At 38.1% G+C, this 114,141-nt stretch overlaps 12 protein-coding genes and 6 long non-coding RNA genes across 32 annotated transcripts; 12 read left to right on the top strand and 6 right to left on the bottom strand.

Annotated features, from left to right (window-relative positions):
- Positions 1–1,625: 1,625 nt before the first annotated feature.
- On the bottom strand, positions 1,626–2,074 carry LOC143182806 (uncharacterized). Its single transcript, XR_013002520.1, has 2 exons — positions 1,830–2,074; positions 1,626–1,743 (listed from the first exon to the last, which is right to left on the bottom strand). It is a non-coding gene; the product is annotated as an uncharacterized LOC143182806 (long non-coding RNA).
- A 10,612-nt stretch (positions 2,075–12,686) lies between these two features.
- Positions 12,687–18,031, bottom strand: LOC143182804 (uncharacterized). 2 transcript variants are annotated; one of them, XR_013002519.1, is made up of 3 exons: positions 17,757–18,031; positions 17,305–17,411; positions 12,687–12,759 (listed from the first exon to the last, which is right to left on the bottom strand). It is a non-coding gene; the product is annotated as an uncharacterized LOC143182804 (long non-coding RNA). The 2 variants fall into 2 exon arrangements; XR_013002518.1 differs by having other exon boundaries at positions 17,305–18,031.
- On the top strand, positions 17,032–21,995 carry Ninab (neither inactivation nor afterpotential B). Its single transcript, XM_076384036.1, has 10 exons — positions 17,032–17,278; positions 18,993–19,249; positions 19,318–19,464; positions 19,535–19,676; positions 19,822–19,972; positions 20,093–20,322; positions 20,384–20,566; positions 20,639–21,070; positions 21,151–21,249; positions 21,397–21,995. Exons 1-10 carry the CDS (start codon positions 17,198–17,200, stop codon positions 21,565–21,567), a joined length of 1,893 nt encoding a protein of 630 aa, XP_076240151.1. The 5' UTR covers positions 17,032–17,197; the 3' UTR covers positions 21,568–21,995.
- A 1,662-nt stretch (positions 21,996–23,657) lies between these two features.
- Positions 23,658–61,102, bottom strand: Clc-a (chloride channel protein 2). Of its 6 annotated transcripts, XM_076384026.1 has the most exons (14): positions 38,743–39,038; positions 37,933–38,020; positions 28,662–28,947; positions 28,100–28,311; positions 27,118–27,638; positions 26,387–26,621; positions 26,125–26,287; positions 25,838–26,068; positions 25,454–25,677; positions 25,000–25,191; positions 24,725–24,867; positions 24,316–24,493; positions 23,914–24,141; positions 23,658–23,840 (listed from the first exon to the last, which is right to left on the bottom strand). In XM_076384026.1, the coding sequence occupies exons 1-14, from the start codon at positions 38,892–38,894 to the stop codon at positions 23,667–23,669; spliced, it is 3,027 nt and encodes a 1,008-aa protein (XP_076240141.1). In that variant the 5' UTR covers positions 38,895–39,038; the 3' UTR covers positions 23,658–23,666. The 6 variants fall into 6 exon arrangements, with proteins under 6 accessions (XP_076240141.1, XP_076240144.1, XP_076240143.1 ...); XM_076384029.1 differs by lacking the exons at positions 37,933–38,020; positions 38,743–39,038 and adding an exon at positions 60,465–61,102; XM_076384028.1 differs by lacking the exon at positions 37,933–38,020 and having other exon boundaries at positions 38,743–38,932.
- On the top strand, positions 32,505–33,374 carry LOC143183976 (uncharacterized). Its single transcript, XR_013002698.1, has 2 exons — positions 32,505–32,670; positions 33,064–33,374. It is a non-coding gene; the product is annotated as an uncharacterized LOC143183976 (long non-coding RNA).
- LOC143184144 (uncharacterized) lies at positions 35,478–36,778 on the top strand. The gene is made up of 4 exons (XM_076386178.1): positions 35,478–35,586; positions 36,250–36,294; positions 36,371–36,648; positions 36,733–36,778. The coding sequence occupies exons 2-4, from the start codon at positions 36,289–36,291 to the stop codon at positions 36,776–36,778; spliced, it is 330 nt and encodes a 109-aa protein (XP_076242293.1). The 5' UTR covers positions 35,478–35,586; positions 36,250–36,288.
- LOC143183841 (uncharacterized) lies at positions 36,676–37,773 on the top strand. The gene is made up of 3 exons (XR_013002669.1): positions 36,676–37,080; positions 37,169–37,437; positions 37,604–37,773. It is a non-coding gene; the product is annotated as an uncharacterized LOC143183841 (long non-coding RNA).
- On the top strand, positions 40,064–41,375 carry LOC143183545 (uncharacterized). Of its 2 annotated transcripts, none has more exons than XR_013002611.1 (3): positions 40,064–40,245; positions 40,587–40,726; positions 40,996–41,375. It is a non-coding gene; the product is annotated as an uncharacterized LOC143183545 (long non-coding RNA). The 2 variants fall into 2 exon arrangements; XR_013002610.1 differs by having other exon boundaries at positions 40,064–40,504.
- On the bottom strand, positions 46,772–50,762 carry LOC143183750 (putative oxidoreductase YjmC). Its single transcript, XM_076385444.1, has 2 exons — positions 49,715–50,762; positions 46,772–48,411 (listed from the first exon to the last, which is right to left on the bottom strand). The coding sequence occupies exons 1-2, from the start codon at positions 50,060–50,062 to the stop codon at positions 47,539–47,541; spliced, it is 1,221 nt and encodes a 406-aa protein (XP_076241559.1). The 5' UTR covers positions 50,063–50,762; the 3' UTR covers positions 46,772–47,538.
- Positions 61,103–63,445: 2,343 nt separating the features above from the next.
- Syb (Vesicle-associated membrane protein synaptobrevin) lies at positions 63,446–65,608 on the bottom strand. 2 transcript variants are annotated; one of them, XM_076384275.1, is made up of 3 exons: positions 65,453–65,608; positions 63,927–64,249; positions 63,446–63,838 (listed from the first exon to the last, which is right to left on the bottom strand). In XM_076384275.1, the coding sequence occupies exons 2-3, from the start codon at positions 64,243–64,245 to the stop codon at positions 63,804–63,806; spliced, it is 354 nt and encodes a 117-aa protein (XP_076240390.1). In that variant the 5' UTR covers positions 64,246–64,249; positions 65,453–65,608; the 3' UTR covers positions 63,446–63,803. The 2 variants fall into 2 exon arrangements, with proteins under 2 accessions (XP_076240390.1, XP_076240389.1); XM_076384274.1 differs by lacking the exon at positions 65,453–65,608 and adding an exon at positions 64,637–64,764.
- A 586-nt stretch (positions 65,609–66,194) lies between these two features.
- Positions 66,195–86,254, top strand: Nsyb (neuronal Synaptobrevin). Its single transcript, XM_076385962.1, has 5 exons — positions 66,195–66,358; positions 72,244–72,461; positions 74,239–74,318; positions 74,401–74,452; positions 83,853–86,254. Coding segments are annotated over exons 1-5 (549 nt in total). The 5' UTR covers positions 66,195–66,356; the 3' UTR covers positions 84,050–86,254.
- A 201-nt stretch (positions 86,255–86,455) lies between these two features.
- Positions 86,456–87,597, top strand: LOC143182965 (large ribosomal subunit protein eL22). The gene is made up of 4 exons (XM_076384307.1): positions 86,456–86,517; positions 86,783–86,923; positions 87,093–87,214; positions 87,360–87,597. Exons 1-4 carry the CDS (start codon positions 86,509–86,511, stop codon positions 87,505–87,507), a joined length of 420 nt encoding a protein of 139 aa, XP_076240422.1. The 5' UTR covers positions 86,456–86,508; the 3' UTR covers positions 87,508–87,597.
- A 730-nt stretch (positions 87,598–88,327) lies between these two features.
- On the top strand, positions 88,328–90,442 carry Atg8a (GABA type A receptor-associated protein autophagy-related 8a). Its single transcript, XM_076385853.1, has 3 exons — positions 88,328–88,642; positions 89,422–89,619; positions 89,688–90,442. The coding sequence occupies exons 1-3, from the start codon at positions 88,553–88,555 to the stop codon at positions 89,751–89,753; spliced, it is 354 nt and encodes a 117-aa protein (XP_076241968.1). The 5' UTR covers positions 88,328–88,552; the 3' UTR covers positions 89,754–90,442.
- Positions 90,443–90,559: 117 nt separating this feature from the next.
- Positions 90,560–93,175, top strand: Amt (Ammonium transporter). Of its 2 annotated transcripts, none has more exons than XM_076385851.1 (10): positions 90,560–90,807; positions 90,871–91,156; positions 91,213–91,370; positions 91,443–91,554; positions 91,632–91,837; positions 91,918–92,049; positions 92,127–92,219; positions 92,284–92,462; positions 92,531–92,618; positions 92,681–93,175. In XM_076385851.1, exons 1-10 carry the CDS (start codon positions 90,669–90,671, stop codon positions 92,839–92,841), a joined length of 1,554 nt encoding a protein of 517 aa, XP_076241966.1. In that variant the 5' UTR covers positions 90,560–90,668; the 3' UTR covers positions 92,842–93,175. The 2 variants fall into 2 exon arrangements, with proteins under 2 accessions (XP_076241966.1, XP_076241965.1); XM_076385850.1 differs by having other exon boundaries at positions 92,124–92,219.
- A 124-nt stretch (positions 93,176–93,299) lies between these two features.
- On the bottom strand, positions 93,300–97,864 carry Orc4 (origin recognition complex subunit 4). Its single transcript, XM_076385852.1, has 7 exons — positions 97,737–97,864; positions 95,631–95,688; positions 95,142–95,370; positions 94,723–95,049; positions 94,155–94,652; positions 93,939–94,091; positions 93,300–93,868 (listed from the first exon to the last, which is right to left on the bottom strand). Exons 3-7 carry the CDS (start codon positions 95,355–95,357, stop codon positions 93,707–93,709), a joined length of 1,356 nt encoding a protein of 451 aa, XP_076241967.1. The 5' UTR covers positions 95,358–95,370; positions 95,631–95,688; positions 97,737–97,864; the 3' UTR covers positions 93,300–93,706.
- On the top strand, positions 95,577–97,472 carry Mdlc (RING finger protein mdlc). Its single transcript, XM_076385854.1, has 6 exons — positions 95,577–95,905; positions 96,049–96,122; positions 96,233–96,439; positions 96,511–96,731; positions 96,809–96,997; positions 97,078–97,472. The coding sequence occupies exons 1-6, from the start codon at positions 95,794–95,796 to the stop codon at positions 97,259–97,261; spliced, it is 987 nt and encodes a 328-aa protein (XP_076241969.1). The 5' UTR covers positions 95,577–95,793; the 3' UTR covers positions 97,262–97,472.
- Positions 97,746–109,011, top strand: LOC143183970 (synaptic vesicle glycoprotein 2B). Of its 6 annotated transcripts, none has more exons than XM_076385843.1 (12): positions 98,907–99,671; positions 100,110–100,419; positions 101,459–101,741; positions 102,779–102,926; positions 103,001–103,181; positions 103,271–103,592; positions 103,924–104,082; positions 104,147–104,235; positions 104,304–104,468; positions 104,539–104,658; positions 104,735–105,118; positions 105,187–109,011. In XM_076385843.1, the coding sequence occupies exons 2-12, from the start codon at positions 100,412–100,414 to the stop codon at positions 105,365–105,367; spliced, it is 2,040 nt and encodes a 679-aa protein (XP_076241958.1). In that variant the 5' UTR covers positions 98,907–99,671; positions 100,110–100,411; the 3' UTR covers positions 105,368–109,011. The 6 variants fall into 6 exon arrangements, with proteins under 6 accessions (XP_076241960.1, XP_076241958.1, XP_076241961.1 ...); XM_076385847.1 differs by lacking the exon at positions 100,110–100,419 and adding an exon at positions 101,297–101,369 and having other exon boundaries at positions 99,634–99,671; XM_076385845.1 differs by lacking the exons at positions 98,907–99,671; positions 100,110–100,419 and adding an exon at positions 97,746–98,631.
- A 2,095-nt stretch (positions 109,012–111,106) lies between these two features.
- On the top strand, positions 111,107–112,635 carry LOC143183711 (uncharacterized). Its single transcript, XR_013002644.1, has 3 exons — positions 111,107–111,196; positions 111,313–111,558; positions 112,350–112,635. It is a non-coding gene; the product is annotated as an uncharacterized LOC143183711 (long non-coding RNA).
- The last annotated feature ends 1,506 nt before the right edge of the window (positions 112,636–114,141 follow it).

The raw sequence follows: 114,141 nt of genomic DNA, 5'->3' as shown, positions 1-114,141 counted from the left end.
AATATTCCTTTCGACAATAGTACACTGATTTTTAATCAATATTAAAATACAAAAACTAACCAAAAACGTAAATGAATATCATTTCCTTGGATTAGATATCATCTCAATAACCTGTCGGCTTTATAAAAATAGGTGTACATTAACCCCGATAGTTCCAACATTAATGAGCAACGTTAGATCAGGTTTCGCTGTAACCGCACTTTCATTTCAAAGCGTTAATTAATCATCAGCCGTATTGGAGTACGAAGATCAATACGCTATCGCCAAAGGAATCGATTAAAAGAACACAGTAGAAACTGAAAGGTAAGCAATCATGCACGAAAACAGAATATTTGCTGTTAACTGAATTCGAGTTCAAATGTAAAAGATACTTCGATGGCGTAAAGTTATCAAGGAAGGAAACGTAGGTCTTCCTGGGTGTCAGTCGAGTAACAGTTTATCGTTCAGCGGTTCGGCTGCTGGTTTGTGTACGATGACGAATCGACCATGCAATGGAACAGTAAAATCTGACCAGGCGAAGACAGATAATCTCGCGAATACACAGTTTGTTTAGCTGGAATTATGCAAACAGCTTAATCACTGCTGAGTGACGTTTTTACAGAACAAAATGAACAGTCACAGTTTTGGCGTTGCTGTATTCCTTTCATGTAGATAACAATGTCAGTAGTATTGTATTTTAAACAATTCTTGGAAACGTACGCTTAATTTTCACAGGGTATCTATTCAAAACCAGAGCGTCAACTTTCGTGACTAATTACTGTTGATAAGAATGTACTCGTCTAGCTATATGCTTATACGAAAAAAGCACCGATAGGCATACGAATTCAGAATGATCTAGAATGCCTGCTTGACGCGACTTATGGTGCAATAAAAATGATTGTCGCTAGAACGCGAGTCTACGAGGACACAGACGTTTATCGACAGTCATTAACGGATTACAATAAGCTCGATTAACTTTTTCACGAGGTGAACGCAATCAAAACACATAAAACGTACACTGATGCTATCACCTGGAAAACTACTCTGCTAGGTTAAATGCCTTTGTGAAATTCCTTGAGTGATGCTACGCATATAATCGCTGCTATAAAGGAATTGTGGCAAAAAGATCCTTGACCATCGTCGTTTGTTATCGACTTGTTTACTTGGCAAGAAGATAACAAATGGGACAACTGAATCCTTTGAGCAACATTCTAAATTTCGTGCAACACTTGCATTATAATATCATTTAAAAGTAGTCTTATTAATTACTTAAAATTATTCGTCCCTATTTTTATGCGCTTGGATTAGAATCATTTATAAAAAAAGAATTTTTATTAAAAAAATAAATAAGAAATCCTGTATCAAATGGAATTAGATTCTCCATAAGTAATGCTGTTTCCCATTTTACATTTTTAACAATCCTTCGAGGAAGAGCCTCAAAGATTATTCGATGAATAGTAAGCGATGGTAGAGTATAATATTTGATAGAGCTGTAACTGAAAGTAACAACACTAATTACTTACGTGGAGAAGAAGAACAGAAAAAGAACACCTGGGAACAGCCTATTCAATTTATTTAATATCACTGGCACAAATTTGTATATTTAATTTTTCTTTTGGCTCACATATCGATATACACATTATCTACAAAAGTATACCAAACATTGTAACAAATGAACAGTCGCCCCAAAATCAGAATAAACTCCTTTCTCGCGAGATGAAATCCCACGAAATGGCTACTGTACTCCACTGTCTATGAATAGATCTGACGACGTCAAGGGGATAAATAATGAACAATATCACCCCGATCAACGAAGGAAACCCATATTTTTGACAGTAACTCGTACTCACTCGTCAGAAGAGGTGCACGCCTCGGAGAACGTTTCGTAATTCCGGTTCCTGGGCATGTCTGGCGATGGACTGAACACGTTCGCGGCTTCTTGTGGGCGATTAAATTATTCTGTGGTGGTTTATCGAGGCCTGGTGTCACGAGTCTGTCCGTATCAAGTCCCGCAGTCATGTGCTTCTTACGCTTTGTGCGTCTTGTTTTATTTAATTTCGCTGATTTTCACGCTCTTCCTCGAACACGTTGCGCGATCTATGCGGACCAGAGTGGAAAAAATCGCTCGATCCGGTTTTCTAACCTTCCTCGAAGTCTATCGAGCCGAGACGGTATCGTTGGTGATTCAGGTTGCAGCAGGGCTTCTTGGGTGACGAAAAGCACAAAAAAAACTGAAAATTCGCAACCACTGTCTAAATCTATTCGGTAACAGAGCTACTGATAATTATGATGGTGACGCTCGGAGTTATCGGCACATTGCACTTGAATCGATGATAAAGCGATAAGTGGCGTGTGTGATTGTCACAGCGCTGATTACACAAAACGAAAATTCGCGATTGAGATTTGTGGCATGATACCTGGGGCATCTTTCTGTTCTCCATTTCTCACACTTCGATGGCCACATATGTAGATAATTAAGAGTAACATTAACTTACGTAACTGTGAATCAAATTAACGACTGCTAATGACGTCTAGTAGAATAAAGGAGTAGTTGATCGGAAATAGTGTCGCTTAAAATTAGAAGCAGTGCATAAAGTCTAATAGAAAATTCCAGCGAACGTAGCATGGCAGTCGATACACTAAAGAACATCCTTCCTTCGTTTGTACTGATTACAGCCATTAGTCTATGTTATTTCGCGACTCGTTACTAATAAAACATTTACAGAGAGTAAGAAATACGTTCTTAACCGTGGATTTGAGAGCAAGTAGCTTTGATTAACTACGTTTGCCCTGATGTAAGTACTGACTTAGACTGATCGTGAGTATGTATAGTTTCCTCCGTTCGGGTATAAACCTGATAACAAGAGCTCACGCAATGGAATGTGAAAACGGCAGGGATTATCGACTGCGAATTTCTTTATCTCTGGTTTCTTCTCGTTCCCCAATTGCAACACTTCTGGGTGCGTGAAAAAATATAAGATCACGATGATTTAATATGCAGACACTGGATGTTGCACAATGTTTTGCATTCTGCAGCGATCCATGACGCCCTCGTCAGTCTTGGTTACCTGCATCGTGGTGGGCGAAGCGAATAATCGAGGTGAATAGGTTGCTGAATGCTACGAAACGATTATTATAATTATTATAAATGGAATTTAAAATAGTTCAAATAGCTGTGACAAGTTTGGTTTAATTTTTAGAAGAACAGTATGGCAAGTATATTAGAACGTTTTGTTTGAAAATGAATCATAAGATGTAAAATTAACTCTTTATCAGCAGATAATGTATTTGACTGAGTGCTTTGAATATTCCAAATGCTAGAAGGTGGTTTTAGAGAGCTGTTTGCTTTTAATTGCAAGCAGTTCCGGAAATGACGAAGATAGCGAAGTACATAGGTACTGTATCTTTGGCTTAACAGATTAGAGTCGCACAAATGCAGCGTTAATTTAATCTACTACGCATAGGAAGAAGTGCTGTACATGTGGCATTAAATATGATGTGCTATATACGTGTATTTTTTTACTATGCATTTAGTAGCTGCTCGTTTTTGCAGTGTTAAATGAGTGGAACCCATAAAATAGGAGTAGCTGCGAGCTTACATCAAGAAAATACGTATCATACTGTACAATAACAAAATCTGGAAATATGCAAATGGTTAAGTTGATAATGCATTCAGACAGCAAGATATTTTTTGATCGTCTGTACGTTCATCCTAATTTCTCAATAATTAAACAAAATTTGATGACTTCACGATAATCTTGACCTGATCGTTGCGGTTGAAAGATACGAATTTGTAAACGAGCGGTTGAGAAAGAGAACGTCTGGTACGACCACCAGTGGATCGACGATAATTAATCAATTAAGTGACTCGTTAGTGTTACGGCTGTCGCGTGCTGTGATGAATTAACTTAACTATCTGCTGGAACTTAACGCAAGCCCGCGGAAGCTTTTGACCTCTCCGCGGACCTAGATTCTTATTTTTCTCTGAAGCTTATTTTCCTTTCCTTTTTTGGAGTTTAATCTATTGAATTTCCGAATTAATTTTCTGCGTACATGTCTTTTAGGATGATGATAGCTTAAACTTTATGGTTGTGGCTTTTGACCTCTTAATACTGGGGTTTTGAAGACATTTAATTATTCTATCCTATTTAGTAGTTAATCAACAGTCTACTGTTTAAAAAACACACGTTCTTAGATTCACTAGAACACGCTTTCTTCACTTTCTGACAAGATAATCGCCTCAGTCTTTTTATAATCACTGTTCTATGTTCCTGATCTCGAACGCAGTCACTGAACTTGTCTGAAATGCCCTCATTCTTATACGGAGTAAGAATATGACGCTATAATTTAACACTTTTCTATGCTATACTCACTAGAAATTTTTTAAGACTTATCTAATGTTTTGAATTCTCAATACTTGAATTCTTAATATCACTCATACTACTCATAAATGTGTAAATTACAAATTAATTTCCATTTTTGATCATTTCTTTAAAAAGGTGACAAGTTAATGTAGTAGAGAGAAATTGACAAGAAGAAAAGTTTGACAACCAATGACTGCTGATAAATAATTGCTATCACTGAACTCATGACTGTACTGGAACTTGGAGTCGGATCCATTCTCGAGCACACGTGGACTTTGTATCACTGGTAACCTGTGCTTGGAAGGCACGACTGAGAATTTATTATTAACTTGTTTTCATTGCAGTTATGTAGTAGTCGTTTGGTTATTCTTGACCGATGCAACAATGATAGTTCCACGTATTAGAAGCATTCGAAAATTTTGCTTCGCTGTCTATCTACTCGACAGCAAAAGGCGCCATGAAAATGAAACGATCGTCGCCTGTAATGTAAGCCAAGCGTTGCGCAATTTCGAAAACTTTGTTTGCTCATGTGAATTTCGTTCCGAGATACTGTCTAGTGGACATTATTTCGAAATGTAGCGAGCCTAGATCAGCGGATTCGGTGTGGGTCGTTCAGTATCTCTTATTCAAGAAAGTAGGAAATCATTTTCTTGTTTCATTTACTTTGTGGAGGTTCTGGGAACAAGAATAATTAACAATCTTTGGACTAATTTAGCTTTGATCTAACAAAAATCTACCTCTACAAAATAATAAGGAATCACTAGAATAAAAGAAATCAATCGACAGGAATAATTTTGCACTTATTATTCGGAGTATAAACGTATCAATTAAGTAAGGTTTACTCTATTTTGTCTCGAACCGTAGAAAAAAATAATATCTACAATCTCCACTGTGTTCATCTGGTGCTAGGGTTAAGTAGCATGAGACACGTTGACTGGCAAGTCAATCACTGAAACGAATTGATCGTGATGTAATAATCGAATAAAGAGAATAATAGTTAAACACATCAGCGAGCTGGATCGCGTGCTATTCAATGATTTACAATTTACAAGAAATCAATGAGTCGTGTAACTCGAATCACGCGAATATTTCGAAATCTGAATTACACGTATCAGTAATTATGGAAAAGTACGAGACACCTATTACTGCAGCTATTAAGGTGCATCAAGATCTTCTAGTAGATCGAGTCCTGGCCAAACACGTGACATGTATCTATGCAAGACGATACACAGTCGATAGCAGAAAAAGTTGGAAACCATAGAAATGTTAATGGACTTAGCTTAATGAATTCCTTAATGTATTCACTAATGTAAATTCAATGAAAATGAAACTATTAGTAAATTAAAGAAACATAGCCATAAAATATTATTTAAGGCTAAAAAGTTTCAAACTTTCCACTCTAATATAAAAATCCAATATTAACATATTACAGTCATATTGTGTATTAATGTAGCCTAAGTCCACATATGTTGAATATCATTACATTCTTTGTAAAATAGCATTTGAGAATCATATGTTAGATTATGTAAATGATACCTATAATTGAAGATAAAGTACAACTTTATCTTCAAAAGAAGGTCTAATTTTTAAAAAGACATAGGGCTATATTTGAAGAATTCACAGTGTCTAATTTTTCTTAGCACCAACTAAACTCGCTACTGCAATAAATGTATCTCTTCACAGACAATTGACTAACTCAATATTGAACTTTTTATAAGAGTTCTGTTATCAGTTACCACATTGATATTTCAAGACACTCGAATTAATCTTCACGAAAGCGGACATTGATGGTACCCAAAGATTGCTGCCACTTTCGTCGGTTCTTGAGCTACTAGAACTTTTAGTGATAATAGTATGACGTGTACAGGTCACGTTACATTCCACTATGGACAACGCCTCTGTGGGTGATAATCAGCGGGAACCGCTTTACATTCTGGACAGTGTCGTCCAAGTCACGAGATTCGATTAGATTAAACAAGATCCTCTCGTGACGTGAGTCACGTGCTTTGTGATCACAGTGACCGTTGCTTCCGAAACCCTCGAAGAGGATCAGATCCAGCAAATCTTGTTTGCTTCGACTACGTGACGCGTGGCTAGTTAGACTCGTTGACAAATATCGGCACGATAAATTCACGACAGCTCGAGAATCAGCTGAGAATAGAAGATGGCTTAAAAATATAATCCAAGAATTGACGAGAAATCCTGTTCGGCAGGGGGCTCAAATTGACCTGTTTTCTTCGCGCCACGAAGAATGTAAACGAAAAGACTTTGTGTTTCCTTCCAATTAGATATTGGCACAAAATCTTTACAGAGACTGGACCATCTAGCCAACAATATTATTTTTGTAATTCTATGCTATTAACTGATACTATATTGACGAAAAGTTCAATCTGTTGTTATCAATCTTCAGGTATCAATACGTATCAATTTTAGTCCATTTATATTGTTACTGTCACAATATCGATTGCGTGACTTTCTCTTGTGTCTACATTTACTGCGGTTAATTATACCTTGAATACATATATTGGTAGCAACAATCTTTAATTTTATTCTTCTCTTAACGTTTGCGATAAAAGAAAAAATATTGATATTCAATGCATTTAAATGTGAGAACGAATAATAAAATATAACTGATAAGATTTGACAACGAAACTGTCTTAAATACTGAGTTCGAGAAATCAAAATTTAAGAAACTGATGAAAGTACATAAAAAGACGTTGAAAATATTTGAAAATTTGAAGGGTTTAAAAATTTTTTAATTTTTAAATTTAAAAATTTGTAACAGGAAGAAGAGTTTAAAGATTAAAAAATTTTTAACAAAAAGAAGAGTTTAAATATTCTGAGTGACCCTCCTTGGTATGCTAAGGGTCAAAGAATAAAACAATTTGGATTCGATGTCTATAAAATAAGCTCTATAGAAAAATCACAAGCTTATAGCGAGTATCTACTATATTCCTACTATCCATACAGAAACGAAGATCGTGGAAAAGTCAACAGCTCGTACCCAATAAAACAGAATTAAAACACCCATAAAGGAGTATTAAATTAATTACTCCTGGTCCTAGATGGGGCATGAACTCTGATCCCAATTAGAACTGATCTATACCAGCAACACTGCTGTCCGAAGGACAGTTTTTTACGTGTTTTGTTCAGTGACATTCTAATTATCATCCTTGACGTGCCCTCTCAATTCCTAAATACATATACATACTATATTAATCAAGCATTTTTTAGACGTGATCTCGGCAATGGAAACAATGGCAGAGACAATAGGAAAGTTCGATTTCCAGCGACTTTCGCGGCGGACAGTCGTGTTTTCGATAAGCCTTTAGAGAAGAGGTCCAATACAAAGTATGTTTATCAGCTGCTACAAAAGATATCGATATCTCTGGCAGACGATATCAGAGCACGGGATGTATCGTTGCTTTCTTCGACGTTCCCGGATCTTTATTAAGTTAGCAATTAGCAGCACGTGGTCGATAATGCTGGGAAATTAACGATTCTTCGTGATCTGACAGGTCGTGACGCAGGAGAAGCAAATAGAGTAATTGGACGAACTGGACTGCCTGAGGACTTGGTAAACGGGAAACAATATTGTCTTGGTAAACAGAATGGAAGAGAGAGTGACGAGAATGTAGATGTAGAGATGTACTGGCAAATATCGGCCTCTGATAAAAGAAAGTCTGCAACAACACGCGATAAACGCATTATTGGAATACCTTTAGTGTAGTTGTAGACAAACTAACAGAATGCAGGAGTTTTGTGACGAAGAATAATGAGATACCACCGAGAGGACTTTTCTTCTGGTTGCAATATAAGTAATACGTATCCAATCGTGTAGAGATATTAAATTTCTGTAGAATTATTCAAAAATATGAAGATATAGTGAGAATTATCAAACCAATATTTAACTAGTTTTCATGCATCGAGAAAAAATTTTGTTTCCTGATTTGGGCACTGTACGTGATATTAATTATTGTACAATACGATTTTTAGAAAAAAGAATAATCCTCTTAGAATTGATCCTTGAAATGAAAATGTTTCTTCGAGTGTTACCGCATTGAGTGGGCTGTTAATTGTAAATGAGTCAGAAATGTGATAATATAATCGGTGGAAGCTTGAGCTTCGGCAACAGGTGTGCCACTATTGCATCAATGTTACACGTGATTATCATGTTGTCTCATTAATATGATCAAAGAAGGAGTCGATTGAGTTCCACCTGTTGCCGCCTGTTCTTGTGAGAACAGAGCCTTGAAGCACGTTGACGATTATCAGTATTGATAAATCGTCTTTTTGGAATGATTTAAGTCTTCGAATCTAGGATTAATTTCCCCTTGACTACGAGAAGTGGAAGATCGACTAAGATGGGCCTCCACGATTATTGTATCCTCAAATTGATGCTTTTAATCCTTAATTTTCCTTTAATGCGATAAAATCATTAAGAGCCCACTCATTTAATTGCAGATTTGTTATCGAACTTGCAGAGATATAAAGAACAATGTACAAAGAAATCTTAAACACTGTACAGTTTCTTTGCATTAAATTATCTTTTATAATAGGATGTTACATTATTATTATCACCTTATTTTTGTTAGGGTATCAATACCATATCAATCGAGGGGTTGAAAAAAACATGACTACTTTCTCGTGATCATTTACGTAACACTGCTCGTAACGAAACGCATGATCTTTTAATTCTTTTTTTTTCGACAAGCAATTGTCTGGTGAATCATGCAGAAAAGTCTCATCACATGATTTGCTTTGACGTAGAGCACGCGCTCGTGGAAATAGATTAGGATGTCGCATGACGCAGAGGATTCCACATTGCATCTATGGAGAACAATGCGTAAAAATTGATACTTCTTTCTGAGAATAAATAACGCGCGTGAAATGCACGTGTGTTTAGTGAGAAAAACTGTAGGACATCTCTTTGTAATATAATCGAGTATCGAAATATCCGAGCAAAGACTAAAATAGGTACTTGATTCCACCAGAGATTAAATTAGGAGATATTTTTCTTCCAAACATCTGTTCGTTCGACAGTTGATTAAGACCTAAAAATAGGATTGCCATTGGAACTCGAACGTCATCAAATTAGTTTGGTAAGCAATCAGGAACCCCTCTGGCTTGTTCTCACCAGAAAACCGCTTTAGGATTAGGAATAGTGTCAACTATCGAGTCATCATTTTCGATGGCATGACAGGTGGCGAGCGGTTCTTGTTTTTCACGGAAATATAAACACTTTGCTTAACACTAGAACTACTAACGATTAATGTATACCTATTTTTATTTTTATATTCCATTATTGAAGAGAAAGAGGAATCTTGAAAGTAAAGAAAGAAGGAGAAAAATTAATACAGTTAATCAATTAGCTTGATACATATGAAAGCACAGTTCTGGGTAGGGAAATGTAAGTTTTTCTCTTTGATTGAAGGAATTATCACGGGTTTGTGCAGATCCCAATACACAGTAGTTAGTGACGATGTGTCATTGGTATTGATACAGCATTACCATATCACTCACATATGATCTATAGTCCTCTATTGAAACATACTGTGTCACTCACATACAAGTATCTTCGCTTCTAAGGCAAAATGACATTAATAATGTATTTTGCACTCCATCTATTGGTATTTAAAATTTTGATAAAAATCTAGGTTGAGTTATTTAAAAATTTTTCACGAATAATTCAAATGGAAAGTTATACGTACATTACAGAAAAGAGTAATACTTATAAAACCTACAACCAATCATGTTGTAATTCTGATTTCATAATTATAACGTTATAACAAACCACCTACTCGTGGAGTTTTATCATTCAGCATACTATCTAGGACTTTGAAAGACTCGATACTTCGTATAAATTAGATATTGAATCACCACCCACGGAAGTCACTGATTCCAAATAATTTTATAGGTCAGCGAAGTGTCAGGTGTCTTAAAATAGTCTAGATACTCAGTGGCAATGGTCTGCACGCGTTTCCTAATTTCCCTAGAATACGACCTTTCAATTCCTAAAAACACAACCATAGAATATGTAGGTATATTTGAACCGCTCATTTGTCAACTTAATTTACATAAGAAGTTAAGCATTAGTTAAGTGTTTTTTCTGTAAAAATTTTAAAAATTCAAAAAGTGGAGTTAACCACTTTGAGAACGATTCATTTGTACCCACATGAACTTTATCTTTCTTTTCATTGACCATTGTCTATTTACAGCAATAGCGAAAAGTGAATAATTTGCAATTACAAACGAGCAAATTACTGGCAAAGAAGACAGTTAGGGGCCGATAGAACCAAGCGACACTGAGAGGTACGACTAGTTACGCAATCATATAAATATGTCATCGTGCTTCTAAATAGGAAAATGTGTTTGGAATGTGTTTAAGGAATTATTATGGCGTACTGTTGCAGTCTAACGACATTACGTAAATCAATGATCGTCGTATAAAGGCGACTATAAATGTAGCGATTTTCAACTAAATTCGCCAGAAAATGGCGTAAATAATTAAACAGTCGAGTAAGAGTCTCGTTTGTAGAATGTTTTCTCAAACCACTGGAAAAATCCATCGACCTCAATTTCCACGGATTGTCCAACAAACGCGTAAATCTTAATTAACCGGTACGTTAACTTTAACTGCTCTGACTCATAGACTCTAATCTCCTTAGACCTATCAATTAGTCGAAATGTCGCGTCGTTTGTCATGAACGTCTATATTTACAATTGACCATACGATATCCCGCGGTGTTGCCTCAATTTCGATCGTTATCTGAGTGTAAATTCAAGATGACAATATCCTTGTGCTGATTACCGAAGAGACCAACAAACGAAAACATTCCAGAAGCAACAGGCAGCTGTTTTCCAAATGATTTGATTGATGGCAAAGACTCAGATAAAATACTCAAAAGACTTTTTCGTTTGCTTTAGTTATGTCACGCTTGTTTGGTTTTCAGGCGTGTACTTCTGTAGGATGGTCTGTAGACTTCTATTTTTTTTGTGGAATACTAAACGAAGGTACTCAATAATTATAGTCAATATAGACTATAAGTGTCTAATTAAATCTTCATGCTGAGGTATAAATTATCAGCACTATTATATTTTTTTGTCTAAGTATTTAAGTAGATAAGTTAAAATTGTACTGTTAAGTCTAGTTTTGACATACGATATCGAAAAATCCAATTTTTTATCTTTCTTCCAGTCTTCCATTTTAATACCCTCAATTCAAAAGTCTATGCTTTATTTATGACTCCATTAATTTTTCTGCTTTTATGAAAAAACCTATAAAATAGGAAATTATCTATACCGATAAAAAAAAACGGCATAAAAACATAACAAATGTGCTTGCGGTTACAATTGCTAGAGGCAATAGCAATTGTGTCAAGAAACGTTTGTATTTATATCTATGAAATTATTGAATATAGGAAATTAAAATTATCCTTTGGAAAAAAGCAGCACTAGCGTATAATGAAACATGTGATGCAACATGTGATGTAATACGGCTCGCAAGTATAAAATATATGTATATATGCAATATTTTTGCATATGCACATTGTGGTCTATTCTAAGTGGCATTGGATTAGCGAGATGTGAATTCATTTTTCAAAGATCGATCATTAATTGGTTGCAACGATTTCTGTCGCAGCGAAAGAACCTGTAAAGTCGAGTTACATAAAAGGACAGCGAATAATTACTGAATACCACCGTGCACACTTGCTGGGCGTGTAATTTGATCACCAATTACTGTTACCATCTAATAGAAAATTACATTCCTGATGGAAGTTTGCAAATTGCTTCAGATATTTCTAGGTAAGTATTTAACGCATTAACTGCCATGTCATCCAGATGACAACTCAACATACAGAACTATACCCAGAATTAATTTAAACAATTATGCACAGAATTATCAGGAATCCCTGACAGAACCTGGTAAAATAAAGAAAGCATTGTGAACTCAATGATATAATTGATTAAATGCGGCTTTGTTTAAAATTACGATTACTGAGAAGTGCTCTTTTATGCTCTCGCGCCCACACTAACCTTTCTTTCTTTATCTTAATTAATGTGCAGACTTAGGAATTACAAGAACAGTTACACTAAGCCTTGTTCATTTACTATCACATCGATGCAAAGTGATTACTAATTAGGTACTACTATACTATTATTATCTATGTCTGACATAACACCTAGCGAATGTGGCGTGACAGTAATCGCGTTAAAGAAAACTCTGATCATTAGAAGGCCAAATCCTCGACTCCTGACCCGGTTAATTATAATTAAGTCAACTCAGCTACGAATTTTATCGCCTAGACCTTAAGCAGACAGTGATTGAGATTGGTCAGTTACCTTTAATTATAAGCTGGCAAGTGCGCGATGCTGTCAGGGTAGTGGAAGCGGTCGAGGTCCCGAGACTCGTCGCCTGAAACACGAAGGTCGATTATACATTAGCATAAAGATAAGTATAACTTCTGTAATGTCACGTATAATTCAACGAGCTATACGAAGCTGGGTCCAGATCTAATGAACGTGGTTCGTGGATAAAATTTGCTTATTCAACCTAACCAGTGTATGGTTATTTCAAAATAATCAGCTTTCAGACATTTCATCTAAATAATACCCAAGTCTGATGTAAATTCAGTTTCACGTTGCATTACACAAGCGTGTGCACCCCTAACATATCAGCGCGTTTAGTGGGCTTCTGGACTTGTCAGCATGAATATGAATGGAACGACCATGGGGATCCCATTGAATACCAATCGTTTCAATCTACCAAATTGACGTACATTGCTTCTCCTTGTTCCTAAAAGTAAGGTAGGTAAGTGGTTAAACGAATCGAAACGTATAATCCACACGCTGGGCGTCGATATTACCACTATCTCAACCTTGACCTACACTCATAGCCCGTTGAAAATACATATGTCGGAAGCATGAGTCTCGACGCGTGTCTCAGTACGAGTGTTTTCAATTGTGAGGAAGGAGAATGAATTCACTCGCTGGCAAACCGCAACACATTCAAAGAATATTAAGTATCTATTGTGGTATTCGCTAAACTATGCTATTCAACTTGTTCAATCGTTCCACCTTTTCTGTCTTTGTTCTTTTTTTTCATATTTTCGAACAGCCAATCTCATCTACTGATATGCCACTACAAATATCATAGAAGAAAACGTATAAAAAATTAAATATTTAAAATTCAATTCAAAATTCAATTCAAAATTTAAAAATTATAAAAATACACGTTATAATAAAACTGTTACAAATTACCTAAATTTTCTACACATTTTTTTCTATGGTATTTGCAACACGCTCTATACTTTTGTACGAAGTAATTTTGATGCATAATTAGACAATGAAATCGTCAGCAAATGATGAGGAAAGGTGCTAGGTTCCCAACCCAACTGGTTGTGGTTGCTCGTTGGTGAAATTAGTATCTCTGTTGGTTACATTGAGCGAGTTATTTTGCCAGCAAGCAGCGAATAAAGAAGCTCCGTGTAATCGTCGTTGTTCATAGCGACTTATATTTGTGCAGAAAAATAAAGATTGGCAGCCGAGCCACGTGACAGTCGAATCCTACATCTGACATTACAGTCTGCGATTCTTTTAGAGCTTGTGGCGTTTGTTAAGAGTACAGAGAATATGCAACTTGTGCAAAATTTTAGTAAAATACTCCGACTGATTTGCAACATGTTAAATGGTACATTCTTGAAAAGTTGAGTACAGTGAACCGAGACAGCATCTGTTAGAAGTCTGTATTTATGTTCTACTTTGAGACATTTGGTGTTTGCAGTTGCTTTAAATCATGTGGAATGCGCTGCATTTGTGGCACTACAAACAACACGTTATCTGTCAAGTCGGATAAGTATGCGCTTTTTCTTTTCTGTGAGTATTTAGCTACTTCTAAAGCAAAATTTCTGTAAGATTTCCTATAAATAGCTAGTGAAGGTCTGAAAATTTCTCACTTAATAATTTAGAAACTTCAAAATTTTTAAATTATTAGGTAAATATTAGAATACTGAGGCTTTCAAACATATACCTTACATCTTTATGACTCTCAAATGCTACTATTAAAAGTCATTGAATTTTACGTAAATTAAACGCTGGTTAAAAAGGCATTGAATATCAAATTAAGCTTCGTGCCAAAATCCCCCCAACAATGCTCAAAGGTTAAGAGAATTCTCCAATCAGTTCGTCTCGTTCTAAAAATTATCGAATTCATTAAAAAATGCTCGTCTCGTTCCACAAGCTCTCGTAAACAACAGCTAAAAATTCCACAGTAATCGCAGCTACTTTCATACATTTATACTCTAACTTTAATCGTTATTCTTATCAGCCCATTTTTCATCACGTATCCTCGTGGCACGCATCAGCAAAAGTTCATGTTTATTCCGTTTTAAAATGAACATTTCCTTCGACTCTCCATGATTACGCACGTTGCATATATGCGCCATGCAAAAACTGCACGCATATATAAACCTTTGTTTATACATAATCGTTAAACCGTTTTCTGAAAATCATTGAACGTTTCAACTTATCTAGCCTCCTCTTTAGTCTTTGATCTATCAGCAGCGTGAAACCTATCGTCAAGGAAACCCACTCGCTGAGACGTGGTATTTACATAATTGCATTCGCGGCCGAAGGAAAACAAGCTGGCTTCCAAAAGTTAGGGCGACTCTGGAGGATTCGAGAAACGTGCGCTGGGCTCGCTTTCTACGCGAGATTGGTCTCGGTGGCGGCGCGCTGACTCGATGACTCGATTTTCCTGACTCGGTGCTCCGTTGTGAGAGAGGGCCGCTCACGTGACCCACCTCTCACCTCGACGGAGCACGTGACTGGCACGTGGTGCAGGCATGTGTGCACAGTGCACGCCGACCACCGTTCCGCATAAAACTGCACGCACCGTCAGCTGGACGCGACTTATGCAGCGCGATGGGCGATGCGTCACGCGGAACGCTCGGCCCGCTAGTGCCGTGCACGCGGGCACGTACGAGACACGCGTGACGCAGGATTTTCAGCTAATTCTCACACGCGTTATCTCTTTCGTTTTTTGCCCAACCATTAACCCAAGGCAACCCAACGAACTTCGTAACTGAATAGCACGGTGCATGCTGCGTTTTAGGGCCCTGTTTTTCGTGATATTTGAGAGGCTGCTATGGGCTCGAGTTGGGGACTCCAAGTGTTTATGGCTCTTTTTTAAAGAGCTCCAACTGAACTACATTTTCGATAGATTTATTGTGGTTTAGGAATTTACGGTATTTTTAGGGTAAATGAGTTGTATGTGGTGTTATGTAGCTTTTTATGTATTGAGAGATCGAAATAAGTGGATTCGCTTTTGTACCATTTTCTAATCTTCCTGAGGATGGAAGAAGATTCTTTTCTGAGATCTAAACACATTTGGTTTACGATGGAGAAGTCTAGGAATGATTGAAATTGCTGGAAATTATTTCTTTCTGTGGCAATATACGTATTATGAATTTTGTTACATGCCATAATTATTCGAGGTTTGAATGGCCTTCGCATACAAACAAAATATTTAAATACAACAAAAAAATATGAGAGTTTAAATTCATGTATCTTAAATAACAAAAAAAAACGCTGTAAAAGGTCATATTTTCCGCAAACATAGTTTAACTGCAACAAAAACACCGGAATAATTTTAGGCCTTCAACCGAATGCAGGCTCTTAAAAAAATGTATGCCGCCTCTTACTTCGCTCGCCTAGTTTGCGCGCATTGGATATCTAATCAACATGCACTTAAATCGAACATCGGTTGAGCGCTGAATAATCGAGTAATCAAGGCTGTCTTTTTCTTATCTACTTAATCGTAAATTCTGCACGCAAAGTGTAACGACGAATGAACTATGAATAGTAAACTAAACTAGTTTGTTGATAGGTCCCCCTCGGCTACTGAATGATAAGTGTGATTCATAGTTGATTAAATTTATCCTTCACATTTATCGAGTTTGATGCGAGAATTTTCAATCCAAGAAAGTTTCTTAACCTGGCTTTAAGTTACAGCTGTTTACCACGTTAACACGTGAGAAACGTGTAACAGTAATCCATATGACGTATTCATCAACGTCGAATGCAAATTTCTTAAAGAAATGACAGGTGTTATTGAAAAGCTGTCCGCGGAATAAATTAATGCTAAGGACATAGTTTCTACAGATGTTTTTCACAAATGGTCACGGACAGTTAAGTTGCGAGGAACGTAAGATATGAAATGTCATGCCTATTTTTGTTCACCGAGCATTTAGTAATTAAATCGGCGAGTTGAAGAATAATACAAGTTTAAAAACCACATTTCGAGGTACTTGATCCAAATGTGTAGTTCTATGAATGCCAGAGTGTATTAAGTCCACTTTCTTTTCCAAGTGATTTAATACACTTTAGCTCCGTATTTATTTACAATCAACAAGTTCGATAACTTATATCTCTGCCCTTCAGAACGAAAATTAATTCAAAACACTTCCAATCGATAAAAAGGAGAAGCAATAAGAAAGTATCAATCGGTAAAAGGGGAATCTGATTCGCAATTATCCTTTGCAAAAAACTGCAACTATTCTTTGCAAAAAATTATCAGTTCTAATAAATAAATGCATCCAAATGGAACATATTTAAATAAAAATCTTGTGTCATGAAACTTAATGGGTGTACATTTCCCAAGGGAAAATCTATCTTTCGATTACTACCGCAAGCTAGGTATCGAAATTTTAATGGCAGTGCTGCACGTCACATTTGGCGTTCCGCGAATAATTTTGGCTGTCAGCCAAGCAACTGAACCATTGTATATTTGAACGATTGAACGAGTTTTTCGCGAGGTTAACTACACGAACGAATGCAAGTGTTCTCAAGGCGAGATGTCGGAATTTGAGAATTCGAAAAATCTAGGCGAGACGGTTTCGACTCTTGTGGACCACAGCATCGCCAGCTTGTTTCCGGTAAAATAGAAATATGTTGTGTTTACCCGTCCAAACAGCTGGTTGCACCACTGACTGCATCTGCTTCCATCATCGTGGTAGACTAATTCTCGTCTTATCACTGAACCGCTTGAGTTGCACTATCATGCGATGTCTGTCATTAAAACGATAATAAACTTACTACAGAACCAAAATCATTGACATTTTGGCAATTTATGGTCACAACACAATATCATAAGCTATTCCAAACTGCGTACTATGAGATAAGATCATACGAATATGAAATTTCTTTTGCATAAACGATGCAAAAGAATGCAATGTATTTATATAAGTCTGTCCTCGAGAAAATTCATTTTAGAATAACTTATACATCGTAAAGAATACGCATCTTTGTGTGGAATTTTTCCTCATAGAAAAAAAACACTTTTCACATAAAGGAATGTGTGTCCAATGTACCAAGATGCTGGAACTATTATATTCAAGTTACAAGAATAGCTACCTATAAGAAAATCCTAGGAAAAGAGTTCCAGCTCATTCGTTCAGTTCCTGGTTCATAAATATTTACTACATTTCGAAGTTTCCTGGTGCACGTTGCCAACCCCATCCACGTTTATGGAATACTGATTCGAGAAAACAATGGACAACCCCTAACACAGCTTTCACTCCCCTCTCGCGGGAAATCATGAAACTAATTCCATTCATGAGAAGTCGATAATGCAGATACCAACATTGCTGCGATGGTAAACGATTCGCAGCTCGTCGAAGCAAATACATATAAATAAAAATGAAAAAAGCTACTTCGACGTTTTGTCTCTCAAATTTTATTAAATTTAAATACGAGCGTTACGTGAATGCTGAATGAGATTTAGAAACGTTAACACGTGAGATCCAGCTCATTCAACCACGTGCCAAGGGGATGCAAAGTTCGAGAAAGGGTTGAAGCACACGTGATTCCGAGCGGGGCTTCGAGCAACCGGTATCGTTAATTGGATCACGGCTGGAACTTCATTTTAAGGTCAGCAGATTACTAGAACAATGTCATTCGTCCGTCGAAGCCCCGAAGCTAACGATGGACTTCACCCACAAGCGAGTATATTACATTTTGTCGTCGATTCTGGATCCATTGGTTACGGAACCGACTGACGAAAATGTCGAGGAGGAAACGTAACGTCGAAGGACTCGCGTGCGATTATTAGTCGACGAACCGCGAACAGTAAAACGGTGAACAGTTCATTGTTGGTTCTCCATGTTCCATCGAGTTCTCCCGACGCGGGTCACCATGAAATCAACCAAGCGCAGTAGATCGAAATCGGTGAATGAGATCTCCTTGTTGGATAGTCTTGACGGTCTGTTGCATAGGAAGCGGCTGAAACTATCGACGACCTCGTATTGTGTAAGTTCACAGTTCGGGTGGTTGGCAATAGCTAAAAAGTGTCTATTGCCTCTATGGTGTTATCTGTTTTATGAGGTGCTACTGACTCTATGTGCTGGCCACTAGTGGATGCAATAAAGTTCTACTCATCGTTACTCATCATTAATTAAAATTCATGCTAAAAATCTTCCAGTGATATTCAACATTTTTATGGCTTTAGGCTGAATTATACTTCATTTTATTTTAACATGGAAAGTCACCTATTAAACCTTCTGACACCTGTAGTCGAACACCTTATATATCATTCTTATCATTTTAAGCGTGCAAGCTTCTAATATTTCATTAAGTGATTCTTATTGATAGCTGACAGATAGTGAAGACTGTTTTAAATCCACCGAGAGTGGGGCCAAGGGGGAGAAAGATAATTACTACCCCAACTGTGATTCTTCCGTATGGATAAGGTCCTGCGAGAAGGAAGTGCCAGAACCGCTGCCTGGCAAGCTGATCGGGAAGATACCCCCTTGGTTAAAAGGTACTTTGCTGAGGAATGGACCAGGAAGCTTGAAAGTAGGGGAATACACCTTTAACCACCTGTTCGATAGCTCCGCCTTGTTGCATCGGTACGTCTGCCACGCCGATGTGTCTTGCATTGCTTCAGACATTAAATATCTAAATAACTTTCGCGTAGATTCGCGATCGCCAATGGAGAGGTCACTTATCAATGCAAATTCGTGCAGACGGATGTCTATAAGAAGAACACCGCTGCTCAGAGAATAGTGGTCACTGAATTCGGTACTAAAGCTGTTCCAGACCCATGCAAGAGTATTTTCCAAAGGTAGTTGCTGGTTCAAAAAACGTAGGGAGCAGAATTTCCAGAAAATGTGGGATCAATAAATTTTCTCCAGGGTTGCAGCAGTGTTCAACACGAGTGACGACTCCGATAACTCGATGATCTCTGTCTACCCATTTGGCGACGAGTACTACACGTTCTCAGAAGCGGGAATAATTCATCGTATCGATCCAGAAACTTTGGATACTAAAGCCAGGGTGCGTGATCTTTATTATTTATGTCACTTCGTTATTAACTGGACCAGATCTTCCACGAACTCATTTTACTTTGGTTTCACTTGGTTGATTTAAAAGCATTTGCATGTAATAAAAAAATATAAATCATGTTTCTCCTTTTCTGTAGGTCAAAGTGTCTGATTATGTGGGAATTGTGAATCACACGTCCCACCCTCACATAATGAATGATGGCACAGTTTACAACACGGGGTTGAGCGTGACGCCACGTGGACCAATGTATAATGTCGTGTGTTTCTCGCCCAGTCGCATCACTATTGGTTAACAATCTGTTTATAATTCTAATTCTCCAATTTAACCCTTAAGGGTTGATACTTCACTAGATATTTCACAGGTATTCTACTTGTATTTTTTATCTATTCCTCGATCACCTGTTTTAGACGATTTTGGGGAAGAGAAGAAGCTATCCATGTTCGACCAGGCTACCATAGTCGCTAGCATTCCATCTAGATGGCTGTTAAATCCTGCATACATGCACACTTTTGGTATCACTGAGAACTACTTCATAATTATCGAACAACCTTTAGCAGTCTCCTTGCCTACTTTACTATCCTGTAAAGTGAAGCAGGAACCAATGTGTGCTATTTTGAAGTGGCATGAGAACGAGAACGTAAGTTGTACCATCGTGGTATCAGAAGAGTGTATCCACATCATTTTTATATTTATTGCAGACTCTTATCCACGTGGTTTCAAGGGATACAGGATTGCTGGAGGGGACCTTCGTTGCTGAACCATTCTTCTACCTCCATATTATTAATCAATTTGAAACACGTAATCGTGATTACATAGTGCTGGATATTTGCTGTTATCGTGATGCAAAAATGTTGAACTGCCTCTTTGTGGATGCAATGAAGGTAATATTTCAACATGATTATTTAAAATTAAGAAACTGCAGGCAGAAAGTATAGGTTTCTTCATTTCTGTAGGACATGCATAAGAATCCTGATTATGCAAAAATGTTTCGGGGCAGACCTTTACGGTTCGTGATGCCCATGAAACGTCCAGAATCGAACGTACCCCTAGATCAGAATCTAGTCACTGTAAAGACTGTGAATCAGGCTTTAGAAGCGTTCGAGGATGTGTCTGATTCTTCTGAGGATGAGGATGTAAAAGAAAATCCTTCAGTAAACAAGAACTCTGGGAATACCAACAAGACTAGCAAGAATGATCACAGAAATATTCTTCAGCGACGAGCAACTGCTCACAGACTCCCTAATGGTAATATTTTCGTAAAACCAGAGCTTCTTTGCGACTTGGGCTGTGAAACTCCACGACTTAATTATGATTCCTATCTTGGAAGAGAGTATCGCTATTTTTACGCAATTTCTAGTGACGTGGACTTGGAAAATCCTGGAACAGTAATTACGCTTTTATTGTCTTTTGTCTATCGTAAAAACTTGAATTTTGTTATCAGTAAGACATAAAACTCACTCTACAGATTATCAAAGTGGATATCTTGAAGAAGACTAAAAAGACTTGGTGTGAGAAGAACGTATATCCTAGTGAGCCCATTTTTGTACCAAATCCAAATGGCAAGGTAAGCAATCATTCTTCACTTATTGATGTTATCGCTGCTGTTTGCTATAACACTGTAGGTCTCTCAGATCTAGTCTCGTGGATATAAGTAAGCGTCTTATCCAAGTACAATGTTGACTCTTCTTTTCACATATCTCCACCATTTAAGACTGAAGACGACGGTGTGGTGTTAAGCGCAATCGTGTGGTCAGACAAGGAAACACAGGTGGGACTGCTGGTTCTGGACAGCGTGACATTCAAAGAAATCGCCAGAGTTACCTTCGACACTCCTGGTCCGGTGCCAAAGTGTTTACACGGCTGGTTTACCTTGGACAAATAGAGTAAACCGAGGCTGCAAGGCAACGTGCCACCTAATCTTTAGGCTTCTGTTGAAAATATGACCCAGGCTGTGGGTCCGTGCGATATGCGCCATATATTACACTAATTAATATTGTAATGTTACATGTTAATGACACATACTATTTTTTTAATATTAAAGCGTCAGCTTGACTTGATTGACTGTTTCGTTGATAGCTTTAGTGTTTTAACGACTAATTGCGCTGCAGAATTGCAGCCTGATAGATCTAGGGGAGGAACAAGTACCTATCTGACAGCACAACGTGTAAATAACATAATAAATTATTTAATGTCTTCTCCCGATTGTACAGTGTACTCGTGTTTGACGATTACTGTCACATAAAGCTTCAACGAGATACGTCTATGACGCGCATAAATTTACAATAAAATGGGATGCATCCATGAACAGTATTCGATGGAATGTAAAATGCTCTACGAAAGTTTGTCCTAAATTAATTAACGGCAGACAGTCGGTCCATTATCGATCAGAACCTGGTCCTCCGCCCCTGGTCCTAGATAAACGTTCGTTAATGATCAATTAAGGTATCGTTTAAATTATGCTACGATGATATCAGAATATCTTCTACTAGAACACGATATTCCTCCGTCGAACAGCTAAATTAGCTAAAACAGATATTTCGCAGTTTAGCAAAATATCTTCACTGAAACCTTGCCAGCGCATTTTACACACTCGAGGCGATTCTTTTTCTTTATTTACTCACTCTTTCACAGTTCGGCTAAACTTCACGAAGATATCAATAAGAGTGTGACAGACCTACAATGACTTGATGATTTTCGCGCGCTTAGAGATTACGACTAAGAATTAGAATAAATAGGTTGGCACAACCATGGTCAGATAATTACATACTATAGGAGCATTCGACAGCGTATACTCTTTGACTAACTTGCGTTTATTCTAGAACGCGAAAACGTTATCGATCAGCTTCGCGATCCTCGTTGCTATTTACCACCACGATAGACACATTGCGTTTCAGATTCATTCTCGAAACGCAAAGCCACTCGTCAGGAATCACTGCAGCACCAGCGATCTGTCTAATAATACCTAAGGTTCGAGGAGTTTCGGCATTTTGGCATCGACGAGGACCCTTTGAGCACTGATATACATCACGAATGGGAATCATCGACATATCACGACATTCGTTCACATACGCACGTCTTGACTCTCCCTCTCTCTCGCTCTCTATACAATTATATTATGCTATATTACAAGACTGCCGCGACTCCGCCTCTAAAAAAGGAAAGGAAGGATGTACACCCTGAAATAATCTTCGGTAACAGAGGAGCTTCTCTCTACACGAACACCACTAGCAACATGCCAAAGATCATTTAAGGCTAAGCTATAGAACAAGGTTTCTCAACGAGATCCATGTAGTCTCCTAAGAGTCCCGACAGCAAATTATCGGGACCGCGAGAAGAAAAGGAAAACGGGGTCAAATGAAAGGTAATAGGAAGAAAAGAGTGGAAAGGAGTCCACAGAGATGGCCTGTTGTCGGAGAGCCACAGGGCTGAGAAAAGGTTGAGAAACCCTGCTATAGAACTCGATGCTCTTCGAAGCATTTTCCGACGAGTGAGAGCAGAGAACGTCGAAGAGCTAGCCACACCTTCAAGGGTCATAGTCCTTCGATAGGGACATTCTTCAAAGGCAAAAGCTTAAATTTTCTACTTTCTAGATCAACGACGTCACTTGCTCTCGACTCTGCTCACGATCAAGCAAAGACCTTCTTACTCATGGTAGCCCAGTAACCCAGACCTGGTTTCGAAGCTTCCAATGGAGCATCACGTTTCGTGGAACGTGGATCCGTGATTCTGGAAGCCTTTTGAAGGGAGAATACGATTCTTGTCGTTAAGTACGAGAGGAGCGTTAGAAACTGGCTACCAGTGGGCTCGTTGCTCGAGGTCTCCGCGAGCGTCGACGATCGCGGAAGGAAGGGGGTAGTTTATTGAAAAGACACGACCCTCGCCATCGTTCAGGCCGCGGCGGGTTTCTCCGCAGCGCGGCTATCACATATTTGCTTCTACTTATCTCCCTGCTTCGTCTCCCACTCTTCCTCCTCCTAGCCCTCAGACTTTTTCCACTTTCTCGCAATCAACGGAAGTAATCGAGTTCATCGTGCTGGCGTTCTTGCTCTCCGTGTCTGTTTCGCTCTTCGCGATACTGGAGCTCGACACGCCGATGTGGGAGTCCGCGTGCATGGGCAGGATGCCGGCATTTGCATCCTCTATCGCCTTCCTCAGCTGCGAATGGACAAAAGAGATAATTCACGGGACGAATAGGGCAGGATGAGTCGTGCTCGAAGGTTAAACGAACCTCTTTCAACGCGACGACACCGACCAGCCTTCCGATAGCTGTCACGTAGGCGTGGTTTACGCCTACCATGCTGAACAGACTGTGTACCTTCAGCAAGGATGTCCTTTCTACCAGCTGGAAGGGCGCTGGGTCGATATGGCACCTGGAGAAGTCGACTTCTAGTGCCATTTCGCTCTCCTCCCATCGCTTTTGATCCTCTGCTGACATGTCTATTACCCTTTCGCGAGGCTGGACATATTTTAATAAGTTGGTTATGATTATTAGGAGTTTACTTTGACGAAGGAATGTTTTAGACAAGTTACTTTGTGATTGGCGACTGGTTTTTAGATTGAGGATACCAGATTTGCATCACGGAAGTATCTTGTCTAAAAAGATGCTAAGAATTGAAGTGTATTGGTTTACCAGTTGTACTTTCTTCGATGTAGCTGGACTAGGTGCTAGCATGGGCGTATGGGATGTCACGTTTATGCAATCCTGGCTGTCCCGCCTTACACCGGGTCCAGATCCCATTTCTGGATCCGGGTCTACGTCTTGGAGAGTTGCGGATTTGCGAAAAATCGCCTCGAAAGCCAGGCGTATTCTAAAATAAGAAAGAGGCTTTGAAAATGAAGAAGAACTTCTTTTCCATATGTGAATTATTAAAATTTGTTGTTTACTGCTACTACTGCTTATCATTTGCATTTCTACAATTATTACCTTTCTTCCTTGAAACCTATTTTTCTAACTAATTATACTGATAAATTAAAAAAATTAATTTTCTCACTACATATTTTATTTCCACATCCACTTCCTCCAAGTCAATATCATTTACCTGCTCTCTGCTCCAGTGACAGTCGTGTATGGGGTAACAGCTGGGCTGACTAGCGGACTGAACCCCTTCAGAGTGAAGGAGTTGGTCTTCTTTAAGATCGACTTTTTCGGCTGTGATCCGAACACAGGCGAGTGATAGGTATGCTGGAGGACAATGAATCAACGTGTAAATCGTGGAAAGAGGAGCCGACAAGCGCGATGACGTAGGTACACGTCTAGTTAATCGAGCAAATGTACACAATTTGTGCTAACTGACGTCAAAAGGGTGTGACTCACGTGATCGGGACCAGTGCCGTTGTTTGGCGACATCGTTAGATCGTTAACGCTTTGCCTTTGCATCTTTAAAATATCTGGCGCTGGGATCACTTCGAACCTCGAGGGTCTCCTGGTCCTCTCTTGGTCCCTCAACTGTCGTTCCATTTCTTCGCGGGCTCTCTCTTCAGCTTCCTTGTGCCACTTTTGCGCCACCTGAAGCGAACAGAAGAGATCTAGCTTCTAGAAATCTCGATTTTTGTTATAAATTAATATTCTTAGTGCCACATCTTCTAAGACTAAAAAATCTTTATATATATTAGTAGCTACTAGGAGGACAGCATTAATAAATGAACATAAAAATCAGTTAAAAAGGATTTTCTTTAATATAGAACCACAGTACATATAATAGAATTTTTAACAAATAGACATTTAGAGTGACACTTAGAATATAGAAAACTGATACAGTAATAATCACCTGTAATCTCCTTTCACGTCCTATATGCTTCTCAATCAGCTTGATCAGCTCCAGCCTCTGTATGGACCCAAGCAGAATCATCGAATCTGGATTGTCAACCAGCGGGAAGCCGCGAAGTTTGCGATTCTCCTTCAAGATCTCCTTCAACTTCTGATACGTAATGCCATGCCAAATGTACCTAACATCGCGAACCATGAAGTCCTCGACATAGACGTTGTACATTCCTGCAAAAATTTTCATCCATCGTAACCATTATAAAGAAAAAATCAAATATCTATATAGCTTCGTTACCTCATTAAGAAAGTCCCTTCAAGAAGCTTGTTAAAGATAACAGGAAACTTTCAGTAATATTCAAAATAAAATCACTAAGAGTACATGACCTACCTGAGCTAGACGGTAGCAGGTCTGGCAAGTATGGCAGCTTCTTGATAAGAATGATACTGTCGTATATACTGGGCTGCAGAAGAGCGGCGATGGCGTTGCTGATCAGCACAGCTATCATAATGGGAACTATGTGGGTGATTTGTCCGGTCATCTCGAACACGATGACGCTCACCGAAATGGTATGAGTTACTGCGCCTGAGAACGCAGCTGCTCCAACAGTAGCGTAACCCCCTGAAGAAAAATTCTCTTTAGAAAAATGGAGTGAATTTGATGAACTTCGTCATTACCTGGTATGATAGGTGTTATTATTCCACCATAACGAACACCATTAGGAAACCATAGGGCCATAGCTTCACCCACAGCTCTTCCCAGCGCTGCACCGATTTTGAACACAGGGATGAAAATTCCCGATGGCACAGGAACCGTCGAGCTTATAATAGAAAAGATGAACTGAAATCAAAGTCCTTTGCTCGACTGAGGATTCCCTAGCTTATCAAGGATGGTTGCACACGCAGAGGGCTCTTTACCGACGAGAGCAGCGAATCTTACCGTAAACGCAACGAAACCGAGGAGTCCAGTGAAGACATCGGTGTAAGGCGATGACCAGTGCTTGACTATGTTCATCTCCTCGACTCCTAGCTCATCCTTGGTCCAAGTGAAGTTGGTGAACAGACCGTGAACTTGGTCGTGGGTGTTCAAGTCGCCTGCCATGAACTGACCCAGACCCAGAGGGAAGGATACGGAGGATACCAGGAGAGAGACAATACCGGGGTACAAGAAACGACTGAAATGGATCGATAGAATCATGAAGAATACCTATCTGAAGTGCATCAGTTGTTCATGGGAAGGTCAGTGATAATATGTTGCATTTCTCGTATCCAATGAGGACAGGTCCCTTACAGTGGTACATTCTTCTTAGTCAATTTTTAGAATTTTTTAAGGATTTAAAAATTTGAAAGTTTCAGAATCCTAAAGTTCGAAAGTTTGAAAATTTGAAAATTTGAATATTTGAATATTTGAAAATTTGAATATTTGAATATTTGAAAATTTAAAATTTTGAAAATTTGAAAGCTTTTGAAGATGAAAAATTTTAAACTGCTGAATTAAAAAATTAATAAATTTAAAGTTTGAAAATTTCTACATATGAACATTTTTAAATTTCAAAATATTCTCTTCAAAGAAGATAAATTAAAATGTGACCGTTACTCCTGAGCATCTCCCTCATAAGACTTCCAACTGCATCACATTAACACTGAACCCCACAGCAGCAGATCACTCACTTCTTCTGCAGGAAGCTGTTCATGCTCTTATTCTTCCTCATAAAAATGACGTACTGCCTATGCAGCCAGACATAGAAAGCACCGCCTAGACCGCTGCCAACGCCGATCAAAGCGAACACGAACAACTCTTGGGGATCGAAGGGGAAGTCCATGGTGAAGTTTGTCACGAACATCGCGGTGATCGTCTCTTCCCGCTGAAACCAGATCGCGAGCAGCCGGAACATCGTGGCGCCGCAGACGGCCGCGAAGAAGCCACGCCAGTAATTACGAACGGCGAAGTACACCGTGGTGACCTCGATGCTGAAGAGAACCCCACCGATAGGGGCGGCGAAGCAAGCGGCAACACCAACCGCGCAAGCTGCTGCGAGCATCTCACAGTTTCGGCTCTCGTTTTCGTAGATGCCTTGGAAGCTGGTGATTAACTTAGAGAGGAGGGTGGCCACGATACTGGCGATGTGGACGAAGGGACCTTCTTTGCCCAAGGGCAAGCCAGAGCCCAGTGTCGCGGTCAAACCTATCACCTGTTAGACATTAGAGGACATCTAGAAGCTGTAAGCGCGACGACTCGAGCAATGGCGTTGGTTTCGATAGTAATACGTAGAAAAGGACTATGACAGGAATTTGATTGAAGATAAAGGAGAGTGTTTTAACACGATCGCTATTAAGTTGAGATTTTCAGGTATGAGAATTTCATAATGGAGAAGTGATTCTTTTTTTACGACGTTGTAGGAGATGGTCTACACGTTCCAACTTATTTCAGTTTTTATCTAGTATTTTTGAAGACTACTTTGTGTTGGGAAATTACTTTGCAATGAAGTAAAACCATTCAATAACACGTTAATCAGTTCGATATTCTGTGAAAGCAATCGTGTTGAATCACCATAAGCTAGGAAAACGATGATTAGGAGGTCAAGGTGTTTGCAACCGCAACAACCACAGCTCACTGAAGCAACGTACACGAAATCAGGATGTAATATCTAACCTTGGCGACTAGAGTACGGAAGGTCAGATACTCCTTCAGAGCCACCCCTCGCAGGATGGTCTTCATCTCTGGGATACCAGACCCTATGCTCTGGGGTGCAACAATGTGCACGAAACCGGCGCTGAAGAGGATCAGGCAAACTGGCAGAGACACCCAGGCGAGGTACTGAAGCGCTGGATGATGCGTGAGGTCCTGATAAAGCCATATCCTGGCTGGTGGAACAAGGACACGGTTAACCAAAGGTTCAATCGATCGTTCGTTCTAATCGTCATATCGTCAGGCACAAATTAATGACGAGGAAAATTGAGAAAGACTCTAATTCTGAGAATAATTGAGACCTTGGAAGTAATTGAATTTTATGAAAAAATATTACGACAAGTATCTTTATCGAAAACATTTAACTCTAGTTCACTGTCAGATCTTTCTTCAGCTGATAGTATTTTTATGCCTTCTGTATGCAATCCTCAAGAAATCTATAGTACAATTACAACACGTGCTCCATTCTGAAACTCCATATTTTCTGTATAATCTTTATAAAAATAATCAGAAAAATCAGACTGACCGTTGTTGCACATCGAAATGCCTCGGTCCATGGCGTAGCTGATAAGCGCCATGATAACGCCCAGCAGGGCCAGGAAGACCCAATCCTCGCCCAGCCTAGCCCCAGTGTGTTTCCAGGCGAACGCCAGCAAGGCGAGTAGCTTCCTGCAGAGGGGCCCTCTCCTCGACTTTCTGAGGTCCTCGGCTCTGTTCTTGTCATACTTCCGTCGCGTTTTATCGTGATACTTGAGTTTCCGTGCCTCTTCCTTCGCGTATTCACCCAGGTCCTTCGTGTAGCGACCATACATCTGGATACATCACGGTCTCTCAACGATTCTGTACCCTTTGTGTTATGCGCAACAGTGTTTTATGCTTTTATCGAGAGGACACGATGCAAAGCTGTTTTTGCGTTGTTTAAATAAAATTTGTCGCAAGGATAGCTACATACCAAGTACCAATGATCCACCATTTCCCTGCACGTAAACCGAACCGATTGCTCGCGAGGTACCGATTTATTCCTCGTTTTCGTTGAGACAAGGAGATACTGAGGTCTCATTGACTTCGAATTGGTTACTACATCTTATCGCGATATCTCGAACGAAAATTAACTCGCTCATGGAATAATGAACGAATTATCTAATCCGTCAAATCGATTGCCTCCGAAGTACTGTCGAGTCTATCCGATTTCTGTATTTTATTCGTCTCTGTATAACTATTTTTATGCTTGCAGACTACAGTTGCTTGGTCTCCTAAATAATATCCACGCTTCTGTTTACAAATTTTTTGAATGAAAAGTATCATGCACGAGCTCGCTAGCTGAGTAATAAAATCGTGAGAGAAATCAGAACACTTAAGCTGTGGGTTAAGCGATTTTAAGTGTTAATCTGCGTGCTATTCTACCGAGAAACGATGTTAACAATCGGTGATAGTAATCGTACACACGCAATGATAAATATCGCTATCGATCATCGTTATGTATCTAGTTAAGATAACATATTGTCACGTGAATTCACGTGGTAAAAATAAGCGTTGTGGAAGGTTGCAGTTCGATGAATATGAGATTGATATTTGTGTGAATACTGTATTTCGTTTGAAATATAATAAATATAGGGTGTCCTGATATTCATTCATTTTCACAGGGAAGATAATTCGCAAGATAAAATGAAGAAAAGAGTTTCTTAAATATAGTGTGAGAAAAGAATATAAAAAACAAACGTCATTAAATATTTACTCTATTTATATAACGAAGTTATAGATAACAGATAAGTAAAACGATCACGATTTTCTTATTTGCAAAGATCAACTCGGTGCTATAGTAATTGACGTACGATATATTTGAACACTGAGTTCTATTTACGTCTTCGATGGATCATCTGTTGAGATCGCACTACGTATTCGCATCTGTAGTTACAATCTTTGTGTCTATGTCATTCAAGAATTCGTTTTTGACATTATATCTACTGCCTTATGTCTCGAAAAATTATGATTTCTGAGTTGTGCCATTGTTGCAGGGAATGAGCGATACATGTTTGTAACTCTTTTTCGTCTTATTTTTCTAATAATAATGATTAAGGCTGTCACTTGTTCACTACTATGTATAATTGTCTACTATCGTCAGCTACTGTTACTACTACTACTACTATTGTTAATATTACTACTACTTACTACTTGACAAACAGATAAGAATTTAGAATATCCCAGAGTACAAAAGTCACACTACTAACGAAGCACAAATCTTAATACAAAATCGGAGGGTACGTAAGGAATCATCGCGTCTTGATGCACGGAATGATAGCTTTCAACTGAACAATACGTTTCCAGTCTAGGTCTCCTTTAAGCAGTAAGTGACTAAAGTAAACAGTTCCAGATGGAATGCGGGGAAAATAAGATACTGTTCAAGTTCGATGGTTCTGATTAGTGATCGTATCGCCATTTGAAGATGAAATAAAAGGCTCGAGGAATAAGTGAATCAAAATTTAACTAATCCCTGAACTACTGAAGTGCTAAGTGACAAAATAATCCAAGAGAGTAGCCTAATTACTTCAATAGAAATCTAAAAAGACATGAAATTTTTTTGGAAATATTAAGTGGACTTATTTCAAGTCAGATAAGATTACATTATGTAAGAAAGAATTGCGAGAGCAAACGCTAGAAAAAGGAAGAACTTTTATACACACCTATTGTAGTACAATAATTCTTTTTTGAACTTCGAAATATTAGAAACATGTTTCTGAATTGTTCACAAATTCTAAACTTTAATGAAGATACGATGAAATTATTAGTAATCTCAAGAAAATAAGTCGAGTAGTTTATCGCGTCGACTTATTTTCATTTCTGTCTCTCCAAGTAACCAAAATAATTACCACAATGTTCCCTTATTATTCCAGCCATATTACATTATGCTGGAAAACGAAAACGTTAGTCTCCCAAAACAAACAGCTAACTAGAAGGATCTTCTAGAGTCTCCCTCTTGAAGTCAGCAAACATCAGAGAACAAGTGGCTGTTAGCTCCCCTGGAGCAGTTAGTGGGATCTGCCACGACAAGCAGCGGAAAGCCTCCCCAATAGCCGACTTACGAGATACTCATCGTTACAGACAAAGTAAGCTCTGTTCAGAACGAAAGCCGGCATGAAAGCTGGATCGAAGATCCTCCGAAAACTTCTGTTGACCACCCCGAGCCGTGGGTCGCGGCTAATTCTTCGATCGGTCGAGCGATCAGGTCACGGACCAAGCATTCTTGGCGTATAGGAAAGCTTCACGGGTCACCGACAATCGACAGCGCATTTTTTCCGCTCGTCAACTCGACCAGACCAACTGTTCGATCGGTCCAGCGAATTTCCACGAAGGCTAGATTCTCCAACAGTCGAGGAATTTACTTCTCGATGCACATCCACGTTCCTCCTTGCACTTGATTGTTTGGCAACCAACGAAATCCGATATTTTTAGCGGCGACTTACTGCGAATCAAATATTTCTATTGTTTCATCTCCTTCTTGGCGACCGTCAGTCCACTTGTCGTTTGTTACAAGTTACAAGTCGACTGTACTACGTCCAACACAATCTGCGTTCGATTTTACAGTTTCGTTACAGAATCTATTATTAATGACGACCTGACGTTCTCTGTTCTTCAGTATGTTCAACGATGTTTGCTTCCTCCTTCGGCAGCAACTTTCCTGTTTCTGATGCTCGAAGCTCCCAGAATAATTATAGAGGTTGTATGTTTTATCATCGTCGGCTCTCGAAGTAGTTTGCAGCGAAGAACCATTTCCAAGGAAGCAGGGATCGATCTTCAAAGGGGTTTCGAGAAGTTTCAATTACGAGATTTCGCGGACTCCCACGAACGACAACGTTGCACGCGAATTTGCGGACGAACGACAACTGAACGACGCCGTTTAGCCAGCCTTCCGAATCGAACTTGAGCAGCGATATTTGTTGAAATTTGGCAACAGTCAAAATCTGTATTTTTAGCGGTGCCTACTGCCGGTCAACGACGGTGCACTCTATTGTTTATCGCCTATTAAATGGCTTTAAATCCTCGTGTGATTTGGCTAACCGTACGTTCAGTCTAAACAGTGGATCTAATTGTCCTGGACTACTCGGGTTTTACACGATCGACTGGAAACTCGACTCGAGCGTTTATCGAGCGCTCGAAAAGCTCTTGGACCGCGAAAACGGGCCGGGAATAACCGTGGCAAATTGCTCTTCGTATTACTATGAATTCTACGCTCGATTACGTGGTTGTTACCGTTTTGACTTGTTGTTGTACGTGTTGTTTCCAAATCACGTGTTTTCGCCGGGAATACGAAACTCAGGATTGTTTGATTAATACACAGAGAGAGGATAGTAGAGAGATTATAGGGTAAATATTGCAATTACTACCTCTTCCCTCTCCAAATATAGCAAAATGTAGCTGTACTAAATTCAAAATATTTGTTTTTTTAATAAAGTGATATTGTCATATGTACAAATATTGTACTTATCCTATCAGGGAAACTGAAGCAGATCGAAGTGACGGAAGGAGAATGGGAAGCTGTAAGACCTATGCAGTGACCTATACTACTTAAAATTGGAACTTGAAAAAGACTCTGAAAGGGACATTAAAATGAGAAGAATGATGCAGCTGTTTAACTTCCTTTTCCTGTATACTCTTCTCAATTTTTAATTCTTTTTTTTGCATTTGAATAATACCATTCATTCGTTGCAAGAATAAGAATAAAATAATATTATCCTTTAGTGTAAGAGTTGTATTTCCGTACTAGTGTCTCGAAAACAGCAAATTTTTTAATTCTCATTTCTGTAATAAATATGCAACATACTTGTTGCATACATTTTTTCTATGGTTTCTCTAAGGAAAAAATTATATGTATATTATAAGAAGAAAAATGATATCTATGAAGATTATAAATTACTGTTTCTATTTCATAGCACGTTGCGAATCCTCAAACGCATTACTGCGGACGACACTGTGGCAAAGTGTATTATGTAGAGGAGAGGCCATGAAATGGAAGCGTAACGAGTCTACGGCCGAGGATTGAAATATAGACGACACCTGAGCGAACCTGTGTGTATGGATTTGACGTCAGTAACGGCCACGTTCCACTGGGCAATCAGCCTCTAACCCAATTTTAGTAATTGGGCGGGACCAATTTGCGATACAATTAATAGACCCGTTCCGGTGCGAACATGAAATAGATAGAAATTGCATCTAATTTTTTATCAAGTTCAACTCCATTTTTTACGCGAAGCTTGAAAAGTAATCTGTTCTTCGTTAAGAATTCGCTAACTTCTAGTACCTAAATAACAGAAATTTTCAAGGTGTTAATTTATTTTCTTCTATGTTCTTAATTTATTTCTCGCACATCAATTATTCTAAAAGTATCTCGCTAAAGTATTTTAATATTCTACAGATATATTTTGCTTGTAAAGAAATTAATTCTATATCGTGTAAGGTCTGTGTTTTCGTGACTTCTTTATCTGTATGGCTATAATGTTTGAAGTTAAATGTTTGAGAACTTCCTTTATAGTCGTGCTTTAATTTTAAGTAACTTCAACATTTTGTAGTTAACGAGAGTCATTCTTCTTCCTTCTATATTCTTACAACAGAATCTACATCTCCTTTAACACCTTTAGTGTCCAATAAATCATATATGACGCCCGGTTCTTCCTGCAACGTTAATGCATCACACGTGATGCATAAGTACACTTAATATTAAACGAGTTTTATTAAGATAAACGCGACACTGGCGTTTATTTTTTATGTAGACGTGGAAGACATAAATCAGCCATTAAAATATGTAAATGCAACCGTGTAGAAAATATTACAGCTACAGTTTTGACTCTTTCACTGATATATGAAAGCTATCACTGACAGCATCAGAAACCAATTATCTTTTATACTAATCGTTTTAAAAGTATTACGTATACACTAAACTAATACAAAAAAGTAGTAAAAGTATGCAAAAGAGGATCATTGGAGGGTCTAGACTCGATCATTTATTCAACAGAGTGTACACGTGAACTTGGTGCAGCAACTGCCTGAGAAAATCGCGGCAAACCAATGCAGAGGTGTGGTGCATACGGTGCACCCAGAAGCAGTGCATCTGCATACCAAAGAAAAGGGATACGCGTGTGTTCACGTGTGCAGGTTGAAACACACGGCGAGTGTATGCATGTGGAGCCGAACCTGCGCGTCACGTGAGTGAATCTGCATGCTGGTCACGCGTGTCGGATAAACGTAACGAGTCCTTAAGCGCTCATTCATGCAGATGAAGGCGCTGCTTAGAAAGCCGTCGCTGCAACAGTCGGCGTGCACTTTTTCGTTCGGAGGATATCGTGTCGGAGAATCGCGACGCGTTCACGCGGATCCATCAGGATCGCGCGGGAGTTGAGCGATCAGCGTCAAACTTGAATGACGATGGGATGAGCAGACTCGTGCAAAAGTCGATTAATAGATGATACGTGGGAGGATGTTAATCTGCTAACTGGAAAAGACGAGTTAACTCCATATGTGAATATTTCTTTGTACGAAACGTCACGTTTTGAGGTGACGACCTACAAAATAAATCACGTACTCCAAAATTCACCATTATCTATTCAACATCGATACCATCGAGTCAGCTAAACCATTCAACCATACTCAACTACCCTTGAAAATTGCAGCTTGCAATATTCCAGCAGTTCGTTCTGGCATTCTACTTTTTCCTCTCGCAATCATCGATTCGTCACGGTACATCGAAACGCAAATTGGTAACCAACGAACATAATGTGATGGAAAAAATAACGAGTCCCAGGAATGCATAAAATCTCAGGACTTATGCAACGTGGCTCGATGCATCTTACGCTGGCGACCTCAGCCCAGAGGGAAATAAAAAACGTCTTTACAGTTCTATTATCGTCCAATCGACCACTTAATAAAACCTCTCTAAAGTTAAAAGAAGCGATTCCGAGTCAAGGCGTTTTTCGTCTCTCCTTGCGAACTTCTAATTTCGTGGAAGCGCATTCGTAGGACTGCAGATGGTCGCCGCGATCCCGTGACGTGCATTTCATGTCAAGGTCGGCTCGCATGCACACGCGACTGTCAACGAGCCCCGCGAAACCGACATCTTTTATTGACACTCGTGAAACTCGTCCCAGGTTTGCCTGGGAATTTGTCAGAGATTTGACTCATGGGAGATGAGGTACATCTGTTATCTCTGCGAGGAACACTTTGGGGCGAGGAACATCGACAGGGAACGTCACGACAGAGAAAAGAGCCGCGGCTCGTTTAATGTCATTAAGTATTATACGACAGAACTGACAGGGATCCCGACCCGTTATTGCAGTTTGCTCTCTCGCGGTACGTTTATTTAAAATGTGGTCTCTGTCGCCCACTTGGCAACCGTTCAAAGGTCGTGCTGCTACTATGCACGCTGTGCTCTAAGAACCGCGAAAAATCCTGGTTGGACCAAGGTACGACATGGTTCTAACTAAGGAAAGTAGAAATCGAAGTGCCTTACACAGAGGCGTTCCTTCACTTAAGTTAATACTGAGTTAATGTGTTAATTATGAGTTTAAGTGTAATGATTCGTCAGGAATTTCTTTCTGTAAATTACGTTCTTTCACAAGGGAAATTTGATATTGCAATTTTGTACAAAAGACGTGTCTACAGTGATGGGTCATGTGTAACATTTATTTCCGTACGAAATTAGGTGATTCGCCAATAGTCGTTGTAAATATGCTATTATAAATGCACCGCAGTGGTTTCTGTTTCGGAAATGACCTAGTTAAAAGGTTAAGAGATGCATTTACAGTAAATCACTGAATTATATGTACAACATTATTTACTTACACTACTGGCAAAAATGTTCTAACCACTTGCCAATTTTCATTAGAATTATATTGTACGACAAAGTTTCTCTTAATTTCAAGAAAATACTTACTAAAAATAGAACAGTATATTTTGCAAATAAATCGTATCATTAATTTGGAAACTATTGTAATTCTAGTATTAATTCACTGAATAATTTCAAGATTTTAGCCTGAACTATGCAGTTCTAATAGGAAAAGATATTTGACCTGTCTAAAATAAAAGCTTGTCATATTATTACTAATTTATACACAACCATCTTGTAGAAAATTCACCAAAGTCGGAAGGAGAAAAATTGAAGTACTATGCTTGTAAGTGCTCCAGTGTTTTATCGACAAAATTAATGTCTATCCTTTGACAGACGTTTACAGCTTTTATCGTCGACAGGAGAGAAAAATAAGAGGATACAGGCGAACAAGTGCCAGAATTTTACACAGATCCAGAAATTTTATGGTCAGTTCCATCACGGAGAAGAAATATCGAACATATTCCGAGAACAATACGACACAAACAGGGGAACAAAAAGCGTGTGCCGCTATTGGCAGCCGAGCGACGATATTGGCAGACAGCTACGTCGTCTGGGATTCGTCTACCCTCAAACAAGACGAGTTTAATTTTACATCTGTCGTTCGACGGTGGTTCAACGGCATAGTACTTGAATTCTAGTGAGTTTCACTTGTTCTTTGTGAAAAAGCAATTCGATTTCTTCTTATCTTTAATAAATTTGTCGTTCGAATGCTGGCACGAAGTGTGAGATTATGCAGAGTGTTCGACAACAAGTGTCAGAAATTTTAAGGAGTGATTTTGCGTGCCAAAATGAGACGAAAATGAAGAATGATGAAATTGGGTTTGAGCCTTTGTTTCCGAGTTATTACTTGTGAAAAATACACCTAAAATGCGCGAGAAGTGTATCTGATTAGGGTTGGGACTTATTCTATTGCTGCGTGCATTAGTCAGTCAGACGCAACGATGCCAGTAGAATGGGTTCGCCAGTCTGACCACCGAATTAGGTCTACATGCAGAAACTTTACTGTCCTATCTACAATACTGTATCGTGAATGGCAAATTAACAACAATTCCCTGTTTTGCCTACATATGTAAGTGATGATGTATACATAATAATTATATACGTATGTATATGTATTTAAGCTTCTATTATGAAATATTTAATTAACCAAAATTTAGTATACTGAAACAACAGAACACGCCACATGTGAAAAAGATTTATATTACTAGTCTCGTTAAAGGTAGTAACCTATCTTAATATTAAATCATGAAAAATTAATCACGAGAACCGTCAATTATATGAAGAAGACTATTTCACTAACTCACAAATTTTGAGTGGTCCTACTTTGATGTCTGGGGACTACGAATAGAAGACCTCTCTAAGACCTAATAGAAGACTTGACACCAAATCTATCTAAGAGTTTCCTACACTCTATAAGAAGAAAAAGGTAGGTACTGTGTCATCAACTAGTCATAAACTTACAACTCGTTACGAGCAACATACTCATGTAATAACATATGAGAAGCACGTTTCTAAATGTAATCCATATCGCCAGTATCTTACGTTTGCCTTGTTAAAAGTGATAATACTAGAGACTAAGAGAATAATTCCAGGAAATACTGATTGGATGGGAAAATACTGTACTACCTGCAAAGATACATAATAAGAACTGAAAAAGGGAAATGGCAGATGATAAAATGAATAAGAAGAATGTATTACAATACTGTCTAATTTCTATACGAAGATAAATTTCGATTTGAAACTAAAACTGTGGCTGCTGCTAGCTGGCAGAAATGTAGCAATACGTGATTGGCAATCGGGCGAACTTGATTCACGAGGGGGAAGAGAAGGATGCAGTGCGCAACGGAAGATATAGTAGATTCAGTTTCATGCGCGCGAGACGCCACGATGCAAACGATGCATTCAAGTGGAAATCGCTTACAATCGTGTTAATGTAATCGAAGGGATCGAAATCTTGCTGCTCCTCGTCCGCGTTGGGCGGAGGACACGGATAGAACGCTTGCGAGGGTCTGACAGAAACACAAAATATTGAAAATTAGAGGAACCACAAGCACATGGTGAATGTGTTCCTTACGAGGTCTGGCACAAAAAATCATACTATGGTTACAACCATTTTCACATACGAGATTAATCTAATTGATTTACATTACCTCCAAATCTAGCTCCCTCTGATTGTTTTCCTAAAGATCAAGTATCTGCTCATTTTGATCAGTAAAGCTAGCAACGATAATGAACCCCGATAGGCATACAGAAAATGATCTGCATAATTGTTTGAAACAGTAGCAGTATCATAGCAGTACGTCAAATTAAAAGGGGAGTCCAGCGTTTCCTCGCTATAAACTCACGGTTCTCTGACGATAATTTTGCAGCGATGAACTTTTTGGCATTAATTTACGAACTACTAACTTGTAACTTCTTTTAATATAAAAGGCAATGCATAACAGGCAAGCTCATTTGCCTCACAAAATTTGAAGTTACTTATTAAGTATCGTTTAACCTAACAATTAGGATACTACGTTTCAAAAGCATACTCTACTTATCATAATTACCACAGCTAACAATAAGTAGATTAACTTAATAATCGAAAAGAACTTTACAACCACAGTCTCGTATTTTTGTGTCAGGCCTCCTATACACGTTTTCCTCAGCTTCTCCCGAAGCAGTCGCGCGTTCATCGAATCGGTATTCCGTGGCAAAGCTCGGAAGAGGAAATGAAGAAACACGCGGGTACCTGTGCGGTCTGTTCCGCCGCTTTTCCCTCAATTTCGCCATCAGCCGGGTGAATTCCTCCCATTCTCGATCCACTTCCTCCTCGCTACCCTCTGGATGATGGTAATGAAGAGTCTCCTCGAGGAGCTCCTTCTTGGTCGTTTGACTCGCCATGTCGCTTCTCCCTCGAAACTCCGCGACTATCTGCGAGCAAAGAGAGTCTCGCACCCGCCTCCACCAGGGCACACGATAACAGTATCGGTGCAATAAATTCTTCTCGCTCAAAGTGCGACACGGGACACGGGATTCCGCGACGTCCAGGGATTACGTAACCGTGCTGGAGCCGAGGAAACCATCCTCCATGCGAGTCGACCTTAAAGCTCTTCCACTGCAGCGTGAACGTCGACGACGTCCAGGGAACGAGGCCTTTAGGAGGACTCTGCAGCCAAGGGGCCAGCAGGTTCGCGCCAAGGAGCCGTCTCGTCGTCGAGGATGATCGAAATTACGACGCAGAGGAAGCATTCGCTCTCTGCGCCCGATCTCATCTCTCTCGTCAAGGTGTCCCCTATTCTCGACGGGAGTCGGAGAGGAGCGAACCGCTGCGAGGGCACAGTCCCCGAGGGACTCTCTCGCCTCGACCAGTCCGTGTGACACTGACACTGACACTCCGCGGGCGGAAGCAAAAATTGGCAAAAAGAAGCCGTTTAAGGCAATTGAATCGTAGGCTGGACCGTCGCACACCAAGCCAATGAGTCACACTGACAATGAGAAGAGAGAAGCACCGCGCGGACCTCAGATGGGAGGGCCCGGCTGGCTGGTCCAATTTACGGACTCATTAGCCTCGCTCCGACTGTTGTCGACGTCGTCGCGCGAGCGTGGAGCGCGCGCGATTCTCCCCCGCGATAACCGCGCGCTCCATTGCCGCGGACACCTCTGCGGTGTCGCCGCGAGGACACTCGCGAATTACTGGCTGTTCCTAGATCGAATTTAGGGACAGGATCGATGAGCCCTCTTGGGGACTGTTTTTGCTTGGGTGGTGGCCGATGGTTCTTGCGTGGGAGTGATCCTCGTGATTTGATTTCCTGGAAGCTGGGCAGTAGATTAAGTAAATATTGGTACTCTTGAGAGATTTAGTTGATGACCAAATTACACGTGTAGTGTGAGAGATGGTAATCGACTGCAGAAGACGAAACGTTGAGACAGGGGAATTGCATGGTACTTCTTCAGTTGTTATGGAAGATTACTGTTAGTATTATAATACTACCTATTCTTTTTATAATTGTAATATTAATATCCAATTAATATATCTCATTAAGCTAGTACTTTCTTCTTCATAGATCTTTGATAATCTTCTCTCTTATGCAGAAGTGGAGATGAATATTCAAGTAGAGGATTTGGAAAATTCTTATTTTTAGACACAGTGGATATTCTGTCTAAAATAGAGATTAATATTCCATCTTTATTCTAAATTATAAGCTCCAGACAGAATAACCAGATAGTTACTAAAATGTGCGAATCATGCAAAGTACGTACACATTTTTTTCATCGATTTTATCTCGAGGAATGAGAAAGTTTCAAAGAAATCTTAGCGTAGAGGTTTCTAGTAGTGACTGTACTGTACCGTACACGGCAATTGGCCACTTCCCTCAACGAGGGCTCGTAGGAAGCTGCCTTCAAAGTCACCAGTTATCATTGATCAAAATTACCGCGTAATTTGATGAATGGTTGTCTTACCCGATGCCGGTACCGAGGCCCGATCGATGACTCTTTGCCTAGGATACTTTGTACGAGAGAATTTCCGCTTCTGATGTTCGCACTTTGAGAGGAACTCATTTATTTTTTATTTTATTCGAATTTTTCTTACAGATACAACTTTAAAAGACTTCGAATGAAAATACTTAATCACGATTAAGTAACGTGAACCTATTCATCAGAAAAATTTAATGCTAATATTAGTCTAATATAAGGAAACACAATATTCGAATACGTGTGGTGCTTAATGTGGGGTAAGTGATTCAATTAGTCCTTAAACTTAAATACACCTGGACCTGATTAACAAGTTGAGCTTAATATTCCCTTAAGTTATTTTATTTTCTTTTTTTTTCTGTAAATCGAACTTCTTAGCATATCCAACTACTAAATGTAATTTTACTACCGACATATAGGATGAATGTACATATTCATATGCCTGATGCACAAATCCTAATTTCTATTTTATTCATTATTCATTTACTATATACACAACAGTAACAAATTCTTTTTTTTTAAATTTCAGTCACAGAAATGAATGAAATCTACTCCTAACTGTACCTATAATTATATGTTAAAACTACTTCAAATACGAAGAAATAAATTCTCGAAACTGAAAAGATACACTTAAAAAACACCTAACCCACTTATCACCTCACAACGCGTTTACAAATTTTCGTTTTCCTTCCATATGAATCCAGACTAAAGTCGATCAATCAGAATCGAACACCCTGCTCACTCAGTTGTTCCATCACGCCGACTGAATCGGAAACGCGGTTCACGCGAATCGGTACGTACCTTCACACGCGAAAATAGCGCTTTTCCCTGTTGGGGGTTTTCTCACGGCTACAGACGAACAATTGAAGAAGCTCCATAGCAAAGTGTTCAGTATTTATCATGGCAAGCAGCCCGGTTAATTATGAACACGACAAGCTGTAAATTCACGTGTTTATCCCGGGGAGATAGTCTGATAATGCATTGGAAAGGGTTCCGACTCAGTAAATTTGCCTACGCGAAATTGTGCGTCACATGATCCGAGCAATTGTTAGATTCCGCGGGGAATAAGAGCCTGCGAGGCACTCGTTAAGATTCAAGGATGTTAGTGAAACGATGGGGAGAGCTTCTCAGGATCTTTTGCGTCGGCGTCGTGATCCTCGCGGCGAAAATCTTGAAATCGTGATTCAATGTAACAAGAAGCAGTCGATTAGATGAAATAGATTTCCCACAGATTTCTGATGCTACTCGACGAATTGTAGAAATTTATACAACGCCTTTGCGACAGCCTGTAGCGCCTTTCACCCAACGCGTCATGTGAGTACAATTTTTTTCATTATGCCGCTTATCATGGCCTATATTCAATATGTAAACCTCGTGACTACTAATGACATGTATCATGTGATTACTACTGTAGAATCGTTCAAAATATTGCGATTAATCTCCCTCGATAATAGGTGAGGCTATTAGCTATACATGACGACCCATTTATCTTTGGTTTATTAGATTCATTTATATGAATTTGTTGTTTTGAACGACTCACTGCATTACCCTGTGACATTGCAGTGAAAGCTAGCGTTATTTGATGAAACTAAGAAAGTAATGTACCTACTATTTGCAATTGGCATTTTCACGTGCATCAAATATATTTTCTTTATATATTTCACTTCTACTAGTCAAATAAGAGAAAACTGAGTTTCATCTAAAAATCTACTCTGTGTCTATAAGAAATTAAAAAATAAATCAAATTTAATAATTACAAATTGATGTTACGTACGACATTTCATGATCTAAATATTTCATAATATGTGTGAATTTAAACAGCTTAATGAATTCTTGAGAATGTCTCTTAGATACTATGATATACATATATATTAGGTCACAACTCACGCCCATTTCATTAACAACTTCAATATTTCTAACGCGAAGTTCTTATATAATCTCTGTTCCATCCATCCGTCGACGTATCATTACGTTTCTCCATAAAAGGAGAATTGAAATCGCGGAAAATTCGACGAAACTGCTGCCGTATTTTCTACAGTTTCTAAAAATAAAACAGCAGATCGTACACTTGCTCGTTTCCTTCCTTCGAAAATTCTTAAAACACGTATAACTCGCTCGTAAAACGAAATGAGAACGAGCTGTTGGACCTTACACATCGAAACGTATTTTCCCCTAACATTTTATGCATTTCTCGTGTATCGAGGTACTTTGTTAGCATTCCCATTTTTTAAAAACACAATTACAGTATACTGGTGCACATGAATATGCAAAACGTTTACGCATGATTGTAAAGTAATTAGGTCAGTATAAACAGTTAAATTAATATTCTATGATTTCTTAATGGTATTCGTATGAGAAACCAGAAAAGAAGAAAAGAAAATATCTGTGGTTGTAAGGCAAAATGACGTAATCGTAAGTCACATGTTTTTGTATTTAAGATATTGGCGTTCAAAGCTTCTGACTTCAATACTGTCTTATGAACCAACAAAAGAAAAATCAGTTCCACGACGCGTGCCACCCGCAATTAAGAGCAACGCGTAATTTAAGTGTAATTAGGAGCGATGAATATTGAACGATGGCGTCAATTTACGCCAGTGGTAGAGGAAGGAAGCTCATTTCAACTGGTGTAAAGTCGTTTCAGGAACAGGTCTAGCTTTTAATTATCCAAATGCTTTTAAAAGAACCATTCCCATTTGCGTAAAAAACCGTAGCATCTTATTTCCGTCGCGCGTTGCGTCTGAAGACCCTTTTATGTCTCGCCTCTGAAATTATTCTTCTTACTTTGCATAACTCCCTGTCGGCTTTGTTTCTTGCATGGATCACTGGCTCGGGCGTTGTCTTGCTTTTCGCGGCACTGAAAAGGAGGCTTCGTTGCTAGACCAACTCCTGGTGAGTCTTTCAGAAGAAATCCTATTGCGTCTCACACGGAGACAATACGCTTTGCCTAAGTATATCCAGTCAGTGGAGAATGGAAATTGCATTGAAGTGCGTAAATAGTTTCTTTTGGTTTAGACGAAACACATATTTCAACCTGAATATTCTATGTTAATAAATTATGTTGTTTGAAGACTATGCAGTGTGAACAAAGTATTGGACAAAAGAAATTTGAGAACTCATTCTATACGTTTCGAGCAAAGTTTCACTGAGGAAACATTATTTCTATATTTAAGTAAAATTGATGATCTATTAGAATATTTTTTAAAAATTTATTTCTTATAAATTATTAGGTTATCATCTGAAATTGAAAAATAATCCTAACTTAATTCTACCAGGGTAAAGAATGATTTGGTTGATCTTCTCAAGTGTATCTAGAGAAATACATAAGATTAGTAGTTGATCCATCACGCTGGAAGATCGCTCGACGACTATCGCCGCGGATGTCCCATGGGTTCACGACCCCATGCCGGTATATTAGAGCAGTGAATTAGTTAATGCCAGTCACATGGCTGGGCAACGACGAATTACCATCCTCGTGGCGCGGCAACAGTGCATGCGATTGCATTTTGGACAAGATCGTTTTGTCTCAATCATTGACCCTTCCTTCCTGTTTAGCTCTCTCCCTTGTTCTTCGAATCATGCTTGTTTACCGCCTCTGAGTCTTTCTCGACCACTCGGATTGTCTCTGCCTTCTTATTCAAGGTTGCTCAGTTCGTTCTAATGAATCTAACTCGAAGAGTGGCTCCAAATTCCTCGAATACAGGAGTGTCAGAAGATTTTTGAGAAAAAGAAGTTAGACTCTAAATATAATTTATTTATACAGCAATTTCTTTTAGTAAATTTCTTATAAAAACAAAAAGCAATGTACCTAGTCTTCATAAAAAAATATTGCGAGATAAAAATGGCTTCGTTACTAAATATAGAGGGCCGATTGCAATAGTGATTCCATTGTACATAGTGCTAATTAGGTACCTGAACTACCTTTCCGAAAATTTTAGACTGAAATACGGAAGCAGTACAGAAACTTCGCGATCAAGTATTTGGAAGCTCGAGTATTTTTTGAAAGATTTTGTTCAATTAAACTAGGGACCAAATTCGACTGCAAGATGTATCAAGCTTCACTGTTTGCTTAACCACGAGTTCTCTGTACCCTCAAGCGTAACAAAAGGAAGATTCAATTTGCCTTTCCAAAGTTCTCTCAAGTTTCCTTCAAAGTTCAAGAAATACTTAGTTAAGGATAAGATAAGAGCCTTCAATTTTCTGTCTTATGGAGCGGGTTTAGTACACGCATAAACGAGCAATAATTCTTTAGCAATAGGGTCTAGGACAAGTCTTTGCGGCAACCACAAGTATAAGCCCAGTACCGCCGCCGAGATCGAGTTAATGAGATAAATCTAATTAACGATTCCTGGGACGATTAGAAAGATTGATCAACATGTCGACAGAGTATCCATGTTTCTCACTGAAAAAATACTATTACTACTTATCGTGACTCAAGAATGATTCGATTTACGATCTATTAAGCTCCTTCTTGTCTTGATTAATCGTTTTCTCGTGTACCAGCGTATTTTTTTCGCACGTATGACTATCCATACGACGAGAGGAACCCTTCGTGCATTCGCATCCATGTTATCGTCGAAGAAAAAAATAAGATAGCCCGAGCACGCCTTCGTGGCCTTTTCGATAATAAGGCAACAAACAAAGCGTATCGATAACTTTTGAACCCCCTATACGTTCTTGTGACGTCCACCGCGTGGAAAACACGATTCGTCTGGTAGCTTTATTGTTTCCTTATGGCTTGAAAAATACGTGGACATTCAACTCTTGCCAAATCAAAGTAAGTCAAGTTTCTGGAAATCGTCACATAATGCACTGACTGATTAGAATGCTTGGGAGAATGACTTTATTATATTGCTTTCAGTGGGAAAATCCCTATGAAAAGCAAATTAAATCATTTTTGCTGGAGGGGTGCAACTAGAAATTTGACAATTTTGAATCTGGAACACGTGGTTGCAATTAGGATGCAAAATTCTGTCCAGCATTCCTACTCACAAAAATCGATTATTGGTCTTTCTGTGGTATCACCTGCATCGACAACAAAGCACATAGAAAGTGCAACTTACAGACACGTAGACGGTGGATAACGAAATTCCTATCGACGATGCTCGAACGAGACACGCATAAATGACTCGATAGGTGGACAGGAATACAAATCTCTCATAGGAAGTTCCAAGAAAATTTATTCTAATCGAAATTCCACGATACAAGTGGAACATACTTTTCGCTGGTAAATTGCTCAACAGATCCTGACGTAACGCGAATGGACGACATGCTTTCTGCGCGTGATAACAGCGGACCACCAAGGACTTTGTCAAAATTATCGCTGGCAAATCAATTACGCAGAGATCCACACTTTTTTATTTTCTTTTTTTTTTATTATTAAAACGTAGCGATAAAAGAGAGACACAGAGTCTGCGAGTCTCCTCGATAACCCTGTTTACTTCGTCTGGACGGCACGAGGTATAAGCAGGAGGAATCGCTGCTAGACCACCCCCGATACGAAGGTACCTCGTGCTCATGAAAGTACATATTGCGTTGAAATATTTTTTAGAACGCATTATAGTTCAATAAAGAAATGTTAAGAACTTTTGAAAAATGCTCAATATTACGTAACACCTTTAGTTGCAGTATAAATTATGTAAAAATGTTTTGGTGTAGAGATAAGAAATATACATAGATATGCTGTTAAGTTTCGAAAATATTCTGAAACTGTAAAAATGCATAATACATAACAACTCCAAATTAATTAATTTTCGTTTTCTGTCAAAGGCTCAATATTTTGTTAAACCATTTGTCATAAATCATAATTACTTTCCATGTTATTTATATTAATAACCAACTTAATCATAGATAAACTAATAAAATAAACTACCCAGATCCACATTAAGTAAAAATATTCCTTCGACTTCTACCTGTAAAATACATCTACAAATTTCCTGTCAATCCCCTTAACTAATTTCTCACAAGACAGTGCATCAGCGGAAACGATCATGCAAAAACTCCTAAATTACTTCCAATTAAAAATAACAATCCTAATCTTCGCGCGCAAATAATTACACGAGCAGGTGGCACAGCTCGCGCCATAACGAGGAGTCGCAAAAACTAGGAGAAACAAGGAGTCGAATTCCGCTGATTGTTTGTTATGCGACACAGATAACGTTCCGTCGCGCATTTATCGTGCCGCGATAAAATCGCCAGGTCGAGTTCATCCATTGATTCATCGGCCCGCCTTTTTCTCTAGCTGATTATGCAAATTTCTCGTTTGTTGTTTCGCTGTCGATAATCGTGGCCGCCGATCAGTAATGAGTGCAATCCAGATCCCGCGAGCAAGTCCAAGGTCGTCGTCGTCATCGTCATGATCGCGATGATCGAGCAACGATCAGACCGCAACGCTGTTATGTCATCGCGGGCATCGTTTCCATTAAATCGACGAAACGGACACGCGAGAGCTCCTCTCTATCGCGTAAACATCGCTCGAGTTGTAAACGTACAATTAAGTCGACGATCCGATTCGAAGAGGCAAGGTTCCATTAAAGCTGAACGCAGTGCGTAACGAAAAGATTGCATATATTTAGACAATAAGATTTACCCTGGATACATGGTAACAAGCTGGTGGAACACATTCGCGGTGATCGCAGTGAGTCTGTAACCTGGTTAAAACTTAGATCCTATGTATTATGTAGAACTGAGGAAGCCTCGTGTAAAACATTTGGATGCATAATATCGAAAGTATATTTCACCTATATGCTTCTATTTACATAGGTCGTTCCGTAACAAGCGTCTCTAGTCTCTAGTTTGTTCAATCGTGAACGTCTCTACTCTATAAGCTGATTTAGAGAGATTATCCGTGTAGAGTATTATTACATAAACAAGGCGATTCTGAAATGCCATTATGCATTCGTCTTTTTAGTTCTCCTCTTGGATCGACCAATTGTGTACCTATTAGACGTCTGGAGTATAATAAATCAATGATATGTAAAATAAAACTGTGTTAAATGAATGTTACAAGGTTAAAGTTAATGAACACAAGTGTAAAACAATGTCGAGCTTCCGATTCTGTCTTAGAACGAATAGTCTAATTAGTAGCCACCATCGTGTTACCCCCTTTTTTGGGACAGAGTTTCATAGGCTCTACGCCCAGCTCTTTAGCAAGCTCCTCGCAAGCTTTAATTTGATTAGGATGGTAAATAATCCCTCCCTGAGTATCCACACGTTCCTTGGCCATCATTTCTGGGTCCCCAGGCACCAGAACAGGCTTGTCTCCAGCTTTAGGCAGGCATCTCAGCTGCTTCAGCAAGTGAGACAGTCTTTCCTTAGACCCAGGACCGAAAGCTTCCGGATTGATTGCCATGAAACACTGTCCCAGGTTCGCAATTCTCGACTTGTCTTTCCATTTCCTAATACTGGGTCCAAACTCGCTACCAGACAGTATACCACACAGTACTTCAACCATCAAGCCTAAACCGTAACCTTTGTAGCCTGAAGTGTGTTCCTCTCCGCCTAGAGGCATCAGAAGCGAGTCCTTGTATGCATCCTCGGCATCTGTGGTCACCTTTCCATCGCTGCCAAGTGCCCAGCCAGCTGGAATGGGCTCGTTCTTTCTGATAGCCAACTCGATCTTCCCCACAGCCACAGCGGTCGTGGCCATGTCCAGGAGGAAATGGTCACCGTCACAAGCGCTCATTCCTAGGGACAAAGGGTTGGTGCCCAACGCTGGGGCCTTGCTACGCGTGGGGACCATCATGGGACTGGTGTTTGTGCATGAGAAGCCTATTAAGCCTTGGTCCATTGCCATTGAGGTGTAGTAACCGCAGATGCCGTAATGAGTCGAATCACGGGCAGCTACCATACCGATACCAAACTTCTTGGCCTTCTCTATGGCCAGCTCCATGCAAAATTTCCCGATCACGTGACCCATAGCGTTGCATCCGCTGACTAGCGCTATCGCCTGGAAAAATGTCCATTGGGCTTCACGGTGAAGGTTTGAAGGTAGACACAATTTGGGAAGAATTGATGGAAATGAAGGTGATTCTTTGACTTAAACTGGCTTCCAGCGATGTGACCAATGTTGGCATTTACTTCTTTGGAGTATGTTGAGATATGGAAGATATCTTGTTGGCATGTTGTATATTTGATACGAGAATTTAATGGTAATTATCATGTATATTGTAACTGACATCAAAATCAGCATTGAACATTAGGATTAATCTCCTTTAATGTATGTTCGCTCACAGAGCAAATGTTGGCCAATGTTAGCTTCCAAAGTTGGCTTCGATTCAGCATGTGACATTCGTACACAGAACATGATCAAGTAGATCCATTTGCCAACGCTTGCTGACATTGGTCACGTCGCCTGGAGTCGACTCTACTCGATGTCATTCAGAGCCCACAAAGAACTCAAATTCTGGGGGAATGTTTTCCTTTCTGGTATCTATTGAGAGGAAGTTAAGTAACCACTGATAAGCTGTTGATCCATTTCGAAATGGGCCAATTATCTCTTCTGTTTTTCAACGAGGTCACCGCCAACTTTGGGCCCTATGTCGCGAACACCACGAAGCAGGCAAACCTCGTGAAGAATAATTGGAACGACAACGCGGAAAGAAAAATTAAACGGACAGTAACGCGTCCATGCCTGAATCAGTGTGAAGTAACAGGCATCGTCATGAACGTTCTTCATCGCATATTTTATCACGGAAAATACAAAGTCCCCAGGCTCGATAACAAACGAGTAAACCGGTGGAAGCTAGTTTTTGAGGCACGTGACTTCAATGTGGTGGTAGAGGCATAATACGTATGTGTGCTTTGCGTGCTATGTATGCTTTGACACTTTTAAGAGAAAATAAGCATACTATTTTCTATTATAATTAAATATTATACCATATATTAAGTAGTATTAAGTAATTTTCTTTCAAATTCCACTTATAATCCCACCTATAAAAGAAACACACCCTCACATAGCCGCAACCTTACAATCCTCACCACCCAACTCCTCGACATTAGAAACTAGCTTACACCGTGGTCGACTAATTAGCGCTCGCTTGGACTCTGCTAGTCCAGCTAAAAGATACTTGAACACACCACCTTCATTTACATCAACATCATTATCTCCCAGGGAAAAGTTGGACGGTCGAGAGTCGCGTGATTTCGAAGAAGATATCTGATGCATTTGAAGAGGAGTCATTTAAGGTGCAGCCAAGAGCTGGAGAGTCGAAATGTCGCGACACAGTCTCGTCGCCTCTCTCTGACCGTACCTGAAAATCGGTGAGGACCTTCGGCGCGGCCGCAGGATCGGTGACCTTGGACTGAATATCCTTAACGTACATCTGCAGCCTGTTCATCCCGTGGCTAAAGTGCCCGCAGTAATCGGCGGTCATCAGGTGATGGCCGACGACCTTGCCGTCTTCGGCCGAGGCCCCAACCTTGCACAAGCACTCGCCGACGAACCTGACCACCTCATCCTTCGGCACCACCGTCTCCTCCTTGCTCATCTGACAGGCCGCCATGCTTCGAACAGCGACGAGGTTCAATTTTGCCGGTTCCAGCAGCAATTTCGACGCGGCCTGCGTCGCAGTGAGAATACTTCTGCGCAATTTCGACATTGCTGTCCCTCAAATACTGTCTACTGGCGATTCTGATGGACCAATGATCCTAGACTCCCTTATCGCGACGACTTTATCGAGTACCAAACGAGGATCCACGAGTTACAGATGCATTTGGATTTGTGTCTATCGCAACAATGTCGAATAGACGCACGTCGTTATATTTCGGGCCAGGTTATCGGTACTTTTATCACGCCTGGCTTAACACTAGCTCATTATCGCGATGACTTACGGGTTTACTCAGTCGTGTCTCGATTTTTTTCAGCTGGTTCTACGTTGTTAATGCAGAGATCTTCGATGGTGAATGGTGTTCCGTGAGATTACTTGATCGATTGTGCATTTGAATTTGCCGCTTCGTGAAATTTATATCGCGATTGATTCGATGGCACTTGTTGCGTAATCGGTAGCAATGCTGTTACAACAGGCTTGGGAAGAGTCGATCCAAGCGGATTTGTGTAGAGATCGTTGACCTGGGTCTTGCGCGTGCGTTCGAAGTCTTCGCTACTTGGTTGCGTCCATATGCGCTCTCAGGTAATCTATGGATCACGAGACACGATCCATAAACCGACGGAACATGCACCAGCTGCGCAACGACTACTCACGACGCCTCCCGACACCTATGGGTTGGCAGTATTGGCTGGACTGGCTAACGTTGAACGGCGGGAAATTTAAACATTGAGATCGTCGATTTCATTCTCTTTAAGATTATGTAGAATTAATATATCCTTTGAAAATATTTTCAGTTCGTAAAAGCTTCCTTATTTTTCACTGGCTCTAGTAGATGTTGGTTAAGGTAGTATTGAGCTCAGGATAGTCGATTTGTCGTAAAATGTTATGGACAAATTATAAGTTTTCAACTGGAGAGTGTTTAGAATAGAAGAAAAGACGTGTTTTTATAATATCATAAGAGTGTGTAAATTTATTTTGCAACTCTTTCTAGGTTATAGGAAGAGGTGACGTATCTCTATTTTTGTGCTGATAAAACCAGCAGTGGCCGACCCGTAATCGACTCCTACTCTCTATCTCTTGATAGTTTCTTCACAAGTGAACATTTCTCGAAACACTTAATTCCGTCATTCAATTCTTTATTGTATTCTTGAACTAAGATGTAACTCTTCGAGATTCCATAAATATTTACAGTTCAACAATTGAATCTGTCTGCTTGTCCTCTTTCGTAAACCAACTTGCTTCCTTGGTTACGATATAACATTCGATCTTGTACGTTGGTCAACTTCAATTCATTCTATATCTAGTGCCGACGATTGAAATTAACTATTCAGCCATTTGCACTTCAGTCTTTTAATAATAAGTATTCTACTGTTTTGTTAGTGAACAATAATTGAAATTTGATCGTCTGAGTTTCACAGTATTTTCAAACGTGAAACTCAACATAAAATATTTTTTCACTGTGATTACCTTTAATCAGTACTTGTTCAATGACCCTGCCCCGTCTTATCAATTTATACATTATTTAAAACGATTTATTTTTAGAATTGAAATTACGAAATACTGTCAACTCTTTGGATGACCTACCGTATATGCAATCGATTAAAAAATATCAGAGGTTACTATCGTAAATATATGTTATCGGCAATTCAACAAACTGTGTGCAGTGAAAACAATGTTAAACTGATAATTTGTCATAGTGATAGATGGTAATTTTAATTAGTTACACAATAAAATTACTATTATTTTACTGTGATACTAATAGCTCCTTGTAGTAATAATGTTCATAATTTTCATATTCTATATAAACTGTTTCTCTACGAAAACGTTCTTTCATTAAACAGAAATCATGCATTCCACCAAAAATATTCCTTTGGAGAAAATTCCAGCGAACAAGTTACAGAAATCACTTGCAAATCACGAAATATTGCGGGATTCATCGACTAGCTCAGATGTTTCGAGTAGAGGAACAGTAGGAACGGTTTATCGCGTATCGTCAATACGAGTTGCAAGGCAAACCGGCTTATGCAGCCGCAGAAAAATCGATGATCGACCCTCTCTAGCGATTCCGCCTGCGCATTTTAATCCCCGCGAGCATTTACGCAATCTCGCGCGCCAAATCGCGACCCGCGCGCAAATATTCGACGTTTGCATAATGCGTTGTAACCCGACCACGCTCACGCATCTATTTTTTTTTCACTTGGTCCGTTTGGTGGAAAAGGAAGTGGAAAGGGAGAATCAAAGGATCATGTGCTGAATAGAAAACGACACTTAGGTATCGAGTGACGATCTACTGCTTCCTGACGAAGAAGCTACCTAATGCACAAATGACTCAGGAAATAGAAAAATTAGATATATGGTATATATGAAAACTAGGTGTGAAACTGTTTGGAGTATAGAATTTTTCGTAGAGATTTTTTTAAATTTGGTTTAGCATGAGAGGACTGTCAGAAATTAATAAAAGGAATTGTTGGAAACTGTCGAGAATCTTCGAAAGGAGGTAATAGATTTGAAAACTCTGATGAAAATTCTGCAATGATCTTGGAATATTTTTTCAAATAGAATGTAGGTTTCTGATTTGGGAGTCATGTGAGACTTCAGATGAGAAACTGACAAAAGGAATAGGTAAGAGGGGAAACAGTCGGCGCACTTGCACACGCGAGTTCATCCACGAGTCGTTGTATCGCCTGTGCGTCGTTACAGTCAACCGTCAATATTTGCGTTCCGGATATATATGCGAGGTCGTTATATATAAACATAAGTATACATATGTACCGGTGTATGTACGTAACAACAACAAACTGGTTCTACCTTTTTATCACTTGTAATTAGGTTAGCAAAATCTCGAGTCGAGGCCTTTTCAGGAAACTCCCTCTTCTCCATATTTCTTTTAATTCTGAGGAATACAGATGTATTCATCTATCGAGTAATTACTAAATTCCTCCTTCGAGAAGTATTTGAATATCGCTTATGAAATGACCTAATATGTTCGACACGTTCCAGGAATCCTATCTTCTGATAAGATTGAAAATTGACTAACAAAATGGAAGTGCAATATTCGGTCACAGAAGAGTAATATTCTTCTCAACTTCTTTTATTTTCGACTTGATCATAACTATAAATTACGTGTACAGAATATATATAGGTATCTATCCGATAACAGTTCTATTATCAATAAATCTTAAGGACCGACAGTAGTAGGTACACGAGGTATAGGATGTGTTCATACAGAACACAAGAAAAACCGAGGATAGAGACTACTTATCTCTCAAGATTCCTTTTACATTCAAGCCATTGACTTATTGAAACACTTCTGATGTTCTGATACTGCAATATGTACAACAGAACCTTGATTAAACAGATCTCAATTATGGTTAATCCTTTATTCAGAGTTACTGATGGATTGGACTATGATTTAATAACAGTCTATGGTAAAAAACAAAAATTACCCATCAAGAGAGTATCTTACACTTCAGTTTCGTTGTAAGTCGGTTAATCCAGGTCTTACTGTATAAATCAATCCATCGGGAATTCCCCATTGATTTTAAGAAGCGTCAAAATTCCCCAGTGACGAAAGCGACAATAACGGAGCCAAATAGGAAGCGAGGAACCATCCAAAGCATTTACCTCTTTCTCCTCGCCTCAAGAGAACAATTCAAAGCAGTTAACCTGAACTGCAGGCCATGAATCCAGCAAAAATTACTTAACAGACATTAAAAGAATGTTAACAATGATTTCAATCTCGCCGTGGATTCTGGCACGGAGCGGTCACGTCGATCTGTGCCTTCGACGACCTAGATCGCCTCACTATCTTCGAAAAAGTCTGTCGCGATAGGAAACAACTTCTATCGAAACCGTTATCGTCTTCGTCTCGAAGCACGCTTTCAAGGACGCGTTGTTACAACCGCGAAACTAATCACACCGATAATTGGACTTATACACTTTCGTTCGCGCGAGTTCGCCGCCTTCAATAACATCGCCTTTCGAAAATTTGCCATTTTGAAGTGAGAGGTTCTAAAAAGACTAAAATGGTTCCATAAAAAATAGATTCAATACGTTGATTGACATGTCACTCACATAAAGAGAACATTCATAATTACTTACATAACTATAAATAATTTTACTGTCAGAAAGAAGGTAGAGATATCACTGTCAAATTATAATAATTAATGTTCACTTAAAATTGAGATTATTCTAACAAGAGTTCATAAAATTTCTGACTAATGATAATCTAAAATTACACAAAGTGATTGGAGTTAACATTGGTTACTAAGTGTTGTCTGAAAGTAATTTGAAAAAGAAGCTATGGATGTCAGTTTACCCCTACTATCTGATATTCAGATAATTATCTTAAACGCTAAATATAGCAATGAATTTTCTTTAGGGCAAACAGAGTTGCCTCCATGGACGAAAGAACATTAAAGGAGCAAAATCGATCGCAGCCAAGTGGAACGAACGAAATTGGCGAATTACGACAAGGATAATGAATTTATGGTATTTGCCCCGTTGCGGTTCAGCTTGGGATCGATCACGGGACCTTATTATTGGAATTCCAAAGATATTTCACGACTCACGGGTTCCCTTTCGTGCCATTCCTCGCGATAAAAGATTGATTTATACCAGATCAAACAGATCAAACAGATCAAGCGGCGACAATAAACGAGTCAACCAATTAATAAGGGGAGGGCAAAGGCGAGTAATTAATACGCGTTATCTTGCCTTCGAATCGAATTAGAAATCAGCTAATCGATGCGATAATTCGTTTAGTGTCGCGCTCGATCGACTATGCGAATTTATGCGTATTATGCAATTGCATCATGACGAATTAGATGCAACCTCGAGCATCAATCGCTGCCGATGCTCTTCCTCGATCGAAAATTAGAGAATAAAGAAGTGAAAGAAAGTGTGTGCAATGATTTGAATTTCATTTGATGAATACTGGTTAACCCTGAACAGGTGGTAAACACGACCTTGCATTACTGGATTATCGTTGCATTCCATTCATTACAGTTATCTCCATATTTTAGTGCTATTTTATGGTTACACGTAAACATTTCGCAATCTACTACCATGAAGTCGTATTTTATATATACTGTTACTGCATTTTTTATTATTCAGTTATTATTATTCTAGATATTCTAAATACCTAGATATAAGCTTCCCAAAAAAGGAAATGTTAATAAGAATAATCAATTACCCCTATATTACTGTAAACTTCACGAGGCATCTTAGAAAATAGTATGTAATAAATTTGAGCAAGATTTACAAAAAATAATCAATGGACCTCTTTCTTAATTCCTCTACTTAACTTTAATATAAGAAGGTTAATATTGAATATCTAATTCCGTGTAGCATAAAACGACACAAGATAACGAACTCAAATAAAAATGAACGAACGAACACGTTAATTTGGGCCTCAACGATAGAAATAATAGCCCGATATCGCGTGCAAACTTTTTCCGCTTATCAGACAAGAATCTTTTTAGGGAACGCAAACAAACGGCGCAGACTGTAAACTGTTTCGGGTAAACGCGTCGAGATTGCAGCGCAAAAATTGCATAATCTGGAACAGAGCGAGCCGATTTATTCGACGAGTCGCGCGCGCCGTTTCGCGCTAACGAATCCAACGCAGGTATCGACGATCGGAAAAGCGCTGCTCGCGATTACGTCATTAATATTCGATCATGTTGCGTTACCTAATCGTAAGAGCTCGACGTTCATCGTAGAGAGAGGAAAAAAAAAGAATATTGCGTTGTTCCTGACGTATCGACGGGAAACACGAGGTACAGCCGCGAAGAATCGAACACGGAAAGATAATCAGGCGCGTGAAGCCAGTTGGAGCGTTAATCGACGTTAATAAGATGACGCATCATCGACGCGTGATCATCGTTTGATTTTCGTTATGGAAGAAACGAGGAATATGCTGGATCTCGACTAATCTACTGTTTAAAAAATATTTACTTGGAGGTATGAATGATGTAAAACATCCTTAAGATGGAATAGTTAGCGAATGAATTTGCATCATTTATATTCATTTCAAGTACAACAAATTAAGCATCAATCAAGTGCTTTAACAGTCAAATTTTAAAAAACACAAAAAATGGAGTTAATCACTTTGACCTGTGAACGGCTCATTTATCAACCCATTATCAAACGATGACTTAAAAATTGTATTGATAGGAAGTTCAGTAATGAAATAATTATGTTTTCGATCCATAATCATGCATGGTACTTTTTGAGGGGAAAAAGCATGCACGTAGAGTACTGCAAAATTAAATTTTCAGATCATTCATAAAACAGCTAGAAAGGATAACAGAATACGTACGAATTTTGTACAATCAAATAAAATAATACAGGAAAGAATTTTCTTATTCATTCATAAAAATCTGAATGAAGTAATAGAGTGTTCGTGCAACAGAATGAAACAGTGCAAACATCGATAACGTTACAATTCATTTCTAAAATAAATCAAGGGCCAAAAAGAGTGAAACGAAAGAGCACGCGATTCTAGTTTATGGTTAATTCATGGAAAACGTAGTAGGTCCATTGAATGCATACAAGTAGTGACCATTCAATGGACAGCAGTATGGAAAAAGTATTACATACCCGATATGAATGAAACGTAAAACGCGAGGAAATGTTTTATGTGTACCCTATGATAACTTATTACGTGTGACATGTAAAATGATGAATTATTTCCATAGAAAATAATAAAGTACATATTTATACTTTATTTATATTCATGATCAAGAAACAAGGAAGAAAGAAAATCTAATTTTATTCAAAGTTCTGGGAAATAGTATTATCTAGAATGACGTAACTAAGCTTATCATAGATATAGGTGACGTAATAATATGTTAACACGTTGATAGTCCTACGAGTTTGTTAAAACAAGAACATTCTCTAGTTCAGTAACTCCATTTGATATTACCCGCAAATAGATACAAGCTATTTATCATAAATGTTTTTTTAAAAAAATATGATAAATTCAAAGTATGAATCATTGGTGACCCCAAGAGCGATCAGCCTGTTAAAAACAAGCTATCAATCGACTTTGAGAATCGACTGGATTTATTGGACGAGAAACTTAGCTACTGCCTGGCGTGTCGACAGTAGACAATGAGGAAAAAAAGACAGAGGGTTCTCCTCCTCGACGGAAGGATGCAATTTACCGGTTTTGTTTCTTCCCTACGTCTGCCAATAACTGTTACACGTCTGGTAGATGCTTTTGTTTATTTATTTGGAGGGATCGAGGAATCGACATTATGCAGTTCATTCAGTCTTTTCGACCCTTGGTCTATCCTTCGTAGGCAATAAAATGTAATTAACCATTTGGGTTGTTTTGGCGAGTGTCTTGTACCAAAAATATTATCTCAAGAAAAGTAAAACCATTTGTAGCAATATGTAATTATAAAGTAAAATGACTCAAGTCGCATAATCTTGCTTTCAAGATAGTGGCGTTTAAAGTTTTCGACTTCAATACTGTCTTGTGGACTTGTGGACTAGCGTCTTCCTGAATCATTTTTTCGTGAAACAATTAAAGCCTCAACTCGAATTTTTTAAAAATCTGACATAGATCGTTTTGCCTTACAACCACGAAAATATCTATCATAATAGAATTCTCAGGTCAGTCAATCGTCATTCGACCAAATACAAAAAGAAATGAAAAAGTTATAGATGTTTACAAGAATTTCTTCCTGAGACAAATATTCTGCTTAGGAAATAGAAAACACAAGCAACCATCAGTGAAAAATGGCAATCTGCCGCGGAATTTCGCACAGTGTTTCGAAAGTGATGCCGTCTACTCTCGAGGACGCATTGTCTTCGGGTTTAATATATAACAGTGTCTGACACTCCCCGACGATTTGGCAGATGCGGCAGCAATTTCAAAATCACGGCTCGTCGTGAGGGTGGAAACGAAGAGAGGAGCATTGTTAGTCATCCGATTTTCCTTGGGTTTTCTTCGGTTGGATAAAATTGCAAAACCGCCAGGAAGCGCTGCGTTCTGAGCTACCACTTTAACACCAGTGTGTAAACACTTACTCATCACATAAATTACAATAAATCTGTCGTGCTCTAAACATCACAAGTAAAGTTGCAAGTATTTATTGTTAAGCTTTGAGTCACTATTAGAAAAGTAGCACAAAAATTATATTTACAATAATTTACAATAATTACTGACAAGTAGAAGTTCAGTTTTTATTCATCAACCAAGTGACACTTTGCTCATTTGTAAATTCTAGAAATTATTTTACATATCATAATAATATTCTCAGAATTATATTAATTTCCTTCAACTTTCATTAGTCTTACAAGTAGATTCTTTGTATCGCAAGTGTAAGAGCACAATAGTTTAGGTATACTCTAGGCACTTCATCAAATACGAATAAACAAGCGAATCCCTGATAACAGAGATAACCAACTCACGATGGAAAACCACCTGCGCGTCTTTTAAACATTTTTCTATCTTTGTCCATAGAATTCTTAACCCCCTGTCTTACTAGCATACTGATTACAAGTCACACTTGCAGTGCAAATTAAATACCAAATATTAGCGAAGTTATTATAAGTACTATTAAACATAACCAGACAGGAGTCGAAATATTCTGACAGTTGATAAATTATTAATTTACATTTCAATAATTATTCATTCTCAATTAGTTAATTAACGTTTTCTGTTTTCGTTTCACTTAACACTTTATCGACCTCTACAAATGAATACAGTCTTCTGCACACATGACACTAAATAACCACCAAACGAGTACCATATACAAGAATCACATTCTATTTTTTCCATTTTATCGAGTCATTAAGCTGAACTAAAAATATTTAATAACTTCCTGCTATATTATCTCCAAAGTGAATCCTCAATCACTTGACCTAGCAAAAACCAGGATTTGTAACTCTCACACATGGTATTACTAGTCATCTCAAAGTACTCACATAGCAAAGTGGATCAGCGGATATACTCAGGTTGTTCACCCGCCGACCGAATGTCAACTTTTAAAATGTCAGCCAAGAAAAATCGCGATACAAAGTATCGATCTGGTTTGCAAGACTGAACGAAGGAAATAAGGGATGTGTATCGAATATAAATGCAACTGTACATGATTCACAGCGGCCGAGTTAAAATATGCATGCAAATGGGCGCGTTGGTTGACTCGACGGACTCGCGAAGGCCCGATCAGCTGATGATCAGCTGAATGATTCGTGGCGAGGAAAGTGTAGGAACGGCGTGAAAACGTGCACGAGAAAGTCGAGAAGCACGTGGCCGCGGACGTATAAATTGCTCTGTAAACGAACTATTCGCGGCTAGCTCAGCGCGCTGGCCAAGAATAAACATGAAAATAGGTTTGCAACCCTTGCCTCCCGCCGACTTCTGCCGCTTTGATCGTTCTCTTCTGGCGATAAATCTAGCCAGTTCAATCGCTAGAAACGACCTCTTGTTCCGTAGTTCACCATCGAATTCGATGGCGAACATCTGCTACTTTGTTTTCAAATATTAGCTGCGGGAGAATATCTGAGTTGTTTTGTCTCCACGCGCGATTTGTAGTCTTTATTTAGTACAATCTTGTGACTCGTTGCCAATAACAAGCTTTTAGAAAATAATAGCATGTGTAAAGTTAATTCAATTTGCTGTGGAAGTGAAACGAAATGTGAGCAGGGTTTCGAGATATAAGGAAATAGTGAAGAGTTTATAACGAGTACGTATCGTAAGCTAATTGATAAATATTGTGTGTAGGTGTTAGAGACCCTGTGGAAGCTTTGTGCATAGTTATAGGTTACATCATTAGGATGTTACTGACATCATAATTATGCCACGTGTACAACATAATTTACATAGTATTACGAAAAAAGATTACTGGTTTAGTTATTTAGTAATGAGACCTAAGTCATTAGATTTACGTCAATGGTTGATAATATGTTAAGTTGAAATGGAAATTAGGGGTTCGAGTGCTATGTTATAATATCATATTCTATTACATAGCTAAAAAAATAAATTTTCTTGAAATAACTTAGCCTGTTATTACAAATAAAAAGTGTGTTAAATACAATATGAAGATTTTCATTTCACGATTCCTATTAATACTGTATTTGTACTACATTTAGACTACTATTCGGCAGCCGAAAAGAAGCGATAATAGAAACAAAAACCAGACGTCGATTCTCATAATTAACATGAGCTTAATATCTTAATTATTACTCTTGCTTAGTTTCGCATAATTACAAGAAAGAACTCTCAAATCACATTCAAACCCAACGCTAACAGTATCTTGCACCGTGTCCTCTCGATAGCAAAACCAACAATCACTTTCAGTTCACCAAAATGAACATAATAACCTAACACATCAAACTTCAGCACCACCATCTCAAAATTACATTTCAAATTTCTTTCATTTCCCGTTCTACTAATATACATAATTCAGAATAAGAAACTACAAATTCTAAAACTCACCAAAGTGTTCTGGTATCCCAGGCCATACTCCTGGCTGTTCTCGCCACTGGACGATGCCATGTCGAGCGCTCGTTCCTTGGTAGAGGGTGCACAGAATTTTCAAAAATCCGCCGCGCGTCGGTCGTTAATAAGCCAAGCCGGGAAAGGAAGACTTTCGGGGTCGAGACAAAGAGAGAAAGAGGAAAGGAAGGAGGTTAGGTCAAGCTAGATCGGTGCTTCACGCTTTATGGTTATTGGTCGTTAAACGGGACAGCTCTTTCTTCCTCTTCCTCTCCTGTCTCGGGATCTTATCTTCGAGGATCCCCGCCTCGAGCGCATTTATCGTCTCCCTAGGTCGCTCGATCTTCGCTTTTTTCCGAGCCAGTTCGAGTGCTCGCGAGCAATCTTCTTGCACATGCACGGAAGTGAACGACACCGGGCCAGCACGCTCAACCGTACACCACCTTCGTCCCGTTTCTCAATATTCATAAACTACAGATAAGACGTTTACGCTAGCCTCGCGCGGGACGGCCGCTGGTAAACGCATCGACGTGGTGACCTTTCGTCAGCGAACCAGACTAGCAGCTCGCCCTGGGGATACTATCGATCACTCCTCGCCGATCCGTGATCGTCTCTTGTCCGACGTTCAGCTCAGAACGTCCGATCCAGCAGCAGGATCGAGCCGATCGCGAGTATTCCGAGCAGCAGAGAGAAAAACCGCCTCGAGAGTCCTTCGACGACGAACTGACTTCGGGGACGAACCGACGCCCGTCGATCGGTTGTCGAACGCACCAAACAGAAAGGAAAACAAACCCCACCACTAGCCGCGGTGGCTTCGAAAACTGTCCTACGAAGCTACGCCTCGTCCCTCTTCCGTGGGAAATCGGCACGTGCTCCTTTTCAAGAATTTTTCACGCGGCTCCAGTCGCGCGACGGGCCCCGACGATCGATCGTTTCTGTTGCAATCGGCGAACGCGACAGCGGAGGGCAAAGGTCGAGTGACCGACGTCGACGCAGCTGACTTGCCAAGACGGCACACGAGGGACACGCGCGACGCGGATCTATTTCGCTCCGATAACTTTCACTTGTTCCTGGCCACTGGTGGGCTCGGTCCCGAGCGCTGCCTCGCCGACAATGGGACGCTGGCGAGGGGCAGAAGCGACGGAGGCACTTGCGTCGACGATTTCGAGGGTCCCGCGGGTCGTCTGACCTGCGAGATATCGGTTGACACGAGACGCGCTTCACGAGCGACTGTCCGGTCGGGCGGTCGTCAGCCGACTGATAGGTGTATGAATGAAGCGGCTGAGATTTCTACCTCGGTTTACAGGAAAATCGGAATCCTGAGGCCACGTGACTTGGCCATGCGTTTTCGCCCCGTCGACTATGATACCGCGGCGAGTCAGCCTGGCTGATCGACGAGATCGTAAAAGCGATTCCCGTGGCCGATAAACATCGGGGATCTGATAATTGATAATCTCTGTTGTCTCTGACGGAGCGATCGAGTGGGGACTCTGCCGATTTCAATGATATCTGTGCATCCGCGAGGTCTTTTAATTCTTACTGTAACAAAGAAAGTGGTTCCTTACTTTCGAGGGGGATTTTTATATGGTGGTATCCGAAGGGGGATAAATACTTTGGAGTGTTTCTTAAGAAACTGATCTGAAGTTACTGGCGTATTTACGTTCGCATTTAGTTACATTATCGCTGCCACTAGGTTTTTGCGACTCCGTCATAATTTCGATAGCAAGAGCAGTAGTCCCCTCTTCACTTGCTCGCAAGGTTTCATTGATATCTATACGTAATAGCAACTCCATCGCGGGACAATTCCGTCATGTCGATTTATGCCGATACACTCGCGATTACGAACGCAAACGTAATTATGTAATTGGAGTCAGACTGAGATTGTTTAGCGACTGGAAATGCGCGAAAGGCCATTGATTCGTTAAATATTTTGTCGAGCCGCGGGATCATCGTGTATCTACTGGGATCAACAGAACGGAAGAGCAAATCAAACGACGATTATGTTTTTATTGTTTCGTGGAAACTTTTTCTGTCGGAGCCTGCGAAGGCGAACGATGCGGCGGGGGATCGTTGCCGCGATGTGATGAAACTCTCGGAAAAGAAGAAAACGCGTTGCTCGTCCCGTTAAATTGTCCTTCGATAGCGACCGAAGACACTCGACCTTGACCATCGGCGGACGCGCGCGCTGGCCTCTCCCTTTGATTCAGCGTCTCAGCGTACCATCTTCCGGGACTGCTCGACGAGAGCCTCGACCCGCTAATTGGCCATCAAACGACGCACTAATTTCGCATCGGTCGTGACATTTCGATTGGCCCTCGCACGAGCTGAACGATAGAGCTGCTCGAACTTGGATCGAAAACAAATCGCGCAGAGATCTGCGAGCTGACTGAGTCTGCGCATTTCTGTGCCGCGGGTATCTGAACGCGATTAGTTACCATTTTTTTTCCCCCTTTCTTTTTATCGACGACCGCTCGATACCGCTACTCTTTTTGAGCAGAACTGAATCGAATGACTTCGAACTTTCTACAGCACGCAAGGAGTGTTAATAGAATGAACCGTTTTAAGGAACTGAGTTCCACAAAATTCAAGAGACCCCGTGTGTCACTTCGCTCCAAGAAGCATGACGGTATTTGCGGCAGAGCGTCGATACATGAATATTTATGAACGCGGACGTTCTAGGCGAGACAGTCGCGATGGACTTCGGATCGAGCAATAGCGATGGTTTGTCCAAAGCTTATGATCGCTCCTTATGGATTTCAATTTTACTTAGATTAATAACTTGACAAATATAATATGGATGCAAAGAACACGATATTTTTAATAAAATTCAAAATTTAGAATTACGAAATTTGTAAGATTTTGATCTTAGAAGAAGTTTCACTTATATACTTCCTATACACCTAATGAAATGTTTTATTGGATAGTGGCATCTGGACTAGGAACGAGGCTAAATAGGAGTCATAATTATTTGAAGACCGATGGAAAAAAGTATAAACGTTATATTATATATTATATATCATTAATAAATGTACAATATGCATTGCAACAAGATAACATTGAGATAATGTATTGTCCGTAGATAGTTTTATAAAAAGCCACCTGTATTAATACTGCAGTTAGTCTAATGATTGTGCGTTTGAATAAATTTAAGTCTCAAAAATATATGTGTTTGTTAGGTGTATAGTGAATCTTTTAAACAAGACTGCAGATAGTGGCAACTGACGACCGCATTACACTTAACTCTATATGCCCCAAAACACTTACGTGGTCTGAATGAACTTTAATTCTGAGACATAGAATTAACAACCCCAGTGTTACGTTTCCTTTGGTACAATATTATCAATTAGAATCCGATGAGCCACCCACAACTGAGGCTAATGTAAAAAATGTGCATTTCAGCATTTAGTACAACCTATGTTTACATCTACAATTACGTATTAACTTCAACAAGCAGTCACTTACCAATAATGATGATGAGAATAACCACGCAGATAATCCCAATGATGATCATCATTTTGAGATTTTTCCACCAATATTTCCTTTTCAATTTGCCTGCTTGCTGTTCAAACTGAGTTGCTCCCTGTTGCAAAGCATCTGCACGGTTCTCCAACTCAGACAACTTTTGGTCTCGTTCCAAAACTTTCTCTACGTTTACTTTCATTATCCCCACAACCTCCTTAACAGTCGCTTGCGTTTGCTGCAGCTTTTTTGTGGAAGCTGCTTGTTGTGGGTTGCGAGGACCACCGACCTCCGCATCTCTGGAATTACCGCTGCCTTCCATATTTCTGTAAATAATCAAATTGCACAAAATGAATACACCTCTAGGTAAAGTAAACCAATTAATCGGTGTTGTAACGCAAGCGCGAGCAAATGCAATGAAAACTTCGTAATAAATGATGACTATATGTTACCACCGTACACACCCATAACCTTAAAAATCTATGGTACGTTTAAATAGATAGATTTAATTAAACAAAATTCTGTATGAGACTATGACACTGCCCGTAGCTTTCACTAAATATAATATCAACGTGAAATTCTTATCAACACCGAAGAAATACAAAATAATGCGCCGAAATACGTATTTTTGGTTATCATGACGCGATAATTGTTCTACGACAGTATTTGTTTTTATCACTCATTCAATTGCCAAAACACGCTGTTGCACTCACATTAGAATAAGTGATATGTAGAAAAGTCAAATGAGGATATAAAATATGTATAAACGTTGACAGATGATCCCCAACTTTACTTCGATGACGAACACACTTTACAACAACAGTACATGACAAAAGATGGCGATACCCGTGACGTCATGCTTATATTCGTACATTTTTGACAAGTATAGCAATAGAAGCCATGTCTTTTACCTAATCTAATCTCTGATTAACACAGAGCCATTATAAGATACGATCACATACTTTTGACATTTATTACGATGCAGATTTCCAAGAGTCACGAAATTGAAACCGGTGGCTCGAATCGCGTGAGTGCTGCCATCTTAAAAGACTTACATTAATTAGAAATTTATGAATGCACATCCCTTTTTATATCTATTTAATTATCATTTAAATTAACTTAACTGCATTCTAAAAATATATGTCAAATAACAGATGATATGGTCCAATATCGAAAACAGAACGAGAACGTGTTTAAATTAATTTTCTTATGAAATAGAATTGAAAAGAATTTAGTGCACATTTCTTAAATGCTTCTTAATTTAACTCAATAAAAATGAAAAATTGCAGATTTTAAAAATAACTTAGATTCAATATCACACAGCTTATAATATTATAGCATAACATTGAACTGATTTAAGATTGAAACTAAAACTATAAATTCTGTAAGTTCCTGCGTGACAGTAGAACATGTCTTTAATGGTCAGACGGCCCAGTTAGTAGCACTAACTACTCTTCGCGAAACTTCGCTACCCTCACAGTAATTTCTCACAAGTTCCAAGTGAAATACTTATAAAACTGAAAACTCACCGAACAGAACAGCCATTTTACAGTTATTTTCACCAACTATCGTCGACATTTTCGGGACAAAAGCGAAATTCACGTCGACACCCTGCTCTTATGGCAATAATCGCAACGGGGACATAAATAAAACATCTTGCGGATGCTCGTGCGCGAACTCTCAGTGCGTCGCCAGGACCGTATGAACTCTCTTCACACCACAGAAAAATCCTAAACTTTTATATCCCACTTACATTAACATAAACCCTCGAATAATAACAAAAATTTACATTTTCTCCATTTTCGCCCCATCTATAGACTATTCCTTCTCCATCTAACATCACTGCGAGTGAGAAATTCACCAAAAGCAGACAAATCACAGCGGTCGTTGCCCTATTTCCGTAGAAACAGGCACAGGGTGGCCGATATTATTTGCAGCACCCCTGACGACCGCCTTCAGGGTGTGTTTGCGCATGAGGGTTGCGGCTGATCGTGGTTTATTGACTGAAAACTCCCGTGCATGCGCAGAATTCTCTCGTCGAAGCCCGTGGGTCGACCGCGTCGCTTCGATACATCGATCCTGGCCGTCTCGTCGGCAGCATTAAAATTCGCGATATAGTAGAATTTACCGAGTGAAATTAAGTATTTCAGAAAATTCGCCGCAGCTTCCTATCGCCTGAACATCCCTCGGTGGAAGGGGGCTAGAGTAGGCATCGAAATCGACGCGATCAGGGAGGCAATTCAAAAGCTTCGAGGGCCGTCGAGATATCGCTGGAGCGGCGGCGATATCGCGGCGGTGCCGCTGGAAATTTTATCAATACCGTGGCCGTCTAGTCGCTGACAGTCGCTCGTGAAAAGTACGCGGTCGTCTGACGGGGTTGGCAGGCCAGCGGATAGCTCTAGTTGAGGAAACCAAAAGCGACCTAGGAACAGCATGTGAGTACATCCACGAAATCCTAACAATCTCGTGCCGCTCGAGAAGTGCTCGTTTCTATCGCGTACAAGAATTCGCGACCGTGGCCATTCGTGTGAACTGGTGATTCCCTGCGGACGAATCTATAGCGAGCTACCCCCCGCGGATCTAACACCTTCGCTGACGACGGATCGCTGGCTGGATAACTTGAATACAATCGTATCGCTAGATCGTCGTTAATTGTGATGTAAGTCTTCCTCCTCTGACGATCAGCTTCTCGTTTTGCTGTAGGCTCTGCTCAGGCGGAAACGGGCTTCGTATTAGTATGGTATGTGTGTCAGTGGAAAGGGAAATCTTGGACGATGGGGCTGAGATTCTAGAAAATGGGTGAGGGAGTGAATCTTATGAAAATGTGAACTCTGAATTTTTTATGATACGTAACTCTGGTAAATAATTTATGTGTGAGAATTCGATTAACGATGGTACCATATGAAGGGTGATAAGGAGCGTTTGTAATGTTCTTGAATGACAGAAAAAATGTATACTCGTGTTTTATTATAGCATTTGTGTAAATTTAAGATAGAAGTGGGCGGATGGAAAGGAGTTGAATTTAGGGGTAAGCGTGGGAGGACACGTAAGTCTCTAAGTGGCGAAGGGAGTCTTCAGCTGTTTGAGCAAGAGCCTTTGGAATTCTTTATTACGTGATTCTTATTAAGATAGTTGAAATTAATGTTTATGGAGGCAAGGCTGGTTTTTTATGGAATATCTTTTGGAATTCTGAGTGTCGTTAGAGTAGTTAGAAGAATCAAACTTGGGAAGACGAATTTTAAGACGCAATTTCCTAGGCTTTTGTAGCCAATCGATTCCTTTGCACAGTTCGTTCGCGACACGCGCTAGAATTCCCAATAAAGTGCAGCAAGGCTTAAAGCGGACCGCGGAGGCTATTCCTTTCGGATCATGAAATTGCGGTCATTGAATTCTGGAACCTCGCCGTGCCCCTCTTTCACGATCGAACGGTGTGCAATGCAAAGGGGAAGAAATCGTTCAACTGCATCTCTCGATTGCTCTTCCTTTGATTCTTACTCGCACTTTTGTCAGAGTTTCGAAACACAATTCTTTCAAGTTAGGACATCCTAGGTTCAACTATTATTCTGTGACCACTTCTACAATTTTTTAACAGGACTTCGAATATTTGTCTTCGCTAGTTACAAACTCCCTACCTTGAAGTAACTCATACTCTGAATAACTTAAGTTATATAAAATATATTGTAAGAAATATATTTCAAATATTGGAGTAAACACAAATGAGAAGGTGTAGCACCCTTCGAGAGATATCGATCTTTCATGCAATTAGAATCGACTAAATTATTTGCCTCTTTTCCACCTCAAGTTGACTTTGACGCGTATAAACTCGGGAAAGTATCTGGTATAGCAGTGTTTCTCTTTTATATTTTAAACTGAGAATATGTGCGAATATCAATGTACGAGGGGGGATCGGTATCAAAGGCCAAATCGATAAATGTTCTACTGGGCCAACAGTATCATTAACATATTTTTTGACCCGTAGAATTGTACGGTTTAATTGCGAACACACACGTACGGACGGCAATCAATCGCGAAACAAGACAGGCAGTACGTTCTACCTGCTGTTTCTATATTTAGATAATCAATGACGAACAGCACATTTGCGGGAATGTTATACGGCTTTGGCGATGAAACGAAAAGCTGCGCTTTCCGGCACGTACCTAATGGCTCGCTGTAAGTAGATTCGCTCCAGCCGAGTCGGACGAATTTAAAGCACCACTTGAATGGCTACTTTTGGATAGAATAATCCTTCTGAATCGATGGGCAGTAAACTGGTCTCTAAAGATTAGCTTTCTGAGAGGGAATATCTAGAATAATATTGGAGTCTGTGGAATAAGTACAACAGATTCAATGAATAGAAATATTGCTTTTCTGAACGTGAAATGAACTGAATGTAATATTCGAACAGAAAATTGGAATAAAATAGTTTCTTATATAGGATTGCTACATATGAAATTGCTGATTTGAAGGAGGAAATTTACTTAATTGAAATTTTAATTTTTTATTTTTTTAACACTCATAAAATATTAACATTGTACAGTAATATTACCAAAACATTAATAATAGTCAACGTTTTTTTGTGCAAACAATCGAACTCATTTCAACATAAGAATTCCTAAAATAATGCATCTGCATAATTAGAGAAGTTCGTGACAAGTAGAATGTCCCTGTTAAGGTCAGACAACGCGGTATGAAAGTTCACAGTGGAATAGGTCTATTGCCCAAAAACAGTGCAATGCAATTTTCCAAATAAGCAATATTAAGGTTAATAATTGTATGTTTTATACAAAATTTCATTGATTTTTTATTGATATCATATAATCCTCGATAATTCTAAAATTAAAATCCGGACGTGAATATTTTTAAAGCGAAGTTGACATTTTTAAACGATTGCTAAAGTCTCTTATACGTGGGTAGCCCTTAAAATAGCGAAATATATTTTGTGATAACCTGTTGCCACTTTTGTAACGCAAATTCATTATATCTTTGAAAAATGAATAGATATTGAAAAAAGAAATGAATCGCAATACACCAAGTTTTCAGTGTTACACTTTAAAGTAATTCAATAACTATAATAACCGGAGCACTAGCCTCTCGATCGATATATTAATCCAATTATATAAGCCGCCTGAACGCATAGACTCGAAACCAGGTGAGCTCCATGAGTTAAAACATGCCTCGTTGATACGTAGCAGAAATTTTCCACGAAAAACGATCGTTCGAGTTTCCATCAATCTAGAAAATTGATTGAAAACTGTTCGTGTGGTGTAAAAATTGTCGACGAGTATTTTATTCGTGGAAAAACTGTGCTTCGCGAGATCTATATAAAGCGACAAAGTAAAAAGGATGCGGGTACTTAAAATTCTGCTTATTTGCTGTCACAGTGGTATTCGAATAGAGGGATCGATCGGTTGTTGCCACTCAGTCGATCGATCGGCTGCCAAAAATAAAACTCGCAACCTTCTTCTGTCGCATTCTAATCCGCCATCGCGGCCAATATCTCGAGAAACAGTGATTCACTGTCTGAAACACGCACTCGGAGTCGAAGCGACCCAAATCGACATCGAGCGAATGTCCTTTAATTGAGTCAACTAATTCTGCTTTTTATTTGGTGTATACCTTTTCAATGGTAGAGAAGGGGAAGTAGAAGGAATGGGGATTGCTAACGAATTTGCGAATTTATATTATAGAACATTTTGTTAATTGGAGAGGATTCATTATGGTCATGCACAGTATTCCTTTAATCTTTGTTATCCTTTGTATTCACAGCACATGGAAAACTTTTCTTCTTGTGGTGAAATTACACTTTACAAAACATGAAAGAAGTTTCTTTGTGATATATTTTCGTTGTGTCTAGTGCACAAGATAATTAAAAAATTCTGTTTTGCAATCATATGTGCTATTTTTCTGTTTGCAATCAAATCTTTACAGTGATATTAATGATAGAGCCTTTGGTATTGAGATCTGTTTGCCAATTTATGTAGCTTTCATATCGAAGTTTTTATAGTATAAAAGATAATGTATAGTCGGTAGTCAATAGACATTTTCGCGGTGAATGACGAAATTATTAGAGCAGGTCAACCCCCGACTATATCGGGGAAGGTTAAACGCATAAACTAGTCATGAATTTCCAAGTGAATCAGGAAAGGAGATACTAAGCGTAGGACGAATCCAAGAAATCGAGATCGAGGCGGCGATAACTGCGATTTAACGAGACAAGAGCAACGCTGAAAGTTACGTATAATATTGAAACATGAACAGGACGCAACGCCAACGCAAGACTTTCATGATAATGAAACTAGCATCGTCGTTGTTCCAGGAAAGGTCCTCCCCTTCGCGAAAGGTCAGCCATATTTACGTATGAAATACATTCTGATCAGAATAGATCAAATAGCACCTGCATTCATATGGCAACCTTTTGCTCTTTCCATTTCCTTGAAAAATTTCCTTGTGCTTATATGGAAGATTGAATTAAAAAATATTAGGGAGAACAATAATGACTATTATATTATATTCAATGAAAGATTCTATTTTTAAGTTTTTAATCTCAAAAAGAAGTATTTTTAGACGATTCGCTAAGTTCGTAATTTATTTTTGGATTCTGAGGTTACTAATAGCCAAAATGACTAGAATTGGAGTAATTTACATATTGTCTAAAGCTATTAAATTAACTCTGCATTAAATTAGGGGAAATGTCACGCTTCAAAAACTTGACATTTTCAACACTCTGGTAGAAATAGGTACTTATACGTTCAACCTTGATAGTTCTAGCGTTAATTATACTATACTTAACACCGTCATCTGTATACCAATGAAGTAACGAGCAAAGTGCTAATACTATTGGAAGTGTCTCGAGTTACAGAGAATATCATATTGCATTAGCAAAATAAGGGAAAATGTCATACCTTTGTTCAAAGTGAAGCAAAATATTATTCAGTAGGTACAATTCTACAATTAGAAAAAATATTTCACAACCAAAAATATCTCCAAACTCTCCCTAGAACCCACGTGAAATACATTTCACCCCTTTTTCTCGCGCTTTAACGCGTGGTTACAATAGAAGTAGGTTCTCCAGCAAGTATTTAACGCTAAACCAGTTCTAAATACGCCTCTTGATTCTGTCCAGCCGTCTTCACAATCAGAATGACTTCTTCATCGAAGTGCTCCTTAACGTCTTACATCGTCGAGGAGCAAGTATCGAGCACAGTTAGAAGACAATACGCATTTCCGGCGTCGAGCGCGCAGGTTTCAGAACCGTGTCACGAACTTTGCCCTTTCGCGTATATTTTCGCCCTCGGGTTCGATGGGGACGTCATAGCCACCATGAAACGAGTGAACTCCTAATTTTCGTGGACATTTCCTGAAAAAATCTATTACATCCCATTCTTCTCTCGGCGATGCAGAGTAGTCGATTGAATTTGGAGACGTGGAAGGCGAAGCTGAACTGATTTATATCCTTGCGTGGGAGGGGGTATTTTATCACACGCCCCTCTCGCAGAGATATTTTTCCACGTACATGAAATTCGTCGCCTGGAATTTTCCATGAACGAGAACTACTCGATAAAGGGTTTGGAGAGAAGAAATGAAAGAGAAAAAATGACTATAGGAAGAGGATTAGATATTTCAGTAGGGCTGAATGCACGTTCAGTGGACGCTTATGCAAATTTTCTAGGAAAATCTGGTCCGTTCGCTTCGAGATCGGTCATTTTTAATCCTCAAGCGTGGGCATCACGTTCTGTATTATAGGTCGCTCCTTCTAACTCTTGTTCGCTGTTTAGTTTCCTTTTCTGAGGATTAAACTGTCGTCAATGAGAATGGATCTATTCTTTTTGCAGTGCTTATAATTAATTCTACAAAAATTCCTTTTTTGGAAGTCATGATGACCTCTTTTAATTTTGTGAAAATTCTTAGATTAAGAGATAAATTGGAGAGAAATTTTTTCGAGTTTTGGAAACTTTAACTTTTGTTATTATACTATAAGTAAGAAGAAAGTATTATAGGAATTCACAAACTGTCAAGTTATCCAGGGAATATCCCAGCGAGTTTATGTCGTATACAGAAAAAACAAAATCATAGTATCTAATTAAAGCCTTGACGAAAGAAAAGAATTATTTTGTCAGACCATCTAATGATTAAATAACATCAACGTTCACGTTTACTATTTTTCTATTTTAGACTCTACATTAATCAAGTTTATGATTTCTTCGATGATTCTCTAATATTTCACTACGATTGTTTAAAGAATTCAACCATTGCTTTCGTATTTAATATCGTCTTGAAATTAGTCCTTAAAATTCATTCTAAAAAGAATATTTGTTCGCAGGGCCACCGAAGGCGGTCTAGCACCGGATGCTGCTGCAGGTGCAGCTGCAGGGTCCGATGGGATCGTCGGGGGTCCCAGGACGCCTCAGCAGATCGCCTCGCAGAAGCGACTGCAAGCGACGCAGGCGCAGGTCGACGAGGTCGTCGACATCATGAAGACGAATGTCGAAAAGGTCCTGGAACGTGATCAAAAGCTTTCTGAACTCGACGATCGAGCAGGTAAGATCAAGATCGATACAACTTCCTTGCACCTTAAATTATGTGTTCTCCTTTAAATGAAAACATAGGACTTTTACAAGTTTTCTCTTATTCTACAACGAATACATACATTGGTAAATTTATTTCTAAATCTATATGACATTTTAATTTTGGAACAAAATTTATACTAGATTTGCATTCAATTTTATTAAAATAGATTAACTACAACATTAGATATTTATTTTGATCTAAAAGTGGATAGAGTTTAAGCAGGGTTAATGAGCACCATGAATAACATAATATTAAAAACAAGTGATAAATAGTACATTAATTGTGCAGGCAACTTGACGTTTAAGGATAGAGGGCCATGATATTAACTGTTTATTGCATTCAGATTCTCGAGAAAGTTACAAAGGGTAGTTGTAACTCATTATGTTAGTCCTCAAAACAATTGAGTGAATTTAATCTCTGGGCGCAACTTCGTCGCAATACCAGCGGATTAATAGCTTAAGAACAAAGTTGAAAACAATAAACTTATATAGGACCTAGAAGCTTGGACATTTTATTCATTCCATAATTCATAGGAATGAATGAAAACGACGAAGTAGAAGAGCGGTAAACAAGGGAAGCCTCGCTTTGTGTTCTTCATTTAACCATTGTATTTGTTTTTACGGAAGGATTTCCAGTGAGAATTAAAGAGAAATGGGAGAATCGCGATTACGGGAGCACAAAACGACGAATTAAGCCGAAGGACGAACACTTCGTCGCGTTTGCTCGAAAGATATTCCCTCCATTCATCCTCGAACGACGTTAAAGTAGTTCGACCCTGCGCGTCCGACTGCACACTGATATCGATTACTGTGACGCTCTCGAATCGATGCCCCGTTGCGAGGCTGACCACCGTCGATCCTTTTCCTCTGCACACAGTCTGACCCCAGCTTGATTCTTGCTACTGTCCTTAGATCAGACGCACAAAGGCGATTTAAAGGATTGCTTTAATCTGATGGATGGAAGAATAGGATAATGACAGGGAATATTGCTACTAAGTATGCACATAGGTATTAAATGCATTTCTTGGATTTATATAGAAATTATGACTAACCAAAACGTCTATATAAAATATCTAAATAAATTGCTTAAATATAGAATTTTGATCTAAACTTATTTACTTAGGCCTACGTTACTTCTAACTCCTTTTTACTATAAATTTTAGAACAGGTGGTTTTTTGTAAAATCGTAAATACAGACTGTTTTAATATATATGAAATTTTCTGGAAACTTTACTTTCCTTCTCTAGACGTCTCTTCCAGGTCGTTCTAGTTATTATGTATCCCTCACAATGCAGTCTCGTGAGAGGCTGCAACTCGTTAGTACCATGTCATCAACGCATATCCGTCATAATTGTCTCTTCTACTTTGTTCGCTGTCGTAAAGGACTGACGTAGTATCATTTTGTGTATAAGAAAATTATCTACTACTAAGACCTTTCTTAACTTTTCAACAATATTCGTGCTATTCCATCGAATTTACTTTTAACTCTTTGTATCTCTGTTTCTTTTTTAATGAAAATATAATAAACAGGTTGTTCGACAAGAGATGTCAGAATTTTTAATTTTGACACCTTTCATCAAACACTTTGTATATTAGTAAGAGTTTTTACTAATTATTTACTATTAGTAGGATATCCTGTAATTCTGCCTATAATATAGATTCTAAAAATTTAGAAACTCCAGTCTAAAATTTTCCTCTGCCTTGACATGTATCAGTATAAATAATAAAATTGCAATTCCCTTTTCCAGATGCGCTTCAGCAGGGAGCATCACAGTTCGAACAGCAAGCAGGAAAATTGAAGAGGAAGTTCTGGCTACAAAATCTAAAGGTGAGACAGTAATCTTCATTTATCGAATCCCTCAGTGCTCCTATATTTAACGATACTAAGATCTGTTATTAATTATTCGCAGATGATGATCATCATGGGCGTCATCGGACTCATCATATTGGCCATTATCGTCGGTAAGTAACCAGACACATAGATGCACTTTGAGAAAGCTAATGATATTGCCACTGCAATTGTTTAAATGTTCTGTGTCATCTGGTCAATGTACCTCGCCACGATTTCGAACGACTAATTCGGAATTTATTAATACAGCTCAATCTCTACCTGACATTTACCAAGTACCTGATTTCTTGAACTGAAATTTTAAAAAGATTCTTTAAGAATAGAATTCTTGATGGAAGATATTCTCCTATCTCAAGAAATATTTTCTTATCAAGAGTCACAGTGCACTGTATGTAAAATCGAGTCAGTCTCCAGATTGAATCAGTCGTTCCCGGCTACTGTCTCTGTCGATCTACATTTCCGTGCTGAGAGGAGGTCTTTACGTCCGCGAAATTGTGTTTGCACGAGGCAAAGGGGCGTCGATGTCCCGAGTGAAGTGTCGCTAACGAGCTTGCACGGTATTCGAGCAATTCCTCAGGCGTTCCTTGGGAATTCCTCGATCATAGCCGATTAAACTCTCTTTGATAGAGGTGTCACCGTGCTTCGCTTGAGTCGTGAGTTTTAATATCGTTCGGGGAACAACAGATCGAAAGAAGCACCGCGATGAAAGACACGATTGACCGAGATATTTCTCTCGGGACGAATCTATCCCGAAATCGCGGAAGAGAACTAATCGTGAACGAATTTAACACAGACTGTTAATTATCTAACGTGTGAACTCTATGTGTTTCTCTTTTTCCGTCTAGCGAACTTCATGTAGACGCGCTGGTTGGTGGAAAAGATTTGTGTGTGAGTGAGTCTGAAGGTAGAAAGCAACAAAAACTGCGACGTTGCGTGTTAACTGTGTTGTCTATCTATCTCTGTCTCTGTTTCTATTCTCTGTTCCCCTTTGTTTCTTCCTTCTGACCGTTTCTTTACGTAGGACCTACGTGTGTACGACCACCTATGTACGAATACGTGTGTACCTACGTTTTCGTTGTTCTTATGTCACCAAACGTTCCATGTGTTCTCAGCCTTCCAAAATTCAGGAAATTTTGAAGGTGTCACTCCCTGTGGGCGTTCACGATCTCATAAGGATTTTTGTGAGCACGTTATTCTCTGAATGGAGACCTTTCTTCCCCTATCCAATGAAAACAGTGAAATGAAGAGAAGGAAAATATACTTTGTTATATATTTGCGAACAGAACATATTTCGTCACACTTTTATAACTGAATATCCATGGTACTATTATTTCTAAGTGAGTAATAGTGGTGTGATTTTATATGTGCGTGACGTGCCATTATAAAAGGAACCTTGAAGTACAAGGTGCATCAAAATATGTGAAAACAACTTCAGGGGTAAAGTGAGGGCACAAAAATATTGGAAAAGGGTCCTGTAAATATTTATCTTATCTGACTTTGTTTTTGAGTTTCAGTCACTTTTTTAATTCAATAATTCTTCCCTCTTTCAGTGTTTTTACAGCTTTAATTTATCCCTGAAGTTTTATCAACTTTTTTAAAAAAATATCCTTTATAGTAAACGTTATATATTAACAAAGAACCAATTATCAAGTTATTGGAACAAATTACTGAGATTATAAGAGGATGAAGAGTTGAAAGTTAAAGCAAATAAGCTCTTTCAGCTTATTTTAAGTTGAGTAGTTTCTCCATTCACTTTTACTTTATTAAAGACAGTAACGTTCAGAATGCATAATAGAAAAGAGAACTGAAAAGCTTTTCACTAAAGATCCTTATGAAATCGACGCTTACCTTCGGTGTTTTACCACACACATTGTCTGCCTGTAATAGGTACTTGCTGGTTTCTCTGTCGCTATCTGTATACTCTTCCCCGCCCCTACTAACCACCCTTCCCTCGTCCTTCGAGGCTCGTTGTATATTCATGAATCGTTGATTTAATTGGACCAAGCTTCAATTAAGAGCCGCGTGCACGCAGTATCACGAGCGTTCGCGAACGAGGGTAACAAAGGGGCGAGGGACAACAGAAATATGGAGAATTCGTGAATCCTCGACAGCCTCCAACCCTGAGCAACACGTTCCAGACAGCGACACAACATGAATTCGTTGAGAGGCTTTGGCGCGAGAAGAAGCGGAAAATAGTGGAATATTGAATATTAAAATCTTGAGAGAAACAGAATCCTTCGTTAAAGAAAGAAAATGTATATAAATGTCATTTTGAACTTTATAAAAAGTGTTACATTTATAACTAAAAAAGGACAGCATCTTCGTTCGTTGTTAGTTGAAAAAATATTGCTAACTATTAAATTTACAGAGAATTATTTAACAGAAATTTTGGAAACTTCTACTCGCTTAAAGTCTCCACAGTGTTATCTTTTGTAACTCCGTGACGACGGTAGTTTACAAGGAAAAAGAATAGTAGAATATAGAAAATGTTTATAGCAGAAGATTTTCGATGGAGATTACTACTGTGCTACAAAAACAATGTTACAGTATTACAAGAATACCGTTTACGTGACGACAAATACGAATACGAATTTTCCGAAATGTACACAACCACTCACCCCGCCTCAGTTATCACTGTTATGTGTCTGTCTGTACTTTTTGATGGTATTACCCTCTGTCTATTTCCCCGAAGTTAGTCCCAGCCAGTGATTTTCAATTTTTTGGTGGTCACGAGAGGTGACGTGAAAAAAAAGCCAGAAATAACCAGAATGAACGAAAATGCAGTGAGCAGAGATAAACAAAAAAAAATTAAGAAAGATAACGTAGACACCACCGAGAAATGAAAACACGAATGGACAACACTACAACATCAACAACTACAAGCACTATATTGCTCCTATGAACAACAGTAAGAACAACAATTACCAACATCATCAATAACAACAACAGTAACAACAATCTAGAGAAAGGTTTCTGACAAAAAAAAAAAGCTTTTATTTAACCCTCACTGTTCTCTTCGGTACGGTAAGCTACAACTTTTACTGCTGCACTTGGTACCACTTCTTTATCAACTTTTTCTCTACTTATATTACTACTACTACTTTTTTCAAGGTCGAGGATTTTTCTCCCTTCACGGCACACAGGTTCCAATTTTGATACTTCGTCACTTTTTTCCTCTACGCGCAGAACTGATAGCCCTCGACTGAAACTAAACTGTTCTTTTTGGAAGAGAGGAACGACTCGAGAAACGCAAGTCGAATGGAGAGAATCAGTGCCTGCGCGTAGAACAGATCGAAGTTTTTGCATATTCGACGCAGCATGAAACTACTTTTTTCTATTCTCCCAGCCAACCTTTTTCTCCATCCCTTTCACTTCCTCCAACTCGAACACCGTTTCAGAATATACAGTTACATGACATAATAATTTATACATCGAGCGAATATGATTTCCAACGAAACAAATATTTCTGGGACGATCTTCATGACGTCGCATGCGTTTGCTTGCAACGATTACGAAGCATGGTACGTTTTATGTTTAATAGATGGTTACTGTGCGATCGATAAGTATAGCATGGCTTGCTGGTACTCTCTGATAACGGACATTTCCGTGGAACGCTTTTGTCGACGCTTTCAGCGAAAGCTGGTATTCGTTATTGCGTAAAACGACGAATATTTTCTACGGGGAAAGCCTATAGCAGCATCGAACAAAATATTCAAGGAAATAAATTCTTTACATTGAATAATCAATGTACAGAATGACCCTGCGTGAAACGGCACGTGCTAGTCGTAGTTGTGGGTTGCATGCGCTTCGTGTAGAGTTCAATATGGAATTGTAAGTGTATGGTTTGTTAAGTAGACCGACTTAGTCACGATGGACGAATATATTAGCTCGATAATTAAAGATAATAAAAAATGTTTGGAGGTATTGTTTCTTGAACTTCTGTGCAACGAGGTCTGACTAACGACGATTATATCTACTTACAGTTTATTTCTTTCTATTAGAAAATTTTCACTAATGTTTTTTATAAGTCAGTTTAGAGATTGAAATATTAATTTTTAATATCATCATGAACTTAAAGCGGTAGTACAGCTTAATTTAAAAAACAAAGTAGTTTTATATTATTTAAGAATTCATAGTATCTAATTTAAATTATGGAACTTCTACCTCTCGAGCTTTTATATTTGTCCACGTCAATGATAGAACGTGATCCTGCATGCGAAGGAAACCAGAACACCGAGAAATCTCGAAAAAAGAGAAGATATGATTCCGTAAATTCCGTCTAGCGAACTAGTCGTTTGGCAAACGCACACGGAAACAAAAATGGCCTGTTGTTCTTTTCAGCGAGAGTCACCAGCGGCAACGACTCGCAAAACTGAACACGTGAGTAAAATTAAGCCAAAAACAAGCCAAAAAAAAAAAAAGAAACAACAACAAAACCAAAAAGCAACCGCAGCGAAACGTGAAGGGGGAAGAAGGAACGGCGAGAGTTATTGGAACGTGTGTGACGAATTAGGGAGAACGTTAGAATGGTAACAACATGCATCTAACAACAACCGACAACAATAAGGTATTAATAAACGTGGAAGCGACCGAAGGAAGACGAGGAAGGGTGGAAAACGGACCGTCGTCGATGGATCTTTCATTCTCGAGAGTCTAGATTCAAGGGCTGTTGGATCTTCAAAACAGGGGAAAAATTAGTTCAAGAAAGAGAAATTGTATAAGAAAAAGAGAAAAGAAGGGAACGCAACAATTTCAAGTTTATCGACGTCCCTGTCTCTCGTTCGATCTCTCGAAATCGAACGTGAGGGGAACGCGCGAACTATCTTCGAGGTCTCGCGAATGGACGAAGGCTGGCCGAACGCACAATTTTGCAGCCGTTCGTCTGCCAAAGCAAATACTGCATTGGATAATAGAGACTAATCGAAGACGACAGGAATCGAGATGTGGAAAATGAAGGGAAAAACGAATCGTGTCGAGTGAGGGAACGCAGTCGAGTCGAGTCCTTGCCTTCCTTCGTCCATCTTTGTTATCTGATACGCGCGGCAAGCGATGGCCAGTACATGTGAATCCAAGGGAAGTAACCGAATTTTAAGGACGAGGGGTGAGGAAACAGAGGGCGTCCGTGAAAACTGACAGGGTCCTTTTCGACAAAGGCAGCGAGTGCTGTAGAGGTGTCTTCATTCTGCCCCCTTCCCTCTGTGAACAAGTGCCGAGTACAGGCGAATAAACGCGTCTATTAACATGTATCGAGATTTACTTTATAAATACGCACGTACGAGGTTACGAGGCGAACGTGGGATTCGAAAGTCAGAGTTGAAAATACGGGTCTACGTTGTCTTAGATTTTGAGACTTTCGATTTTTGGAAATTCTCTTGAGATCTTGGTATAAACGTCATTCAGTGAGAGTAATGATTGCTCTTTTCAAGTGAATTCAAGTTGATTGAATGAAGAAATAAGAGGTTACTAAAATACAGTCACCAATGAAAGTCTACATGCAACGTGTGAATTTGCAGTATTTTAAAAAGTATAGTAGTTTGTCGTTCGTGATGTATTAGTTTATATATCATCATTTTTTTAAAGGATTTGTAATATTAATTGTTAAATGGTAATAGCATTCACTAATTTCAAAACTTCTATATTTTTTAAAATATTGCAAACATATGAAATGTATGCAAACTTTTATGATTGATTCTATGTTTATTAGAATAAATCTCGTAATCTTGAACACATCTCGTACATTTGCATGTAGACTGTATGATATTGCACTTGACGATTACGTTTAATAAATAGTACAATTTGCTTCATATGATAGATTATTTACACTGTTATCTAAAATATTATATTTTCTGAAGCATTATGAATTTCAGAGCGCATATAAACCCTTTTAGACTGATTGCATTTTCTACATTCTTGAGAAATACTTTGGTTGCTTAGGGGACCCTCAGATAATCAATATTAATCAAATGAATTTTACAAATAGTAATCGATAAATTCATTAACATCGATACTAATATACTAGTATTTAAAATGTTAACGTGAAGCTTCGACAAACACCACCCTTTTTTAATATTAGCAATAAATACTGATCGTCCAAGGGTCCCTTCAGATTTGTCTAACTTCTACCTTACCAAACTTCTGCAATTTGTCTTGTAGCAGAGGGAGACATTCACGATTAGTATTAAGGGGGAAAGAAATTTGCTACAATCCTCAGGCTTCCACAAGTTCCAAGATCTCACGTCTCGCCCGCAACGGGTACGCGTACATAATATACATCTCGTGCTGTAAATAATATCATTTCTCCACGTTCGTTCAATAAACGACCAACCCCGCCGAATAACCACGAGTTAACCACCGTCGAATTATATTAGAACGCGATATAGCAAGCGTCAGAGAGCGAGAGACAGCGAGTGAAAGGGCTAACGAGAGAGAGGGAGAGAGAGAAAGAGTTCACGCGCATCCTTTTGTTCTATTCGCGTCTGTAATACAGACTCTGTATCCTTCCATTGGTTCGGGTAACAAATGAGATTTCAAGTAGGTTATTATCACCCTGCCTTCGTCGAAGACGGCTATGAACGTTCTCGAGGAACTTTGCGCGTGTGTAAATTCGAAAACGAAGCAAAAGAGGGAACGGGTAAAAAAGAAATCACGCGAAAAACGAAGGATCGTGGGAGAGAAAGAGAGAGAAAAACGGCTCGTTGGCGTGCCTCGGATTGCGTACCGAGGCACCTATATAGGTTCGGTTTAAGGCTTAAAGAATTATCTACAGATGTTATGTATACATGTTAATAATATTAATAATAATACTACTAATAATAATGATGATGATGATGCTAAGAATAACGGGAATAAGAATAATTACGATGATAATAACAACAATAACGATAATAACAGTACCGGGATAAATACTAATGACCGTGGTTCGAGCGATACGACTATCGTTGAAGTGCGGTCGACTATCGTTTCGAAGGAAAGATACGCGTACAGGATGTAATTAAATAACGAAGATGATCTGCAATTTCTATCCTATGCGTGCACGAAAATAGAAAAAAGTGTTAACCTGAATCCATGAGTGATTCTGATACGATTACAATTCATTTTTTACATATCATCAGATTTGTGCTTTAATAAAGTATACAGATATTGTACTGTATTATCTAAAGCTACTTAGATGTTAAATCTTAAAATATCTCCCCAACGTGAAAATTGTACAATTTCAGAGTATAGGTATCACTTGAAACCTAAAACCAGACGTGTTCAAAGATCTGAAATCTCTCGAGTACTCTGAAACTTGTGAACAATTTGGAATCTATTCAAAATCTTAATACTTATAGTATTCATAATTTCTAAATACAAAACGTTAAAAATTGGTATTCTGTAAAAAAAGATACATTTATGGACAGGTTTACACAGCCACTATCGGTCATTTTTGCGCGTAGAATCGATTTCACAAAAACTTGTCTCTTTAACTGACAATTAACATCCTGTACGTGTCTCCAAAGAAGAAACGGTCTCCTCAATGTTTCTCATCGCCCATCTGGACACGGACGTGAGAACAAGGTTTCGATAAAAGAAGAGCACTCAGCACCGTGATCTTTCAAACAGATCGGGGAAGTCGTCTATGGTTTCCTTTCCGTTTCATTCGTTTGTTTTCGTCTGTAGTTGTCGGACGAACGTGTTCGCGAATGACTCGAGTCTTGGGGCCTTCGATCAGAACGAGTCCCTTCCTCCGCGTACCATACTTCGTAAACTGCTTCTTTCGAACAATTGAAAATATCAACGAGAAATTCAATATTCAAAAGTTTACCCAACAAGTTCCTATCGAGCTTCCCCTCCAACGAGAGAATTCCTTTTTTTTTTTCTTTCGACGAGATTCCGAAGATCCTACGCGAAGAAGGGGACCAGGAATTGTTAATTGTGAAGAGGGAAACAGTGTCGATGGTTTCAGACGATGAAGTTAATCGCGACCAATCGTTTAAAACGATCGAACAGTGTTTCACGGAACTATGAAAACGCGTAACTGTACGTCATGTGGCGCCTCGACCGTTTTCAGGTGTTAATTATTTACAATTATGAATCATTATACCGCTTTCAACATTGTACAGTATCGAATAAAAATTACAGTGCGTAGTCAGAAAAAAAAGAGAAAATAGCTGTAGAATGCTAAATGATACTGTTTTTTACCAGCTTTTGTTCTCCTTCAATACTTCCTCCTCGCACACTTAAACGTGTATTCTTATATGGAGACACGATTGTAAAGGGAATTATGGAGAGTTTTGCTAGAAAAATTACAAAGCGTAATATTTCAATTCTGCATATACATTTGTCCATACTTAAATATTCTGGAATTATTTTGACTAACAATATTATATAAAAATTGAGATATTCAAGACTTCAATCGTGTCAAAGAGTGAAAGAAACATATCTGGAGAAAGTTTGAATATTTCAATTATTCTACAATATTATTAATGAATGAATTTTCAAAATATACTTAAAATATATGTAAATAGATTTATGTGAAAAATTCCAAAATGTTAAGAATCATAGTTTGTCCAAAAACTAGTGTTCAATCGTCCCCATATAATTAAATCTCCTAATGGCAATACTGCCTTGAAAAGTGTTTATTTAGTTGATAACCATATCGATACAACGCATAGAACACAATCTTGTCATTACTATAATTTCCAGATAAAAACTATTAATAGTCACGATTATAATTAATTCATTGCGCGTCCCAGCGTTCATCGATCACCAATAAGCAGACAGATACATAACTCCTCCTTTGTTCTATCCTCCTTTCGAACAAAAAACGAAATCTTAAACGCGAGGTATTTAAAGAACACTGATTCTACACTGCCTTATCCTTACAACTTCCACGAAGCAATTAAACAAGAATACGCAAACAATACGAGAATTAATAACGTTCTACTAGCATTGTCTTTTCATAGACTAACACTGTAAATGTTCAACTTCATCACAAACTAAAGCTTCAAATCTCGTCTCAAATAACAAGAAAGAACATTCATCGTATGAATGTACTCGGTTTTCTCAACATTCTACATTTTCAACTTACTTTTTCATACAGTATCATTTGCATACAAAAATTTGTCAATTAACCCTTTCACACCAAACCCATATTCATTCAAACGAAACTGTGCGCTGTGGACTATGTGCCCATTTTTTCACCCAATTAATTTTTCGTATATCACAAATACTGAACTACAGAGGTGTTCACTTATACACGTATATTTATATTAAGGTCTGCGTACGAAAATACAGTGTAATAGAAAAAGAACGCCTGTACTTCTTTTCACTTGCGCTGGAGAAGAGAAAACCGAAAGAAAATAACAAGAGCATCACTTATAACCGAGCACCTCTGTAAACAATTCAAAACGTACCCCAAAAAGTACAGAGTCCACAGCCTACACGTGCCAGGGAAGCACGTGGGCCTGGAAAGGGTAGGAAACGCCAACCATTAATACCCTCATGAATAATCTATAAAATTTCATTTTCCAGCGAAATTCATGCCAGAATCGGCGCCACCGCCACCACCGTACGCTTACCCACCGCCAGGTATGCCACCCCAGATGCCAGCTGTCCCGCCAGCCGGTCCAGGCGGTGCAGGAGGTTCATCGGGAGGTGGTGCAGGCGGCCCACAATCCGCTGCTGCAGCGTTTGTCGGCAAACTGGACGATATGCACAGCGTTATGTAAAAAGGATCTCCTCCGTACCGTACCGCAATCACGAACGCTTAGAAGCAACATCTTAAAGCGAGCAACGCGAATCGAGGGCAGAAGGGAGCGCCTCTGGTCCACGTTGAGCCATTGAGTTCAATTAATCCTGCAACCGACACATAGATCTCTTTTCGATCGAGCCGAATCGGACGGTGAAGGGAGCAGATCCGATCGAGGATTCGAGGGGGTTAACGCGTCAACCGATCCACCGAAGGTCGGTCCGTCGACTTTGTCCTCTCGCGACGATCGACTGTTCGGAAAATCGTCTCTGTGCTGCTTGAAAGAGACGAACCGCACGCTAGTTCCTCTGATTGGTTGACGCGTTAACGAGGCTTCAGATTTCGAACCGATGCACGTCGCTGTCGCTCCGATTTGCGATCGTGACGGGCGCACGGTCGTGGGTGAGATGGGCGAGTCGATCGGGCCTTTGGGAACGTTTGTTTCAAATTAGGGACGATAGAGAGATTGCACGTGAAGGATGATTCATCGATCTCGACTATAAACGCGATTCTCCGCCACGTATTCCTGTTGTAGTTGACCCTATCGATAGATAATGAGCCGGTACGAGGGAGATGAAGAAGGGGCACGGAGGACACTGGTCGTACGCGTGTATTTACGTACATACGTGTACATGTATATATAAATTACTACGAATTGTCGATGTAAGATTAAACTATGCATATACATATATATAAAGATCTATATATATATATATATATATAAATAATGTGACCTATAAATATGTAGCAGATACTGTGACAAGTAAGCACGAGAAAGAGACCCGACAGAGAGTAAAAGAGAGAAAGAAAGAGAGAGAGAGAAAGAGAGGGAGAGAAAGAGAGATTGTTAGCGTTTAACTTTTATTATTATTATTATTATTATTCGCTGGCCGATTGCTATCAACCGTTATCGTTGTTGAGCGATTTCGTTTAGATTTAACTTGCAAACACCCCGTTTTTATGGATCCTATGGTTTAGGTATAGTTACAACTTGACACCGTTATTTAACGTGACATCACTACCTCACACTTTTTAGTCTCTTTCGAAAGGATATAGGAAAGTAACTTGACTAGACGTTATTTCCTTATGGAGAACAACTTTTCAAAATTTACGTTTTAATCCACTATTACTTCCAATTATACTACCACTATTGCTCCAAAGAAATTTATGAAAGGACGAGGAAGCATTTGTCAACAGAAAATTAACAAAGACTTTCTATGATTTCTACTTATTGAACCGCACCTATGAAACTGTCCTACATGTATAATCACGTCCTGGACAAACAAACCCTTAATTATCGATGCTATAACACGTGTATAAATTTTCATTCAGAATTGATCGAATTAATTAATAAGAATCAATAGTTAAGGGTTGAATGCAATAATAGTTTCCTTTTCCCTCGTGATTGAGAGTACCTTGATATTCTCTTTGCTGGCCTATTAAGTATTTCGTCCAGTTCGTTTACCTCTTATTACAAATATAGTTCGGTTCTTATTCGAAATTAAGAGAATCGTAGGCGAGAACTGATTATTCGACGCATGTATTCTCTTAGCGACACTGTTACATTTAAATACATGTTTGAAAAAAGAAGATGTTCATTCCTACGCTCCTAAAAAGGGGATAATGTAGACGAGTTTTATGATAAAACGAAAATAGGTTTAAATTGAATTATCGAGGATCAACGATCGAGGTTTGATTAAGAAATCGATGGACACAAGATTCGTTACTTTGCTATATTTTATCGATTTGTGCCCAAGAAATGTATAACTATCCATAAGATTTTACAACGATGAAAAAACTTACGCCCCTGAACCCACAGAAATGATCTCTCGATGCATACCTTCCTTGCTCAAAACGCAGAATATGAATAAAATCGCCCCAAACCACGGACCCCCTCCCTTTTTCTCCGAGGCGCTTATTATATAACATGTCCACGAATTGATGATAGAAAAATGGCTATTTAAGACGTTTGTAAGTACGACAAGAACAATTATACGTAAAAAGGCTTCACCGTATAGGCAATTAACGTATTATTATGAGGTACAGATGTACGAATAATACCTGGTTGAGTTGAACGTCATACATACGATTTAATAATCGAAAAATCTATGTTCATCTAGGAGAGATTATGTCTTAGATGTTACTGTATATTAGCCTTAAATAAATACTATTACGAAAAGTATAACTATTCTTTCCTATTACTCTTCCAGCCTTCCCCTATTGACCTCACTTATAATCGTAAAATGAAATATGCTAATATTAAACAATTAGAAGTGTCGTTATACATACATAAAAGTAGCATAAATCAAATTAAAAAATATTTTCTAAAGTACAAGGATCTATTTGAACCAGTACGCTCCTGATATCGATCATGGATGAACGAAACGATCGTGACGCCATCTAATAAGAGACTCTTCCATTTGTCGACCATTTGTAAACATGGCTCCGGTGAGTTTTCTGTTCCCTTTAAAAGATGGAAATAATACGAAAGTGTGTAAAAATTGTTCGGAAATCCAATGAAAATATGAAACGTCGTTTCATGACGATTAATTGTGATATTATTATATTACTAGTTCTGATTGGATTACACAGATTTCATTGGATGTAAAGCTTCGGGCATAAACATCGCTCCAGTCACTGGACATGTGTCTTTTATGATCGAGGCAATCTTTAATTAAAAGCAAGTCGAAATGATAAGTTCTACGTTTTTCAGACCGCTGCGAAGAAGTCCAAAGGACCGGCCATTAAAAAACAAACCCTTCGGGGTAAGGGCCAGAAGAAAAAGGTGTCCCTTAAGTTCACAATTGATTGCACACATCCAGCCGAAGACAATATTATGGATGTAGCGAATTTTGTAAGTTATCCTTAATATTGGTTGAAGTATTCTTTAATTCCTAATTCAGTATTATGGTATACGAAAGAAGTATCAAATTATAGTAAATTTGTAACTTCACTTCTTCCTGACCTAACCTAACAAGAATGTGGAAAACATAGATGAATTAATAATAAAACTATTTTTATAGGAAAAATACCTTCATGAGAGGATCAAGGTTGGAGGTAAAACAAACAATTTTGGCAACAATGTTAACTTGGAAAGGGACAAGATGAAGCTGTCCGTAAATAGTGATATTGACTTCTCTAAGCGGTGGGTATTGTCGTATACTTTGAAATACTCTTAGATTAAGTAGAGTAAGATATAGTAATATTTTTATATGAAAATAATTTCGGAATGACATTATCCTCAATGGGACGACTGATATTTGCACTGATTTATTAACCTGTTTTTATAGGTATCTGAAGTATTTAACGAAAAAATATCTAAAGAAAAACAAATTGCGTGACTGGCTGCGTGTAGTATCAAAAGACAAAGAGACTTATGAACTAAGGTACTTCCAGATTAACAGCCAGGAAGATGATGACGAAGAAGATGCAGAATAAACTTTTTTATTCTATTACAATTACAGAAAAATCTGTACATACTTCTATTAATAAATAATGGAAAAAAATTCCTTTTTTGAATTTTTTAAAGAGTAGATTTCATTGCCATTTTCGTTAATCCTACTACGACGTTATTACGTGATGAAAATAATTAAGTAGTTACGTTCAATCAATCTTGCAATTACATATCAAGAGAAAGAAGATTAAAAATAAAGTCCAACTGTCATGCAGAAAGTAGCGCGATACGATAAATTACAGATTTTACAACAGCACAGAAAAAAAGACCAAATTTATCGTTACAAATGCATTGCACATTTCCCGCGACTCGTGAATACAAAACATACATCACCTGACGCGTAGTAATAATGAAACATAAGTCACTCTTTATCACCGTCAGAATCGTATCTATTGAGGGTTCCATTAGGTCCCCAACCATTACGCAAGAATCGTAATTATTGCGTCCGAATAATCTAATCAAAATAATCGTGTACCCATCCAAATTCTACAAATAAATATATTTTTCTCAAAAACGTAAAATGAAATTTGCGTAATCAATCAAATATTATACATTTCATTTATATTCGTAAAACAAATAATACGAAAATGTACGAAGTACAGTGGCAACGAATTGGCGAGGACGTGCCTGTCTTATCTATCAAATTCATCTATAAACCATTCTTACTTAATGAAGCTGACATCGCGATAACACTTCAAAACGTGTTCCGTTAGATCAAACAAACAGCTCGGCGATATCGTTTAATCTAAACATTCGATCTTTTGTATGCTTTACATGGAAAATGTGAGGGACTATTTTGCGGTGGCGCAGAAAGTGTAAGCAGAGTGTATCGCGTTGCGCAGACGAACTGACGCACGGCGATTGTTGTGACAGAAGTATCGAAGAGTATCGTGTCGTCGTCGTCTTTCCAGTTCGAAATCAGCAAATTCCGTGTTGAATCGATAAACAGAGGAAAAGCAAACGTCATCGAGAACGGGATAGAGAGATCGAACTGTTAAATCCTGTTGCTCGTGCGATCGCGCGAGAACAATGAAGTTTCAGTACAAGGAGGAACATCCCTTCGAGAAGAGGAAGGCCGAGGGTGAAAAGATTCGACGAAAATATCCCGACAGGGTTCCTGTGAGTAGCCCGTCGAGGGAAATTATTTCGTGAACTAACAAATCTCTTTCTCTGGTTCTGGAGTAATCATTTGGGATAGTGATTGATTCGCACTGGTGGAATTCATAGCAACTATAATCATTGGACGAGTTTAATTTGTCGCGAGCTGATTCGATCGTATACCTAGAATTTCCTGGTCTGGAATGGGCCAAGGTCGGCTTTCTACGTCGTATTTAGCTCGTATTTCACTACTACGAAAGCGTTTTCCATTAATCACGATGAGTTAACGATTAAATTGAACGTTCGTATCGAATTTCTTTGTGCTATTCACCTCGGTATTGCTCAAGTCTATTGATCTTACTACGCCCATGACTATATGATTCTTACGACAAGGAAAACATAACAAGTAATATTTTTTTTATCTTTTACCGGGAATTCACAGTATAATTTAAATGCGCGACTTTGAACTGTCGGAAAAATTCTCCTTTATTAACATACGATGACATGCTCGAAAATGTAGACCAGCTGTTGCTACTTCAGAGACTTGGATAAGTGTCAAATGTACACAATATTAAACACGGATTTGAAGCTGGTCTGTGATCTTGACGTTCAGCCAAGGTTCGAGCGTTCCATGGTTTAGGTAACAATAGAGGAAGTTCATCGAATGATTTATATGTTTGAATGAAACTGAAAGATGGTGTAATCAATGCTTTCCTATCTGTTAGACCAGAATATTTCTGAATTTAAAATAATTTAATTGATTAGGTATATTTACGAATGAATTTTTGTTTGATTTGCAGGTCATCGTTGAGAAAGCACCCAAAGCTAAAATTAGTGATTTGGACAAACAAAAGTACCTAGTACCATCTGATTTGACTGTTGGACAATTTTACTTCTTAATCCGTAAACGAATTCATCTTCGCCCAGAGGATGCTCTCTTTTTCTTTGTTAATAACATCATTCCTCCAACAAGTGCCACTATGGGCTCCCTTTATGCGGTAATTATATCAAATTAATTTGAATCATGCAAAAATATTAATATTTAATCTTATTATTATTTCCTTAGGAACATCATGAAGAAGATTTCTTCCTTTACATAGCATACAGCGATGAAAATGTATATGGACACTAAATCACCAAAAAGAAAAAAAAAAAAGAAACGACAAAAGATAACATCAAAATAAAAGAGCGGACAACAAAAATTTGCCATCTACAATGTAGTCCTCTTAGAAGCTTTTGGAAGTGTTAACTAAATTATATCTTCAACTCTTTTAAGTGAAATTTCAAATTCTAGCACCGCACACTAAACTAAATTTGCTTCCTTCATATAAATTGGACACGATCGTTTGCCAACTATGCGAACGTTTTATTTTTCAATTTCATCGCTCGCCGCTGGCTAAGAAAGTTTAGACTACTAGGATGTAAGGAAGAATTAATCAGAGCTAAATTATGTGATCTTGTATCATATCTAGCCTGATACTAAGAAAAGATTGGAAAATCCTTAAAAAAGAAGCTAAATATTTACATAGCAGAAGAGTGACTAACACCTCACTATTGCTAAAACTATTATTTGTATGCATTAATAATCATTTGAAAATTACTTATATTTAAAATTATCAATGTGACAAATTCGTGTTATTACGTAGAAATTTTATGTGATATAATTTTCTTTTATTTAGGCTAGCGCTATTCTGTTTACATGATTTAGTGTTATTAAATCATAATGGAATGGAAAAGTTGTTGAACATGTGGTGAGGTGAAAATTTTTTGTAACGGCTGGATGTGGGCCAATAAAAAAATAGAAAAACGAAATTGTAAAAAGTATACATTTTCTACCTATAACTTGTCCAATTTCTATAATCTTACAAAATTTCACTATACCGATTGGAAACGATTGAGACTGCATACCATACATAATTAAGTTGTTTTGATCATGGTCCATGTATTTTTAATGTGTTTTTCACAAAAGTTCTACTTTCTCTGACCATAAGAGAGGTTTGTTCTTTAGTTAATGTCACTGCTTTGACGAAGATAGTCTCTAGAGAACATGGATGTAGAAAGTAATGGAACAAACATCACAAATAGTTCAACCGAATATGGATATATTACCTCTATATTTAATCTTAATCAAGAAGATAGTAATTGGATTGTGACAAACTCTTTCATAATTTTTACTATGCAAACTGGTAAAATTTTTAATTAGACATTATTCAAGAATAATAGTCAATTTCATTTGTTTGATTCTATAGGTTTTGGTATGTTAGAATCTGGATGTGTTTCCTTAAAAAACGAAGTAAATATTATGATGAAAAATGTAGTAGATATAGTACTTGGTGGATTAACTTATTGGGCATTTGGTTTTGGAATGAGTTTTGGATCAAGTAGGTTTAGCAATCCTTTCATTGGCCTGGGAGAATTTTTAACAGATCCTTCTGTAAATGATAAGCTTTTGGGTCCGAAATGTGCTGCATTTATATTTCAATTGAGTTTTGCAACTACTTCGACGACTATTGTTAGTGGTGCTATGGCTGAAAGGTAATTAGACAAAATAACAAGCAAATTTAGTTTCTTATAAGAATATACAATTGCAGATGCAATTTCAAAGCATATTGCTTGTTTTCTTTTCTAAATACAATTGTTTACTGCATACCAGCTGGATGGGTGTGGGGTGATCATGGTTTTTTAAAAAAATTAGGTGCTATTGACATTGCTGGGTCAGGTGTAGTGCATATTGTTGGCGGTGGTTCAGGTAAGTATTATTTCTTTACTCAATTGTTCCAACAATTTCTACTCTAATATTTGAAATGTTATTTTTCTATAGCACTTGCTTGTGCCATTATGTTGGGACCACGATTGGGCAGATACGATAATGGGATTGACCCATTACCTCTTGGAAATCCTGTCAATGCTATTATGGGTTTATTTGTACTTTGGTAAAACATTTAATCATAAATTAGTAATTCACAGATTTGAGATTATGAAGTATACTAATATATAATAATTATATAAGGTGGGGCTGGTTAGCTTTTAATAGTGGTAGTACATATGGTATTAGCGGTCAACGATGGCAATATGCTGCTAGAGCAGCAGTCTCCACAATGCTAGCAAGCATGGGGGGTGGTTTAATTGGATTAGGTTTCAGCTTAACTAATTCAAATGGGATTGATATTCTAAGTCAAATAAATGGTATTCTTGGTGCCTTAGTTGCAATAACAGGTAAGTTCCACTACAACAAAAACTTTTTAGTTTTTGGCAAAACTTCAATGTTATAATTTTACATTTACAATGTCAGTTAGGTGGTTGTTTTCTTTTTAAGGCGTGGGAGGCTATAGTCGTCGGAATGGTTGGTGCTTTTGTGACATGTTTTGCAATGCCCATGTTAGATAAACTGCAAATTGATGATCCTGTTGGAGCCAGTGCAACCCATGGTCTTATTTTTATTTAGTTTATTCCTTCAGTCTTCGTTTTATTTTTTTCTAATAGCACAATTTCTTTAATTTAGGAGCAAGTGGAATTTGGGGCATCATTGCTATTGGTATATTTGCAGATGATCCACATCCTCTTACTACTACTAGTGGAAGAAAAGGCTTAATCAAGGGTTTGCAGTGACAAAATTGCGCATTTTTAGTTAAATAAGTTTTATAAAAAATGTGGTTTTGCAGGGGGAGGATGGTACTTGTTAGGCGTACAATGTTTAACAGTTGTATGCTTAACACTTTGGAGCTTTTGCACATCTATCATTTTATTATGGTTTGTAAACAAGATTATACCAATCAGAATGAGCATTAGTGATGAGCTTCTTGGTGCAGATTTAGTGGAACATCGAATACGACACATGCAGGTTTATATTTAAGCCACAATGTTATTTATAAATTAGTAATTTTATAGATTGCTTATTTACATTTTTAGGTAGGTGTAAGCCGAGCTATGTCTGCCCTTCGTCCAATTTTACAAGAACACGAATTAGGAAACGTACATCCCGTGGGAATAAATCCTGGTAAAGTACATTGAACGAAAAACTATTCAGAAAGTCCGATTCATTTATAAATTTTATAATAGGTCACAACACGTTTCTCGAAAAATACAATCGCCAAAGTCGTTTGAAACTTAAAAAACAACTGTACTTCAGAAGGAAATCAGTAAGAACTCCACAAACCAATACGATTACAGATTCTACGTTAAATAAAGAAACAAAGCCAAATTTCGCTTGGATGGATTGATGTTTCCAAATTCTGTTTAACAATTTATTGAATGTAAATTTATTAAAAACGTATAAATGTATTCACATACACGTTCTAACGCTTTCACGCATTACGTACGATGTACACACACTCTGATAAATAATTCAAATTTTATGCAATTGCACATATGATAATTACACGCACACACACTAGTATATAAGGAAACAAACCAGTTGAAAGATCACAGACACAGTAAATATACTTAATATGATATCTATAATATTCTATGTGATGTTTCAATTAACAGCATGGCACATGTCATGAAGTTGACTCTATCATAGTTTAAGTTCAAATAAAATATTATGAAAAGTTATTTATTTCCTTCATTTATCCAGGACGTAATATCGGACGTTTCATTATACTGTGATTGGCAGGAATCAATCTTTAAAAATGTTACTGACGATCATAAAGTAACAGTTTTGTCTACCTCACTCAATATTATTAGACATTTAAATCTATTTACAAATTTATGATAACTACATAGTAAATGCAAGTGACGATTTTGCATTGTAAAAACACATTACATAAGAGCTACAGTAATTTTCAGAACATTCTTAATATTTCTCCAACATTAAGACTACTTGTAAAAACATATCTATGAAATGAATACATATAGTAAAACACTGGTACAAATCATTTTCCTAATAAATACTGTACCAAAATTGGCTTTAAATATGGAATAAAGAGTTTTTCACTACATTCTAGTGTTAATCTTTTCCATAAAATGTTATGGAAAATATGAATCTGATACTTGCTCATAAAATACTTTTTTGTTAACTAAAGTTGCGGATAAGCAATGCATAATAAATGCATAATAAATGCAAAATTTATAAGACTCTAATTATTACACACTGCTTATAGCCCATTGAGAAACTTCTGTTGGCAATCCAGAGTAATTTTTTATAGCTTCCATCACTTGCTGTGGTGTAAGCAGAAATTTATAATACTGATACTCTTTTTCAACTTTTGTATTCATGCTGCTCACTGGTGCTAAGATCTCCAAGTTCTGTGGAAGTTTTATTTGTAATTTTGTTACTAAAATATCCTACAAAAACAGTTTTCTATTTAGTCCTTACCTTTATATGCTCAAAGGCTTTCATAATAACAGGCCTTTGAACACTTTGTATGGACGAATTTTGATTAGCAAATTTCATGTAGCGATTATAAACAGTTTCAAAATTGAATGGTTCCCCATCGTAAATTTCTGTTTCATGTTTCATAGCTATGATCTAAAATGAAATTATAATGTAAACATTGTTTCATGCAAACAAAAGAACAATCAGTACACTTACTAAACACATTTCTAAGACAGACAATCCTTCAAGCACTAACACCTTGTCATCTTGAGCAAATATTTTGCTTGCTTCCACAAAATCATTTACTTCCAATTTCTGATGATTTTCAGACAATGTAGAAACAACAATTGCCAAAAAATTTCTAAAGCTTCTTTCACTTATATCAATTTGATACATTCTTTTTAACAAATTAACCATAGTAGGATTATTGACTAAACTTTTTATATATTCATTCCACATAGATCCAAATTGTGGATCTATTGTACAATCATCATACTGTTGCTCTATCCTATTTACATTTTCATCATCAGGAAGACTAAGAAGATGTTGGAAGAGTTCTAAGCGATCATCAAAAGCAGATGCTGGTTGTTCAGAAGAAGATGTATCACCAGGAAATAGAAATATTTGACGATGAGAAAATCTTGATTTCACTCTTTTTTCTAAAAGTTCTATAACATCTAATCTACAAGTCATCCCTATTACACATATTGGAGCCTACAAAGTAAAATATTTATTTAAATTTAGCTGAAAATAAAAGCTAATAAGTAACTTTTTCTACACTTACTTGTGCGGACTGAGCAATATCAAACAAATTATATAATAGAGTTTGATTATGATGTTCACAAAACAAATCAAACTCATCTAATATGAAAATGACTGGTTTTGTACGCTTTTTGTCACCTGACTTTAAGCAATCAAGTAAAAAGGTCAAATTTTCAGCAAATGTACCAAAAACCTTATCACCCACTACATTTTCTAATTGCATTTGGCGAGTAGCATCTTTTAATGCCAAGCGATCATCAGTATGAACAAGACCATGAAGGTTGACTATTAAAGCATTTTCTTTAAAACTTTTTATAGATGACAACTCTTTCAAAACACTATTGATCAGCTATAAAAAAAAAAGCACTCATAAGAAAGAATTATGAAAATAAAAACACTGATAGACTGAATAAACAAAACTGTTTGAATTAATAAACATACTGTTGTTTTTCCACTGCCTCTAGGACCAATTAACAGAGCAGAGTTACTTTCACCCATGTCAACTGTACGCTTTAACAGTTCTAATATATGTAACCGTTCTTTCACATGATGCCTAAATTTTGTTTCAGGACACATGATTTTGCGTTTTAAATATTTTCTCGTTAGTAATATCATATTATCTTGAAAATTAATAGCCATATTTTTTTTCTTATTCATATTGCTTTCTTTTCTGAAATGTGTCAACAATTTATTTATAAGTTACTTGTGAACTTCTTTTCTATATTGACAGAGTGGAATTAGTTTAACATTTATAAAACTGAAACTGTTATCTTTCATTTATACAACGAATGCTGTATAACAGTTAATACATTGCACAATTTAACGATTTTATATAATGCATAGTTACGATGAAGTACAAGTTGAGGAACACATAGCGTCTCTGACCAGCCAAGTATAACCTATTAATTCTACAAAAAATGTGAGCAATACCTTTAAAACGTGCTTACTCGAAGATTCAATTCACTTATGTAGATTCAGTATCGATTGACTGGTAAAATGATTATAACAGGTATTTTCAGAACGTTTAAAGTAATAGGAAATATTAAACTTTTAGTTAGAAAACCGCTAGGAGCAAGTTGTTTACAAAACAAACATGGAAGACGCAGAACCCAAAACAGATAAGAAAAATTGCACGTTTTTATTCAAACGAAGAAAGATTCGAAGCACTGCAGCCAGAAAACGTAAAGAGGTGGACCATGAAGACGGTAACTATATTCAAGAAATACCGAACCTTTCCCTCTTTGATAGAATGTAATTCCATTACGTAAATTTGATTAGTAGCTTTCATAGGTTATACATTTTGTATATAAATTTTAATGTATATACTACGTATTCATTTTTTAAACAGAAAGCAGCGAGGATGAAACAACGGTTGTTAAGAAAGAGAGAAAACAGGATGATCATAATCCTATGAAACAAAGCGTAAGTGTTAGATAAAGTATTCATTGATAAACAATAAAGTTTTATTTGTATTCAATGATAATTGAAATGTTAATAAAGATGGAGAGTTTTGTAAATATAGTATTTTACAGACTAGTACGAAAAGGTTCAGAGATCCACAAAAAGTTATTGATAATGACAGCAGTGATGAAGACAGTGTTACAGTTTCTTACAAAAGTAGTAAAACTCCTATGCCAGCTGGACCAAGTGACCAAGGAGCAACTGCAATTTTGGAAACAGAAACAGAGAAAGATAAGGATGCACAAGCTTTATTTGAGAAGGCTCAGAAAATAAATGAAGTATGTATAATGTTAAAACAATAATAAGCATTTATTGGTAGAATAAAACAGTCTAGTCAAAAAATTTGTAGGAACTTGAAGGAAAAGAAGATGATAAAATTTATAGAGGATTGAACAATTATGCTCAATACTATAAGAAGAAAGATACTGCTGCTGGGAATGCATCAAGTGGTATGGTACGTAAGGGACCAATTCGAGCACCAGCTAATCTCAGAGCAACTGTTAGATGGGATTATCAACCCGACATATGTAAAGACTACAAAGAAACTGGTTTTTGCGGTTTTGGAGGAAAGTAGAACTAAATTAAATTTACAAAATATTACACCAACTATTAAAATATATAATGACTGAATTTTCACTTTTAGATAGTTGTAAGTTTCTTCACGATCGTTCGGATTACAAGTTGGGGTGGCAATTAGAGAGAGAAGCAGCTTCAGGAGAATATAATAATAGCGGCGATGAAGATGACAAAAAATATGAAATTCATAGCGATGAAGAAAGTTTGCCTTTTAAATGTTTTATTTGTCGTAACAGTTTTACCGATCCAGTTGTTACAAAGTACGTCTAATTTCCTTAGAATATTAGTAATTGAAATTGAGCTAAGATATCAAGCATAAAGTAATGAATATTTGTTTCAGATGTAAACACTACTTCTGCGAAAAATGTGCGTTAGATCAGTACAAAAAAAGTACCAGGTGTTATATATGTAACACACAAACTAATGGCGTATTTAATCCAGCAAAGGAGCTCATTGCACGGACAAAAATGGAAGAAAAGGCAAGAGCCGCAGAAGAAGACGACGAAGATTCTGATGACGAATAAAGATCATTTTTTCTGATAACGAAGTAATATTTCCTACTAAACGATCAACCTTTTTAAATACAAATCTATCAGTCAAGTTTCTAAATCAAATTTTTTATAACGAAATCGTTCACCCCAGTTGATAATACAGAATGCCTCTAATTGAGTAAATCTTAGAGATCCTCATAAATTACTTTTAAATTCCTTTTACAAGATATCTCCAGAAAACGTTTCCAAATCGGTTCATAACCGTGTTAAGAATAACTCCTGAGGGAAAATGAAAGGAATAAGACGAAGTAGGTCGACAACCCTCTCCCTAGCAAAAGATCTAGATTTGGAAGATCTTGTCTATATGAGCCATTCCACAAACACTCGTCGAGTTGACGTCGGATTCGTCCGAGGGTAGAGTAGCAGTCGCTATATAGGGCGAAGGTGATTCTAACGGCTCGTAGTTGTTCCTTCAATCGATACACGCGCAGTGTTGTTTGCCTCATACTACGAAAATGTTGCCGAGTTGCTCGTCCCTCACGAGCGCCCAGAGAACGCCCGATAGTGAGTCACGAACGTTGTTAGACGGTATCGCCGCGATACAAATTAACGAATAAAGGAACTCGAGCAACAGACAACCATCGCATCGACAGAATGAAACAGTGACACTGGTGCTGTTGGAAATTCGGGGGTTGCCCGTGACTCGCCGTTCCTTCATCGATTTCTAAGACACGCTGCGCGCAAAAACCCCAAAGGTGTAATGTGATTGTCTTATCAACGGAAGCTACACCCGTGAAATGATTCACTTTTAATAGATAGTTTATTGCGATCCAGTGCTTTGCTAGAAAATCACCACCGAACATGAGATTTCTTTCGAGATTGCTACCGGTTCGTCAAATCAGCTTACCATTGCCGGATGGAGCATTACGTTCGCTGGATACCGCGAGAATCTTAATTGAATTATAGTGTGGCCAAATTCCGGAAGTGATTCGTTTCCCGTTCGTCTTGTCATTGATTCATGGCGGAATGAAAGTTCACGTCGACAAGGTTCCAATTAGTTTTGGGGCATATCGTCATGATATGAGGTGAAACAATGTCGAGGAACTCTTTCGCGAGTGCATTGTCTACGGTAGCAGCTGTTGTTACGGCTCCCTCAGAGATACTGTGCTATTGGGTACAATAACGAGGTAGAATCATCGTTTCTGATGAACAAAAGCTGTTGTCATAACACACGTCGGTGTGCATCGTTGATCGATAAGCTGATAATCAACGAATGCCTCGGACCCCGAGTGTGTTGATCATTGCTAACGATACGCCTACGTCTCCTGTTTGCCGAAAAGACCATTCTAAGAGAAGAGACATCCAGAAAGCGCTACGATTCGCGAAAATCTTTTATTAACCAGGTAAGCGTTCTCTGCTCACCGCGAACTTCGCGGTGGCTTGTGAAATTTTGTCAAATCCGTTACACGGGTAAGCTATTTTAACCCCTAGAACTGTACGCTAGTCGCAACACGAACTGTGCAGTGGGGGTCATTCGTGTCTCAACACTGTAACCGCTGTTCTTACGTGTGCATAAGTGTGGTCGATCGATCTGATCTTGTGTTACATTAATTGCTCATTTTTGCCAGTGGTAGAAACTAAATAAGGTCAAACTCTACAATCAAAACAGTACACGCTTGTGTGCATGTGAAAACAGCAAAGTGTTACTGCGATTTAACTTCTTATCGAGTTAGAAATTATAAATAATTTACTGAGTGGGTGGCAGAGATTATTCTGCTAGCTTGTAAATATAAAAACTTATCTATATCACCAGGCAAAAGTAATGATCATTTTCTTAAAAATTTCCCATTTAAATAGTCTTCTTCAACATCACAAGGAAAGGGTATAGATTAAACAACTAAGAGGTCTGGTTAAATTCAGAATTTAAAAGCGATCTAGATCTATCTTTGCTCTACATTGCTATATCGCGTCTCCTAATTAGCGGTAATCACCGATTAAATACAGTTATCGTGTCGGTACGTTTACGCTTATGCATATCGCGAGCGATCGCCATCGCGCGCATAGTTGCAACAGAGAACCCATCGAGAAACGTCGGGGTACGTACTCTCGCAAGTACAACAAAGCGGCTCGACGAGAGAACAACCTCGTGGTGTGAAACTTTTTGTTATGCGTCATCGTGCGGCTTGAATTCATCACGAGTGCACTTGAATACGTCGCGACGCGACCACGTGCATAGTTTCTGTCTACGTACAAAGAACGCCTTAGATCGATGACAGACGAGTGAACCATTCTACGAGGAATTGAAAAGCATAATAGCAGGAACTTCGATGATTCAAGCTAGTGGTCGTAGTACTACAACGTTACGTTGGGAGGGTTATGAAGAGTTATCTAGCACAACAATGGGGCACCAATAGAGACTCAAGAGCTTCCTAATTTCTCGTTGGTAAGCAGAAATATCATAAGACTGGCGACAGTTTTTAAACGCCTGTGTTTTACCATTTTTACGCGACGTACGTGCATGTATTCGCCTCAGGCGAGACATTAGCTTATCACGGAAGTTAACAAATATTTATCTTTCGCGAATGTCCTCGTAATTCTGCCATTAACTTCCTACTACATCACCGTCGTTCGCGATCTACGAGGAAGAATCAATTATGATTTCTATTCCAGTTATACCTGTTATACATGCTAATTTCTTGAACGAATATTAATGATAGTAGAGCTGAATGGAAGATCAGAAACTGATCAAAATTACATATAATTCCTCCGTTTCAATCTTGCATTTTCGCTTCGGTGAAAATTACAAATCAATGCCAGTAGATATTCGACCAACGAGACATTTATAGCTTGATTAGATCTATATACGTAATGAATGTTTCAGCTGTCTCTATTCCCAGAATCGACTAAAAATAAGTGCGCTATGCCAGACGATACGTGACAACGCGAATGTCTCGTTTTTGCCATTCCTCCCTCGTCTGCCACTTTTAACAAGCGCCAGGAAAATAAGGGTGCGAAGAGTCGACGCACGTTTGACGCGTGAGGGTATCGTTGCTTTGAGGCGGAAAGGGGGAGAAGACACGTTGGACACGTGGAACGAAAATGTCAAGTGAAAGAGGGACAAAGGGTCGCGGAAATACGGCGGGAACTCTGCGTTATACTTAACAATGCCACCGCACGACATTGATGGCAAGGTTGACACACGTAGTTGTGTATATTTAGGGAAAGAATTATGTGCATCGGGCCTCCTGCGTGTATGTGTGTGGGCGCGAGCGCGCGCGCCCTCAGTTGCCCATTTGTAGGCGTACATGGTCGACTATGCATGAGCGAACGCGCGAATCGATAAATTATTAGTGTGCACGTAACCGACGACGCGTTTTTAAACGTGTAGTAACCAATAACGAGTGACGTTGAAAAAGTGCACGGTTCGTTGCAACCTGACGTGACGTTATTGCTGACGCAAGATGGCACGATAAGCGCGGGCAATAGCTTTTGAAATGTTTTCAATATGGAGCTTGGACAACTAACAATTAATGATAACAATGTCTGTTCCTTCTGTTCCGAATTTCTGGTATTTATAGATTGTTGATGGTATCGTTTGATTTTTCAATATCATTATAAACAACGTCATTTTTATTAACAATATAGAATCAATAAATAAGATTCGAGTATTGCAACGTGATGGTTTTGATGGTCTAAAGTAGAGTTGATCAATATTCAATTTATTTTCAATAAATATTCAAAATTTAATTTGAATAAATTTTCGGAATAAATACTTGTTAGTCGAATATTGCATAAATTTGTTCGAATAATTTATCATCATTTATTGAAATAAATAATTAGGATAACCAGTAGTGCATTGATCGAATAATTTTGAAATTATGCAAAGAAATTCTTATTTTAATTAAAAATATATTCGGTTGTAGAGAATAATGATTTATTCATTATTCGTTATCCCAATAAACCATTAGCAACTTTTAAAGTAGACAGATCAGTTCTTTCCATTTCAGAAGGAAAATCGTCACGAGTATATAATCTTATATATTCTATCGATTAAATTTTTCAAATTAGGTAGTACTTGAATGAACCATTAGTCAAAACTTTATCTACCTATCTCTTCTACCACCTTCAACCATCACATTAGGTAAAACAATTAGATAGTATGTACTTACGTTTGCAGTCAACTTGCTTTGCTTCATCCTGTCTTATCACCCATGTGCGACGATGTTTCAGATGGTTTGTGGCAGTGATGCCCTCGCCGGAGGAGGAAAGCCAGTGGCTCGTTGGCAGCGGGGGTGGTCTCGCATCTTCCGGCGGTGGCACGATATCCGGGACTGGAGAACGTACAGCAAATATTAAAGGAGGTCTATACACCGAAGAAATGACGACGCAACCGGCGAATGCAAATACAACCGCCGTGAACGCGGCTTCAGCCGATTCCGCGGAACACGATCTCATTGACTCTACCGCCGACGCCACTCTTTTAGCACAATTCCACGAAGACGCTATTAAGCAGGTCAATACTTTTTCATGCGACTAGTATGGTCCATAAGAGTAATCGACACTTTTTTAGGCAAATGTCAGTTTAATGTTCATGTTACTAGTTAAATTCTTTATACTTTGTGTATCGCAAGCTGTATTAAGTCTTTCGATCAACAGTTTTTCGATTAAGAAAGTATTTTCTAACGAATTAGGTAGATGAAAAGTTCGATGGCTATGTAGCCCAAAGCAGTCGCCGTTAGTCAGAGATTTTCACTGTAATTTCACTAACACTATGATTTATTGTTATGTACACTGTTTTCTAAGTCCGCGTATTGATATTTAAATCGATTTTTAATCAGTAAACGATGTTAATGAGCGTTTAAAGTCACGAAATTTGAGGAGTTTCAAAACCGACGCCCGTTTTGTACCATGGACTCCTGCTTCACTAAAATTTCGAACTTCTATTGCGATTATCGAAATATATATCGAACTGCTGGAATATCGATCGATGATCACTCGAAACGTATTCTCGGAAGCGCGAAGAGATAGATCGCGACCAATGAGCTCATGTAAATTTGAAATCTGTGTTTACATTGGCTACCGGTAGCTCCTTGGTCGTATCGAAATAAAATATTGAACTTTCGTGAATTATACAACAAAAACATAACCTATGTTAAATGGCGTCTCTTTTAGCAAAGTTGTTTTCTTTATACGTGTAATCATTTTTTTTACTGTCAGTGTTCTGACTTTTAACCTTTCAATATGAACGAAGTTTTAGATGAATCGATTGTAAAAACAAAATACGACGCGCAAGAGATACCGGGATACCTCAATGATCTAGGAGTAAATATGTTTATTTATTGTTTGCATAATTTGTTTCGAGGTTACCTCTGCAGTTTTGCAGATTCCTGATATCCTACTTTATCATATGAACGATACGAACAAATCACTTTTAATGAAATGTAATAAACAGTAATGAGATTTTGATCAGTTTAGATTTTTTTTGCATAAAACTATTTTGATATTTACATATAATATTTACACATCATTTGTAATATTTTTGTGCTTCAGGCTGGTGTTGGCTATTTTCAAATACTGGCTGCTCTGTGCACAGGCTTAAGTCTTGCAGCAGATACTGTTGAATTTTTCGTTGTACCATACATCCTACCAAGCGCAGAAGTTGAATTGTGTATTGAAGATAATGAGAAAGGATGGCTCAGTGAGTTGATCCTGATGTATTTATTGTTCTGTATTTGCTTCTGAACAAAATTCCTCCATGTAATCATGTTATAGGCAATATTACGCTGATGGGTCTTGCATTAGGAGGATTATTCTGGGGTGGTCTAGGAGACAGACTTGGAAGACGTAGATCTTTATTATCTGCAATGTCTGTTCATGCTTTGTTTAGCTGTTGTGCTACTTTTATGCCAACTTATGGTACATTTATGACTGCTAGATTTTGCTCAGCAATTGGGTAAGAAATTTCTTTATCTTTTTTTATTTATATATAGTTAAATATTAGAAATAAATTATAATCAAAATTTATAATTTATCTTGTTATAGGGTAGGAGGATCTTTACCATTAGCATTTACATATCTCGCAGAATGTTGCCCAAGGTTAAGCAGAGGCAGATGGGTTGGTTTACTCGTAGCAGCAGGATCTCTGGGAGGAGTATATGCTGCACTTCTAGCATGGGTAGTGGTTCCCACAACTGGGGAAATGGTTGTTCTTGAAAATAAAGAACACTTCAGTGCTTGGCATCGTTTTCTCTTATTATGCTGTTTGCCTGCATTATGTTCTACTATAGGACTTATTTTTATACCGGAAAGTCCAAGATATTTAGTCGAAGCAGGCAGAGATGTGGAAGCAATGATGGTTTATCAGGTATTTTATTTTAATAGTGTTACGTTTGTGGGGAGCCGCCGGCGGCTCCCCGCGCGCACTACTGTCCCGAACTCGTCGCGGCATTACACAATGATTAACACTTTTAACACTGTTCGTTTATTTACAATCGATCTTATGTATTACTAATCTTATATACAAGACTCGTATTTCAAATTTGGCGTTTGCTGTGTTTGCTCTCTGACAGCTGTTCCTCGAACGTCTTCCTATTCTTCGTTGCGAACGTAATAGGCCTGGAGATATACCCGGTGCTCGCAACAATAGATATTTCTATTTGAATCATATTATACAAAAAATTAATATATTTTTGCAGAAAATATACAAGAAAAATAATGCAAGGAAGGGTGCAGCAGGTGCGCAATATCAGCTTTCTGAATTAGAGCTTCCAACTAAAAGGCCTCGTGGTTTGGCTCCTCCATCTCCTACTAACCACACTAGTGTTTTAGCTGATATAATGTATTCCATTGAAATGGTAAGAGTTTGCATACCATATATTGTACTTAAAAATTAATCAATTTTTTTTTGTTAATTTTCAGTTTTGGAATTCTTTTGTGGAACTGTTTGTATCGCCGCATTTACGCGTAACGATAGTGTTAATAATCATCTGGTCAACTGTATCATTTGGGTTTGTACTTCCATTCTATGATCAATCAATTTTCGTCGCAATGGAATAGAACTTGATTCTTTTTTCAGGCTTTATGGTCTTATGGTATGGTGTCCAGAGTATCTCAAGCTCTTACGTGCTACAGAATATAAAAATCATACTAAACAAATTTTTGGAAAAGTATACAAAAATATAAAATTCAATGGTTCTTTAGAAAATTGTCGGTATAAAGATACAACCTTTTCAGAATGCAAGTATGTAACTACATTAGTTTCTATATAACATCATGTTTAATCACATTATGTAAGAGTTATTACGTTTCAGATTCACAAAGATGGTATTCAGTCATGTAGATTTCGATAATTGTACTTTCCAGTTCGTAGAATTTAGTAGTATAAAATCCAGTAAAACTCACTTTACGGATAGTGTTATTGTACACTCAAAGTATGTATTGAAAATAAAAATGATTTGTGATATTATTTTGTTACATGATGTGCAATGTATAAAACATTATTTATAGATTTGTGGATACAGATTTATCCGCCCAAGTTTTTACGAGATGTAAATTGGAAAATAATACGGAATTAAGTCTTAGCGGACCGTGCCCTACACTCGATTTGGATTATAATATTTATATAGAAGAAGCATTACATGGTCATCTTGTTGCTCAATTGGCCTTTGTACCTGCTGCAGCATTAGCAGGACTGGCACTCACTGTACTTCAGCGGCCAAAAATGATTGGTATTTCATTATTTTTTTCTTCAGTAATGGCTCTGTGCTTGATTCTCGTGGGTACAAATAGCTCGGCAGTCCTTGGCTTCGAAGGTGGTTTTATAGCAATCTTTGCTATTGCTTGGACATCACTTACATTAGTTACAGTCGAGAGCTTCCCTACTCATTTAAGGTGAGTAATTTTGTTCGTTATCAAATCCTTGTGCATGAACAAAAAATATAAAACTAAAATTTCCACAGGTGTACTGGTTTTGGTTTTATAGCGGCCACTATAAGAATATCTGGCTTAATAGGAACTACAACATATAAGACCCTAGTTGGCGCGCCTTTAATTGCGCCTGCACTGTTGACTGCTTTACCGTTGTTAATAGCTAGTCTCTCAACATTTAAATTGCCTCACACTCATACGGTCTTCTTATAAAGATCTTATGAGCAAGTGGAAGAGACATACACATAGAGATACCGTAAGGAAAAAGACGTTTTTAATCTATATTTTAATGAATCACGAACTGCGCTGATGTTTTTATTCGATGTACTCATGACAAGGAAAGTTCCAAGATACGTCTTGAAGTCCGAGAAAGATTTGAATGAAAATTGCAAGTGAAGTGTCTTGGATAAGTGCGAATTCTTTAATTTGCACATTTCACAGACAGAAATTACTTTTTTCCATGGGAAGTGTGATTTCGTACAAAGTGACATATCTAGTAAATGGGTCGATAACTTGCAATCTGCGAGGATGTTTAAGTATTTAAAGCGCACAGACATTAAAGAATAATCGTCTCGTACGCGAGGATGTGGACTTTCTACATGGTTTTAATATGCGCGTTTTAAGCGTTAACGAAGGACATTGTTATAGCAAAATCAGGTGTTAGAAAAGAAAACGAAAAGACGTACAGGAATCCGATATTTGGGTCATATTGCTGAAACTTCATGTAAGACTTATACTCCAAGATTTCACTCCATTTAACTTGAAATTTAATATAGGTTATTGTACAACTAGTTCTCAGAAGGGAACAGTTGCAGAATGCACGTATATGTTTGTAAAGTTATTTTAGTAGGCGATAGCCACGGAACGTGTCAATTTTAATGGATGTTAAGAAGCTGAAAATCATCATCCATAATGATACGTCAAAAGACATAAACGAAAACATTGAAATCTTAAATACTTTGGTTACCGAAAATGCATTTGAATATTCAAAATAGAACAAGTGGAATGTTATTCATAGCATATAGATGTTTTTTCTGTTTATTGTTAGATTAGACAAGCTATGCATGATTCCGGAGTTACTACATTTTAAGCGATCCGTTTGAAGAAGTTTGCCAAGGACAGTATCATAGAAATTTTTATATCTACAATTGCTGCATATGCTTATGCAATTTGGAAAAGTAATATGTATATCGTAAGAAGAATGTAGGTAGAAAGATTCAAATCGACTAATAGTGAACTGTTTCTATTGGAAAGGGAAAGTAATGAAGTAAACACACTCAATACTTTTGCTTTTTACCGATTTACTCTAACTTATGTAAACTTTAGACGCTAAACTTTACTAATCAAGAGGCATGAATTCGTGTAAATGGAAAATGTAAATGCTGCCGTATGAATCCTAAAGTCTTACAATTAGTTAAAAATCTGGAATCGAAAGAATAGAAGCTTCGAGCTTCTTTATACAATAAATTTAAGAGATTATCGCCTCTAGTCAACTTTCAATCGTCTTTAAGCTTATAATACGATGAATTTTGAAAGGTATGTTAACATTTCTATACTTGTAAGCGACGTAGAAAGCTATTTTTTACAAAAGATCGCTGCTAAAAAATTTTGTTAGAATTTTATTGCTGTCGTGAAAAATTGAACTCCGACGGTAAGCCAAAGGTGAAAAGAAGTGGTTCCTCAGAACGGACAACTATTTGTAGGCAATAAGAACGTAAGCGTAACTTTTACGACGCGATTATTCGAGGTATCTCATTCTCATTGAAACTCAAATATATTACTAAGTATTTAAGCGAGTTTTTTAGTGACATTAAAACAAACTGCTGTTGGCAAACTTAATCATATAAAATGTTTACGTCCCATCATGGTTAGTGAATTTTTTCATATCAAATTGTTGGCATCTAATTTAAAAAGAAAAATGTTAATGTTGTGAACCGAATTCTATTCGTCGGTTAAAAGAAGTAGAAACGAGTCAAAAGTGCTTTATTGCTCGCACAAGTTTATTGTATGATCAATTCTGATTTTCCATTATGTATTAAATAGAATAATTATTTCAAAAATTCGAAGAAATAGCTCGTTCCTACTTCTACAAGTTACATTTGTGGACTTGATAGTGAAGTGTCTGTGCTAGCGTTGAAACTCGTAGAAACAATTAATAATTATGACTATAAATATTTCGTCTCTAAAACAATAGATATAAATTGTTGAATTTCAAGGTTTATTGAAAAACTAATTCTTGTTCGCTTAAAATTGGGACCACCCATCAATTTTCTATTGGAGTACAATTATGAAGAAACCTGTTTCTTGTAATAATGAAAGAGACAAATTGTCTCCGAAATTTTGTAATTTAAAAAAGTCACGCTAGCACACGCAGTTTCACGCTATTAAGTCGTTGCTACGCAGCATTAAATTCACTGTCGCCGTTAGATAATATACTTTACTCGACATATCACTTATGAACGAGCACTATAGATTAGTAGACTTCAATTAGACTATTGACTAGATAGGCATACCTAGAAGTATGTATCAGCGATTGTAAGAAGTGAAATCCCAAATCAGTAAAAAAGCAGTGTGTGCACAGAAAGACTGCTGAGATTTTATCTTTAAGAGTTGTAGAAGTTTTCAGTAGCGAATTCAGTCAATCAATAACAACAGATATTTGGTTGTACACGGACAGATTATCAATGGATCAAAACTTGTAATCATTATTGATTAGTTACAAATATCTTAAAATGAATAATACTCATAAAAGTTAGCCATTCAGTGCAATACTATATTTTTTAAGCATAATGTCATTTTTATCTTGTGATATAATGAATGTATAAGAGTAAGGAGTGAATTTGCTTTTTTTAATGACAAATTTATTTCATGCAATTACTAGAGGATACATTGAATTAAATGATGAAATATTTTGAGCAGTGCACTTTATATAGACTGATGAAAAAGATCAGTTGATAATCACCGTGTTTATTTTGTAGATACTGTTGCTTGACAATTAAAATTTGTAATGTTCAATTAACTATGAAGACAGAAATGTATAATCCAGTGATAGTACTAAGAAAGAAACCATCCAAACCGCTGGTTTCTTTGGAGTTTAATTCTGGTTGCACTTTCTGCTGAATAAGTCTCATGAGATTTCATTATCTTTGACACTTAATACTTTTTTGAACAAACAATTGCAACTTTTATTCTCACTTTTCCCAAAAAAACCATTCATCATGTCAAATTACATGATATTTACATGCAGCGCCTTAAAATGCACTATATATGTAATTAACAAAAGGAACTTAAATTATTCCTTTTCTACATAACTTATTAATATATTTATAATTAATCTATTTTTTGAATTTGGAAACTTTAGAAATAAAAAGCAATACTATTCAACAAACTATGCAACCAGTACTTAAAAAAAGAAAGATAGAATATAAAACCATTTACTAGTGTGATTCATTATTTAAGAAGTATCATATATTGTTCTAGTAATTGGTTTCAAATTAATTAATGTATCGTATACTAAGATTGAGCATATTCAATCTTTTAATAGAAAGCATTGATCATATAATAGAAATATAGTACAGTAAATGTTTAATTAATTTTATTAAAAGACATATTTCTTTTTTAATGTATAGAAACAGATCTTTCTTTTTTTAATGCGTATAATAATGTTTCCCACTGTAGACGATATGCAGTTTACTTTTATACAATACGTATTGCATAGTGAAAAGTACATAGCTCAACAGATTTTGATATTTCTACTTTTGTTTTAAAAAACATTTTAATCAAGATTTGAGAGACCGTTTGTATAAGTCCTGGGATGCTTCTGGGAGTTTTTCTCAAATATAAAATAATGGCTACTGCTTTTTGCGTAATTTTTCTTCAAGGGACCCAAAACAGAATATGAAAAACGATTCGCTGCTTTACACGAGTATAAATAGTGATTTCATTAATTTATATTACAGCAATATATGTTACATCATGCAATTATAGTTTTAGATGTATTTATCTTGCAATACTTTTTAGAACACTTATTGTTACTATGTAATTTTTATATAATTTATAAGGAAATCTGATAGATGTTGCAAATTTCATGGCAATATGTACTAAATTATTCGTATCATTGTCTGTCATCATTATCATTGTTAATTTTCATTGTAGTAATTAGTCATTTCAGTCAAATTCAATTTCTAGACAATGTTACTTGAAATTGTATTTGGAAATACTCTATAAAAGATAGTGAATTTTGACAGTATAATACTTGACTATTTGAAGGAAAAATTGATGCATTCTACAATTGAATATCTATGTACTTTCCAATGATGTATTTTTATTCCGTCGTAATCCCACCGGTTAAACAAAACAAGAAAATCGTTCTATATGTTTATTTTCTCCATCTATGTTGACAATGTTAACAAAAAAATATATCTTAAAAAATTGAAACAAGTTTAAATCATCTATATTTGTATCCTGGAATATGTTTCGTGAAGATATTTCAACTACAAGATAGCATTTTAAAGTATTTAATGAATTCAATTTTACTATTCGTCGTGCGCTTTTCTCTAATTTTATAGACATGTTTATTGTTATCAAAAATAGTATAGTTTTGATAATCGTGATCAATAGTAGATGTATAAACAACAGTTCGAGTTAAATAGCGAAATATACAAATCGAATAAACCGAGTAAAATTCACTTTGATATTAATTGTACTTTAAAATTGTATACTGTTAATCATTCCTTACCTCGTGACTATAAGATTATGCTTCTTATTTAAGAAAAAGATGAATTTTCAATTTTTTAACACAAGACGTAAATTCATTCACGCACACCACTTTTATTTCAGTAAAATAAAATGTTTTGGCGCTAAATTTGAACTATTCACACACCATCTTTAGTCACTGGATAAAGAGGAACTGTCGATAAAAAGAATATTTGTCCTTGTTACCGACAGTGAGCAGTGTTGTAACCTGCCGACTGATTCGGGAAACGTTAAAATTCTTGGATTGGACTTACAGTATTAGAGCTTGCAAAGCATCCAAGGGTGTTAAGAAAAACGAAAACGGGGGAAAGAGAAAGATGGAATTTCGTCCTAGAACTGCCAGTCAGATTCATCCATTGGGTTTACAGCTGACAATCCCTGCACCTTAAACACTTGGAACAATAGGTACTAAATGTAAGAGCAGATCCGAGCATTTGCGAGAAAGTAGATTGTAATAGACTGACTCCTGCAGTAAATGGGGAAATTATTCCTCACCTTAAGTCATGTATGTACATATCTAGAATTGGGGTCCATGTTTTGATGATTTCTCGGTTATCGTTAACTCTATCCTTGGACCCAAATGGCAGGGTCGTAGTTCAGTAGTTCCCATCTAAAACTCACTTCCTTTTTCAAACACTTTCTCCACGTCGCGCCGCTTGATCAGTCTGATTTACATAGTAGAAAAAGGAAAGTGTGTTTTGTCTCGAAACCACCAGCCAGACTTATGAGTCAGGCTACAGCTGACAGTTCCTGTCCTAGACATTTGAGACGAGAGCAGAGTTACATATTTTATTTTGAATAATGAATAAAAACTTCAGATTTATTCGTGAATAACGAATAAAGATCTGATTAAGCGACGAATAAATGTGACATTAATATTTATCAGTAGAAGTCTATAGCATATGTATTATGCGAAAAGAGTACTAAAAAATTATTCAAACTCAATTTTGCTCGAAGAACAGAATCGATTAAAATTTTGTTGAATAATCGTCCAAACCTGGACGATAAACTAGGATTTAGAAGTACATATATATAGAAACAAGAACTGATTCGAGGATTTGTGAGAAAATGAGAGTCCATGAGACCTCTATCGATCCAGGATGGAACTAGTGAATCCTCGTGACCTGAGACGTGACAATTTCATTCAAAGAAGGAATCTATTTATCGATTAGTTTTAAGCAACAAAATTATTTTCTATTTTTCTCGCTAAGTCGAAATAGGCAACTGTTTTAACACAATAGTTGGCTGACTATATCAGAAAGTATCGCTCGTTCTATCAAATATGAGGTACTACACACAATTATACTTTTTAAATTATAATAACAACAAATTCTTAATGGATGGAAGTAAGTACATTAAATAATCGTTAATGAAAAATCTAATGACTTATTACAAAATTTTAGATTGAAATTTTTGGAGAGAAGACATGCGTACCTGTAATATTGTATCGACTATTCTCATCGATTATTGACCTTGAGCTTGACCTTGGGCGTGTCCTTACATACGAGGTGGTAGAAAGATACTCGTGTCGAACGAGCCCTGACCTAACCTATTCTAGGCTATGTCTTCGTTCTTCATACAGACAAAGCCTAGGAGAGGCTAAATCAAGTTACTCTGTTTCGTAGAATCGATCTTCGCAACGACGTCTTGTAAGTAATTTCCAATGAAATTGGATTCATAACTTTGTTCGTTTTTTCGCACCTTAAAAAGTACATGATGGAATCGCGATCAATTAAGGAAGATAAAGTACCTTTTTAGTCACTTTGGTGATTTTAGTCACTTTTTACTTTCTTTTCAATATTTTACATGTTTTATCTTTTATTTTTCTTTTAATTAGCTGGTTAAATAAATCGATTAATTTTATGTAAATGTATTATCAAAAATTCATTCAAAATTTCGACACAAGAAAAAAACGAAAGAAATTTTGATTTACATACGAAATGCAAAGAATAGCAGTCGTTGAAAAGGAAGTAAAAGTCGATCGTGCAGCAGAAGTTGTGGAGAAAAAGTCAGTCGTGTCGGTGTACGCAGATTTTGGAGGGAGCTCTTTTTGCGGCAGTGGCCCGAGGACGGCACAAAGAAAGCGTGTCACGCCTAAAAATACGCAAGGCACGCAGGTAGATGTGAAAAGGTCGTAGGGGCCGGGAGGGAATAAAAAAAGGAAGGCAAAGGAATTGCACAAGAACAGCGATTTGGTATTCAAATCGCCAGGCATGTTCCCGCCTCTCTCGCGGTCACAGATCCTTCTCTCTTCCAAGTAATACGAAGGCCTTCTTCGTTTAAGTGTTTTCTCTCCTTTCCTTCGGCCTTCTCCTTTTTAGTTTCTTAACTTGCCTCCTAACGCCACATCTTGTTTTCCTTATTGCACTTTTTGCTCCATTCCATTGCATTGCCATTACACGAAATTACATTCTTCTCTCACCACATTATTCTTTGTTAGGCAATACAGGATAATACTCCAGACGCGGTCTTCTCTTCTCAATTTCGAACACCAGACGGCCAATCTGTCAGAAACCACACGCGCCGATTCCATCGTGGAGGGAATTCAACAAGCTCCTCCAGTTCGCACTGACGTCGAATCGATACCCGAGTTCGAACATAACACAGAGACACGTTCTCGAGAGATTTCAATGCCTCGAAACTCGCGAAGGCGCGGAGACTTCAACGTCCGCACGTGCAATGTCCGACTGTTGCGTGTAGTTACATAAACGGAATCACAGCGGCTCGCTCTCTCGTCCAATTATTTCGTACATTTCCGAGTGCTTCACTTTCTCCCGCGTGGTATCCGAAGTCGTTCCATTATCGTAACCACGAACGATCACTATACTCCGTTTCGTTCCAGCCGCTCGGCCGGATCCGCGAGCGTTCACCAAAGGGAAAACCGTATCGGTTCAGCGTCGTCGTTTACCTGGAACGTGCTGTTTACGTCGCTCACGCTGGACAAGCTTGTGAATATTAACAGGCTGCTTGCACCGCGCCTGTAGCAAACCTGTCGCGCCTCGGCTACCCATGAAATCGCGGACAATCACGGGCAATCACTTTCCACTTTCGACGTCGCGGGTATTGTCTTTGAGCGTGGAATCCTCGGTTTCTGCGCAGGTCCATGGTTTTCTCGTGTGCCGTCAATCTCGTCACAGTTACGCAAGGGAAACGTGGTGACGACAGATGACCCACGTCCTGACGACAGGAAATCCTGGGTCAATTGCAAATCCACCGAGCATCACGTGTCCTTCCAAAAGCAACATGCGAGAAGCGGTAAACGAAAGCGACGATCGGTATACGTGGCACCGGATTGGCCGGTGGCATAGCTCCACGACACGCACGGTGTGCGCTCACATCGGCAACCTGTGCACCCACTAACCACTAACCGGCGAACCACGGGAGGCCAAGGTGTGCGCGCGCCAGAATAATATATGTATCTACGTGCGTTAACCACGTGAGAGCGGCCAGCATCTTTCCACGGGCCCCTTTGGTGGGGACTTCACCTATGGACTGCTGTACTCTCTCTTGCCGTCTTTCTCTGCCGCGAACCTTGGATCCCCGGGAAATCGCTAGAATCTTAACGTCGACGAGTCGCAACGTGGCCGCTGGCCCGTGCAAACTGCCAGCCTCGGTGCACGCATGAGGTGTGTTTCCTTTTGGGGCTTCGATTCTGCCACTATTTTAATATTTTTCTCGATTTTTTATTGAACTGAGTTGAGACACTGTCTGCAGTAATGAAATGGATAAAGTATTATCGAAATTCGCTAGAAACTCTTTTTAAGCGTCTCGATTTAAGAATTTCTTAGAAATTGTCTTTTTGCTTGGGAAGGAGCATTGAAATAAACTCAAAAATTGTTGAGCTTTAGAATTAACGATTTGAAGATTCAGTGTTCACTATTTTTCTTTGCAGAGATTACGTTGTCGGCGAGGAAAGGATGCGGAAATAAAGAGTAACTGTGACCGCAAATTATAGTCCTCTTGTCTGGAGGTGGTCAATACATATCTATAAACGGAGGACCGTTCTTTTCTCGACTGAGGCTTAATCGCGACATTATTGACGTATTTGTTTGAGCGTAGCCCGTTTCTTCACGCAGTCAGCGTCGTTTTTACCTCCATCATTCCGCTGTCATTTACTCGGCATAGTAGTTAGCGTCGGTGTCTCGTTCGCCAAGGTAGGCGCCTACTTTTTTATTCGCCACCCCGTAGACGGCGAGTTCTCACTCGACATTCCCGGCAATCTCTGATCGACG

This window comes from Calliopsis andreniformis, chromosome 9 (genome assembly GCF_051401765.1).
Source record: "Calliopsis andreniformis isolate RMS-2024a chromosome 9, iyCalAndr_principal, whole genome shotgun sequence".
Lineage (NCBI taxonomy): Eukaryota > Metazoa > Arthropoda > Insecta > Hymenoptera > Andrenidae > Calliopsis > Calliopsis andreniformis.
This window is presented reverse-complemented; position numbering and strand designations above follow the sequence as displayed.

Bases quoted from the DNA above. Each gene is read 5' to 3' on its own strand.
- Ninab (XM_076384036.1), top strand. From the start codon at position 17,198: ATGTCGGAATTTGAGAATTCGAAAAATCTAGGCGAGACGGTTTCGACT. The intron at 19,677-19,821 runs GTGCGTGATCTT...CCTTTTCTGTAG, and splicing joins CTTTGGATACTAAAGCCAGG to GTCAAAGTGTCTGATTATGT. The intron at 20,323-20,383 runs GTAAGTTGTACC...TATTTATTGCAG, and splicing joins AGTGGCATGAGAACGAGAAC to ACTCTTATCCACGTGGTTTC.
- LOC143184144 (XM_076386178.1), top strand. The intron at 36,649-36,732 runs GTGAGTTTCACT...GCTGGCACGAAG, and splicing joins GGCATAGTACTTGAATTCTA to TGTGAGATTATGCAGAGTGT.
- Clc-a (XM_076384026.1), bottom strand. From the start codon at position 38,894: ATGGCGAGTCAAACGACCAAGAAGGAGCTCCTCGAGGAGACTCTTCAT. The intron at 28,312-28,661 runs GTCAGTCTGATT...TTGTTCCACCAG, and splicing joins CATTTCGATGTGCAACAACG to CCAGGATATGGCTTTATCAG. The intron at 25,678-25,837 runs GTAGGTCATGTA...AAATTTTTGCAG, and splicing joins CCTGCTACCGTCTAGCTCAG to GAATGTACAACGTCTATGTC.
- LOC143183750 (XM_076385444.1), bottom strand. From the start codon at position 50,062: ATGTCGAAATTGCGCAGAAGTATTCTCACTGCGACGCAGGCCGCGTCG. The intron at 48,412-49,714 runs GTACGGTCAGAG...ACATTTTTCCAG, and splicing joins AGGTCCTCACCGATTTTCAG to GCGATAGCGCTAGTCAGCGG.
- Syb (XM_076384275.1), bottom strand. From the start codon at position 64,245: ATGGAAGGCAGCGGTAATTCCAGAGATGCGGAGGTCGGTGGTCCTCGC. The intron at 63,839-63,926 runs GTAAGTGACTGC...TTTTTACATTAG, and splicing joins TATTCTCATCATCATTATTG to CCTCAGTTGTGGGTGGCTCA.
- Nsyb (XM_076385962.1), top strand. The intron at 72,462-74,238 runs GTAAGATCAAGA...TCCCTTTTCCAG, and splicing joins TGAACTCGACGATCGAGCAG to ATGCGCTTCAGCAGGGAGCA. The intron at 74,319-74,400 runs GTGAGACAGTAA...AATTATTCGCAG, and splicing joins TCTGGCTACAAAATCTAAAG to ATGATGATCATCATGGGCGT.
- LOC143182965 (XM_076384307.1), top strand. The intron at 86,924-87,092 runs GTAAGTTATCCT...CTATTTTTATAG, and splicing joins TTATGGATGTAGCGAATTTT to GAAAAATACCTTCATGAGAG. The intron at 87,215-87,359 runs GTGGGTATTGTC...CTGTTTTTATAG, and splicing joins GATATTGACTTCTCTAAGCG to GTATCTGAAGTATTTAACGA.
- Atg8a (XM_076385853.1), top strand. From the start codon at position 88,553: ATGAAGTTTCAGTACAAGGAGGAACATCCCTTCGAGAAGAGGAAGGCC. The intron at 88,643-89,421 runs GTGAGTAGCCCG...TTTGATTTGCAG, and splicing joins AATATCCCGACAGGGTTCCT to GTCATCGTTGAGAAAGCACC. The intron at 89,620-89,687 runs GTAATTATATCA...TTATTTCCTTAG, and splicing joins CTATGGGCTCCCTTTATGCG to GAACATCATGAAGAAGATTT.
- Amt (XM_076385850.1), top strand. From the start codon at position 90,669: ATGGATGTAGAAAGTAATGGAACAAACATCACAAATAGTTCAACCGAA. The intron at 91,157-91,212 runs GTAATTAGACAA...ATACAATTGCAG, and splicing joins AGTGGTGCTATGGCTGAAAG to ATGCAATTTCAAAGCATATT. The intron at 92,050-92,123 runs GTCTTATTTTTA...TCTTTAATTTAG, and splicing joins TGGAGCCAGTGCAACCCATG to GAGCAAGTGGAATTTGGGGC.
- Orc4 (XM_076385852.1), bottom strand. From the start codon at position 95,357: ATGAATAAGAAAAAAAATATGGCTATTAATTTTCAAGATAATATGATA. The intron at 94,092-94,154 runs GTAAGTGTACTG...ATTTCATTTTAG, and splicing joins CTGTCTTAGAAATGTGTTTA to ATCATAGCTATGAAACATGA. The intron at 93,869-93,938 runs GTAAGGACTAAA...AAACTTCCACAG, and splicing joins AAGCCTTTGAGCATATAAAG to AACTTGGAGATCTTAGCACC.
- Mdlc (XM_076385854.1), top strand. From the start codon at position 95,794: ATGGAAGACGCAGAACCCAAAACAGATAAGAAAAATTGCACGTTTTTA. The intron at 95,906-96,048 runs GTAACTATATTC...TTTTTTAAACAG, and splicing joins AGAGGTGGACCATGAAGACG to AAAGCAGCGAGGATGAAACA. The intron at 96,998-97,077 runs GTACGTCTAATT...TATTTGTTTCAG, and splicing joins ACCGATCCAGTTGTTACAAA to ATGTAAACACTACTTCTGCG.
- LOC143183970 (XM_076385843.1), top strand. The intron at 104,236-104,303 runs GTTTGTACTTCC...TTCTTTTTTCAG, and splicing joins TGGTCAACTGTATCATTTGG to GCTTTATGGTCTTATGGTAT. The intron at 104,659-104,734 runs GTATGTATTGAA...CATTATTTATAG, and splicing joins AGTGTTATTGTACACTCAAA to ATTTGTGGATACAGATTTAT.